Genomic DNA, 144,179 nt, shown 5'->3' on the forward strand with positions numbered 1-144,179 from the left:
AGCCATTTCAGCGGAAGTCTCCGAGGGTAGGATATCCAGTCAGGAGGAGGATGAGTGATCGGCATTTTGACAGGCCGCCTGTGACATACTCTGTCCTATTAAAAAAGTTGAAGGATCTAGGGCTGGTACAGTTGAGGACTTTGGCACCTATGGGACCTGATCAAAGGCCAGCCAATTTTGATGAAAATGTCAAATGTGAATTCCATTCGGGTGCTCCCGGGCACGGTGTAGAGGACTGCAAAGCTTTTAAGCACGTAGTCCAAGACCTGGTGGATTCCAAGGCCCTCAATTTTACATTGTCATTGAATGCTGATGCCAATCCCATGTCGGCGCATGGACAGGCGATGGTGGGTGCAATTGCTGAAAATTCAGATCGCGCCTGTGCGGTAGGTGGAGAGACTGACAGTGACTGGGAGATTGATCAATGGATAAAGCCGTGCGTACCAGGAAGCTGGGAGGCTTAAAAAGGGATCAGCACCGACACTCGTCCGGAAGAGTAATATTTCTTGTTTTCAGTTTATATGCATGGAAGCCTTGCGTGTTGCCCGACACGTATTGGTTCATTGTAAGGGTCATCTCATGTTTAAATTTGCATTTTCTGCATCATTAATAAATGGATGTTTTTCAGTCAAAAAGCAGTGTTCCCTGTTTTTCATTTATTTTTGCAGTTTAAAAACAAATAAAAATGGCAATGTTTGTTTTCTGTTTTTTCCTTTTTGATTTGTCTCGTCCCAAATTCAAAAATAATTCTCCGGATCTCGTTGATAACAATTGGGTTACCCCTCATATGACTTCGACGAACCGATCTATCTTGCTGAAGAAGAAGACGAAGAAGATTGTGATCTGCTGGAACTAGCCAGGTTGTTGAAACAAGAGGAGAAGGTGATTCAGTCGCCCGAGGAGCGATGCAAGATCGTTATTCCAAGCACCGAGGTCAGGAAGGAAGGAAATTGGGGCCGCTTCAGGGGCAAGTCGAGAGCAGAATGGTAGCCTTGTTAAAGGAACATGTGAATACCTTTGCCTGGTCATGTCAGAATACGCCAGGTCAAGTACCAATGTCGTTGTGCACACGCTGCCATGGAGAGAAGACAGTCCTCTGGAAAAGCAGAATGCCAGTGCCTGTATCAGAGAGCCATGGTGACTTTGTTTCATGATATGATTCGTCATGAAATCGAATGCTATGCTATGACATGATAGCAAAGTCCCAAACAGGAGTGGGGCATCTGGTCAAGATAATTCAAGCTGAGGTTGAATTCAAGTAAATGCACGTTCAGAGTGCGATCCGGTAAGATGTTGGGGTTCAGTGTCAGAGAGGAATCGAGGTTCCCGCTAAAAAAAAAAATAATAATAATAAAAAAAAATTAAAAAAAAAAAAAACAAAATGCCTGAACCGAGAAAGAAAAAAGAGGTTCGTGGTTTCTTAGAAAGATTGAACTATCTGTCATGGTTCGCATCCCATCTAACAGCCACGTGTGAACCCATATTCCAGATGTTGAAAAAAAATCAAACGGTCAGGTGAAATAATGATTGCCAAGGGGCATTGAAAGAAATAAAGGAATAAGTTGCAGGAACCTCTGATTCTGATATCTCCTATGGAAGGAACAACCATCAATTCTGTATTTGACGGCCTTCGAGGGGTCTACGAGGTGTATTGGGTCAGCATGACGCGTCTTGTCGAAAAGAGCATGCAATTTACCTGAGCAAAAAGTTTACCGACTGTGAAACAATACATTCACTGTTCGAGAAAACTTGCTGTACTTTGGCATAGGCTGCTCGCCGACTGAGACAGTGTATGCTGGTTCATACCACTTTGTGGATTTCAAGATGGATCCGATCAAGTATGGGTTTGAAAATCCAGTATTGACCGGACGGGTTCTCAGAAAGCAATCAAGGGGTGTATTGTCTGATTACATCTCTCTGCAACCCGTTGAGGATTATCAACCGAGGAAGTTTGAAGTTCCCTGATGAGGACATCTTGAGGTGCTCTAATCGAAAGATTGAGAGTAACCGATCCCGGAGGAGGGGCCTGACTCCGAATCCGAACGGATTCCGATGTCTGATGGGGAGGTTAAGGAGAATAAGATTTTGTTGCCCGGATAACATTTGAATGCACCGACGGCGTGATTGGGCAGGAAATGGTGGTAACCTATAAAGACTGACATGAGATGTTGCCGTTTGCATTGCATGGGTATTGTACCTCGGTACACCTACTGGGGCAAACTCCTTTCTCATTGGTATATGGGATGGAGGCTGTATTACCCGTTGAGGTTCAGATTCCCTCTTTGAGAGCCCTGATGGACGTGAAATTGCAAGAGGCTGAATGGGTAAGGACCCGGTACGAAGAGTTGAGCCTGATAGAGGAAAAGAGGCTAGCAGCCATTTGTCATGGGCAGTTATATCAGCAGAGGATGAAGCGTGCTTTTGACAGAAAGGTGCGACCTCGGGTATATCACGTAGGTGATATGGTGCTGAAAAGGATCCATCCTCCTCAAAACGATCGAAGGGGCAAATGGACACCGAATTATGAATCCCCAGCATGGTCAAGAAGGTTTTCTCTGGTGGAGCCTTGTTGTTGACGACCATGGATGGCGAAGATTTTCCATCCCCTGTGAATGCGGACGCAGTTAAAAAAGTACTTCGTATAATTGACCCGCTGGACGAAAAGAATAAAATAGTCCAGGCAAAAATGGGCATCCCGGCGAACCAAAAAACAGAAAGAAAGGTTCGGGCAAAAGTTAGGGATAAAGATGAAAAAAATTGTACACCCGGCAAGTCGAAAACCTGAAAAGGCGACTTGGGCAAAAAAGGGTATCCCGGTGGACTGAAAACCCGAAAGGGCGGTCCAGGCAAAAGAGGGATTGAAACGAACAACTGCGTCCAGCATGATCGTTTGCGCTTTGGTTAAAGCATCATGGATAATACCCGGTAGGGATCAATCGGAATCGTCTTGTTCAGAAGGCAGAAAGCATGGAGAGTCTGAGGACATATGGGGTGTAACCGAGTTGGAACTCGATGAGATCGCGGTTTCACATTGCCATTAGGATAGATTTTTCCTTTTGTGCGCAATTACCTCTTTTCAGGAATTGCTTCCTTTTGTATTGCTCATTTGAGCCACACCTTTTCCAATCAATAAAATGCATATTCAGTCAAATAATTTTGTTTTTTTGTTCTCATTACCGCTTTGATTGCAAAAACATCCAGATTATTTTGATAAAGAATCTTGCATTTTTAAAACATACAGGTTTCCTTCCAATGCATGTTTATAAGATTGAAAGCTTGAAATCTTATTTGGAAGGTTGAGTGACCCAAGTGTTGAAATCTTGACACGCCTGGGGCACGGTTTTATCTAACGATCTGTTTTGCAGGAACTGTTAGATATTTTCACTCGCTTGCAGGTTGTGATGTGGAAGCTTTGTAACAAATCCCCAGAGAGTTCGCTCAGGAACGAATGAATGAAAGGATGACGAAGACGTTGAGACGTACGACGATCCTTGATGATAATCAAGAAGACTCTTCAAAGTCGGAAGAATGGAAAGTCTGTAGAAATTCCCCGCAGAGTCTGACCAGAAACGAATGAATGAAAGGATGACGAAGACGTTGAGACGTACGACGATCCTTGATGATAATCAAGAAGACTCTTCAAAGTCGGAAGATTGGAAAGTCTGTAGAAATTCCCCGCAGAGTCTGACCAGTCCCCGAGTGGAGCGGGTTTTTTTCAATGACATATCTCTCCAACAGTGTTCATTCTACCTGTGGATTGAACGAGTTTCCGTAGCAGACGAATATCTGCATCCCCAGCCGAGGGTATCCTACATGTGGATTGATTGGGTCCTCCCCAACGGAGTAGTATGCGTTTCCCTAGCAGGATCAGGATGGTTATCCCCAGCAGGTGATAGATTGATGTTTCCCCAGTTAAGCCTGGAGGTTGCTTTTCCCCTGGCAGAGTTTTTGTGAGTATTTCCCCAGTGAAGTCGGCAAGTATCTGGGAGGGTTTCCCGAAGCGGAGTCAGGATTGATATCCCCAGCAAGTCAAAGACTGTTGTATCCCCACAGAGTGTTGGTGGTTCCTATCCCCAGCATTTCCTCGAGTGGATTGGGTGCAAAGGAGGCTGTTATTCCCCAGCAGAGTATCTGTAAGCATTTCCCAGTGAAGTCGGCAGGTATCTGTGAGGGTTTCTCAAAGCGGAGTCGGGATTGATATCCCCAGCAAGTCAAAGACTGCTGTATCCCCACAGAGTGTTGGTGGTACTTATCCCCAGCGTTTCCTCGAGTGGATTGGGTGCAAAGGAGGTTCTTCCCCAGCAAGGGTTGCATTTTCCCAGCAGCAGTGCTATTCCCCAGCAGGGTGGAATCGGAGTAATGACGAGTTCCTCAGCAGAGAGTCTCGTTTTCCCCAGAAAATTCCCTTGAGGGGGATATTTTTATGCATTCATCATGTAGAATAAGCATTGCATATTGCATAGAAAAATAAATAATCGCGTAGCATTTCCATAATTATGGAGCATTACGCAGAAGAAATCAAGCATGCATCATTGCAAACGTCAGCTAGTCTCAAGCCGTGGTTACTGTTTGAGAGGTATTTTGCCCGAAAATGAAAGTGTTACTCCGAGTAGTATAGCCTCATGATTGGATCACAGGTATTGTCCCAGTGGTACGACACTGGAGAAGACTCCTTCTGTCGGACGGAGATGGAAAAGGGATGTATTCAACGCAACCCAAACTGTGGTTACCGCTTGAAGATTTGGGGTTCACCAAAGGTGAAGATGTTACTCTGAGGAGATTAGCATCACAACGTCAGATCAGCAATGTTCCCCAGTAGTGCGATATTGGAGGAAATGTTCCCGTCGGACAGAGATGGGGATACAGTCAGAAGTCGTTACGCGATCAGCGCGATTCAAGCCGTGGTTACCGCTTGAGATTTGGTTTTGTCGGACAGTGAAGACGATGCTCCGAGGAGTTCAGCATTGTGAGTTTGGAACCACCGTTTCTTCCCAGACATCAGTAAGTGTTTGGTCGATCATTGTTTGATGTCTGTCCGCATCATTGTTTGATGTCTGTCCGCATCATTGTTTGATGTTTGTCCGCATCATTGTTTGATGTCTGTCTGCATCATTGTTTGATGTCTGTCCGCATCATTGTTTGATGTCTGTCCGCATCATTGTTTGATGTCTGTCCGCATCATTGTTTGATGTCTGTCCGCATCATTGTTTGATGTCTGTCCGCATCATTGTTTGATGTCTGTCCGCATCATTGTTTGATGTCATGTCAACATCATTGTTCGGTGCCTGTAAACATCGAGTTTCCTCCCGGTCAGTGGTTAATGTCTGGTCGAGCTTTTTTTGGTGTCAGTAAACATCATCGTCCGATGTTCAGTAAACGTCGAGTTTCTTCCCAGTCATCAGTCAGTGTCTGGTTGAAGGTGTACCCTCTGACGTGTTGCCCTTAGAGTGGTGATTAGTGAAGTTTCCGACTTTCAGGTTGAAGCACTTATGGTATTCAGGCCAGTTTTTCGGAGTTCAGACCGAAGTGGTTTTCGGACCAGGTAGAAGAAGAGAAAATTTTCGGGGTTCAAGAAAAGCAAAAAAAAAGAATGAGAATCCCGAGTGGATGTGGTGTTCAGACCATGGTTATCCCTGCGTTACCATTTATTTTGGCATCCAGGTCGTCGGTTTTTCGAGTTTTTCTTCGCCGATGCTGACAGGCGTTGTTAATTATTATCCCATCATAGTGCAAATTGTTCGTCTGTTCTTGGTATTCAATCACTCTTCATCCTGATCATCCGAAATCCGAGGCTATTTCGTATCGACAGGTTCACAGTGGATTGAATAGGGGCAGCTGTAACACCTCAAAATTTGCCCTCCTCTCTTGGGACTAGCATTAACATATTTGCATATCATTTTAGGACATTAGGCATTGCATATTGCATATCATGTGGTTACATTGTGCAAGTCATCTTTCCAAGTCTTGATCAGAGGATGAGGAAGTCTAAGTGCAAGCCTAGGGTTTATTGACTGATCATTGGGCCATCTGAGGATTGGGCTGTGAATTAGGGTTTTATGATTCTCAATGGATGTTAGTCTTCATCTTGTTTGAATTGATACATCATCATCATCATGGTTGGATGTCATCAGGAGATTGGAGAAGATTCCTTGAGATTAGGGTTTTGACCACTGGTCAACCCTAATCAGTTGTATTGGGCCAATCAGGGCTGGATCAGGAGATGGGGTTTATGAAGGAGATGAGGATCATTTTGTGACTATATGGTGCTTATGGAGGCTAGGGTATCACCCTTGAGCCATTTCAGTTGGAAATTGGGGCTCAGATTGATCAATGCATTGCCAAATTCATCTATCAGATGAAAAGTCAACTGTGGTCAACTGTACATGATCTGGTGGATGTGGAGGTGGAAATGAGTTAGACACACTTCATTCATGTTGGAACAAGTGTTATATGGCATCTCAAAGCTTAAGAATGAAGAAAATCAAGTCAGGACAAAAACTGCCAAAAATAGCAGGTGACCTGTAACTGAAGTTTCCCAAAATGGAAAGTTTTTGACCTCAAAAACAGATGTCCAAGGAAGCTTCAAATGAAAAATTGTTCAACATGAAAGTTGTAGATCCTGTTCTCACCTTTCCAAAAAGTCCAAGAACTTGAAAATCCAATGTACGGTTTGTAAAATAGGGCTCAGTGAATTTCAGAAAAGACCCGTAATCAGGAGGCCATAACCACCACATACTTTGTCCAAATTGCAAGTTATTTATATGCACAAACTCCATTTGACATGTACTTTGAGGGTGCATAATTGGATTTTCCCAAAAATGGCCAAGGCAAAAAGTCACTTTTCAACTGGACAGCTGAATTGGACCAGGGGCAAAATTGTCCAACTCTCAAAATAATTGGAATTTTTGAATGGGACTTTTTCCAACACCTCAGGAATGGCATTTGGAGTGTGTTTGAATATTCATTTCATGCATAGGCCTTTTAAATTGAGATTTGGCTTGAAAAGTGAAATGGTGAAAATTGGTCATTTTGCATACACATGGTGAATTTGAGAATGGAGCAACCAATGAGCATGAAACAAGTTTCTACAGTTCACATATGATATTTAGAAGGTGTATGTGCTGTCATTGAGGTGGCATGAGCTGTCTAAAGGAATTGACCATTTTACCCTCCATTTGCAAAATTACAATTTCACTAATTAAGCCAAAATGCTAATTAACATGATTAGTAATGGATTAAGCTACCATATATATTCTAAATCATCTCCTAATCATAACAGACGCTCACAATTACAAAAGTTGGATCTAGAAACTCTTCATTCTCTCCATTTTCATCAAGAACACAAACACCTTCAAATCCACAATTCTTCATCATCCTTCAACGAAATCTCAAGATTCTTTTTGCTTTGAACTCACATCATCATCTACACCAACTGTTTTGGAAGATTGGAGTGAAAAGCTTGGCCAATCGCAACTGTTCAAGAACACCTCAACAATGGCAAATTCGAATTAAGAGCTCTAGGATCAATATCAATTGGAACCGGACGCATCATTCAACTTCCTAAAGCTATTGGCGCAACTGTTTGTGGAGAAAAGCACGTGAGGAGCAGCAAATCGCGACTGCCATTACAAGTTTGAGGTTTTTCGAATCTCATGAAATGTTCCATTCTTATATGCGTTTGGTAGTTCTTGTTGCGTAGGTCGTAGATATGTTTGTAGATTTGTGAATAGTTAACCGTAGGTTGAGAAATCTGGAGATGAACATTTGAGTGTAAACCCTAACTCAATCGATTTGTTTGATAGAGGAACAATTAGGACAAACGAGTTTCATATTCGGATTGTAGGAGTTTAGACGGTTCGTTCGACTATATGCATGTCCATTTCTCTTAACTTTTGATGTTCATCCGTTTTTGAAGTTTCTGGAAAATAGTTCTTGAGGAAGACGATGAAAAGGCTGTTTGATCCAAAAAACATTTTGAAAATTCAAATAGGTTGTTTCCCGCCGCGCCAAGCTTTATTTACAAAATTGCCATTGTCATTTTTTTAATTAATTCATTTAATTTCTAAAAAATGTTTAGGACATGAAAAAATTCATAAAAAATAGTAAAAAATTCCTAAAAATATGGAGATTTTTTCCTTGACTTTGTTGACTTGTCTAGATGATTTTTGACCTATTGGTCAAAGTTGTGCTTGGCAAATATTTTATTTGGCATAGGCTTTTCTAATGTATGTCACATTTTGATACATTTTGGCAATTTGATCATGAAATACTCATATCATAAAATAAATGGCTGAAAATTTTTGTGGTGGTTCTTGACTCATTGAGGATTATTTATATGTAAATTTCATGAATTTTTGGTACCTGGTCAGAGAGCAGCAAATTCTGGAACTTAGGTGTGACAATTTGTGTCACACCTCTTGATGTCAACTTGTTGAATTTAATTGGATAACCTATGCATGTTAGAATTGAATGAAATTTGGCATGGTGAATTGTTGATATGTTAGGATGCTATGTGAATTTTTGTGGAATTTTATGTGGCATTTTCAAATTGATTGCTATTTTTCATCTCTGGTGATCATTTATGCAAGCTCATGTGACATAGGTTGGTAGATTGAATGGGAAATGCTCATGTGGTACTGGATAATCATGAAATTTGACATGCATGAACTAGACACATGTTAGGACCTCCCTGTTTTGGTCTCATCCATTTCTTTGTTGTTTTCAATGAGATATGAATTTTTGAATTGGATGTATGCATTGATGGTGTGAATTGGAGCCTATGATTGTGTCTGTTTTTGTTGATTTTCATTAACATGGTTCCATTTGCCCAATTGAGCTCAAATTTGACATGGTAGACCTTGATTAGGTTCTGTTTAGGGGTAAATTATTTGAGAATTTTTGGATTTATTTTGATATGGATTTGAATGCAATAGTTCTGTTTGTATGCTTGGTGCTTCATTTGAACTAGTTTGCCTTGTTTTGTGCACAACATGAGCATGATGAATGATATAAACATGAGACCAATGGTGTTTGCTCTTGTTTGACTTTAATTTGAGATTGGTTTGAAGATACCTTGCTGTTTGAGATTTTTTTCTTGCCTTTGGGCCCTAGGCTTGGCCTAGTGGTCTAGTTGCTAATGTTTGCTTGATTTTTCAGGATTAAAAAGCAATGCACATGGATAATGGTCCAAATCAATTTTGATTGATGTTGTTGATGTTTGTACACTAACATAATTGTGTTTTGTAGGTTGTGAAGCATAGGCTTGAGCTTTGGCTTGCTTTGTTTGTGCATAGCTTGTATAGTTTGATTGATTGAACACTTGCTGTTTAGTTTGTCTGTCTGGGTACTAACTGTGTTTGATTGTTTCCAGGTACTTTAGTTGCTCAGTTCCTTGTGAACTATTGCTTTGCTTTGCTTAAGCAACTTGCATTGAGGTAGGTCCTCTAACTTCATGTAGTCTGGAGACCCGGCTGTTACCGGGCCGGGTAAATAAATGTCTGAAGTCCTCCTTAAGAGGCAATGATTGTGGTTGTTTATTTTTCGTGCCAAGCAGGTGAAAGTCCTTTAAATAAGGCAATTGGTGGAAGGTAGGGGTATGCAGTCTACCCCCCACTATTCAGTTGAGTCTTCTCCTTGCTCCCATTACATGGTTGTAGCATTGAGATCAAAAGCCCAAGATCCGTGCAGTGCACAATCGAGTCGGAGTCATCGAGTATAGAAGGGTTCCCCTATTCTGGACCCATGCTCATTTGTCAGCTCTCCCTGGTTAGGGATATGAGCTGTGAGGTCTGATCCTCACTTCATCCTTTCATCTGCTTCACCTTAGCTTCGTAATGGCAAGGTTAAGAGCAAAACCAACCTGTACAGACGACTTGCTTAGGCAGTCAAACCTGATTGATTGAGCCCCTTGTTTGGCTATAGTGCGTGTTATGTGGATATCTGATTGACATGCTTGTTTGAGATACCTGTTCTCATTTGATGATATATGATTGTATGCTTGTGTGCTAGCTTCTTTCCTGGTTAGGTTAGTTTGCTTATGCAAGTAGGATAGAAAACCGAACTTAGGGTGACTTTGCATGACAACATTAGGCTCGAGTCTCAGCTCCCTAGTGTCGTGTTTTCCCCTCGGTTTCTGGTTAACAATTTAGTCCCTTTCAGGGGAACTACATCGCCCTGATCCTTGTTCCAGACAAGGTATGTAGGCAGGTGGTCGTGCGAGACCACTCCGGGCAACCTTTTTCTTTTTTGCGTGTGTTTACTTGTTATCTGTGTGTTTTGGCTCGGATGCCGACGTAAGCCCAGTGATTGGCAGTCGGGCTCCACGTTTGCCCTTTTAAGTGTGTTTTGGTTCGGATGCCGACGTAATTCCATCCAGTGGTTGTCGGGCTCCATGTTTGCCACCCTTGCTTGTTTGTATGTTTTGTGTTGTTTGGCGTGCGTAAGCCGAACTACAGTGGCTCTGATTCTTGTTCCAGACAAGATATGTAGGCATAAGGTGCGATACCTTATCGAGCTCCCTTCTCCTAACCCCACCTGCGTTCCCCGTGTGTGTGTGTGATGTTTAGCAACCTATTCTTTATTCTAGGACGTGGATCCCGTCGAGTACGACGGACGTGAGGGGTGCTAATACCTTCCCCTTGCGTAACCGACTCCCTTACCTTTTCTCTCTGGTCGCGAGACCATGTCTTTCCAGGTTTCTCTGAGCGTTTCCTTTCCCTATCTTGGGATAAATAACGTTTAGTGGCGGCTCTGTGTGTTTTCTTTTGAGCTTCGCCGGTTGATTTTTCGCAGGATGCGACACATGGCATACAGCTGCTAGCCGTCTCTCTTCGATAAGGCTCAACTCATTAAACCTTGTTCGAATCCACTCGGCTTCGTCCAGCTTGACATCCAATAAAACTCTCAGAGAAGGAATCTCCACTTCAACAGGTAGGACAACTTCCATACCATACACAAGGGAGTAAGGGGTTGCCCCGGTCGACGTACGTACTGAGGTACGGTACCCATGCAAAGCGAAAGGCAGCATCTCATGCCAATCCTTGTACGTAACGACCATTTTCTGCACAATCTTCTTGATATTCTTGTTCGCCGCTTCTACAGCACCATTCATCTTCGGTCTGTAAGGAGAAGAATTGTGATGTTCAATCTTGAAATCTTTACAAAGCTCTTTCATCATCTTGTTATTGAGATTCGAACCATTGTCAGTGATGATTCTCTCAGGAACTCCATAACGACATATGATTTCTTTCTTGATGAACCGGGTAACCACTTGTTTGGTAACGTTAGCATAGGAAGCTGCTTCCACCCACTTGGTGAAATAGTCAATCGCAACCAAGATGAAGCAATGTCCATTCGAAGCAGTAGGCTCAATCTTCCCAATCATATCAATACCCCACATGGCAAACGGCCAAGGCGAATTCATGACATTCAGAGGGCTTGGTGGTACATGCACCTTATCAGCATAAATTTGACACTTATGGCACTTCCGAGCATACTTGAAACAATCGGATTCCATAGTCATCCAGTAATAACCCGCTCTCAACAATTTCTTAGCCATTGCATGTCCGCCGGCATGAGTACCGAAGGAACCTTCATGAACTTCCTGCATTAACATGTCCGCCTCGGGTCTGTCCACGCATCTGAGCAAGACCATGTCAAAGTTTCTCTTATACAACACATCATCCTGATTCAAATAGAAGCTTCCAGCTAGCCTTCTCAGGGTTTTCTTGTCATTCTTCGACGCACCTTCAGGATACTCCTGAGTCTTGAGGAAGTTCTTGATGTCATAATACCACGGCTTCTCATCAATCACAACAGACTCGGCTGCAAACACATACGCAGGCCTCTCGAGTCGATTCACCGCAACATGTGGCACATGATTCCACCAATGAACTTTGATCATGGAAGACAAAGTCGCCAAGGCATCAGCCATCTGATTCTCATCCCGGGGGACATGATACAACTTCACCTTCTTGAAGAACGTCAGTATTCTTCTGGTGTAATCTCTATACGGAATCAAATGCGGCTGGTTCGTATTCCAATCTCCGTTGACTTGATTGATCACTAGAGCGGAATCTCCATAAATGTCAAGCGTTTTGATCCTCAGATCAATGGCTTCTTCTATCCCCATGATACAAGCCTCATACTCAGCTTCGTTGTTGGTGACGTCAAACGTCAATCTGGCAGAAAAAGGTATATGAGCACCTTTAGGATTGATCAATACTGCCCCAACACCGTTACCGTTCATATTCACAGCCCCATCAAACATCAGTGTCCACTTGTCATCAGGATCCGGTCCTTCCTCGACAAGAGGCTCTTCACAATCTTTCATCTTCAGATACATGATGTCTTCATCAGGGAATTCAAACATCATAGGCTGATAATCTTCAATCGGTTGCTCGGCGAGGTAGTCTGACAGAATACTACCTTTGATGGCCTTTTGTGACGTGTACTGAATATCATATTCTGTTAGAATCATCTGCCAACGAGCAACGCGTCCGGTGAGAGCCGGTTTCTCAAAGATGTACTTCACTGGATCCATCTTAGAAATCAACAAAGTAGTATGGTTCAACATATACTGCCTCAGTCGGCGAGCAGCCCAGGCCAAAGCACAGCAAGTTTTCTCGAGCAGTGAATATCTTGTTTCACAGTCAGTAAACTTTTTGCTAAGGTAGTATATGGCATGCTCTTTTCGACCAGACTCGTCATGCTGTCCCAATACACACCCCATCGAGTTCTCAGTCACTGACAGGTACATTATCAGAGGTCTCCCTGGAACTGGAGGTATAAGGATTGGAGGTTTCTGTAAATACTCTCTTATCTTGTCAAAAGCTTTCTGACAGTCATCATTCCACCTGATTGCTTGATTCTTTCTTAGCAATTTGAAAATTGGTTCACACGTGGCAGTTAGGTGAGATATGAACCTTGCAATGTAGTTCAATCTCCCTAAAAACCCACGGACTTGCTTCTCCGTTTTCGGTTCAGGCATCTCTTGAATAGCTTTGACTTTCGCTGGATCAACCTCAATCCCTTTTTCACTGACAATGAAGCCTAACAGCTTCCCTGATCTCACCCCAAACGTACACTTGTTCGGATTCAACCTCAGCTTGAACTTTCTCAACCGATCAAACAGCTTCTGCAAATTAACCAAGTGCTCCTCTTCTGTCTGCGACTTCGCGATCATATCATCTACGTACACTTCAATTTCTTTGTGCATCATGTCATGAAAAAGAGTCGTCATTGCCCTCTGATAGGTAGCACCAGCATTCTTTAGCCCAAATGGCATCACCTTATAGCAGAACGTGCCCCAAGGTGTAATGAATGTCGTCTTTTCCATGTCCTCTGGCGCCATCTTGATCTGATTATATCCAGAGAAACCATCCATGAAAGAGAATACCGAGGATTGAGCCGTACTATCAACCAATACATCAATGTGAGGTAATGGGAAATCATCTTTCGGACTCGCTCTATTCAAATCCCGGTAATCGACACACATTCTGACTTTGCCATCCTTCTTCGGCACAGGAACGATGTTGGCCACCCATGGGGGATAACTTGTAACAGCCAAAAAACCTGCATCCCACTGCTTCTGAACCTCTTCCTTGATCTTAGTTGCCATATCAGGACTCGTTCTACGAAGCTTCTGCTTGACCGAAGGACATCCTTCTCTGAGAGGTAATCGATGCACCACAATATCTGTATCTAACCCAGGCATATCTTGATATGACCAGGCGAATATCTCCACATATTCTCTCAGCATCTCAATCAGCCTCCTCTTGACAGAGTCCTCTAAAGCAGCCCCAATCTTGATTTCTCTTTTGGCGTCCTCAGTACCCAAATTAACAACCTCCAACTCCTCCTGATGAGGTTGGATGACCCTTTCCTCTTGCTTCAGCAATCTGACCAATTCTGCAGGAAGTTCACAGTCTTCCTCACTCTCCTCTTCAGCTTGGTAGATGGGATTGTCGAAATCATACTGAGCCATAACAGAACTGTTCATAGTGAATGCCATAAGATCGCTTCTGCATGTTTAATGCTTTGTTTTAGAAAAGGAGTTCAATAAAGTCACAAAAAACAAAACATTGCCATTTTTATTGTTTTTGAAAAAAGATGAAAACAAAAAATAGAAAGACAGGGATCACAAAGTTTGATTGCAAAAAATGTCCTTCATTAATGATAATCATTAAAACATGATGAGGCCCTACAATGAATCACTACGCCTTGGGCAGATCGTAGGATTTTCATGCAAAATGAAAAAACAACAGAAAATTACTCTGTCAGCAGAGTAACTTGAACCACTTCTTCAGCCGTCCAGTTGTTGATAGGCTCCCCTGGTGCACACGGGCGAACCCAGTTGTCCAAATCACAATCACTATCACAGTCTTCACTACCGGTTGCAGAGACGTCGCCATGATTCATCAGCCCAGCGCTGGTAAAGGTACTCGGACCCGCTTGACCATTCTGCTCTGCTTGGAGAGGCTCATAACCAACGCCAAATTTGTCTTCTTTGACAGGCAAGTCCACCATCTTGCCCCAGCCTTCAGCTTTGCCAGAATCAACAACCTCCTTAGCCTGCTTGTAAGAAGTAATTGAAGCACCCGGCTTCCTCTGCTTAGCGTACGCCACTTTCTCAAGAGCCACAGTCTCAAACGCCTGGCATAAGGTTTCGTGGATCTCGCCATCCACCTCAACATATTTGAACGAGGATAGATGACTCACCAGAATCTCTTCTTCACCGCACACGGTCACAATCTGACCGTTCCAGACATACTTGAGCTTTTGATGGAGAGTCGACGAGACTGCCCCTGCTGCATGAATCCATGGACGCCCCAATAAACAACTGTAGGCGGGCTGGATGTCCATAACATAGAAGATGATATCGAATACCTCAGGACCTATCTTCACAGGCAAGGTAACCTCCCCACACACAGAACGTTTGGAGCTGTCGAAAGCACGAACAATCAGGTCACTGGGAGTAAGCACAAACCCTTCCACATCAATCTTCTTCAGAATCTGCTTAGGCAGCACATTCAGCGACGACCCGGTGTCTACCAATACGTGAGACAACACTGCCCCCTTGCACTCCATGGTGATGTGCAAGGCTTTGTTATGGTTCCGCCCTTCAGGCGGTAAGTCCAGGTTGGTGAATCCTACACCATGCCTGGTGCTCACATTGGCCATCACACCCTCCAGTTGATTGACAGAAATCTCCTGAGGCACGTAAGCCAGATTTAACATCTTCAGCAAGGCATTACGGTGTGCCTCAGAGCACAACAACAGTGAAAGTATAGAAATCTTAGACGGAGTTTGGTTCAACTGATCTACAATCTTGTAGTCACTCTTCTTGATTATCTTCATAAACTCCTCCACGTCCTTCTCAAATGACCCCTCGGGCGCTTCCTTCTGGACAGGCTCTTCCTCAACCACAGCTTGCTTACCCTTTGCTTTGGCGAGAGCCTCAGCATTATTGTCCCTCAAAGGCTGCGGTGCGAACAGACGACCACTTCTGGTAAAACCTCCTGGACCCCCTACATTATCCACAGCCGGACCAACAGTTGCAGGAACTCTATTCGGTAAACCAATTGTCACTGGAGCTTGATTCACTGGTCTCGTCTGACTTTCAGCCCTTCTGTTACTGCGATAAGCATTATCATACTTCCACGGCACGGCTCTACTATTCTCAACAGCCCTTCTTCCAGACGCAACGATAGTAGTTGGAGCACTGATGGTTACAGGCACGGAAATGGTAACTGGGGTACCATTCGTTGCAGGTGCACTAACGACCCTTTGTCCACGTCCTTCAGTTGGTTTAAAGTAAATGGTGATAGTTGACACTGTCCCACGATCTTTTACAGCCCTACTGAATTGCAAACAACCCTCATCCATCATACCCTGGATACCGGCCCTTAACTGGTCGCAACCATTCTCAGATTCTGCACAGCCCAAACAATCCTCATCACAGCCCGAGTAGACACCCCCATTCAGCAGACGGCCCTTCACAACTAGCAGAGAAGTCTGAACATCATCAACATTAACAACCAGATCTTCAGCTTCTTTCCCCTCAATATTGTTCACTCTATGCCCACCATGCTGAGGCATAGGGTTGTTTACGACGTTAGGCACTGGAGCGAAGTTGATCGCCTTGGCATCGATCAAATCTTGGACCTTGTGCTGGAGAGCCCGACACTTCTCAGTATGATGCCCTGGTGCCCCAGAGTGAAAGTCACAACGGACGTTGGCGTCGTACCCAGGAGGCAATACTGTAGGCGGAGCCATTGTACGCAACTCAACCAACCCCAACCTGAGTAGTTCGGGCAGCAGTTCGGCGTACGACATGGGTAGCGAATCAAAACGTCGATCAGGCATCCTTTGTCTGGGCTGATACGGACGTTGCTGTTGTTGTTGTTGCGGTTGTTGAACTCTTTGCTGTTGTTGTTGACGAGGTTGAGGTGCCGGAATGGTCACTGCAGCAACTTGACGGTATTCACTTCTGTTCTGATCTCTGCGGTGTTGAACAGCATTAGTTTCACCCTCTCTTCGACGAGGTGCCCCAGCAAACGGCTTCTTAGAAGAAGAGGAACCAGCATCTTGGATCTTCCCAGTTTTAATCAAGCTCTCAGTCCTCTCTCCACAAATGACAACATCAGAAAAACTACCGAATGGGCAGCTCCCCATCCGGTCCATAAACACCCCCTGAAGAGTACCGATAAACATGTCTGTCAACTCCCTCTCCAGCATAGGAGGTTGAACTCTAGCCGCCAGTTCACGCCACCTCTGGGCGTACTCCTTGAAGCTCTCTCCGGATTTCTGACATAGACTCTGCAGCTGAGTCCGGCTAGGCGCCATGTCCATGTTATGTTTATATTGCCTCAAGAAGGCCTCACCCAGATCCCTCCAGCATCGGATCGAATCTCTCTTTAATTCCATGTACCAGTCTAAAGAAGCCCCAGATAGACTATCTTGGAAAAAATACATCCACATCTTTTCATCATCTGTATACGCAGAGATTTTTCGATAATAAGCCTGCACATGGGTGCGAGGGCAAGAAGTACCGTTGTATTTATCGAAGGACGGTGCTTTGAACTTGTAAGGAATTCTCAAGCCTTCCACCAACCCCATATTGGTAACATCAAAACCGAGAGAATTCTGACATTCCATAGCTCTAATTTTCTCAGCAAGGGCATCAACTTTACGATCCCTCTCATCAACCCTTCCCAGAACGTCTTCGTCTTCACTGAGCAGAGTGAACATATCCTCTTGTCTGTCAACAATCGGAGCAGGATTACGGGCCGGGGCACGGACTGCTCTGGCATTAGCGGCATCTGGAGCAATAGGTTGACCGTTGATTCGAATACCCCCCAACTCATCACCTACAACATAGTTGTTGATGGGTACAGCAGCAGCAACATTATTATCATTGACCGGGCCTCCCTCTGGCGGAGCATGGTTGACCGGTGGAATTGCAGCCTCTTGTCTCTGAACCATGGCTCGAAGTTCTTCTTGACCTTGTGCAACCCCTTGCATCATATTCATAAACTGGGCCATGTTAGCCTTCATCTCAGCCAACTCAGCTTGAACTTGATCCATACCTCTCTGTTGATTCAGTCTTGTTGAGTAGCGGTGCGGACGTTGATCAGCTATCCTGCCTGAACAGGAACCAAGAGTGAGAAGTCACGACCAAGAACACCTGTTATGCAAAATGATATGAGTATGGTGCTAATGATGCGTATGATGCACATGATATGTTCATTCCTCAGGCATTCAAAGAGCCTGAGTCATCCTCAAAAGATGGCAACCTGCAGCAAGAACAACATAGAAGCACAGAAACAACATACACAAGAGTGATGAGTACAAGGTGAAACCAACAACCTCATCTATATGAGTAACAGGATCATTCAACAAAGTCGACAAAGAAAATCCAAACAATCGGAGTACAACAATGAATCCCATCTAACAAGCCTGGAGGTGATTCTCAACATACATATCAAAGATACAAGCTAAGACAAACGGCCTCCCGGAATGAGAGTCTTCAAGTACTGACACTGGTCTATCAACATGTCACATTCTGAACATTCTGGCAAAAGAGTGATCTTCTCCTTCAGTTGTCGTCTAAGCTCTACCACTTCTCCTCCAAGGTGGTTCTCTGATGCCTGTCTCAAGTCTACTTCCTTCTTCAACTGGATGTCTTTATCTCTGAGTTGCTTCTCCAAGTCTCTGATCTTCTTCTGATAGCTGGCCTCAACCCTCTGCAGCCTCAAGCACTCCCGATGTTCTGCATCTAACATGCTCTCCATCTCCTCGTAGGATCTCTTCTTGCTTCTCAGTCTGCTAGCATCTTCTTCTCGCACTCCTCTGAGTTGATGAGCCAAGTTCAACCTATCAGCTTTGGCTTTGTACAACTCCATCTGGGTATCCTGCTCCTTCTCTCTCAAACGGCGATTCTCCATCAAGGCTTGCTTGTAGTGCTCCGCAGGCACACTCTCAGCAAGGATCAAAGGTGGTTGCTCCTGCAACGGCTCCATCCTATCGTAGGGTAACAACAAAGTTTCTACTTTCTCCTTGACCCAATCAGTGTAATCGGGCATAGCAACGGTAAACTTCTTCCCTAAGACAGATCCATCCTTCATACCAATAGACTTCCAAGCTCTTCCTATCTGCTCCAATCTATCCGGGTCACTCTGCTTCTCAAAATACACACTTTCTGCTACCTCAGCCTCAAGTGGTCTTCTCTTCATCACAAACCACAACTGGCGAAGAGAAAGAACCGGGTTGTAATTGATGCAACCCCTAGTCCCTATGAGTGGCACATTACGGAATCCTCCACAGCTCATAACGACGTTACGCACATCCATCCGGTAAGATTGCCATCTGATATCATAGGAGGTAAGAGACATAACCCTCTGAGTCCACTTATGCGTGCTCTGAGCATCCACAAAAGGTCCACTGACTGGCAGGAGAGACAAGAACCATCTGAGCAAAAGCGGGAGACAACACCTGATAGCCCCACCCTTACCATGCCTACTGTGAACAGCATAGTAAGTGTCAGCTAACAGAGTAGGAACTGGATTTCCTCCAATGAAAATACTGACTGCAGCATAGTCAACAAAATTGGGCATACTCGGAAACAGGACGATCCCATAGATCATGACGGCCAACTGAGCATGAAAGGCTTCCCAACTTCCCCTCTCTGCTTCTTCTCTAGCTACCCTCAACAGAAACTTCAAAGGCAATCCTACAACATCCCCACTGGACTTCCAACTATCACTGACTTCCTTGATACCCAAATGGAGAGCTCTGGCAACAACTCTGAAATCAACCTCCTTGGGCACATCCAAGAAAGGAACCTGATACCGTACCGGGACACTCAGCAGAATGGAGTACTCCTCAAGAGTAGGCGCCAACTGATAATCTTGAAAGGTGAAACAATGAAGCTCTGGGTCGTAGAACTGTAGAAGAGTCTGCAACGGCACCGGATCGACTACCATCTTCAACAGTGTCAGAATATCTCCATACTGGTCAACAAACCCCTTCTGGTTACCACTGGTCATAAGGTTGCTCAACTCAATCAGAGACGTCAAAGGTTCACGGTGAAAGCTGTAGGAACAAGTCTTCCGCTTCAACTCTGGGACTGTTGCCATCTCTATCAGTGAACAAGCTCTGGAATGTACCTGAGAAATGATATGCATGCAGGGATTAGTTTTTTTTCTTTCTTTTTTCTTTTTTTTTTCTTTTTTTTTTGTATCTTTTTTTTATTGCGTTTCTTTTGAAAAATAAATATGCTATGATGCAAATGATGCAGACTGGACTGGTTGGCTGTGTCTCTCGGAACACAGGATCAAAGCTTCGGCTTAAACTCGGAACCACATATTCATCTGAAACCCAAAGTCATCTGAGACCCCAAACTTCTGAACCAATAGTCACCAACAGGATCACAAGTCGCCAACAAGTCACCAACAAGTCACCAACTGTACCTGTAATAATGATCATTCCCTCCCCACTCACGGGTGTCATCTAGGCCAGGGTAAGGTCGAGAGAAACGCAGCATAAATAACCTTTCGCAGAACATCATCATATACACACCCGAAGTATGTAACGATAATATCCCACCAGGGTCTGAACTGCTCGTGATATCAATGTTCTGCTAAGTGGCGCAATACCACCCGCTTCCCATGAATCACTCTATTCCTAAGTATCCTAGATTTCACTCATGGCCTGGGTATTGGGCCTTTTACCTCATGTAACTCCCACCCCAACAGAGAGAAACAGACAACCAGCCAGGTGAACAGATGAATATGAATGCAAACATTAATGCAAACAATAAATGCAAACGATAAATGCAAATATATACAAATGAATGCAATAAATACAACAGCAAACAGCAACCAAAACCCTAACCTAGAGAGCGCTAGGAGAGACTCGCTTAGGGAAGACGGACCAACACAGGTCAACTTCTCTATGTCCCCAGCAGAGTCGCCAGCTGTCGCATCACGCGAAAAACCGGCGGGAAAACAAGAACAACAGAGCCGCCACCGTGCGTTATTTATCCCAAAAGAGGGAAAGGAAACGCTCAGAATAAACCTGGGAAAGGAAAGGTCTCGCGACCAAAGAGAATGGGATCGGAAGTCGGTTATGCGAAGGGAAGGTATTAGCACCCCTACGCATCCGTCGTACTCGACGGGATCCACGCACAATAGAAAGGAAAATGGTTGCTAAACACTGCTCAAACACACACACACACTGGCTGAAAGAGACACAAGAAAACAAACAAGACTGAAACGGCAGGATATCGCATCCTGGACCTACTTAGTCTATCAGGCATAGACATCAGAGTCGAAGTAGTTCGGACTGGGGAAACGACACATGCTCGCTAGGGTATCGCACCCTATACATACGTATCTTCTTGGACGAAGAAGAATCAGAGCATTCGTAGCTCGGCTGACACGCACACAAACAAACACAGGCAAAGGCAAACGTGGAGCCTGAATGCCAATCACTGGACTTACATCAGCATCCGAACCAACAAACCCACACTGGAACCCAAATGCCACTCGATGGACTTACATCAGCTTCCAAGCACACAACAAGACAAAACAAAGACACAGGCGCCCGGAGAGATCTGCTCATCTCCTGCCTACGTACCTCATCTGGTATGAGGATCAGGGCGACGTAGTTCCCCTACGCAGGGAAAAAGGACTAGCCTAACCAGATAACAGAGGGAGACACAACTAGGGAGACTACGACTCGAGCCTAGATGTTATCATGCAAAATCATCCCTAAGTTAAGGTTTCTAGCTAACTGGCACAGGGAGCCAGCCTATCCTAAACATGACTTGCACAGGAAGCAAGCCACACCTAACTTACACAGGAAGCAAGCTAAACTAAACCTGACTTGCACAGGAAGCAAGCTAAAGCTAAACCTAACTCGCACAGGAAGCAAGCTAAAGCAAACACACAAGCACAAGTAGCACACACTATATGCAAGCAATGGGCTCAAACAAGGTCAGGTTTTAGTCGAGGGGTCATATCAACCTCAACAAACAAACCACTGGAACTGGGCAGTGTTAGCTCTTAACCTTGCCATTGAGGGGCTAAGGTGAAGCAGATGAAAGGTGAGTGAAGATAATACTTCACAGCTCTTATCCCTGGCCTGGGAGAGCTTAAGACAAGAATGTGTGGGTTCAGAAAGTGGGAACCCTTCTACACATTTAAAACTGACTCAACTGTACACTTGTACAAGATCTTGGGTTTGTATCTGCAATGCATCAACACAATGGTGTGAGCAGAGCAGATGACACACAGAATAGCAGGGGATAGATTGCATATCCCTTGGGTTCTGCCAATTGCCTCTTCACTTAGGAGGTCTTTGACTCTATACAAGGACAAATTGTAAACATACACAAGCATTGCCTCTTAAGGAGGACTTCAGACAGTTGCCTGGCCAAGTAACAGGCCAGGTCTTCCAGACTACATGAAGATAGAAAGGTATACCTCAATGCAAATTGCTTATCAAGCAAAGCAAAGCAAAAAGTTCACAAGGAACTGAGCAACTAAAAGCACCTGAAATAGTCAAACAGACATTAGTATACAACTTCAAGATTAAAGCAAAAGGAAACAGATCAACAGTCAATCATAAGCAAGTGAATGTGCAAGGCACAAGGCTCAGGGCATGTGAGCCAAGCAACCTACAAAACAAATAGATTAGTCATGATAAACAAGCACACTCAATCAATTTGTATTGGTCTCATTGGGTAATTGTTGCTTAACCTGAAAAAATGAGCTCAAACATAAGTAACAGGACCACTAGGACAAGCCTAGGGTCAAAAGGGGATGAAAAAGTCAAAACAGCAAATGAACTCCAATCAAAATCATATTTAAACAATCAAGAAACAAACCCAATTGGTTTCACATTCATATCAATCATCATCTTCATTTCATAAACAAAAGAAGTCAAGGTATGGCATTTAGAAGCTCATAGAAGTCAACAGCAAGACTTAGCTCAAAAGCAATCTTAAACATTTCCAAAAATCACCAAATAAATCATGGTCAATAACAACCCATAGCATGGTATGCATGTCAAATTTCATCTCATTTGGACAAGTGGAAGGCAGTCAATGAAAATCAGAAAGTCAAAACAATTTTGAACATGCTCAAAGAAGTCAACCAAACATGCATCAACTTGAAGAATTCATAAATCAGAGATGGCATATGATAAATGAATGGGACTAAAACCATGGCAAAGCTTAGGATGTCTAGTTATCTCATGTAAAATTCCATGTCCATCTAATAAAGTATGAGCATTTCACAAAACAAATGGGAACAAGTGTCACAAAAAGTCAACATAAGACCAAACAGGGGACAAAAATCTCAATCAATTGGAAAATGCCATAAACAAATCCACAAAAAATCACATGTAAACTAGACATACAAGAGTAGGTTCATGCAAAAATTTAGATGAATTGGAGGTCAAGAAGCATGGTATCAAAAATCAACAAGTTGCACATCAATGGTGTGACACAAATTGTCACACCCTACTTCAAAAATTCATAACTCACAAACCAGATAAGATAAATTCATGATCTTTATACCAAAATCACCACAGAGATGTCTAGTTTATGCATAAAATTTTTCAAGTCCATAGGATAAGTCATGACCATTTCACAAGGGATTTGGCAAGATGTACAAAAATTGGTCACATGAACAAAACCCTAATGCCATTTAAAATCCAATGATCATAAAAATATGGAAAAAATATGATAAAAAAGTAGAGATCATGATGAAGATGATGCAAAAATTCCCATGAGAATTGGATTTAAAATGAATAATTTATGATTTTCCTAAGTTTGGTGATCAAAATGAAATAAAAATTGAAACATAAAATGATTTAAATGAAAATTTAATCCGGCAGTGGCATTGTGGTAAATATGTGGAAACATTAGTAAAACGCTGCGCTTTGGAAAGAAGAAGGAAATGTTCTGATTGGCTAAGGCAATGAAAACGTGAAAGGCTCATGCAAAGCACGTTCAGATGAAGAAATCTGGAAATTGGCTAGGGTTTACTGTAGCATCTTCATCTTCATCACAAAATCGTGAAAAACAATTTCCCAGAAATGGCAAACCAGCATATCAATAGAACCAGCAAACAACACACATCATGAATCCAACAACCATTAACATGGAATCGAGCCACATAGCATGCATCATACAAAACAAGTTTGAATCATCAAATTTCCACTCAACATTTCTTTCAAAATACACTACCATTTTCAGTGCTTCAAAGCTCAAAATGACCATGGCAAGGAGATCTATCTAATGCATAGCATAGTTTTAAGAAATGAGGGAATCGAGTTCTTACCAAAATTGAAGGACAGTCGTGATTCAAGTGTTGTTTGGCTTCAAATGCTCGAAACAGATGCTCCACACGCTCCCAAATGATGAATGGTTGAAAGACTTTAGCTCATCAAAGCTTGACATGGCTCAGACCATGATCTGCCATGGAAGAAGCTAAGCATAGCAGTTGGTGAAACTTGCTTTACAGTTGTGTTATTAAGCCTTCAAAGGGTTCAAAAATGGTAGCATATGATGAATGAATCAAGGCTGGCTCGAGGTCTTTGCAGTTTTTTGGAGAAAAAGTTCAACAATGCAAAAATGAGAAAATGAGAGAAATGGAATTTCTGTTTGTTAGAATGTGGCTGCTAGGGTTTCTTTCAGCAGAAAAATGATGAATATATACTCTGTTTAATGGTACTGATCAAGGTTCATGAAAAAGTGGAATGGAGTTGGTGAAAAGTGTCCTTTTGCCAATTTTCAAGCAAGTTGGTGATGGGTGTGTGTACTGCACGAAAATGGGCCTTGAACATGTCCAAAATATGATTTCTGAACATATTTGATTGGTAGAATTGGTTGGAAGTGGTTAATTTTGAAACTCATTTTTCAACCTCACTTGAAATTAATTCATGCAAGTCCAAAAATGCCATTTTGATTGGTAATGTTTTGGTGAATGATGGTTGCATATTTGGAAAGAGGGGATCAAATGTGACTTGTTGCAAAAAACCTCACCAAATTTGGCCAAATGGTTTGAGAGATATGGCCCTTTGAAGTTCAAAAATTTTGGAGAATGAATTGATCATAACTTGCCAACCATACATGGGAATTGAGAGTTCTTGGATTTTTTGGAAATGGGAGAACAAGATCTTCAACTTTCATGTTGGGCAAAAATTCATTTGAAGCTTGTATCATGATGTAAGTTTAGGCTCAAGAAGTTTCCATTTTTGGCAGTTAAAATTACAGGTCCAGTTTCTATTTTGGGAAATTTCTGATTTGGCTTCAAATTCTTCCATGATGGTGTTTGACATGATATATGAGGCCTATTTGGACATGAATAAGCCCTTTCAAACCAAATTCCATCATCAAAACCATAAAAATCAGTCACAGTTGACCAAGTTTGACTTTTTAGGGTTTCTGACTGACTGTGCATTGACTGATGACTTCTGAACATCCAATCTTTGACTTAAACACTTCCAAAGGATCCCTAGGTCATGTGAACATGTTGGACCAATCATAGGGCCTTGTTTCAATGAAAATTGCACTTGCTTGCTTGACTGACTGATCTCCTGACCAGTTTGACCTAATTCTTCTGACTGGCTTGCACTTGAGGCAAAGGGGACAATGCAATGCTATGCAGTGGACCATGTTATGTTATGACCAAATATGAAAATGTATGTACAATGATAGGTGCAAATTTGAGGTGCTACACCTATGTTGGAGGAGTATGCCCATCTTTTGGGGATACCTGTTTCTAGCAAAGTGACACTTAGTTGATTGGAAGAGATTCTCAGATCTCATCTTATTGTTGAAGCTCTTCACTTGAAGAAGTCTAAGACAGAGGCTCATTGGGTGAAGAAAGGAGGATTGTTTAGATTGCCATCTGATTTCCTCATCAAGGAAGCTACAGATTTTGCTCAAGCCGGTAGCGTGGACACTTTTGAAGCTATCTTTGTGTTGTTCATCTATGGATTAACTTTGTTCCCTAATATTGGTGGTTTTGTTGATGTTAACGCCATTAGAATTTTCTTGATTGGGAATCATGTACCTACTTTATTGGGTGATATGTACTTCTCTTTGCATCTAAGGAATTCTAAGGTTGGTGGAATAATTGTTTGTTGCATTTCTCTTCTGTACAAGTGGTTTATTTTGGCACTTGCCTCAGACGCCTGCTTTTGTGGAGAACAAACAATGTCTACGATGGTCTCGGAGACTTATGTCTTTCACTAATGATGATATAGTTTGGTATGATCCTTCTTTGAACAGTTTGGAGATTATTGACTGTTGTGGTGAATTCTCTAATGTGCCTCTCATTGGTACAGAAGGAGGAATTAACTACAATCCTACTTTGGCTCGTCGTCAACTTGGGTTCCCCTTGAGAGACAGACCTAATAACATTTTGTTAGAAGGTATTTTCTATAAAGAGGGTAAAGATACCCAACATATGAAGCAGAAGATTGTGCATACTTTGGAAGCTTACACGCTTTGGGTGAAGAAGAGAGCTTTGGAATTGAAGATGCCTTATCCTTATGAGAGACCTATGTCTATGGTTGTGGTTGAGCCATTAACTCTCCCTAACCAAGATGTGGAGGAGTTGGAAGATGCACTCGCCAAGATGAAGCGAGAGAAGGATATGTGGGAAGAGCGTTTCCATGCTTGTAGCAAAAAGCATGAGGAGTTGCAGCTTGAGTCTAAAGACAAAGATGCACTTATTGAGCTACTTGAAGATCGAGTGACAAAGAGACGGAGAGAGCCAGAGGTTTCATCTTCCTCTAGTATGCCTCAACATTCCGTCGCTTGGAAGAAGATTGTTGACTAGCTTGTCCTCGAGAAGACTCAGATGAAGGCTTCTTTTGAGATCGAGATCCGACGCATTCGAAGAAAGTACGCGCCTACAACTAGATCTTCTGACATTGTATTTAGGGATCCTTAGGATGACTAGTCTCCTTTTCTCTTGTGTTTCATTTGGTTTCTGAAATTGTATTCAGTGTAATCTTCCAATTATACAAATAAAAGAGATTTTTATGATCATATCGAATTATTGCAATTGTTGTTAAATATATATATATATATATATATATATATATATATATATATTTGCAAATAATATAGTAAGTTCCTTGAAAATAAAAACAATCAAGAATTGTATTTCATGCATCATTTACATAAATAGGTTTCTCTTTCGCCAGATGTCTCATTGGTGTTTCTTCTGTGCTTCAGCCAAGCAGACTCATTGATACAATACTCACACTAATCACTCTAGAATCATGGAACATCTTGAGCAAGAGAATAGAGACTTGAAAGAGGAGATCGACCGCCTGACTGCCATGATGGGGTCAGTGTTAGCTGCTCAAAGCCAGTATTCTCCAACGCCTACAACTCCTTCTCCTCAGAGGACTGTCATTTCAGAGGTGGCTACCTCTACCATTCCCGCAACTGCTGCTCACTTTGCACATAGCATGCTTGCCGGATTCCCGTGGGGAATGCCGCCAAACTTTGTGCCTGAAGGCTTTGCACCTACCTTTGCTTCTATGCCGGCATCTAGCCCCGTCATGTCTGTGCCGCCACCTGTCGTGCATACCCTACCTCGTGTGGAAGACACCATCTATCATTTCGAGTCGTCTGACGGCCCAGATGTGTATGAGAAGATGGATGAGATGAAGGATCAATTTCTTGAGCTGCTCAAGGAGCTGAAAACTTTGAGGGGTAAGGACCTATTTGGAAAGAGTGTTGCAGAATTGTGTTTGGTTCCCAATGTGAAGATTCTAGTAAAGTTCAAAGTGCTTGACTTTGAAAAATACAAGGGAAACACATGTCCACTCAGTCATTTGGTGATGTATGCCCGCAAGATGTCTACTCAAACAGATAATGATCAATTGTGGATCCATTATTTTCAAGACAATTTGACTGGTGTTGCGCTGAGATGGTACATGGGGTTGGATAGTACTAGCATCCGCACGTTCAATGATTTGGGTGAAGCATTTGTGAAGCAGTACAAATATAACATTGATATGGCTCCCGATAGAGATCAGTTGAAGTCGTTGTCTCAGAAAGACAATGAGACATTTAAGGAGTATGCTCAGAGGTGGAGAGAACTAGCTGCTCAGATTACCCCTCCTTTAGAAGAAAAGGAGATGACCAAGATTTTCTTAAAGACCCTGAGCTCATTTTATTATGAGCGGATGATTGCTAGTGCCCCTAGTGATTTTATCGAAATGGTAAACATGGGGATGAGGCTCGAAGAAGGTGTCCGATAAGGATGGTTGTCTAGAGAGGAGGTGTCATCCAGCAAGAAGTATGACAACAGCTTTAGCAAGAAGAAGGACAGTGAAGCTAATGCAGTTTTAGTTGGGAGGCAAAGGAGGCCTCAGATTAGAAGAAGTCAACCACCCTATCAACATCACCATCAAGTATCTTCAGTTATTCCTGTATTTTCAGCAAATCAATCAGCACCAGTTCAACAACAACAACGTCAACAACAACAACCTCAACAACGAACAAACACCTACAACAACAATAATACCAACAATCATCAGCAACAGAATTTTGAGAGGAAGAAGGTCTCTTTCGACCCTATTCCCATGACATATGCAGAACTATATTCTTCGTTGGTTCTCAAGAACCTGCTACAACCAAGAAATCCTCCGCAAATACCTGAACCACTTCCATGGTGGTACAAGCCGGAACTCCATTGTGCTTTTCATCAAGGATCCCCCGAACACGATATTGAGAATTGCTACCCCATCAAATATGAAGTTCAGAAGCTGGTAAAAAGTGGAATGGTGTCCTTCAAGGACCGTGCACCCAATGTTAAAGCTAACCCACTGCCTGCCCATGGAAATTCATCTGCTAATATGGTGGACGGTTATCCAGGGGAGTTCAAGGTATTCGATGTACGCTTCATTAGAAGGTCCTTGGTGACGATGCACAAGGATATTTGCTTGGTGAGAGATTGTGAGCATGACCATGATGGTTGTGTTATCTGTAGTGTCAATCCTAGAGGTTATATGGTTGTGAAGAGGGACATCCAGCGGTTTATAGATGAAGGCTTGATTCAGATTGTTCAATCCCGTCACATAGATGATGATGTCAATGTAATAATGCCAGTATTCAAGACACTAGAGAGAGTGGTGATTTCATTTGATAGCAGCAGTAGTAACAATATCAACAAGAGATTGGTATGGTTGTTGGTCATACGGTTGGCGGGTCCAGTCCCGTATTCATCTGATAAAGTTGTTCCTTATCGTAAGCATTATTGATCTTACTAAGGTGACCCGCAGTGGTAGTGTGTTTGGGCCGGTGTTTCCAAAGAATGTAGAAGTTTGTCCAGTTGGTAAGAAGGTGGAAGTACCCGCAGTAGATCCAGTTAACGTTCCAAGGTGTCAGTCTGGTGAATCCAGTGATTTGAAGCCTAATGATGATGATGATGAGGTACTCAGGCTAATAAAGAAGAGTGAGTTCAACATGGTGGAGCAGCTGCTCCAAACCCCCTCAAAAATCTCAGTACTGTCTCTATTAATGAATTCTGAAGTGCACAGAGAAACACTGCAAAGAGTTCTAGAGCAAGCTTGTGGAACATGATGTTACGGTGGATCAGTTCGATCATATTGTAACTAACACCACTTCCTGTAATAATCGCAGTTTTTGTGATGAAGAACTCCCCGAGGAAGGTAGGAACCATAACTTGGCTTTGCATATCTCCATGAACTGCAAAGATGATGATTTATCCAATGTGCTAGTTGAAACCGGATCTTCGTTGAATGTGTTGCCGAAGTCAACATTATTGAAGTTGTCATATCAAGGAGCGCCTATGAGATATATTGGCGTGATCGTCAAAGCTTTTGATGGTTCGCGCAAGACAGTGATTGGTGAAGTGGACCTTCCGGTGAAGGTAGGTCCGAGTGACTTCCAGATTACTTTTCAAGTAATGGATATCCACCCGACCTACAGTTGTCTGTTAGGAAGGCCATGGATCCACGAGGCAGGAGTTGTTACCTCCACGTTGCATCAGAAGCTCAAGTTTGTTAAGAATGGGAAGTTAGTCATTGTTGGCGGGGAAAAGGCGTTGCTAGTCATCCACCTGTCATCTTTCTCTTATGTTGAAGCTGAGGATGAGGTTAGAACTCCATTCCAAGCCTTGTCTGTTGCTGTTGAAAAGAGAGTTGGGGCACCCATGTCCTTATTTAAAGATGCAAGGAAGATTGTTAAGGATGGGAATATTGATTAGTGGGGGCAGATGGTAGAGGTCTACGATAATAAGAACAGATCCAGTCTGGGTTTTCAGTAAGGTTCGTCAACTGCTAGATCAGAAGATGTGCGACTCAGATTCCATAGTGGAGGGTTCATTCATGGCAATGAACAACACTTAGCTGCTATGCTAGAGGATGAGGAAGAGGAAGACTGCATCAATTTTGTGACGCATGGAAAGGCTTGCAACAATTGGACTGTCATTGATATTCCTGTTATTATGCATCGATCTAAGTAATTGCTTTTATTTGTTTTTGAAAATCCTTCTCCTATGCCTAAGGGAGAAGTGAACATTGTTTGGGCATTTCAAATTGATCATTAATAAAATATAAATCTATTCATCCATATCTATGATGTTTTGTTTTACTTTTTTCTTTATTCTAAAAATGGTAATCACAAAAAAAAACATAATTAAATAACAACAATTGTCCATCTGTATAATATTTTTTCACAATTCACTTCTCTAAAATCAAAATATCAAATTGTTATGCAGGTTGGTTTCTAAACCCATTGAATACAATGATCCTTCTCCAAATTTTGAATTCCATATGTTTGAGGCTGAGGAGGAAAGTGATAAAGAAGTGAGTGATGAATTGTCTCGTCTTCTTGAGCATGAAGGAAAAGCCATTCAGCCATTCGAAGAGCAGATTGATTTAGTCAACTTGGGTTCCGAAGATGATGTGAAGGAAGTCAAGATTGGGTCTCGACTATGTCCAGATGTTAAGAAGGGGTTGATTGATCTTCTCCGAGAATATTCATATGTGTTTGCTTGGTCCTATCAAGACATGCCTGGTTTGGATTCTGAGAAAGTGGAGAATAGATTACTGTTGAAGCCAGAATGCCCGCCAGTCAAGCAGAAGTTGAGAAGAACGCATCCTGATATGGCAATGAAGATCAAAGAAGAAGTGTAGAAGCATATTGATGCTGGTTTCCTTGTGACTATTGAGTATCCACAATGGGTGGCCAATATTGTGCCTGTTTTGAAGAGGGATGGAAAAGTACGCATGTGTGTTGATTACAGAGATTTGAATAAAGCTAGTCCAAAAGATGATTTCCCTCTGTCACACATTGATATGTTGGTAGACAAGACAGCTAAATTCAAAGTCTTTTCATTTATGGATGGATTTTCCAGATATAATCAGATCAAGATGGCACCCAAAGATATGGAGAAGACCATATTCATTACACCTTAGGGAACATTCTGTTATAGAGTGATGCCTTTCGGTTTGAAGAATGCTGGTGCAACTTACCAGACATCAATGCCTACTCTTTTTCATGATATGATGCATAAGGAGATTGAAGTCTATGTTGATGATATGGTTGCTAAATCCATTAATGAAGAGAAACATGTTGAGCATTTGTTGAAGCTATTCCAGCGTTTGAGAAAGTATAAACTCCGCTTGAATCCCAATAAGTGTACTTTTGGTGTTCGTTCTGGTAAGTTGTTGGGCTTTATTATCAGTGAGAAGGGTATTGAAGTTGATCATGCCAGGGTCAAAGCAATACAAGAGATGTCTGCGCCCAAGACTGAGAAGCAAGTCAGAGGTTTTCTCGGCCGCTTGAATTATATCTCAAGATTCATTTCACACATGACTGCCACATGTGCGTCTATATTCAAGCTTCTTCGGAAAGATCAGTCTTGTGATTGGACCAAAGATTTCCAGAAAGCTTTTGATAGTATCAAAGAATATCTGCTTGAGCCTCCAATTTTGTCTCCACCTGTTGAAGGAAGATCGTTGATCATGTATTTGACTGTGCTTGAAGAGAGTATGGGTTGTGTTCTTTGTCAACAAGATGAGACTGGAAAGAAAGAATTTGCAATTTACTACCTCAGTAAGAAGTTCACCGAATGTGAGACTCAGTATTCTATGCTAGAGAAGACTTGTTGCGCATTGGCTTGGGCTGTTAAGCGTCTGCGTCAATATATGTTGAATCATACCACTTGGTTGATATCCAAAATGGATCCAATCAAGTATATTTTTGAGAAGCATGCTTTAACTGGGAGGATTGCCCGTTGGTAGATGTTGTTGGTAGAGTATGATATTGAATACCGATCTCAAAAAACTATCAAAGGTAGTGTCTTGGTTGACCATCTGGCTCACCAACCGATTGAAGATTACTAGTCAGTGCAATGTGATTTTCCTGATGAAGAGATTATGTACTTGAAAATGAAAGATTGTGATGAACCATTGCTTGAAGAAGGGCCAGAACCTGGTTCCCATTGGGGCATGGTATTTGATGGAGCTGTTAATCGGTATGGTAATGGCATTGGGGCAGTAATCATTACTCCTCAAGGTACGCATTTTCTATTTACAGCTAGATTGACTTTCAAGTGTACAAACAATATGGATGAGTATGAAGCTTGCATTATAGGGCTTGAAGAGGCCATTGATCTCAGAATCAAGTATTTTGACATCTATGGAGATTCGGCTTTGGTCGTGAATCAGATCAAAGGTGAATGTGAGACAAATCAACTCGGTTTGATACCATATAGAGATTATGCGAGGAGGATTTCAACTTTCTTTACAAAGGTTGAGTTTCATCATATCCCTTGAGATGAAAATCGGATGGAAGATGCTCTTGCAATATTGGCATCAATGATTGTAGTGAAATATTGGAATAAAGTTCTCAATCTGACTGTGATGCATCTTGATAGGCCAATTCATGTGTTTTCTGTTGAAGAAGTCAAAGATGAAAAGTCGTGGTATTATGATATCAAGTCTTTCCTTCAAAGTCAGATTTACCCGTCTGGGGCATCTTTGAAAGATGAAAAGACTTTGAGAAGATTAGCCGACAATTTCTACCTGAATGGTGATGTGCTTTATAAGAGAAACTTCGATATGATCTTGCTCAGATGCGTGGATAGACACGAAGAAAACCTGTTGATGACTGAAGTCCATGAAGGTTCCTTTGGTACTCATTCCAATGGAAATGCAATGGCAAAGAAGATGTTGCGAGCAAGTTACTATTGGCTGACAATGGAATCTGACTGTTGCAAGTTTGTGAAGAAATACCATAAGTGTCAAATATATGCAGATAAGATTCATATTCCTCCGACACTATTGAATTCCATTTCCTCCCCATGGCCCTTCTCCATGTGGGGAATTGATATGATTGGCATGATTTAGCCTAAAGCTTCGAACGGACATCGTTTCATTTTGGTGGCAATTGACTACTTCATAAAATGGGTTGAAGCGGCATCGCATGCGAATGTAACCAAGCAGGTTGTTGTAAGGTTTATCAAGAATCAAATCATATTTCGTTATGGTGTGCCAAGTAAGATCATTACTGATAATGGATCGAACTTGAATAATAATATGGTGGAAGCTCTTTGCAAAGTTTTCAAGATTGCACACCATAATTCTTCTCCCTACAGACCTAAGATGAATGGCGCTGTTGAAGCTGCAAATACGGACATCAAGAAGATTATTCAGAAGATGGTTGTAATGTATAAGGATTGACATGAGATGCTCTCATTTGCTTTGCACGGATATCGTACATCTATCCGCACTTCAACAGGGGAAACCCCGTTTTCACTTGTTTATGGCATGGAAGCAGTACTCCCTGTAGAGGTTGAGATCCCTTCATTATGTGTGCTCATGGAAGCCAAGTTGACTGAGGCTGAATGGTGCCAGGCCAGGTATGATTAGCTGAATTTGATTAAAGAGAAGAGATTGACTGCCATGTGTCATGGTCAGTCATATCAGCAAAGAATGAAGAAAGCTTTTGATAAGAAGGCCAGACCTCGTGTGTTCAGAGAAGGTGAACTTGTGCTCAAGAAGATTCTATCTTTCAAGCCAAATTTTAGGGGAAAATAGACTCCTAATTATGAAGACCCATATGTTGTCAAGAGAGCCTTTTCAGGAGGGGCTTTGATTCTTACAACTATGGATGGTGAAGAGTTCACTCGTCCTGTGAATGCAGATGCAGTCAAGAAATACTTCGCCTAAAAAAAGAAAAGAACAGCTCACTAAGTTGAAAACCTGAAAGGGCGGCTTAGGCAAAAATGAGCGTCTCGGTGGATTGAAAACCCGAAAGGACGATCCAGGCAAAAATTAGAGACATAAAATAGAAAAAAATTATCCTGAGAAGTTGACTACCCCACCTTGGGGAAATTTATGCAAAAATTACGGATTATGGCAAGTAACTGCATCCTGTTGATCTTCAGTTTCGAAGACGTTCTTGAGCACAACGGTCGATGTCGATTCATTGTCCCCAGCAGCTGCCAAAAGCACAATGGATATCAAGAGTTGGTAGAAGGATTAGTGATCATTGTATTCAATGTACCCCTTTTCCATGTAAATTACCATTTTCAACTTTGTAAAGATCTATGGAGTCTTGTCATTTACAGACTGCCATTCCATTAAATAAAGTTGAGCTTTATCCAATTATTTCTACTCTTATTTATTTTAGCCAAATAGATTTAAATTTTATCATGATCATTTTTAAATCAAAATCATTTTTCTTGAACATATAAAATCATGAATTTTAAGCAATCGATTTCATTTTAAAGGAATATCAACAGTGGTTCGAAAGCATTAAGCCATAATTGTGGAGCATTATTTGTTTCTCCCTAAAGCAGTAGGCGCATTTCTCTTTCATCCCCGACAACATTATTCAGCACTCAGTGTTTGTTGATTTCTCCGGATGATTTTTGTTTGCCATTCCCCGGTGAGGTAGCCAGCTGAGTTGGTTAATCAGTCCCCTGTGGAGTGTTTATTCCCCAAGCGATTTGGGTCTCCAGTGGAGTAAGAACAATTTTCCTCAGCAGTTCGCGTGGTTGCAACAGAAACTTCGGTTTTCCTTGCCAATCGCCATCAGATTCGCTCCCAGTCAGAGTTTCCTCCTGGTTTCTGAGCAGCTATTTGTGTTTATCCTCTACATGATTGTCTCCCATTTGATATGGTGTTAACCTAAAATTCCCTACAGACTTGATAACGGTTTTCCTCAGCAAATCTCATCCTTCCCCAACTATGATTAAGCTTTTGGGATGTTGATATCTCTTTTCTCCAGCAATTGTCTCCCTCTTTTGTGGATTGACCGAGAATTGTATTGATGATTCAAATCTGCGACACCTTTGTATCCTTTACGATCGTTTTGTCAGCATAATCATCATATATGCATATACATATACATACACATTCATATAATTTCATCATTTGCATCATCACACTTGTTGATTCATTCTTGTGATTTTAATTCTCTGTTATGGTGGTAGTTTATCCCCATACAAGTTTGGTGTCTGTCCTCCCTCAATAGTAGAATGTCAGCCCCTTAAGCAGAAAGACTTTAACCTTTCTCATTTCTCCATTGAGTTACTTCCTCGTGGATGATTTTTGTTTCAACTTCCTCCCCAGTTGATTATCTGGATGGAACCACTCCCCTTGAGTTATATTCTCATTGGATTGAATCTTGATTGACCATTTCTTTCTAGATCTTGCCTAGATAGATGCTTTGGGTCCCCTGAGAGTTTATTACCCAGTAACTGGTAATATTCTTCTTAGTTTGTAGTTTGTTAATTTTTGCCCAATACCCGACAAAAGTAACCTCTTCTCTCCCCAGCGGATTCATTTCATGTGTCCCCAGGAAGTATAACCTTGATATGTTCATCCTAACCGATGACGGATATTTTCTTCCTATATTCTGAGTTTATCCTTGATATGTTCATCTTAACCAGCGACGGATATTCTCTTTGATGGTATTCTACCTAGTAAAAAGGTAGTTGTAATCCCTACATTTATTCCCTAGAGAGTTAATCCTTGATATGTTCATCCTAACCGATGACAGATTTTTTTCTCTTTGCAGTCTTCTGCCCAGTAACCGGTAGTTGTAAATCCTGCTTTTCTCCCTTTTGCAGAGTTTATCCTTGATATGTTCATCCTAATCGATGACAGATACTCTCATCTTTGGTATTCTATCCAGTAACTGATAGATGTAATCCCTATTATTTCTCTCCTTGGAGTCTATCCTTGATATGTTCATCCTAATCGGTGACAAATATTTTCTTTGATGGTATTTTATCCAACATTCGGTAGATATAATTCCTATTCTTTTGTTCAAGTGGTTTATCCTTGATATGTTCATCCTAACCGATGACGGATATCCTCCTTATCATCCCCAGGCAAGTCTATCCTTGATATGTTCATCTTAACCGATGACGGATTTTCTTTCCTTTGAGTCTATCCTTGATATATTCACTTTAATCAGTGACAGATATTCTCTCTCTTCGGTCTTCTACCCAGTAACCAGTAGTTATAAATCCTATTTCTGCAGTTTTTCCCCAACAAGTTTATTCTTACCCAGTAACCGGTAATGAATACACCCTCCTGGCGGCCCTCAGTGAGTCATCCTTGATATGTTTATCTTAACCGATGATGGGTGTCCTCTCTGTCAGATCTTTATTATCTCTTTACCCAGTAATAGGTAGTGGATAATAGATTTCTGCTCCTCATGTGTTAAAGTTTATTTCTTCCCCAGTTGAGTTCAGTGTGTATTTCCTTCAGTGAAATCGCTTTTCCTGCATGATTCGAGTACTTCAGTTTTATTCTGATCTATTTGTTTCCCCTGAAGGTGTTATTTTGTTTCCCTGGCTGAGTCTTTCCATTTTTATGGAATTCCTCTAGTCCCCAGCAATTTTAAGTCGTAGCCTGACCTACGCACAACCTTTTTATCCCCTTAGAATCTTTGTGTCCCCAGTGAGTTTTCATTATGGAATACATTATGCTCATGCGGACCTTCGGTCCCTCTGATTTCTTTTCCTTTGTGGCAACATTTCCCCACAGAGAATTTGTTTTTACATTCATTTCACAAGCATCATGAGGTCTCTTAGGGACCAAAGTTTATTTCTATATGTTGTTATTTAAGCTCGTTCTACTGAGTCGAAGCGAAGATTTTAACCTTCACCTCCTCAACTAGAATGTTCTTAAATATGGGCAGTTGTAAGACCCCAATTTTGACCTTAAGATCCCTCATGCCATCTCATCATATGCATTAGCATTGGGATCATACCTTGGCATTCTCCTTACCCCTTTTTCATTGGGTTTATTTTGGGAGAGATCACCAAGCACCATGTGATTGTATCATACTTGTATATTATCATTTTACTAACCAAAATACCAAAAATATGTCTTTGCATTTGCCTAACTCTTTTGTAGGTAGGGCATGATCACCTTGATCTATCAAGTTCACATCTAGGGTTTAAGACCCTCATTGCTAAGATCACAACCAAGGAATGATCCACAAGAGCTATAAGCATCATATATGAGTCCCAATGATCTCTACATGTTATTTTGATCAAGCATTCTTCAAGATTTTGGAGTTGGTTTGCCTTGGAAACCCTAGTTCATCTGGGTATCTTGTGTAACTTCTTCAACAAGCTTCCTTATCAATTGATCAAATTTTTCAAGGGACACTTCAAAGTTCATCATCTTATGCATATATGATCTACCATGAGTCTAAAAAGTCAAGAGAATTTCAAGTTATCAAGTTGGTTGATGGTGGTTGACCAAATGAGTTCATCAGATCAAAATTGGGTCTCCTTAGACCCTATCTCCTACAATTTTCATCATATGCAAATTATTCCAAGAGAAACGTTACTCTAAATGACATTCTAAACAACTTTCATGTTGAGGTCTAGAGCTAAGTTTTCTTGGAAAGTCATTTTCTATGTTGAAATATTATAGGTCATTTTGTCTAAACCCTAATTTGAAAGTCAACTTCCCAAGGCCATAACTTGCTCAATTTTTAAGAGATGAAAGATTTCCAAGTTACATAATCAAATTCAAGATATCTACTTAAACTTTTATGTTTGGAGTAAGAGCTAAATCAACTTTTATGAGCATGTGATATGAGGATACATTATAGGTCATTTTGGACCAATACCATTGAACAAGTGATTTTCCTCAACTTCAAAAATGCATAACTCACTCATTATAAATCCAAATTATACCAAATTGGTGACCATTTTTAAGGTATTGGAAATATCTACAACTTTGATGAAGACACTTTTCTCATTTGGATCTCACATAAAAAGTTAAGCAAGGTGGAATAATTGAATATGTGACTTGACACTTAGAAAATATTTTAACATGTTGAAATTTCCAAACGTCCATCTCAAAATACATCATGATACAAGTTCCAAATATAAAAGTGTTCAACATAAGAGTTGTTCCTCTTGACCTAAGCTTTCCAAAGAGGCATAATTCATTCATTTTGGACTAAGTTTGATAGGTCTGTGCATGGTGTGAACAGACCTATATCAGTTGGCAAAATCAAAGCTTCAAATGTTCAAACACCTTTGCCTTGTCATTCAAGCTTCATGCAGACCTCATTTCAGTTGATTATAGATCTAAAGGGATTGCTTCATGGGCCTGCACGCGCCCATGCAAGCATGTGCATTACATTACCAAATTTGGAGAATTTTTCAAGTGTGCAAATACCACTTCTCATGGCTATAAATAGAGCCCCCCTGCATCAATTTAAAGAACCTTGCATGCCAGTTTTGCCCCCAATCTTCCAAACCCTCTCAATTCAAAGGAAAACCTGAGAAATTTCATTTCAAATTTGAGTTTGAATCTCACTGTTTGGAGATTCAAAAACTCCAGGATCCAAAGTTGTGCATTGTTCTTAAGCCACTTCCACAAGCTCCATAAGCAAGATCAAGCACGAATTGAAGCAAGAAAGATCCATTTCTGCACAGTATTGAAGGTAATTTTCCAGATTTTTCTTCTCTTCGATTGTCTCTTAATACTCATCAATTCTCTTGGATCCTTGGTTGTCTGAAGTCCTACCAATGTAGGCAAGAAGATTGAGTTCCTTTGAGGTCAAATCGAAGCAACTCAATTGACACACCTCAAAATTCAACTCCACGTTGGTGCAACGCGAAAAACAACCGGCGGGAAAAATACAGAGCCGCCACCGACGTTATTCATCCCATGACGGAAAGGGAGCGCAGGACTAACCTAAGAAAGGGAAAGGAACGGTCTTACGACCAGAGATTACAAGGTACGGGAGTCGGTTACGCAAGGGGAAGGTGTTAGCACCCCTCACGTCCGCCGTACTCGACGAGATCCACGCTCAAAAGATAGCTCAAAGAATAGGAAAAGGTTGCTAATAAAACTGCTCAAAGAAATTGCACAGACTGGAATAATAAATAGGTGGATGAAGAAAGAAAACGGAGGAAGTGGACTTGGCAGGATGTGGCATCCTGGGCCTACGTAGTTTGTCAGAAACAAACATCAGAGTCAATGTAGTTCGGGGAAAGGGAGGCATGCTCGCTAGGATATCGCATCCTATGCCTACGTATCTTCTCTATCCAGAGGAGAATCAGAGCACTCGTAGCTCGGCTAACACACACCGAAACAAGACACCAAAAGAGAGACGTTGAGACATCAAAAGAAACACTCAAAAGGAAACAGAATGCCAATACATGGACTTATATCCGACTCCCAACAATAACTAGTAAAAGGAAACAAAATGCCAATACATGGACTTATATCCGACTCCTAACAACAAAAACAAAAGGAAACATAATGCCAATACATGGACTTATATCCGACTCCCCACAATAACCAACGCTAACCAGCGAACACCAAAGAAAAAGGTTATCAGAATGAACCCCAACAAAGTAACCAAATATCCAAAGATGAACCCCAAAGATGAACCCCAAGTGAATAATCATCACAAACGTCACAAATGAACCCCAAGGATGAACCCCAATATGAATGACAACCGTCATAAATGAACCCCGAAGATGAACCCCAAACGAATAACAGAAGAAATTCCCCAAGGTATAAACATACCACACATGTCCACGCTGAACAAACGGGTACTCACACCAAAACAAATAAGAGGGTGAACACACACAAGACAACACAGCAAAAAGGAAAAAGGGTGCCCGGAGAGATTGCTCACAACCTCCTGCCTACGTATCTCATCTGGTATGAGAATCAGGGCGACGTAGTTCCCCTTAACAGGGGTATAACACTCTCCTAACCAGAGACCAGGGAAACAATAAACTAATAGGGAGACTAAGACTCGAGCCTAATAGTTGTCATGCCATCAATATCCCTAAATTGAGGTCTCTAATCATGCATTCAGCTTCCTCAGGAATCAATCATACAGCTCCTACAGAAATGGAGATGAGAAGAGGAAAGCAGATAAACACACTAGCACAAGTGAACAAGCATCACACACTATATCCATACAAGAGGCCCAAACAATGGGTAGGCTTTAGTCAAGAGGAGTCATATCAACCTCGACAAACAAGCCAAACTATAATGGGTAATCTGTAGCTCTTAACCACTAACATTGAACGTTAGGGTGAAGCCGATCAAAATGGTAATGAGGATGAGACCTCATGCTCTTAACCCTGGCCAGGGTGAGCTCAATGACAATGAAAGCGCGGGGATCCAGAAAGTGGGATCCTATTCCACTTGACAGACACTGGACAAAGATCTTGGGTACATGTTCAAAAGCATCAGCACGTAGTGCGAGCATAAAGAACGACTCACTAAATAACGGGGGATCGGCTGCTAATCCCTTCTATCCGTTAATTGCCTCTTCTCTTGGAGGTCTTATCAAATGTCACATGCCTCATCTTGGAGGTCTTTGGCACAATTGTAAACAAACACAAACAGAGCCTCTGAAGGAGGACTTGCCAGCAAAATGCCTGCCAAAAAGGTGACAGGACTTCCAGACTACATGAAGTAAGAAGATAACTACCTAAGTGGTGTGTCAACCATAATCCAAATCTTAAGCAAAAGCAAAAAGCAAGCAACTAAGGTACCTGTACAAAAGCTAAACAGTTAGTACTTCAGTTATTAAACCAACAGACAAACAGTGAAACCATTCACAGTTACACAACTCAATGAACAATGCTCAAGCATTCAAATGAACTCATGAGCTCAAGCACCTCACTTAAGATCCTACAAAACAAACACAAGTTAGAACTCAAATCATTTTCATCTCACAAAGTGAGAACAAATCAACCATCAATGCTAAATGTCCAAACCTGAAACACAAAGCACAGTTAGTTTATGCACAAAATACTAGTACAAAGACTAAGTTCAAAACCAAACCAAATGATCAAAACAGAACTCAATCTTCCACATAATGCACATTCAAACATGTCACAAAATGTCCTCAAAAGGACCAGCACCAAATCAAAAATCAAATGCCTCAAATGGCCTATGCTATGCAATGATCACAAAATGTGCACAAAGTGAACTTCCAATTTAGAAAATTCAAATCAAAATAGAAATGCATGCAATGACCTTGAAATTTTTTATACAAGTTCCTCATGTCATGAACAATCATTATGCAAAAAATCAAATCCAGAAAAGTTCAAATGATAGATGAACAAAAATGCACAAATTGAATGTCAAAATGTGACACAAATTGTCACACTTATCTTCATGTGTCAAAAATAATGATAGCATATGAGAAAAAATCCAAACCAGTGCTCCAAAATTCACATCATGTATGATCATTATGCACACAAAAAATTGGATCAATTGGCTCAACATAGAGGATTTCACAAAGCATTGAACACAACATATCAAATTAACACAATGTTCAATCAAAAATTCACAAATCACAAACCAGACATCAACAATTCATGAAATTAATACCATAAAAAACTAGACATTCATGCAAAACTAGAAAAAGAAATTGGAGTTCATTTGGATCATTTTTCTATTTTTTATGCATTTTACAAAATAAGCAAAAACAATTGAATTATTAAATGAAATGGAGGGAAAATAAATAATTTGAATTAAATCAGAAAAAGCCTGAGCCATTGGATAAGGCGCACAATTAGCATCAACGGCTCATGTTTGAAGCAATGAAACGATGCGTTTCATTAAATGACTCATCAGCCTAATCAGCGTGTCAACGCTTGCATGGCTTGGTCAAGGGAAGCACAACCAATCATACACACACGCAAGCGCCACATGGATTCACACGCAAGCAAACCCTAGGATGATGCAGAGATGCTGGAGTTAAGCTCAGGTCGTCTTCTCCGGTCAACCAGACGGCGGCGCCACCGTGCACTTTTCTAGAAATTAACAAATCATATATCATTCGAATCCTCTTTCAACGTATAATCCAAATATCATATCAAATCCAACTAATTCTTCCTAGATTGCACGGATCGAAGAGAAACATTTTGCAAAAAGAATGAACCAAATTGGAGCTTTGTATCAAAAGTTATGCCATTTTGAATTTCCATGCACACCTTGTGATCAAATGACCATAAATACTCAACCACTCATCATATGGACATGAATTAGGGCTTTTTGGAAATAGGAGACAAAGATCAACAACTCTCATGTTCACCAAAAATCCATTTGAAACCTCTTTGATCTTGAAAAGTCAAGTTGAATATGGATCAAAAACTTGCCAAATTTGGAAACTTTAAATTATAGGTCACTTTCCATTTTTGGTAACTTTTGCCATGACCTTTGAATCTTCAAGATGAATGTTTAAAATGATGAATGGACCTCTTTTGAACATGATTGAGGTGTCTCAACTCATTTCCCCACCTCATAGCCCTCAGTTGACTGCATAGTTGACTTTTTGGTCCTCAGATGACCTTGAAATGTCTTGATCCACTTGAGCCTCTACCACTTGGGGAAATTGCTCAAAAATGAAACCCTAGCACATGTAAGCTCCTCATAACAATCATGTGATCCTCATCCCAAGAAAATGCCTCATCTCTTTGAGAAACCCTAGTTGGAAAAATGGCATTGATTAGGGTTGACCAGAGGTCACAACCCTAATCCAAAGGAACTTGAGGATAAACTCTGCAACCCTTGATGATGATAGAACCATGATGATGGTAATATATCCTTGCAAACAAGATAATGCTCAAGACCTTTGAAGAATCAAGAAACACTTATTAAAACCCATGCCCTCAGATGGTTGATCATCAATTCATAGAGACCCTCAGGCTTGAATCATGTACCTTCTCCATCTTTTGAAAAGACTTTGGAGGATGACCTTCTTATTTCCATATGATATGCAAAATGCAATGCCTAATGCTCTACACTATGAAATGCAATGTGTCAAACTAGTCTCAAGAAGAGGAGGGAAAATTTTGAGGTGTTACACACGTATCTCTCTATATATTTGGATTTAGTTAAAATTGAGGTGATATTCGTGATCTACGCCATTTTATCTTTAAGATCATGTCCTTTTTCTTCATTTATGATGTGGTGATGACTAAACCAGTCCGGCCAAGGTCATCGGAGAAGATGACCGACCTTTGGCTCCGGCGATGCGTTGGAAGCGTTCAGAGCCATTAGATGAGTTTGAAATGTTTTAATCAGAAGCGTACATTGTGATTATCAAGCGTGTAGACGTTTGACTCAAGCGCATCATGGAACGCGCGCGCTCCACCACTTGATCTGCCACCTCAATTAATGAGGCAGATCAAGTTTATTTTTTGATTATCTGAGTTTATTTTTAATTCCTTTGATTTTCATTAATTCATATTAATTTTAATATTGATCCAAAAAATATGAGAGTTTCACCAAAAAAATTTAAATAAAATCCTCTTTCATTTTCTGAGTTAAAATTATTTTTTGGATCATTATTAATATTTTTCATGATTTAATTGATTTTGTGAATATTTTTAAGTGTTTAAAAATACTTTTAAGTCTCCAAAAATTCTGAATATTTTTCTCCAATGTCCTTTGACCTTGTTTGACCTATGATAAATCTCATGGCCATTTCTTTAGTGTTTTGATGAGGTTTTAGGAAATTAACCAACCATATTTAATTTAATGTATTATTTTTAATATCTTTAATTGTTTAAATGCCAAATTAATTGTGTAGAGCCATTTTAATTGACTTTGTGAGTTTGACTTGTGTTGTTGGGCCTTGGTCAAGGTTGATTTGACTTTGTTAGGTTAAGATCATTGGATTTAGGGGATTGATGGAATGTACATTCCATCTCCCAAAATGAATGAATGATCTTAATTTGGTAAGAGTCCTCTTTTGTCCAATTTGAGTTTGATCCATTTCCCCTCCCTCTTCATCTTATTCCCCGTCTTTATGCATTCATGTCATGGACCTATGATATCTCAATGTCCTAAGGTTAGTTGATTGCAAAATCAACATAAGTATGGATGAGATTAGGTCCCCCACTTTGCATATTCTTTTTGTGTGTGGTATGTTTCATGAGCATAGTTCATCATACTATGTCTCTAACATGCATTAACACCAAAATTCTATTGCCTGACCTCAAATAGTTGTGACTTCTACATAAGGCCAATTACGATTACTTAACATAGCGCTAAATTTTGATACAAAAGGCATAACATTCTAGTTAGTGAGATTGTAAGTCTCCCCTCTTTCATGGTATTGTGTGGAAACTTTGCCTTTTTTCCTTCCTTTTGAAGATGTCTTGGTTTAAGGATCCATGCTTGTGATCAGTGGGTTAAGTGTTCTCCAAAGAATGACTTAAACAAAAGCAAAGCAAAAATAATACTAACTTCTAACTCATTAACAACTAACATTTAATTTCAAGTCCTTTACTTTCAATGCAATTTAATTTTTAAGCATTATTCATTTGCCATTATTCATACCATTCTAATTGTTTATGTTAATGTCATTTTCACTTTGTCCACATGGACCATATTGTGTGATATATTTTGCTTGTGTATATTATGTTTGTTTGTATGGTCTTTGACCATTAATGTGCATAATAAGAAGAAAAAAAACCTTAAAAAATCTTGTGTTGACTGTTGGTTTGATTTGAGACAAATGGACTTAGAATTTAGGCAACATTCCCTATGGAAAGGAGTTGGCCAATGACAACTTTCATGTAACCAAGTGCTTGTGATTTGAAACTTCATCTGATACATCATTGAAGATCCATTTGAGTTCATCTGCAACATGATCATTATGAAGCTGTTATTTTGAACCTGTGACTTAGTGCATTGTGGAATCCATCTACTACATGGGCAAATTTGAAGAAGATCATGAAGTTGCTAAGCTTGGATGTGGCTATCTTTATTTGATGCCTTGCTCTTCAATTTGATACATTGTACATTGTTTGTTGCTTGATTCTAATGTCCAAGGGAAATTTGGGTTTCTATATGACATTCTTGTCTATTGGATTGCAACCCAATTGTCAGATCTTTTCAACTCTCAACTTTTAAATTTATGCTTAGGATTAGTCTCTTCATCTTCTCCCCACTTCTTTAATTTCAAAATCTCTTCCTCATTTTTAAAAACTTCTTTGTTTGTGCTTGTTTCCTAAACTTTGACCATTTTACAAACTAGAAACTTTGGCCTTAAGCCATTGCATTTTCAAACTTCTTTTCTTAATCAAACTTGTAAATAGACTTAACAATTTCAACAAAAAAAAGCCAAAAAGAACTAACTCATTCAAATCATTTTTAGGCCTTTATGCCTTTCAAACTTAAATTTTTGTTAAAAGCAATGCATCCACTTTGAAATTTATACCACAAACTACGAGATTTTGATCCCTCATTTTTATGTTGGTACGTAGGCACAAGTCTGAAGGTCTTGTTAAACACAAAAATATAATTAATGAATTCTTTTCTCATACCCCCATTCTATTTGTTTGCAAACATCATTTGTACAAAAACACATATGCACACAAAAAAGGGCTCCCTAGGAGTATCTAGGACACTTTGGGTGCTAACACCTTCCCTCTGTGTAAGCAACCCCCTTACCTGTAATCTCTGGCATTTTATTAGTTTTGATTTGAAAACTTCTTATTTTTGGGTTTTGTTCGTACTTTTCCCTTTTCCCTTGGAAACAATAAAAGCGCGGCGACGACTCTTGTTATTTGATGTCTTGCTTATCCATAGCTTGATGATCATGAATTTACCGCTACACTCAACCTAGTGATGATCAAACCAATGTTCGGTATCCAGATTTAGGATGTAGCAACCATATGACAGGAAACAATATATGTTTCATCATGTTATATGAATCAGTAAAGAGGAAGTCATTCAAGCATGACTTGGTTATGAAGTCAAAGCAAAAGTCAGAACTTAATCATTTTGATGTGTGTATGCCTTTTAAAGTAAGATGAAATGGAGATAATTGTTATTTTCTAAATTTCATAGATGAGTTCACAAGATACATATGAATTTATCTGATTGAATGAAAGAGTGATATATATATATATATATATATATATATATATATATATATATATATATATATATATATATATATATATATATATATATATATATATATATATATATATATATATATATCTATATATATATATATATATATATATATATATATATATATATATATACCACTAACTTTTCTCTCTCAATAACAAAAAGTTCTATAACAATATTTGTTTACAAACAATTTAATTTCTTTCTTTCTTCATTCTTAAAAAATATAAAATTGTTTCAATAAAAAAGTCATATTTTCCGTAATGATAAGGGAGTAACTATCCAATTCCCACACTCTTAAGAATATATATTACTTTCTTTGTGCCTAAGGTATAGTCAAAGAGCTTCCTATTAATAACTTGTGTGGGTTTATTCTAATACTATAACAACCTTAAAATTCTTTGACAGTCTTACACCACAAAGAATTGTCTCACACTATAATTTTAACAAAAAATATATATATATATATATATATATATATATATATATATATATATATATATATATATATATATATATATATATATATATATATATATATATATATATATATATAAATTAATATTAAAAAAATGAAAAAAAATATTTTAAAACTCAATTAATATATATTAGTTGAGTTAAATGAATGTGAAGTATTAAATTTAATACGGTATATGATAATAAGATTTATAGTAAATTAAAATTTTCTTTTTAAAAAATATAGATTAAAATGGTAATGTTCTCTTGAGTGCAAAAGTGCAATTAAAATAGTACATATATTCATAGGAATCACATAGGTGTATGTCCCACTCGCTACAGTCATGAAGTATATGTGTACGCTCAAAATCTCTCTCTTCTGACACGTGTCTAAATGTAGCAATCAACGGTATGAGACACTCTTGTTCTCCCACTACTACAAAATGCCACTCTTCTCATCATTCTTACCAGCTACGATTACACACTCACCAGCAACCACCTTCCTTTTGCCGTCGATCACTCTTCTCTCACCGCCGGTGTGTCATCAGCTACTATCTATAACTTCATCACACTCTTCTCCCAGATCCAGATTAATCACCTTAATAATATCACATTTATTTTACTAAAACTAATTATTAAAACTAAGTTGATGAATTTGGTTTGATACATGCAGAAACAGATTTTGACACAAAAATGGCAACAATAACGGGATCTTCAATGCCGACGAGAACCGCGTGCTTCAATTACCAAGGAAGATCAGCAGAGTCTAAACTGAATTTGCCTCAGATCACATTCAATAACAACCAAGCGTTTACGCATATTGGTTTGAGATCTCTCAACAAGCTGCACGTGCGTACCGCACGTGCTACTTCCGGTTCTTCAGATACCAGTGAAAAGTCATTGGGGAAAATAGTGTGTGGAATGAGCTTGGTGTTTGTTGGAGCTGAAGTTGGACCTTGGAGTAAAACTGGTGGACTCGGTGATGTTCTTGGTGGTCTTCCACCTGTTTTAGCAGTAAGTTACTTTTGCATTACACTTATCATCCTCGTGGATACGATATCGACATTGACATGTTGACACCTCGAGTAGTTTAGAAAAAATGAATGTAATTGAATGCATGCAATTTTTGTGATAATTTTATTTTTTAGGGAAATGGACATCGAGTTATGACTGTGTCACCGCGTTATGATCAATACAAGGATGCATGGGATACGAATGTGCTGGTTGAGGTAAAAAAAATTGTTTATGTATAAATCTTGAGAGTATTAAGCAAGAATTACGGTTATTAATGATTCGTTAATTTTTTGTTGTTGTTGTTGGTAGGTTAAAGTTGGAGATAAAATTGAAACTGTGCGTTTCTTTCACTGTTACAAGAGAGGAGTTGATCGTGTTTTTGTGGATCATCCACTTTTCCTTGAAAGGGTTTGATTTCTATGCTTTTGTTTTCATCAATCAGTGGAATGTTTAAAGATAAACTGATTTGTTTATTGATATTTGGAATCTGAAAGGTGTGGGGAAAGACTGGGTCAAAACTTTATGGTCCTAAAACTGGAATTGATTATAGAGATAATCAACTTAGATTCAGCTTGTTGTGTCAGGTAGCTTTTTGCTTTATATACTTTCTACCTATGTTGTTTTACCCTGTATTAATTGTTAGATCTGTTGGCATAAACAACTTAATTAAGTGCTTATATGTATTTCTATATTAATAGAAGTAAGCAAGTCAAATTGTTTTTCATATAAGTTATAAATTATTTTCATAAGTCATTCTAAAGAGTTTTGTAGAAATAAGTTGAAAATTGCTTATAAACATGTCATAAGCCCTTTCTAGAAACCATATTTGCCCTTGACTTATGATTATTGACTACATTTATATGTTGAAATTGGTCTTCACTCTTGACTTTAATGGTTGTTTCCTGTGCTTATTTTCAATCGATAGCTGAAAATTTCAACTTCTTTATATTATTGACTCTAGATATGATCATTATCAATGTGCTTAACTGCTTTCAGGCTGCACTTGAGGCACCAAGGGTTTTGAACTTAAACAGCAGCAAATATTTCTCAGGACCATATGGTGTGGCTCTCTAGTCTTTACTTTTTTGGTCTTTAATATATTCTTTTGAGGATAAACTTCAACTTAATTTTACAAGCTTTTTATGACTTTCTACAGGCGAAGATGTAATCTTTGTTGCCAATGATTGGCACTCTGCTCTTATTCCATGCTACTTGAAATCGATGTACAAGTCTAGAGGGCTTTACAAAAACGCAAAGGTGAGGATTTGTTTACTTTTCGTGTTTGCGAAATCTATATAGCATAAGGAAGCTGACTTTCTTTGTAATCATGACAGGTGGCCTTTTGTATTCATAACATAGCTTACCAGGGTAGAAACGCCTTTTCAGACTTCTCTCTTCTCAATTTACCTGATGAATTCCGAAGCTCTTTCGACTTTATTGATGGGTATGATATGGTTATCCTTCTAAAAATCACATTACAACATCGGTCTTGTGTTCCTACAATTTGATTATGTTTTTCGTTTGTTTCTTTTTCAGGTATAATAAGCCTGTGAAGGGAAGAAAAATCAATTGGATGAAGGCTGGAATATTAGAATCCGACCAAGTGTTCACTGTAAGTCCACATTATGCCAAGGAACTTATTTCCGGAGAAGACAGAGGTGTGGAATTGGACAATATCATTCGTTCAACGGGCATCATTGGTATCGTTAATGGCATGGATAATCGAGAGTGGAGTCCACAAACTGATAGATACATAGATGTACATTACAATGAAACAACTGTAAGTAGCACATTTTCAGTTTAACATGGATTCCTTTTATGACATGGAACATAGAAACTGGTGTTCATCAAAACTGTCATTTTTAGGTCACCGAAGCAAAACCTCTGTTGAAAGAAACTCTTCAAGCCGAGATTGGGTTGCCAGTTGACAGCAGTATCCCTTTGATAGGGTTCATTGGCAGGCTAGAAGAGCAGAAAGGTTCAGATATTCTCGTTGAAGCTATTGCCAAGTTCGCTGACGAAAATGTTCAGATAGTAGTTCTTGTAAGTGTCTTTATTAGAATTTTAGTTTCCTTTTTAATGATATTGTTACCTAAACAAAGCTATGTTTATAATTCATATTCTTTTTTACTTCAGGGAACTGGCAAAAAGATCATGGAAAAGCAAATCGAGGTACTGGAGGAAAAATATCCCGGCAAAGCAATTGGGATAACAAAATTCAACAGCCCCTTGGCTCACAAAATTATTGCTGGAGCTGACTTTATAGTGATCCCAAGTAGATTTGAGCCCTGTGGTCTAGTTCAGTTGCATGCCATGCCATATGGAACGGTAGAGTTTATGCGCCTTTTTTCTCCATTTAAGATTTGGATTTTCTATGTTCATGCAATCACATAGTTGTTGATCAGCATTGTCCGGTCAAAATCGGATGGCTAACATAAAATGCTTGAAACAGGTGCCTATAGTTTCCTCAACTGGTGGACTTGTTGACACTGTGAAAGAAGGCTATACAGGATTCCACGCTGGGCCGTTCGATGTAGAGGTAAGAAGATAAGTATCCTTTTTTTCGTTTTCATTTTGATTGGGAGTGAAACAAAAAGATTATAACTTAAAGTTGTTTTTTAGTGTGAAGATGTTGATCCAGATGATGTAGATAAGTTAGCAGCAACTGTAAAGAGAGCCCTTAAAACCTATGGTACTCAAGCCATGAAACAGATAATCCTGAACTGCATGGCCCAAAACTTCTCGTGGAAGGTAAGCGTGTGATTGCCGATTTTGTAGAAATGACATTCAACTAATCCTTAATGTGTGATTTCTGATACAGAAACCAGCCAAACTGTGGGAGAAGGCGCTGTTGAACCTAGAAGTCACAGGCAACGTAGCTGGAATAGATGGGGACGAGATTGCTCCTCTTGCAAAGGAAAATGTGGCTACTCCTTGAGAGGAGTGTCCTCGTAAATTCGCAGTTGATGAACAAGTTCTACATGATCGAAAACATGAACCAATATGCTAAAAGTAATGTAAGGTTTCTTTGGAGTAAGGTCTTGTAAGCAATCTATGTAGTTTCAAGAACATGAGTTGTAAGAAGTTAAAATGTTGTATTAGTGAATAAAGGCATGTATCATGTTGTCAAATTTTTTATATGGCTCTAGTCGTGGATTTCATAATCATAGGAATGAATAATGCACTCTAAGTGAATAAAGTTCTAGTTCATATGGCGTCGAGATTTAACATGTTCATATCACACTGTTTTTTTGGGGGGTTACATATTTATATCACAATGTTGATGATGAATTTGAAATTTAAATTGTAAGAAAATTAATAAAACTTGACAATTCACTCTAATATAAATACACTTGGTCAAAATATGGGCAGCATGTCTTCTTAGGTATAAGTTCAAACTTTAGACTTTTGTGATCAAAATTGAATGTTTAAGAAATCATTTAGTGCCTTTTAAAATGACCTCCTATGTAAAATGAAACTCTTTTACATAAAGAGTAATCTCTAGAAACATGACATAAGAAAAATACAGCACACTCTTTTACAAGAATGATCCTAGATGGTGTTGAAACCGCGGCGCCAATCTAAAACAGGGTCACGCACTGTCTGAAATCACGAGAAACGGACAAAGATGCCGCGCCATCAACTAACACTTGATTAAACAAGAAACCGCTCAATGTCTCATTCGACAGCATTTAATTTCAATTTTTATATGTATCTGTTTTTAAGTTTAAGGTTCTTTTTCAATTTGCCTCACTGAGTGCCTCGTTTCTCAGTCACTACGTGTCTTTTCTCCGGTGTGTCATTACCACTTGGTCTGCAAGTCATGGCGACCGCCACATCACTGCCCGGCGCATGAGCCACATCTGTGCGTCCTCAGATTTATTGTCTTACGCATTTTTGTCTCTTGTTCATCGTGATCATCATTGCCCTTTTCACAACCAGATGCCTCTCTTTGCACAGTTTTTAACTACTAATGCCCATGAATGATAACTATATTGTCTGTTTTGTTATATTTACCAAAGTCTTACTCATCCGTGCAAAACAATAATCGGCTCTGGTTTCAAGGACAAGTACTTGAAGGTCACTTGACCAAACAATTGACCGATTTTGATCTACTTCATTGCACAAAATGGAAGTAAGTTGATGCATCATGTAAATCATGTAAAAGTATCTCTTAAAATCTAAAGTGATGAAGAAAAAAAATATATGTTTTGAGATTGTCATAAAAATAACTAAAAAGCAATAAGAATGCTCACGAAAGAAACCAGAGTCACGAGGGCGGGTGACGACGGTTTGGAGGCCAATCTGAATTCGGCGGACAATAGAGGGAATCAGAGACGTAACACCGGTTGTGGTGGTCTGGCGTTCTTCGATAGCGACAATGCGGTGGAGGAGGTTCGGGCGTCCGCGAAGGTAGCACGGGTCGGTTCAAGGAGGCAGTTTGGGTCTGATTCAGTTGATTCACGTGTATCGAGTTTGGTTGTTTCGATTTGCAAATTCATTCGTTAATGAGTTATGTTTTGTTGAGAATGTATCTAGTGTGAGTAGTATAGATAATAGTCTCACATTTAGTTGGAAATATGGAGACTTGAACATTTATAAGTGAGAGAACTCACTCACCTATCACCTTAAGATTTTGGGTGAATATGTGGTGTGTCTCTCACAAAGGTGATCAACTTATTTTGGGTGAATATCGTAAGTCAACGACGCTAGTGTGGTGAATAAGAAACGTTCCGTTGAAGAGTATCAACGTCACCAGTGTGGTAAATAAGAAACGTTCCATGCGGTACAAGAGTTTGTGGAACTAAGAAGAGTTTTCACTTTATGGGGAGCGTTGTGGACTCACACTTGAGGGAGAGTGTTGAGAATGTATCAAGCGTGAGTAGTATGGATAATAGTCCCACATTTGGTTGAAAACATTGAGACTTGAGAATTTATAAGTGAGAGAATCCACCCACTTATCACCTTAAAATTTTAGGTGAATATGCGGTGTGTCTCTCACAAAGGTGCTGCTCTAAAAAAGGAAGTCCCACAATATTCAATGCTCCCTAGTGAAAAAACTCCCCTAACGTGTTTTAGGCTCGTTAAGAATCTCTTGAATTTTAGCATATATAAATATGTATCTATGTTATTCTTTTCACAATATTTAGAACTTCAGAGCTAACGACGGATTCACAATATTTAGAACTTCAGAGCTAACTACGGAAATAAGGGTTGGGAGTTCTATTTGAAAACTTGGAGTTCTTAAAATAAGGGATCCAATGTGATTGGGAAACATTTCTAAATACTTTGGATTTGTGCGATTCATATAAAGAGAGTTTAAGAGATTGGAAAACACATAGGTAGAAAATAGGGTTTGTTTTCTGGAACTTAGGTGACTATTCTTCAAGTCTTCAGTTCCTTAAATAGAGAAGGAAAAGAGTTGTTGGAGACATTACACCAAAGAGTCTTGAAGAATCTTGAATAGAGACATTTAGATGTTTCTTCAAATGGTTAATGTCATTGAAAGTCCATTTGAAATTCCTTTGCTTCAAAAGAAATGATCAGTTACATCCCAACTATCTATCAGAAAAATATCTTAGGTCTTCACGTGATCAGAAGAAGACAAAATGGTCTCAGAGTCTGATAGTGACATATCAGAGTCACCTTGGTCTTTGCGCTTTGACTGGCTTCAAATTCTGATCTTCCGAAGCAGACTTCTTCAAATTCTGGTCATTAGAGACTGACTTTTTTAGAGTTCGGTCTTCAAGCGGTGACTTCTTCAGAGTCTAATCTTCAGAAGTTAACTTCTTTAGAGTTTATCTACAACTTATGATATTTAAGCTTCTTCTTTTATATGTTCACTAACATAACCAATACTTATATTATTCCTAATGTTTTAGTATATAACCATTCACATTTGAACAAATATTAGTATACCCAATTGTTCTTTAAATACTTTATTATCATCAAAACCTAAGCGATATGATACAAATCAATTTTTTTTCAACACTTTCAAATTAAGAAAATTTGTCTTTGATAGAACGTCGAGTCCTTTCTCACTAAAATGAATAAGGTGTGTATGCCATAAATCACTATACGCGTCTTCAGTTTCATTCACTTCCTTCTTGCATAGTATTACAGGCATCCTGTAAAGAGTAATGAGACTTTTCTCCTTTGCTATCGCCAGTGACCCTTTGGTACTCTTACACATACCACCACTACTAAAGTAAGTATGATAACCTTTAATATCCAAGGCTTTAACCGAAATCAAGTTGATATGAATATCAAAAACATGTCTCGCACTCTCCAATTTAAGCTTACATCCAACACTAATTTCAACCAAGACATCTCTCATTTCCCATTTTTACCGTTCCAAAATCATCAACAGTATAAGATGAGAAGAAATCATGCCCATGAGTAACATGGTATGAGGCACCTAAATCAATAATCCAATTTGAATCTTGACATGCAAGGTTTATAGAATTATCATCATAAACAATGTAAACATCATTGTCACGTGCAACTGTCTTTATCATTTTTCTTATCATTACCTTCACCTTTTTCCCTTGAATATTCTCTTTTGAGAAACCTGCAATTTATTTTTATGTGTCCCACCTTGCCATAATTGTATCATATAATTTCTTTTCTAGTTCTTGAATTGCTTCTTGACTTGCCGCGACTCTAAGATTTGTCATGTGATCAGTGCATTTTGATGCACATTCTTCTACTATTATACTTAGGTAACTCTATAGTTTATTCTATTATTTTTACTATTTTAGAGTATTTTTATATTTAAGTTTATTTTTGATTTTATTTTATTTTTGCACTTTATTTTCAGCATAAATAGTTATTTCATGCTTTATTACTATGCAGATCATAACTTGAGCTACAAGGATCGGATTAATGCGTTTTAATACGTGTTGGAAAGCTAAGAGAAAGAGCTACAACTTTTATGTTGAAGACACAAGCTGATTCGGAGCGAATACGTATCAAATAATTCGTTGAAGTTTCGTACTTTAGGAAATATTTTCTTTTGGGCCGAATTTAGGTTTTCCGGCCCAATTTGAATTATTAGTGAAACTCTTATTCTATTTAAAAGGGCATCCGTGGTACTGTAGCAATCACACATTATTCACGTTAACTTTTTGCTTTTGTGCGATCATGAAGAAGAACTAATCTCCTAGAGTCAATCTATTGTAACCGAATTTCCAAGGCTTTGAGGTTTTTATTCTATCAATTTAATTTTGTTCTCTTTCAATTCTATTATATAAAATTGTATTTGCTTAATCTGTATTTTCTGGAATAGTTTTGATTAAATTCGTATGATTGCATTCCTAACTATTAATTGTCGTTTTCGTCGCTTTGTCGTTAAATTCCGTTTGTAAATCGTGTTTGCTTAATTCACGATTGTATTTATCTGTTTGCTTAATTCGGAATATAGGAATGTAAATCTATCAGATATCTATTGCGCTTATCAATCGAATTTGAATCGAATAGAGATCGAAGCCGCTTAGGGAATTGGTAGGTAAAAACCAGTGATTAGCCGGAAACCGAAAACAGTAGATTGACTTATTTTATAATCGCTAATTTTAATCATTTTTTTTGCTTTATTTTCTAAATCGACCACTAAAATATAAATCCCCCTTAAATCGATTCCATTAGGTTAAGAATAATACAAGAATCCTTGCGTACGATACTCGAGTTGTCGCTTCCGCAAAACTATAGTTTTCTAATTACTCGTTTTGACTCGTGCGCGACAGCGGATCAAATTGGCGCCGTTGCCGGGGATTCTTGTAAATTTTAACCATTATTATATTCTAGCTATTATTATAGTTATAGGTGTTGTGTTTTAGCATTTTTTTTCCCTTAACTTTCTTGCGTTTTGGTCTTTTTGCGTTTTAGGATTAAAAAAATCTGTTTTTTTAGGAAATTATCTAAATTATTTCGATTCTTTGTCAGTTAATTAGGAAAAAATCAAGAATCAAAAGCCATTATTTAGGTAAATAGTGGAAGCCGTTCTAAAAATCTGAAATTCCTTATTTTTCTATTTTTTATGATTTTTTTTTCTGTTTTTATAGTTTCAGAAAATTTCAAAAAAAAATTCAAAAAAAATCTCAAAAATTTTAATTGACGTTATTAGATTAATTTTTGTGTTTTTGTATTTTTTTCCTTTTATTTCAATAGTTTTTACGTATTTCAATTGTTTGTTCTTAATAGGGACATTGTGGGTATTTTCCTATTTATTGTTGCATTGTTGAATTAGTTATGAGGTTTTTCATTGTTTGTTGATTTTTTTATTGAGTTTAATATGGCTGACCAAAGAACTCTAAGAGAACTTGTTGCTCCTGATATGAATTACAATGGTTTATGTATTGAACATGCTGATGTTATTGTTCCTTTTGAGTTGAAATCTGGTTTAATACACTTGTTGCCAAGGTTTAGTGGTCTTGCAGGTGAGGATCCGCATAAGCATCTTAAGGAATTTCAGGTTGTTTGCTCTACACCATTGAAACTTGAAGGAATCACCGAAGATCACATGAAGCTGAGAGTCTTCCCGTTTTCACTACAGGGTGTTGCCAAGGATTGGTTATATTATCTTCAGTCGAATTCTATCACAACTTGGAATGATTTGAAGAGAGTCTTCCTAGAGAAATACTTTCCTGCCTCCAGGGTTGCATCAATCCGAAAATAAATATGTGGTATTAGACAGGGAAATGAGTCATTGGCTGAGTATTGGGAGAGATTCAAACAATTACTATCCAGCTGCCCTCAACATCAAATTACCGAAGAACTGCTTATTCAATATTTCTATGAGGGATTGTTACCAATGGATAGAAACATTCTTGATGCTGCTAGTGGTGGAGCACTTGTCGATAAAACTCCAATTGCTGATAAAGCCCTGATTGAGAACATGTCACTCAACTCCCAACAGTTCACAACAATGGATAATTTTATGGTCCAAGCAAAAGGTGTGAATGAGATTCAGCTTTCTTCTTCCAACAAAACTCTAGAAACTAGAATTGATGAACTTACCTCTTTAGTGAAACAATTGATGTTACACGTTCCACCACCACCACCATATAACCCTCCATAGGTAACCACCTCTTCACCTTCTGAACCTTCACTAGAGGAACTTGTCAAGAAAATGGTTGTAAACACTCTCTAATTTCAGCAGGGAACAAATCATAGTATTCAGACTTTGCAAACACAAATTGGACAACTTGTCACTTCAATGAATGTTATGCAACAAGCTCAAGGATCAAACCAACTACATGTTCAAACAGTAGTTAATCCAAAAGCCTCTAATGTGAGTGCAGTTTCCTTGAGATCCAAAAAAGTAACAGAACCATCCCCAGAAAAAATAAAAAAATTCTTTAGGTAACACCTGAACCTTCTTCCGTTGTGATAGAAACTGAACCCTCTATTGTGGTAGAAACTGAAAAAGAAAAAGAGAAGAAGTATGTGCCACCAGTTCCCTTCCCACATAGAATATTGAAAAATAAAATGACTGGTGATAGAGATAATGAGAGAGAGATTTTAGATGTGTTCAGAAAAGTGGCGGTAAACATTCCGCTTCTTGATGTTATTAAGCAGGTTCCAAAGTATGCAAAATTTCTAAAAGACTTGTGCACAAGTAAGAAAAGGTTGAAGGACAATGAGAGAGTAAATTTGGGACGAAACATTTCATCCCTTATCCAGCCTAAATATTCACCTGAAAAAGCTACTGTTTCATCCCTCAATCAGGCCATACCCCAAAAGTGCAAGGATCCAGGAACTTTTGCTATTCCATGTACCATTGGGGATAGTAAATTCGACAATTGCATGCTTGATTTGGGAGCAGGCATTAATGTTATGCCTACTTCTGTTTATAATAACCTTGATCTTGGTCCTTTACAGCATACAGGTTTAATCATTCAACTGGCGAACAGAAGTAATGCTCGCCCTATTGGAGTAGTGGAAGATGTTCTTGTTCAAGTTAATGACTTGATTTTTCCTACAGATTTCTACATTCTGGACATGTATGGAGGAACAAATTCAAGCAGACCACCTATCATTTTAGGCAGACCGTTCATGAAAATGGAGAAAACAAAAATTGATGTCGATGATGGAACCATGTCCATGGAATTTGGTGACATTGTCGCAAAATTTAACATTTTCGATGCCATGAAACATCCCTTGGAGGAGCATTTTGTTTTTCATATTGAATTGATCTCTGAGTTGGTTGATGACACCTTTTCTGAATTGTTTTCACTTGATTTTCCATCTCTATCTGAGTTTGATGATGTTTATTCATGTGATGATTGTACTGACACTAACCTTTATGTTGTTTGTGCTGAGATTGATGTTGCCTTGCAGGGTGATAGTATAAATGAAGTTGTTTATGTGGCTGAAGCTCTTGACATTCCGGCTGCCTCAAACATACCATCCATTGAACAACCGCATTCTTTAGAGCCTAAACCACTTCCCGAGGATTCATATTATTCATCAAAGCTTCAACTTAAGCAGAAATATAAGAAGGGAATTGGATGGACCTTGGCTGACACTCGTGATATTAGCTCATCCATATGTATGCATAGGATCTCACTTAAAGATGAAACAAAAGTAGTGAAGCAGCCCCATAATCCTTTAATTTTTGATGTTGTAAAAAAGGAGATCACTTTCACGTGTTCATTCAACACTTTTACTTATCGAAGATACTTTTTTGATCCTGGAATACAAGGCAACTGCACTAATCAAAATTTCAAGGTCAATGGACACTACCCAAAGCTACTCCATGAGAACCCGACTTTGGAAGAAGAGACTATAGAAGAGCTTTCTTTGGAAAAGACTGCTTATGCAATCATTTATCCGCCTTGACTCCTCGGGTGTGTTCTTTTCTTTCTCTCACTCTTATTTTATATTTATGTTCTTTCATTGAGGACAATGTATGTTTTAAGTGTGGGGGAGGGAACCATTTATTTGTTTTGTTTTCAATTTTTCTCTGCTTTGGTTTTTGTTTGCTTGATTAAAAAAAATTGCATGCTTTTTCCTTTGGTTTTTGAGTTACAATTATGAGTATTTTTCTTAGTTCTCTTGACTAAAGTCTTGTGGTGTGATGTGAAAAATTTGTTGTGCATTTTTAGTATGATAGGTAGGACTAGACTCTAAATTGTAAATCTTTAGCAGTAGATCATTAACCCTGGTGAGCTTTGAGCCTTATATGGATAACATACAAAAATCCATCTCTTTCTTTCTTGTGTGATTCACTCATGTCTGTTGGTCTCTAGAACTTGAATTGACTCTTGTTGATGTTGTTGTTTATTTGGGCACACTGATATGATAAAGGCAATTTTGTTTTTGTTTTTTTTGTTTTTTTAGTCAGTTAGCCAAAAAGCCAACCCTGAAATAATTTCATCCCTTGTTTGAAACCCCCTTGAGCCTATTCTCCTTTTTTTGTTTAAAACTCATTACAAGCCGAGAAGTGAAAAACAATATTATCACCCTATTCAAAGGGTTGAAAAGTCTTGTTTGGAGTTGTGTGGGGTTGAATAATTATGTTTGTAATATTTCAGAAGATGGCAGAAAAAGAAAAAAAATAGAAAAAGAAAATAGAAAAGAAAAAAAATGAAAAAATAGAAGGATAAGAGGGAGAAAAAGTAGAAGGATAAGAGGAAGAAAAAAAGGAATTATGTTTGTAATATTTCAATACATACTCCATCGAAAAAAATGAATAAAAAGAGGAAGAAGAAGAGAAAACAATTGCTATAAAGTTGTTCAAGTGAATGAAATATTTTATAAATTCAACTCCCGCAGTTTCTTTCAAGTCTCTTTTATCTTTTTGAATTTTAGCCTAGTACCCCTTAGAATTTATCTCACCCTTACCTTGGCCATGTTACAACCAAATAAAAGTCTTTTTGATCTTTGTGTGCATGTATTTCAATTGTGGATGTTAGAGTCTTTTCAAGCTTATGGTAGTACTAATTTTCATGTTGTGCTTTGAGTGTAAACAATTAATCTAAACACTTGAGAGTTGAGTGAATTATATCCTGTGAGGATCTTACTGTTGTTGATGTTCTTTTTGATAATCTGTTTTTTTATCTGCTTTGAATGTCACAAAAAGTTGCTTACTAACACCATGTTCTTGAAGCTTAGACTTAGAATTATGCTTATACCTTGTATCTTGAAAACTTTTGGAAGTGCATGCTCTGTTTTCTTTCCTTTTGTTTTGAAATTGTAATTTTGCTCGGAGTGCAAAAGTTCAAGTGTGGGGGAATTTGATTAGTGCATTTTGACGCACCTTCTTCTACTATTGTACTTAGGCAACTCTATAGTTTATTATATTATTTTTACTATTTTAGTGTATTTTTATATTTAAGTTTATTTTTTGTTTTATTTTATTTTCGCACTTTATTTTCAGCATAAATAGTTATTTCATACTTTGTTACTATGCAGATCATAACTTGAGTTACGAGGATCGGATAATACGTTCTAATATGCGTTGGAAAGCTAAGAGAAAGAGTTACAACTTTTATGTTGAAGACACAAGCTGATTCGGAGTGAAGACGTATCAAATAATTCATTGAAGTTTCGTACTTTAGGAAATATTTTCTTTTGGGCCATTTGTTGGGCTGGATTTAGGTTTTCCGGCCCAGTTTGAATTAATAGTGAAACCCTTATTCTATTTAAAATGGAAGTCGCGATACTGTAGCAATCGCATATTATTCACATTAACTTTTTGCTTTTGTGCGGTCATGAAGAGGATTTAATCTCCTAGAGTCAATCTGTTGTAACCGAATTTCCAAGGCTTTGAGGTTTTTATTCTATCAATTTAATTTTGTTCTCTTTCAATTCTATTCTATAAAATCGCATTTGCTTAATCTGTATTTTATGGAATGGTTTTGATTAAATTCGTATGATTTTCATTCCTAACTATTAATCTCTATTTTCGTCGCTTTGTCGTTAAATTGCGTTTGTAAATCGTGTTTACTTAATTCACGATTGTATTTATCCGTTTGCTTAATTCAGAATATAGGAATATAAATCTATCATATATCTATTGCGCTTGTCAATCGAATTTGAATCGAATAGAGATCGAAGCCGCTTAGGGAATTGGTAGGTAAAAACCAGTGATTAGCCAGAAATCAAAAATAGTAGATTGACTTATTTTATAATTGATTATTTTAATCGTTTTTTGTTTTGTTTTCTAAATCGACCACTAAAACATAAACCCCCCTTAAATCGATTCCATTAGGTTAAGAATAATACAAGAATCCTTGCGATATGATATTCGAGTTGTCGCTTCCGCTAAACTATAGTTTTCTAATTACTCGTTTTGACCCGTGCGCGACAGCGGATCATCACGCTTAAGAAAATTTCTAGTTTTGCTTCTCCCCCTTGACTCAGTAACTAAAGCTTAAAACTGATTATAAGTAACAATCAAACCATATTCTTTTCTTCTAGCTTCTTCATTAAACATGTTATCTTTGACCGTTGACATCATCAATTATTTATTCGGAGTTGAATTAGTAAGTGTCACAACAAGAACTTACCAGTTATCGGGAAAGGAACTAAGTTGTAATAAGGCTTGCAACTCATCATCCGACTTAATGTCAGTAGCCTCCAATTGATTCAAAGTATTCGAAACACACTCATATGCTCTGTCATTGAGTCACCATCTTTGTATTTCATATTAATCGACTCCCTGGTCAAACATACTTTATTTTGCACATTCTTACGCTCATACAACTCTTTTAATTTATTCCACATTTTTTGTGCATCAGTTTCAGCTTCAACATGTGGATATACACTCAAATCCAACCGTTGTCTGATCATAACAATTGTCTTCTAATTCATCTTCTTCCATTCGGCATTAGACTTATCACTTGGTTTATCTTTTTCCCTCTCAATAGGAGTATATAAATCTTTGATGTATAACATATATTCCATGAGAGTCTTGCAGAGTGTATAATTAGTAAAGTTGAGCTTAATTGCATTGGTCTCTTGAGTTTTCTTCATTTAAAATTCACAAAATAAACCAACTAGGCTCTAATACCACTTTATTGGTAAATTATCAAATAATCAACTTCCTCAAACATGTGCAATTTAAATAGACAATCAACAAAACTAATTCCAGAGCACAATAATAATAATAGAAAAATAAAATAACAAGAACACCAAATTTTTTAACGTGGAAAACTTCCCTCAAAGTGAGAGGATTAAAACCACGAGATCTAGTCCAGTAAAATATTTCACTATATAAATAATGTGTATACAAAAGTCTTACTAGTAACACTATGGAATAACAATCTTCACTGATAAATAATAAAAATGGGAAACACACTATAAACAACTTCTCCATAACATATGGGTATACCAAAACAACTATAAGAGAAGGTAAAACTACTCAACATGAATATAAATAGAATTAAAGTGATAGGAAAAACATATTGAATTTGTAGCTCAAACTAATAAGGATTGCTACACTCATTTATCACTTGTGTCTTTACCTTTCTTCTTCTCTATTGCAGTTCTCTGAAATCCTTGTTAAGTTACTTATTTGTTGTGGTGTTTTAGGGATTTAAAAAAAAAAAATTTAAATACACCACAATTTGGGTTTGCCCCAAATAAGACCATTCACATAAAAACTTTTTTTTTTTTTATAAATAAATGGTATGACTCACTTTAAGAGTGAATATACCCTATAGTTATTGTAGTTATTGTACAGTTTGTAAGTCAGAAACCATGTAATCATACATAATATCACATAAATTCCCTTCATCGATGAGAATTTATGAAACATCGAAGTTAACCATGTTTGTTGTTATTATTAAGGGGAAATCTCACCGAAGATCTTGTCTACCTTCTCACTCTCTATGAACTCTTAAATTAGTCTTTCTAATTTCGATTTAATGGATTTTTATTTTGTTTACCTTCTCACTATTTCAATATGGAATTGGAGATTGATGATGTGTCGATGTGAAATTCTCTGATACAGTATCGTAAGTCTCTAGTATGGTAGATCTGGGGTGTGCTTGCAAAGTTGAAACTCCAGCGTCCAGCATTCACTGAGTGAAATAAAAAAGGTGTAACTTTGTATGAGGAAGTGAAATTGTACTTGTTACGATGCACGGTCAAACTTATATATTATTGATGGTTAAAAATGCTCTTGGTTTGAATTTGACGATTTAAGATGAGCAAACATCTTTACTCTGATATACATGCTTCTCGCAGGAGTTCACCTATTAGACTTTTTGCATTGGGTTGGTCTCGTTGTTTCGTTTGGTCGGCCCATAACACTTTCAAACACAATTTAAGAGTAAATTAAATTCCAAGTAGGTACATATTTAACATCCTCAAGTCTTTCTATATCAAAATTAAATTGAATGGTATTTGTGTAAGTTATTTGAGTCTAAGAAAATACAATTTCTAAGCATTATAAGGCTAATACCATACAAATTGTAAGATTAAGAGTGATCTAAAGTGAAAGTTTGGATTAATGAAAGTTTTTAAAGCACTAATAAAAATCTCACATGTGTTGGAAGTGAACTATCTCACATTAAATGAATCAATATGCTTATCATGTGTGAACTCTGTAACACTACTTTCTATTTTTTAGTATTGAGTAATTACACACTCATAGAATGGTTGGCAATTTCGCATGTTCCTCTTCACTTCCCTCCTTCCTTTATTTTCCTTTATTCCTTCTCTATTCTATTTCACAATTACCTTCTTTCTGACTCTGTAAAAAGCAAATGACAGAATACTAATATGACACAAAGCTTTCCCATTAGTTTCCTTGAGTAACCAAGCATCTCATTCGTCCTGTTTATAAATAAGGCAATCTTTCCGCCCTTCTTTCCGCGTGCCTTCTTGTCCTTTCTTTTTTGAGGAATCACTTTTTCTTTTTCTTTATTTTTAAAATAAAAATATATTTAAATGAAATTTCATCTCTTTATTTAAACTAAAATTAGTTTTAACCATTCATTTTTTATACAGTATAATCTTTGATAGTGTTTGGTCCTACAATCTTCCATGATAATGTCATTATTATTAACCAAGTGATAACAAATTGAAGAAAAGAATTGAATTACATCACTGCCACATTAATGATTAATGTTGATCTCATATTTTATAAAAAAAATCTCAATTACACTTAAGTTTAAAAAATATTATCTCTCTGTACATTTCTAATTAAATAAAAAAAGATTCCCTTTAACTCAAGTAGAGTGTGGAGTGGAGCTAAGTCAAGATATTTCTTTCCACATTGTATTGTCCATTCAACAACACTACTCACTAAACTCATTGTCATTCCCTTCACCATTCACATTCCTAACACATAGATCCATTCCATGGATCATTCTAGATTCCGGCAACAATGTTGCACTTTCATCATCTTCGTTACTATTTTCCTTACAGGTAAATATTGCTAATGCTACTAGTTCTTCTCTCATTCAACTACTATATAACAATATCACTGAAAACATTGTCTTATCTTATCTTATCTGCAGCACTCGCAGCAAAAACCGCATCAATCGGTATAAACTACGGCCAAATAGCGAACAACCTACCTTCACCGGAAAACGTGGTATCACTGATAAAATGCGTCGGAGCAACGAAAGTGAAACTCTACGACGCAGATCCAAAGGTTCTAAAAGCTTTCGCTAACACCGGAGTCGAATTCATGGTTGGTTTAGGAAACGAATATCTCTCCAAAATGAAAGATCCAAACAAAGCCCAAACATGGATCAAAACCAATCTTCTACCCTATCTTCCATCCACGAAAATCACTTCCATTTTCGTCGGTAACGAAGTTCTAACCTTCAACGATTCTTCACTCACTTCATGTCTTCTCCCAGCAATGCAAAGCGTTCACACTGCACTAGTTAATCTCGGACTTCAGAAACAAATAACCGTCACTACAACTCATTCGCTAGCGGTTCTTCAAACTTCTTATCCTCCTTCTTCCGGAACGTTCCGTCCTGACCTAGCTCCATGCCTAGCTCCGATCTTGAGCTTCCATGAAAAAACCGGATCTCCGTTTTTGATAAACGCGTATCCTTACTTTGCTTATAAAGATAACCCGAAGCAGATTTCGCTGGATTATGTTTTGTTTCAACCGAATCAAGGGATGGTGGATCCGTCTACGAATCTTCATTACGATAACATGCTGTTCGCGCAGATCGACGCTGTTTATTCGGCGTTAGGGAAGTTAGGTTACGGGAAACTTCCGGTACACATTTCAGAAACCGGTTGGCCGTCGAAAGGAGATGAAGATGAAATCGGTGCGACGGTTGAGAATGCGAGAAAGTATAACGGAAATGTGATGAAGTTGAATAGTAAGAAAGGAACGCCGTTGAAACCTGAATCTGATTTGAATATTTACGTTTTTGCCCTTTTCAATGAGAATATGAAACCTGGACCAACTTCTGAGAGGAATTATGGATTGTTTAAGCCTGATGGTAGTCCTGCTTATAACCTTGGATTTTCTTTATCTTCTTCCTCGTCTTCTACTTCGAGTCCTCCTTCAAATGACGCCGTTAAAAATGGTACTAGTGGATCTGGTGCTGGTGCGCCGCCGCAGCCTCCCACGTCCTCCAACGGTTATTTGGCCATTTCCTCCGCTACTTCATTGGTTAGTAACACTCGACTTCTTATCAATTCTATTTAACTATTATATAAAACATTAGCTAAATACGTTACTAGTCATTTTTAAAATTTTATGTAAAATATTAGTTAAATTTGGTATCGAGATATATTAAATCCGTCGATTTAGTATTTGGTATTAAGATTTTAAATCTATATTAAGGGTATTTGTATAATTTTTAGTGCTAATTGATAGATTTCATATAATTTAGACATTAAATTTGAAGTGTACCATTTGATGATATTATAATGAGATTGATGATAAGTGTGCCTGTAATAATACTGATAGATAGTTTTCTTTGATTCAGGAGAGATACCATTTGATGTGGCTTTCTTTATCCTTTCTGCTGCCATTGTTGATGATTTTGAAGTTTTGAGGGTTTTTTTTTCATTGCTAATGAATCCAAGGAAGACACTGCATCATGGCAATTGAAAAAAGAAGAGTAAAGGCATGCAGAGAAAGGAGTAAAAGGTAAAATCGACCAACAGAAGCTAAGTTACTATATTCATTTCACTTTGCTTGTCCGTTGCTATTGGAATTATTTTAGATCTCGTCAGATAGCGAATATCAAGCGCACTATTGTCCTTTCTCAATATGGATGCAAGCTGCAAATTTACTAGTACATCTTTTATATCTCTAGACTATATATTTTCCACCAACAGTAATACTTTCTCTACATTTTTTTAAACACTTTATCTAGACTTAAGCTGGTTCTGGTTTCAATAAGATTGAGTTACCAGTGACAATCTTGCAACATAGTTTTCGAATATCTAACACCGCCAATCCGCCATTGTGAAAAAGTTGTATCCGTTAGGAAACTGACAACATAACACACTTTATTGTTGGGTGGCACATGCTACTTGGCATCAATCAATATCAAAAAGATAGATGACCCTTTTTATGTTTTCCTTTTGCAGGGGGAATACATTATCTTCTCTTTTTAGTGTCGCTTACTTCTAGGAAGTAAAGGAAGCCTTGTGCCTCGCCCTGCCAGTTTATTTTATTATTTATGTATCCCATTTTATTTGTTCTCATTATGAGATATATTCTTTCATAATAATAACGTGTTATGCTCGTTCACATTTGTGGTGTTTAATTCTCACAAGCACATTCACATAAGTGCATCTTATAATAACATCAATTTCAAAAACAAACAGGTGTTCCAAACTATTAGCATTCACTTAACGTGTAATTTTGAAAACAATTTGGAACAGATACCTTAAAAAAAATTATTTACCTTCAAATATTATTTCATATATTGTCATGAGTATGATAGTAATTAGTGAAAAACCGGGATTTGAGCCTATCATTTCATTTGACAAAACGTTGGGAAGTTGCAATATTTTTTTCATGACATGTATGCTTATCGCAAACTAAACTAATTGTGCTCAAGAACACGAAGTAAAATTCCCAAGTGTGAGATGTTGCTGCCTAAGACAGCAAAAACTGCTGAGCATTGGAGGACAGATGGGATTAGAACTGGGGCTTCCAAGAACTAATTCAGAAAAACATAAGACGGGGCTGGAGAGACAATGTTTTGGTTCAGAAACAAAAAGCAGCATTGGCTCATTTTGATTTATATCAGACAAAAATCTGAAAATACACCAAAAACTGGGATCCAGACAAGTCATACCCATTGAATAATGCACCATATGAAGGGGAAGGACAATCAGGATAAAGGGCAACAATGCCATTATTTAATAAATAAATAAATATGATCAACTGTTTACCACCATCTCCACACATTTTATGTAATTGGGACAGTTTATGCAGAACAAATTCTTTCACAAACACAAGCATTGCCTATTAGTACATTAAGGTGCATAAAACTGTAACGGCAATGATGATGAATTCAGGATGATCTATTTTAGCCTCTGATAAAATGAAATACAGAAGAACCAACATAGTTCTGTTCTAGGCTGCAAAATTTCTGTCAAAAAATGATATCATGTAATATTAACCTCCAACCAAAACTCCCAAATGAACAGGTTTTCTAGGGCCTCACCTATAACATTTTGATTAATTGCTGTTAAAACAGTCTGTCTTCATATTTTGCTGTTTTGCACTGCAAAGTAAAATGGCCATCCAGAACTTAAACTCCAAATTGTATTTCATCATATGATCCAGGCATCATACAACAAATAACCCATCATTTTCTACAACAACATGCATGAACCTAAGACGTCTCTCCTTCCATCTGGCTTTTACTTCCAACTCTCTGATAAAATAACACATATGCAGCCGAAGATTTAATTTCAGCTTCACTAACAGGACTGACATGACTGTCATCAAAATGGTACCACTTATTATCATCAATCAGCTGCATAGAACAAATAACATTGGGTTAAAAACAGAAACATGAAAAATCAAGACTTATCATCAGTGTGCATGTTATGAACTAACCTTAGCATATGCAGTGTAATGCCCACCACCTAGACCACCATAATGGTTGCTGATTGCATAAAGGTTATAGACATAGGGTTGTCCTTCCTTATTCTTCACATACTTGGTCAAATCAAGATTGTGAATAGGAAAGTTGACAAAGGTGTCAAGTTTGTTTTTCAAGTATCTGCTATATGAGAATCGTTTTAAGTGAAAAACCAGAATCTCTGGCAATTTCCACAAGTCCAGTTTCTTGGTAGCCTGTCTGTGTTCCTTGCATTGAGGGCAGTACCTGATTAATGTTTAAAAAAGAAAAAATTTAAAGCAAAAAATATTTCCCAGTTTACATGGTAATATACTATTAAATAATGAAATCCATTTCAAAAAGATCAAAGCAATCTTACCACATGTCATCTGGTCCTAGAGGTTCTTCAGTCAAGAATGCCTCCAAGCATGAAAACAAAGAAATAGCTTCTTGGCGGGTTTTTTTTACAGTGAAACCGGTTTTGTGGACTTCGGGAAGATCTCTCAGATAGCTGGCATCATATAATTCATATTCTCTCTCAGTCCAGTCAAGAAAAACCTTTATATGTGCACTGGGTTTTATCACAGATGCCTTTTCAATGGGCTCACAGCTAAAACATCCATCATTAGTTAAAGCAAGTTGGAAAGATGAATCCCCACAGGATGTCCCCTCCAGTTCTCTGGAGCCATGTGTCAGGTTTCTTGGTTCACTTTCAGAATTAGAGATGCTTGATTGCTCATCACTACCACCTGAGATGAAACCATTTTCCTTCCCTTCATGAGACCTAGTTGAAGAATGTGCTTTTCCTAAAGGTGCCAACATCCTATGTACATATGCCTCAATGTTTGCTCCATATTGAGGATCTTCTACCAAATAAGTAACCAAGGGAGTTCCAAAGATCTTCCTGTCTCCACCCTTCACACTGTCCAGTGAGAGTCAAGATAATTGATAATCTAATTGACTAGAAATAGAGATTAAAGCGATATAATGTTCTAAATCAATGCACTGTGTACGGTGAAATCTAAATAACCGGTTGGGAAATCATGCTATGGCAAACTTCTTTATACTAAGCCACAGCACCAAATGTTTGTGCATACTTTTCCTAATCCACATATAGCAGGTACCAACTTTAGTGGTGCCTGCAAAATTCTGTTAATAGTTGAAATTCCTAATAGTGGAGAAAATGACCAAAGCATCAGAAAAATGATGGGAGTAGTGTTTTGGGTTATAAATAAATGTAAGGATAAAAAATTGATTGCATTGAAGAGTTAATGTGTTCAGACATGAGGCATTAACCACCATTATCAATTTCTGATTGATTTATTCCTATTTGTACTTTGGAAGAGTTCAATGGGTAAATCAAACTGCTAAAACCAAACTTTAACAGTCACCACTCAGTTGCTCTCAAGGAGGAAAAATCAATTTAACCAAGTTTATTACAACTAGAGCAGAATTCAAGTAACCAAGACGAATACAAAGGAGCCTTCAGAATAAATTTATCAAGAATTATTTAACCCAAATTTACTGTAATGTCAAGGGCAATGAAAACTATCATATATAGGAACCATGACTCAACAGAGCGTTGTGCCTTTCACATTAAAGAGTATATCTTAACACGCCAAAAGAGGTATACTTACTTATCCGGACATCGATGCAATATTTCTAGTTTTGTTTTCCTGGCTCCATTCTTGAGTCGATAGGCCACAATATGTTCTTCATCCTTGATAGAAGTCAATGACTCTAACGGATTCTCTAGATATCGATAAATCTTATTCTCATAAACCTGAGAGATAGACAATATAAACATTAACAATAAAATAAAATTGAAGTAGAAAAGCCAATAGTAGATCTAACTTTTCTGAGAAACACTCGCCTCTGCAAGCAAAAGCATTTCATCACTCTTCAAACAGCATGCAGTGCCCAATGCTTGGCAAAGATCTCTGCAGCAACCATGCTTCAGAACATTCACTGTGTACGGCATGGGAAGACCACTCCCATCACAATAAAAGACAGTAACTGTCATTGCCCGGGTGACAGTTGAAGGAAGTGGTAATGATAAATACATAAAGGGATCAAAAGTAATTGAAATTTTGCCACATTCAGGACAAACCAATGTTGATTTGTATTGACCCTGCATTTTATTCAAGCAAAAACAAAATGTTAAGCTTAAGGAAGATAACGAGTATGTACTTAAAATTGAAACTCTAGTCAAGCTTTAATGGAAACTTAAGCTCAAGAGTTGATAGAAATCAGGAAGGTTTATTGAGATGTGAAGAAAACTCAACAAAGCATGTAGCTACTCAGCTTATCAATGGAAGGGCAACTGGAATTCATCTATTATGCGACTGAAACAAGAACATATGATATATACAAGCACTCACCTGGCATTCATCAACAATCAATGAATCATTCCGAGCCATATGATTTTTCCAACACTCGTACGCAACTTCCTCATCTGGCCTATTATCTGAGTCCTTCATTTCAATGTAAGGCTTTTGTTTCACACGATTCAAATCTTCATGCAGTCCATCCAATAAAAAGGCAAGCAATTCCTGCAAAAAAGTAATTCACTTTTCTGAGAACACAGCACAAGAAGCAGAAGTTCAATAGCTTTCAGAAATTAGTAGGAAAGGTAAATTTCAAAATTATAAAGTTGTCCAGACTCAATAAAGAAATGCAAGCAACAGTCAAATTTTCTCATCTCCAACATTAATGCAAACTTGGGGCCTAAGGGTAGGATGCAAATGCAAGTTAAGCAAAAGATGCCCAATTCTCCAGTCATCTGGTAAACTAAGACCTATACATAATGCAGTATAAGATTAAGTTTGCTGCTACCATTTGGATTTTAGTTCTTAGAGAAAAGGAAAAAAACTTAACATCACCAAAAAAAAACAGATTTACTTCTACTGGCAACAGGGGCCATATATATATATATATATATACATTCACATCAAGATCACGGCGGGTGCACAGGGGCCATACAGGTAGAACATACTGGTAACAGACAACTTCAATGAGTCCAATAAAAGATCCTACAAATCACAAACCTGTGATTGTGATCTCCTCCTAGTCTATAACAAAAACCACATGGTCCTTAGCAATTTTCTCATAAAAACTCCAAAATCACCCGAATCAACAATAGTTAAAATGTTATGAAAGAAACCTTATCTTTCACGGTAAAAATGTCTATAGTGTAATAAATATTAGAATTTGGATTGAACCTAACTCAACCCTTACAAAACCGACTTGTAAGATGAGACGTGCACTCACTTATAAACACATTGTCAGACTATATCTCATCACGCCCAGAACTGAACATATGGAAGTGACACGAGTGGCCCGATAGCGGTGACTTGAGCTCTTGAAAACTAAAGAAAATGTCAAGTCCCACATAGAACCTTTTGGAAGCCAAATTTTAACAAAGAATTGCTAGTTGCAATTACTTTTAGACCTTCTAATAAGTGGACAAAAATAAAATAAAAAATAAAACGAAAAAGAATGATATTTCAGAGACCCAAACACGATTTCTTTGGCCCAAAATCTAGCTTGATATAAAAAATAATTGCATGCCTCCGTTCCTTATCATAATACATAATATATGATTGAAAATGCCAGTGAACAGAGTTTTTGAGGTAAGTAATAACAGCACTGGGGTTTATTTACTTCACTACATTCCCAAAAATCAAAATTGGCCAAATTGCAGAAACTAACTTGAGAATCATGTTGGTTATAACCACTGAATTGTGGAGCAAATCGGGCCAGCTTTCCCTTGAACGCGCGTGGTGCAATTGCAGTTCGCCCAGAGGACCAGAGTTTCCTCAACAAGTCACCAAATGCAAGTGCTAACTCACCCTGCAGATCAGAGAAAAGTTAAAATGTCAAAATTAATTGCCTTCAAACTAGAACCATTGTGCTACACAAAGTGTAATACAAAAGAGAACAGCAGGAGAAAAAAATAAAAAGCCAACGGAAATTATCACGTACACTCATTCCTAAAGGATTGTCCCTGTTGATCTCATCGTTGTAATCTTGTAAGAAAAATTCAACAAGTGGTGGAGTGTGGACTAAACATTGAAGAGCGCTATTCATAAAGCAGGTATTCCCCAAGTTCTGCAGACCTGCTAAACCACCTCTTTCACCTCTATATATGTCATAGTTATCATCCATGGTAGTCAATGATGAACTTACAGAACTTCCCTGATACAAATTAAAACCAGACCCAGTTGAGTGACCATTTGACAAGGTAGGTCCCCCTGCAATTGACACAGATGATCTTGGAGGTTCTAATGGTACCAATGCTAACTCATTTCCTATTGAATGCACACCAGAATGAGAAGAACGATCTGTATCGACTGAAACTTCTAGAAGAATCTGTGAGCGAGAGAAAAATTAGGGGAATCAAGCTTCTATACAAGAACGAATACCAAGCAATAAATTAGGATATAATAATAGCTTAACATAAAATTAAAATAATACCAAAAGAATATTCAGCACCTCACTCAACGTAAAGACACTCATATCACCCTATATTGGACATAAAGTTCCTTCTAATGGAAAACCATAATTACAGTGCATATCCATTTATACTTCAAATCAATCAATCAAAAAAATCTATATAATTCAAAGTTACTCACATCATGGTCCATTGTCATGTTTGCATCCTCCAATGTCTGGTGGTCTGAAGCCGTCAGTAATGTATGCTTTTTCAAATTGAAGTAATCCCAAATACAAGCCTAATAAATAGTTTACAACCAAATGAATGAAAAACGACAGAATCAGGTGTGAGATTTACAACAAATGAAAAACAACTAAAAAACATAAATAAGAATACCACCTTGTTCTGTTCTACTCCTTTAACTTTGCACACCAACTCATAAAGTTCACTCATGGTAGCCTAAAAAACAATACAGAATTAGAAAACCAAAATCAGAAGAATAGTTTATTTCACATTTGAATCATAAAATCACATCATGTTATCACCAGATTTGGTGCTATTCAGTTCCAGATAAAAATATAGTAAAATACTTATATTTGTAATCTTGGAAAAAACTTAATGCGCCAGTTCATGAAGTTCACTCATGGTAGCCTAAAATACAATACAGGATTAGAAAACCAAAATTAGAAGAATGGGGGTTCATGTTACATTTTAATCATACAATCATATGTTATCACCATATTTGGTGCTATTCTATTCTAGATAAAAATAGAGTAAAACTCCTATTTTGTAATCTTGGGAAAAATTGATGGCCTTCAACAAATGTCTTATAAAATAGAACACCCTGTTGATAACTTGATATAAATGATGTAATTACAGGTCAAGATTAAATTATTGCCCAAACACCGAAGTTCTTTTAGAGATTTTGACTCTAACTTTTCTCTCTACTTCCTAAAGGAAATCAAATGAGAATATTGAGAATTAAGATTGACTAGCACACATGTGTAAAGATTAAACTGTTGCCCAACACTGAAGTTCATCTAGAGATTCTGACTATAATTATTGTCTCTACTTTCTAAAAGAAATCAAATGAGAATCATTATAATAGGGTAATCATTAAATAAACATGAAAACATGTCAACATTTTATTCAACTTATTCGGAGCAAGATATGAATCTTGATGATGACTTTATATAAACATACAAAATTTAAAAATTGCTTATAATAATAACATTTACACAAACCAAATAGTATAACCATTCTTATAGTGATATCAAACACCAACCATACAATGCATACTCCATACAAATAGATGCACCCCCAACCACCTTTTCTAATCATTGGCATTACTGAAAACTAATGACAACAGAAGAGCTTGTAACAAAATCTATTAGTACCTTTTTGCTTAATTTTACAATTGAAACACTGTTGTCTCTCGCATCAGTCACCTTTAGACTAAGTGGGTACACCTCAATACTGTACTGCTTCTGTCCAACACCCTGAGAAATCAACTTTCTTGGCAATTCTGGTCCACCTTTGTACCTACATTTGTGAGACAAAAATCAGTTCACACCCTGCAAAAATCAAGTACTTTAATTCATCCAATGAAAATTTGAATTAATTCACTTTTTCCACTACCCAAATCCTATGATGTTTTCATAACCCATACATGGGCTACCATAATATTTAAAATTCAAACATTAATCCTGGCCAAGCAAAAGGGTTAAGAACAATTTCCCCGCAACATGTAATTTTTTCCAGACTTAACTTCAGATAAAATAAGATACTGCCTATATGGGTTCAAGGAAAATAACTATACACTAAGTTTAAACGTGTTTCCGGCTTCTGCTTCATTATGTTGCAAACCCAGTTCAAAAAACCAATAACGAATTTGATTCCAGAACCTTAGTTTGTGGAACTAAATCTGTGTGGCATCTCAACGAAAACATCACACTGAATACATAATTAAATGCGTTAATTAAAAGATAGTTTTGTGGCTCATTTTCAAATAATAATTGTAGCATCAAAAGATAAAATATGCTTATTTGACTCTTCATTATTATTTACAACTATAAACCACAAGATTATTAATTGTTTCCAGACCAAAAAGCAAGAAACATATTGAGAATAATAAGCTTACCATTCCAACAGCCTTTCCCATACTTCTTGAGGAACTAAAACATAGTCTGTCTCCTCTTGCAATGTTCGATGAATATCTAAATCATTCCCGTCACAATTACTTCCATTTGAAATAATATCAGAATTATCAATTGGACCAGGTCTAACGGTGTCGGCATGCAGGCCATCAGAAGATTGCTGATCGGTGGAAAGCATTCCAGGACAATGCCCCACATACATCTGCCATCTTGAAAACCATCTGCATGGGTGGCAAAAAAGTCTCGATCAAAAAATGGCAGGCTACATATAAAATATAATATAAAATGTAGAACAATATAAGTACATTTTGATAAGCTTTAGAAGAAAAGCATGTAGCTTTTCTCCATAGCCATAGCTTTTTCCAAAAGCTACTTCATTTAGATTGAAAAATAGCACTAAGACTTATGGATACATCTTAAATAATTTAGACACATTCTGGGAGTAAAAAAGTGGTTTTCCCTTATACTCAAACAAATGAGCCCATATATATGTTAACAGATTGGATTTGGAAAAATAAAATAAAATAACACAGGGCAACTTAACGAAGGATTATAGTTGTCAAACCCACATAGCAAAGCATTTGACCCAGAAAACGATAAAGTAGGATTGCAGATAGCGTGATGGCTACTATACCAAATATACAACAGCTACAACCAAGCCATATCCCACTAAGTGGTGTCGGCTATACCAAATACAAAGGAGGATAATTTTTGCTGCACAGATAAATGTTTGAAATAAAAAATGAAGTACCCAAAATGAAAAGCATAACATCACTGATGATTACATCCTTCAAACGAGGCGGAACTAATCATGTAGAGCCAGAGATAATGTCTCTGTGTGTCTAACAGTAAAATGAAACATGAGAAAAAACCATGGACAAAATTACAGTAAAAACAATGGGCAGACCTGTAAGAGCTATGGACAGAAACCAGTAGAAAGAAGAGACTAGAGAGATTCAGGGGCTGGCAAAACAACCATGCGGTGAAAAATTATCAATCAAGTACAATAGAGACACTGTAGTGATGTCGCATCACATAACAGGGCATCGGGTGTTTCTCAAGATGGCAGTCACTAAAGCAGAGAAATGCAATCAGAGGCTGCTATGGTGTAACAGGGGTTAAAAACCAACATTTGCTCTGGATTTCTGAGTTTATTTAGAGTAGTAAATTTGCATGCAGTATTTTGCATCAGAAATGTTACAAGGTTTGATATCATTCTTATTTGATCATTCACACACAAAAATACCTCAGTCCTGAACAGTGTCCTTTTTACCCCAGTGACTCACTGCTCCCCGGCATCTTCTCCGGTCAATCCCAGCATTTTCAGACCATTGACCCTCTGCAGACAGACCTCTGTTCTTTGTTTGGTATCTGTCCGTGCATCAGAGCTCGGTCAATGGTCTCTATTTACACTTCACAGCTCACAGATGTAAGTATCTTTTTCTAGGTTTGTTCTTTGTTCTTCACACTTCACATTCTTTTAATTTTCACCTAATCTGTTCTGTTTTTCCTATTAATTCGACCCAGTTTTTTACTACATTCATATGTTCTCATTGCTCCTATATCGATAGTATTAGTGACTGTTCAGGCGAGGACATGATTTATTTATTATTGAAGATCTTTTAATTTTGGGTTTTTCTGTGAGCAGTATAAACTAATTAGTCTCTATTATAATCTTAGAAACAGCAGACATCCTGCTAGTGTTTTCTAGGTTATGATGCAAAGGCTGCTGTAAGCCAAAGAGTTACGTCATGTGCCGGAGATGGGGGATTTGAAAAAAAAACAAAATCAGTGACAAATTTAAGGGTTAGTGAACAAAAAAGAGGGAGACGAGGATTCAATTTTATGTTAACCGTACACGCCTTGATTAGTCCACCATTTCCTTGCCATCGCTTCTCTATAAAACCGCAACATGATGCCGCATCTTTCACGACAAGACATTCATTGAATCGCTATAACAGACACACCACGAGTAATTAATGATAACGATAATAATACAGAGAATACCCTAGTCCCCGTCTTCTATTAATTAGGGCTGGTATAAATGTCAGCTGTTAAGCATGTATTGCTTGTCAATAATCATCACACATTTAAAACAAAGCCAGAAATCTACAAAATATCATCAACTCATATCAGGTAAAGTAACATTTACGACAAAGCCGGAAGTCGACAAATGATCATCAACTCACATCAGGTAAAGTAACATTTACGACAAAGCCGGAAATCGACAAATGATCATCAACTCACATCAGGTAAAGTAACATTATCTTTACGAAATAATAAAAAACTAGCCGTTTTCCGAGAAGTAAGGAAAAATAACACATCAAAGCAAACAACATAAGTGGTAGTGCATCAATAGGCATATATCTCTGTCTACCCACAACAGATGATTCTATTTATGCCGATATAAAGAAGCAAATTAATTAACTGCATTAAAAAATCCCCAAATCCAAGGGTGAGACAAGCCAATCAGCATGGTTTTTCACAAAATCATATTCAAATTCACCATGCACAGCATAGAATAACATATAATCGCTGAAATTCAAGAAACATATAAGGAGATTCAGATGAGATTAAAACCTATTGGAAATAACGTAGTACAAATTGCCCTCTTTCAAATTAAGTTCCGATTTCTTAATCAACTCAGACACGATCCGTTTTTCTTCTTCCGGTGGAATCGGTAAGCAACTCGCGCCATTATCAATCGGAAAATCCGAATCAGCAACAGTCATGGTGGATTTTATCGACAAAAATCACAATGAAGATCTCGAATTAAAACCCTAAATCACCGAAATTAACACCGAGTTAAATCGAACATCAAGTTAAAATATAAAACCGATTCAAGAAAAAAAAAAGAAGAAAAGAAGAAGTGTGAAGCACGATTAGTACCTTATTCAAATAGATCCAACTAGATAAACTGTGACGAGAAAAAAAAAACTAAATTAAATGAAGAAAAAAATGCAAAGATTTGAAATACGAAAGGGTATATTCGAAGAAGAACCCTAGATTGCAGGGAAATGGGAAATTGTTAGAAGAAATGTAATGTACGTAACGTAAGGATCTAATCTAACTTCAAGGAACTTTACCGTCTTTTCAACGGCCTCTTCTTGTTCAGTCTTATATATTTGCCCAGTAGAAAGTTTTTATTTTGACCGATGTAGAATTTTTGTTCTAGTATGGTACATTTTAAATTACTTTTATTAACATGATTTGGTGATTTGATTTTTAAACTACAAAAATATTGTCTAGTGCATATGGATAATAAAAGTTTACAAGATCATGCCATTTTTCTGAGGTGGAATTGAATTGGCATTATTCTTCTTTTTTTAACATTTGGTTACTCAAGTTGATCTAATTTGTCTTGGGTTACATTACATGTGGTAAATGATAGATGAGTTGGTATTTTGTCTTTTAGAAAATCAAAACTCTTTCTATTTCCATTTACCCAACTTAAGGTTCACATTATATAGGGTTTCTAAAGTTGGTTGTACTCCTCAATAATCTTAAATTATTATTCTTTACTTTGGATTGATATTATTGTTGAACTGAATAATTGTATTATTATAACAATATTAACCTAGTGTGTTATGATATTAATGTATGCTATTAAAATTATGTTAACATAATTAATGATTGATATCATGTGTCATTGTGTAATATAAGTACCTATAATGTTTGCAATATTAAATTTGACAACAATATATTATCGATAATTTATGCATGCTTTCCATTTGTCACGGTATACTAAAGGCTACTTTTGTTTAATTTGCACAAGATAACCAAAAGTGACCCTCCATATTTGATACACTCAAGCTCTTCCTTTATCTCTCATTCATTTCAAATTAATCTTTCTTGAGGTGGCCAGAATATCAAAAGATACCATTTTTGTTCACTTTCTATTTATTCATTTATTGTATTTGTTGTTTATCGTGTCGTTTTTCATTTGATTCGGTTCGTGAATATTCATTATCTTCACAAAGTTTTTATGCATATTTTTATTGGGAAAAAACAAACAAAGCATGGTGAAAAAAAGAGGAACACAATCATAAGACAAATCCAAAACCGAAGAAAAACCACGGTCGTTGTCAATAGATAACCAGAAAATGGCATCATTTGAAAATTATTATAACACATAATATACCATCAACTAACTATGACCCCCAATACATTCACACTCTCTAAAACAAATATTTAACTACATCTCACAATACTCTAATACAAAAGTATAAGAGAACAAAGAAAGTCTAATATATGCTTGAAGTTTTTTTAAGTGGTGCATCTTAGAATGAAGAACTTGACTCTTATATATAACATTGGACACTCTCTTCCTTCACAAAACTAAGCGATGTGGGACTTCAAATAACTTGTATCCTATATATAGCATTGGACTCTCTTTCTTCATTCACAAAACTAAGGATGTGGGACTTCTTTAACATGTATACTTTCAACCAATCCCAACACTTTCATTTAGTTTCTATTTGTTGGTTATCATGTTCTTCGATCTTTGTTTTTACTTTTCAGTTTCTATTTTTTGTTTAGTATTTTGGCACTTCCTCGGCTGACTCATTTTTTACTTCTATTTATCTTCACGAAATTGAACATGATTCATTTACCTTTGTGTTGTTGTTATTCATAAAATGTCTCGCAAATTCGATTGCATCTAGAACATTAATGATTCCAAGGAGAATTGGTGTCGCGTTGTTTGTATTCTCGATGTATGGAATGTGGTTAACATCAAGGGTATATAACATATTAAAATGGTTGTGATGGATGCAAATGTATCAATCAATTTATAATTTTTGCCTTAACTTGAGAATAATGATTTATCATTTATTTGAAAATGTTATCTTATTACACCTATTTTTCTTTAACATTGTGATAGAATTCAAGTATTGATTTGGCACGATCATACACCAAAGTGGAAAGATATGCTCAAGGAAAACATGACATTTGTCATCAATAACAGTAATGTGTGTGATAATGATTTTTAATGGAAATTGTGTGATTATTTGAAGAAATTTGTATTTCTAAGTGGCACAATCATCAAAGTGATTTTGATTGCCAACATCCACCCTAGCAAGTATTACTTCAAGGATTTTGCCAGAATCCTAAAAGGCAATTGTAAAGTTGACAGACTTGAAGGTAATTTTTTTACTTGGATTATCTTTTTTACAAAAATCCAGTATATTATATACTTAACATTTATATTATAATCTCTTTTTATATCAGATTTAATCGGTGTTGTCCATGAGATAAACAACATTCAATCCAAGTCATGCAGGAAGAAAGTTGTTGTATCATTGAACTGAGGGATTTGAAATAATGATCTTCAATTTTCTTACTATTTCATTTGTCTTATTTATTTAGCATGCATTATTTATAACATAATTTGAATCTTTTTTTTAGTGAAGGGGCAATATTATTAACTATGGTCTTTGGAAAAATTATGCATTTGAATTTTTAACTTACTATAATGATGTCACAAAATCCGGAGCAATAGTCATTATTTTAACACATGCAATGATTAAGGATGCTCAAGGCCGTTTCATTAAACTATATATATTGTCTTTTTACTAATTATTTTCTAAGTTTCGCTATTCAAATTACATGATGAATATATTTCACAATTTCAAATGGATGAAGTGGTTTCAAAATTGTTGATTAATGAACACATTCCTGTGATATGAGTTTTTGCCAAAGTATGTATAATTTGGATTTAATCTAATATTGTCATACCTTTTATTTGTTTTGTTTTGTTTTTCATACTTTAATTAGTATATAATGTATTATATTTGTTCATGTTACCTCTATTGGAGAAGAATGAGAAACATATTCGGTCGGTAAAATCGTTGTCCAATTGATTTGGAGGTTCCCAATTTACACCATAAGAAAAGTTTATATATAACGTCAATTGCATGTTCTTAACCGATTTCTGCAAACTAAAACATGTATAATTTCTAACATTTAATTATGGTTTCATGTGCATTTTAAAGTATTATTTCACTGATTCATTATTAATAAACATGCTTAGGAAACTTTATGTGTCACGGTAGCAACTACATTGAAACTTGTTATTTCAAAGCATGAATGGTTGTACTATGGTTGCACCAAATGCTCTTTGAAAGTACCTAATCATACTAAGTCTTATAAATATGGGTGTGGAGAAGATGTTAAACAGCCTATACTCAGGTCAAAAAACTTATTTCAAGGTAGTTTACTTATAAATACTTATTTTTCTTATATCGATAGTACTTTCAATTTCATCAGGTACAAGGTTGAAATTTGGTGCACCATGGAGACACAAAGTATTATTTTGTGTTTTGGGATGGTGATTGTGCAAGTATCATTGGCAAGATAACCGATGCTCTACGTAAGGTAATGTTGGACATATCGACATTCTATATTAACCCCTTATATTACATGATGTTTAAAATATTAAGATATAAAAATGATTTTCTTTCCATGATTAAATTTATATGAATGTTGACTTATATGGTATCATCTGAATGATCTTGATCTGCAGTTTAATTAAAAAATGCATTGAGACTTAAGGTTCAACCAACTTTTACCCAAGCATCTGTTTTTAAACTCGAAATAGATAAATCATTTGTGAAGATGATTGAAAATGATTACATTGTTGTTGAGGTACAAATTTTTTTCTTATATTTTAACAATTACAATGCTCATACGTTTAAATTACAAATTGAAGTTAATGTAATTTATACAACTTTGATCATAATCAGTCTAAACCGCAATGTTCAAAGCTTCTTACAAGTGAAGAAAATCTTGAGGTATTAGTTATAAGCCAAACATTATGCCTATTGTTTTAATCTTCATTGTTGATTAATTCAACATTAGTTTTAAATTCTAAGTTATGTTACCCAATATGTTTACTTCTTGCATATTTTTTCAGAATCAGTTCAATCACAATCTACAAATGTTATTACAAGTGAAGAAAATGTTGATTTCTCTGTTGTAAGTTAATTATTATTCGTTGGCACAATATGTCTTATATACTATTTTCATCAATTTTGTATTATGACATTCGTATTTATGTATATTTTGTAGCATTCAATTTCTACATGTGGAGAAAATGAATATGATGTTAACAGTGGATCAACTCCAGGAAAACTAGAATTCGACGTTGCCAAGGATGTCGATATAGATTGCGACATAGTTGGAGCTACTCAATACTAAGGGACCAAGCCACCAAAGAAAGTAATGATCGAGCCAAACAATTAAAAAATTGTGAACCTTTTAATTGTGTTTGCATACTTTGTTGTTATGCTCTTTTGTTTATGAGAAAGCTTTTGTTTGAATGTTTTCATTTATAAGACATGTTTTGGTTAAGTGATTCCTATCTCAAAGTGTTTGTTTGATAGATTTAAAGACAATTTTATGCATGCTGGATATTTTTCCTTATGTACTTTGATAAAACAATTTGTTTGGATGATTTGCCATTAGATGTTATATTTCCATTTATTGTCAATATGATGTTTAATATGTGTACATTCACGGTATTTTTCATTTAGTTGTGTTATTTGATGTTATGAATGAAGGAAATACATATGTAGAAAACAAATTGAATATCCATTTCCTTAGTTTTACTATTAATATAAACCATATTTCAATGTGATTTTATAAGTAGACGACCCTTGATAAAAATATTTATAAACAAAATAGTTAGAGACTGTCAATGTGAATCCATAATCACATGATCCTTGATTCTCATAATATACATATTAATGCATACAAAATCATTCATAACAATGTAATTAAACATGATATGTAAATAACATATGTATATTACAATATAACTATATAATTCTAAAATTTTGTTTATGTTTTTGCATTAGTAAGGGATGGATGTTTTGTATAATATCATATATTGCAATCCAAAATAGTGCATTTCCAAATAAAATTAGTGATATTTGATCGCGACTTTGGTAAGTCTATGTGAATTGTGACTGCAAGTGCACAGTCCTATCGCGTAGTTTTAAACATTATCAAACCCACAATGACTAATAATCGAACGTATCGTGGTTTAATGTTACTATGTAAATCTAAGGCGAATGATCGTTTAAGATTTGAGGGATGAAGAAAAATAATTATAAAATAGAATAAAGATAAAGATATAAGATATAGGGGATATCGGTATGTAATACATCAAACTTCGGGGATTCGATAGATAGTTGGTGTAATCTTATTGGTTAAAATATTTTTCAGTAGAAATTATTTATAGAAAGGACTTAGTCTCATACTCTCGTTTTTATTGACTCCGATCATACTCGTAAACCAGAATGTTTGGCTCTCGCGGTCTCATTTTGAATTTAAAAGTATTTTTTGAATATAGATAAAGTCTAATTAATCCTAAAGCGCTCTCGCTATGTTTAGGATCAATGCCTAGTTTCAGCTATCTCGTTAAAATCTCAAACTCTCGTTCTTGTTGACCGTAACCTTAGTTTGTTTTGTACTCTCGTACGAAAAACAGTTTGATTAAAATAATAAACTAAAGCGGGAAAAATAAGTTTTAATAAAAACTAACACCAATTATTTATTGAATCCCGTCGTTTCGACGGTCTTTACATACCGATACCTAAGGTTTTGCCGGACATAAATCCGGTGACAGACATGGCAATTGGGGAATTAAACATACAGTAAGGCATAAATAAATAAAACAGTAAATAATAATAAACCTGGATTGCAATTTAAAAACTAGAATTGAATCTTGAATCTTCGATTAAATAATTTTGGCAGGCTTTAGCAATGAGTACCCCTTACAATTGAATCCCAAATGTGTAAAAATAATAAACCGTAATAGTCCCCGATGTGGAGAAACTATCAATTTTCCAATGGTAAGAAACTGCCTAGAAACTAAAAAGAAAAATAAAGCAGAACAAAAATTAATCGTAGACTTGAAAATTGGAAGAAGAGAGATCTCTCGTGCGAGTATGAGAGGTCTTTTATATATCCTTTCCATATTCCTCATTTGTAGCAAAAATAGTGGAAACCGTGGCAAAAAAGGTGGAGGAAAAATAGGAAGACTAGGTTGTGGCGGTTGCCACAACCCTAGTCTCATGATGAGTGGCGAGTGCCACTCTTTTTGCAACCGCCTACCACTTTTCAAGGGTTGGTGGCGGACGCCACCTCCCTCTTGGCCCAATGTGGCGGGCGCCGCATCCTTGGGATAATGGGCGCAACAAGCCCATTTGCTTTGGTGGCCCATTATCCCTTTGGAAACCTCATTTTCTTCTCTTTTCTTGCCTTTTTCTTTCCTTTTGCTATTTTCCATTTTTCTTGCGGTAAACCTTTTAATCGATAAATACCTGCAATAAACATAAAATATTGTGTAATAGTAAGTGTTAATCAAGTAAAAAGCAATGCATATGGAGGCAAAAATACGATACGTTTTCGCCTTATCAAACTCCCTCGTACTTAAACCTTTGTTTGTCCTCAAGCAAATGTCGCATACATGAAAATGTTTTGTAAAATATTTGCAGTATATATTATCAAGACTCGTAGAAAACACAGTTGCATTCAGATACTCATTCTAGTCTATAAACTTTACTTTGGTTCAAAATTGTATTAACAGGTACTCACTTCCATACTAAGGGTATCATTAGAACACATAGTCGCAATGTCACAACCATAAGTCTTCCTCCTATACAAACCAATCTGAATCATGTTGTCATGCCTAAACCTATCTTACTAAACCTTATTTTTATCCTTTTTCATTTAGGCGCAATCACATTAAGTCAGTTATCCTTTCACATTCATAGCAAGATAGTTTGTTAGTGACTATGATCTCATCGTTATTTATTTATTTATTTTTCGCACTTTGGCTCAAATAACATTTGAAGATGGTTATATCGTTGGGCTAAATGACCGGGTGAGGGTCACCTAACTTAGAGGGAACAACGTTTTTCATACATTTTGTAATCTTTTCTTCTTTTAAGCCTGAAATCATACACTTATTTGCATCGACTTCTTGCATAGTGTATGCTTAGGATGGTGCTGACTGCTAGATAAACTACTTAAGGAAATATTAAAGGATAGAATTTAAGGTTATGGCATGACTAGTACTCAAATCGATCTTATGCTTAGGAAATTTAAGGTGTTAAAGCGATACCGATCTTATAAAGCTTTTCCAAATCTCTACAATTCAACCTCAGTTTGATTTATAGTGTAGAATTTTCAAAATATGCACTATATCTATAAGTCTAGATTCTTGCAAAAAAAATTGTATGGCTCAAGTAAACAGGAGAATCAGTAAATAACGGAAATCACGCATAAAGACTCGACAACACATTGATATTTAACTCGACCGACACTTTAACAAAAATTAAAAATAACCATAAAATAACAAAAATAAATAACAATAATTTAAATCTTACTAGAAAGCGGTGAAGCTTCCTCCCCCATACTTAAATCTTGCATTGTCCCCAATGCAATGACGTAAGATAGGAAAGAAAGGTAGAATCTGGTTATGCTGCTACTGGCGCCTTCTGCCACGTGGACGTGGACGTCCACCGTTTCCTGGTTTGTGAGGTGGCGTATAGTTCTGGAGATCTTCCACACGCATTATTAGTGTTGCCATTTCATCGATCAAGCCAAACATGTTTTGTTCGGTCCTGAAAGCGTAGTCGTGTTGATCATGCTACATTTGGCGAAAGATTTGCATCATTTCAGTTTACTGAGCTCCCATGGTTTGGATCTATAGGTCTCGTAGGGCGTCTAATTCTCAACGCCGTAGCAGTTCAAGATAGATCTCATCAGGAGTGGCTAGTGCCACATTTCTTCTTGGTATTTGACTGGAAGATGTACCTGCAACATTTTCAAATGAAGTGTGTGTGGTGTGTGGGTCAGTAGCGGGAGCAGTTTGCTCCGGAATGTGATCCTCGTCGGTGTCCCCGCCAGCAGCTACGTTCTCAAGAATGTGCACGGGGACTTGGTTAGGCACCGGATTATTAGTATAACAATAATTATCTGGGTTGCGCACATCTGTGCGATTTGGATTTGGGAGGATAAATTCTTGTAACACATTATTAGCAATTATTAAATTAAATTTACCGTGACTCCTTCGTTTTACTAATTTCATGCTCCTTGCCATGTCGATGTCAATGGTATGATGTGGGAGCGGGGTTAGGTTGGAGAATTTTTCTTCGAGTCCTAGGACTCTGGCTATGGAGGTTATTAAACCTCCAAAAATAATTGGGCCTCACTTCGCACTGACAATGGTATGCATGTGAGATAGCATAAACGGGACGGTATTCACCTTTTGTGGCAAAAAGGTGGTGAACGAATAAAAGAGTTCTTTTTCGTTCACCTTGTTAGAATTTGCTCGGCCAAAAATGGTGCACACCAATATTTGGCAGAAATATCGAATAGTCGGGTTTTGAATTAAAGTGGCTTTGTTTCCCTCAAAACTATGGGTTACTGTACCAGTTATTGCCCTCCAAAATGGTTGGAAGGCGCGTTGCCAACCCTTAATATCTAGGACCTCACTTACTACACCATCCCCATGGGGAAAATGTAGCAAGTCCGCTAATTGGGAAAATGTAAGGGCGTATTGTAGCGAGAAATTCATGATCATTAAGCTATTGACAAATTAAAGATCAATTAACAAGAGTCGCCGCCGCGCTTTTATTGTTTCCAAGGGAAAAGGGAAAAAGTACGAACAAAACCCAATTAGTAATAAGTTTTCAAACAAAAACTAATAAAAGTCAGAGATCGCAGGTAAGGGGGTTGGTTACACAGAGGAAAGGTGTTAGCACCCAAAGTGTCCTAGATACTCATAGGGAGCCCTTTTTGTGTGCATATGTATTTTGTACAAAGTGATGTTTACAAACAAATAGAATGGGGAGATGAGAAAAGAATTCTTTAATTATATTTTTGTGTTTGACAAGACCTTCGGTCTTGTGCCTACGTACCAACATAAAAATGAGGGATCAAAACCTCATAGTTCGTGCTAGAAATTTCAAAGTGAGTATATTGGTTTTAACAAAAATTAAGCTTGAAAGGCACAAAGGCCTAAAATGGTTTGAATGGGTTAGTTATTTTTTTGGATTTTTGAAGGATTAAGTCAAGTATAATTAAGTTCATTTACAAGTTTGATTTAAGAAAGTAAGTTTGAAAATGCAATGGCATAAGGCCAAAGTTTCTACCTTTTTGTAAAAGTGGTCAAAGTTTAGAACAAAAGTAGTTCACAAAAAGAAGATTTTTAAAAAAATGGAGGGAGAGATTTTGAAATTAAAGAAATGGGGAGAAGATGAAGAGACTACCCTATGCACAAAATTTTAAAAGTTTAAAGTTGAAAAGATCTGACCAAATGGGAGCAACCTAATAGACAAGTATGTCAATAGAAATCCAGAATTCCCTTGGACTTTTCAGAATCAAGCAATACACATATGCACAATTATATCAATCTTGAAGAGCAAAGGCATCAAATAAAGATGACCTCATCCAAGCTTATCCACTTCAATGATCTTCTTAAGAATAGCCTATGTAACAAATGAACTCCACAAGTCACAGGTTCAACATAACAGCTTAACAATGATCAATGTTGCAGATGAATCTAGAGAGATCTTGAATGATGTATCAGATGAATTTAAACTTGCAAGTTCTTGGTTCTTCAACAAATTGGCATTGGCCAAGTCCATTAGTAAAGGAATGTTGCCTAAGTTATAAGTCCAATTGGGGAAAATCAAACCAACAGTCCACTCAAATGTCTTTTAGGGTTTTTGTTATTATTATGTGCATTAATGGTCAAAGATCAATCAAACAAACAAGCCAACAAAGTATATCACACAATATGGTCCAAGTGGACAAAGTTAAAATTGCATAAACATAAACAATTAGAATGATATGTACAATGACAAATGATAATAGAACAGTAAAAGTAAATTGCATTAAAAGTAAAATCTTAAAAGTAAAAGTTAATGGTTAGTAAGTTAATAGTTTGTTTTGTTTTGCTTTTTTTTATTTCAAGACATTCTTTGGAGAACACTCAACCCACTTGCCACAAGCATGGATCCTTGAACTAAAACATCTTCCGAAGGAAGGAAAGAAGGCTAAGTTTCCACACAATACCATGGAAGAGGGGAGACTTACAATCTCACTAACAAGAATGCTTATGCCTTTTGTGTCACAAATTTAGCGCTATGTTAAGCAATCGTAATTGGACTTATGTAGAAGTCACAACTATTTGAGGTCGGGCAATAAGTTTTTGGTGTTAATGCATGTTGGAGACATAGTATTAAGAACTATGCTTATTAAACATACCACACACAAAAAATATGCAAAGGTGTGGCCTAATCTCATCCATACTCATGTTAATCTTTCAATCAACTAGCATTAGGACTTTGAGATGTCATTGGCCAATTGAAAATGAATGGATGAAGAATGGGAATTAGATGAAGAGGGAAATGGATGAATGAGATCACAAATTGGTCAAAGGAGGACTTTTACCAAATTAATATTATTCATTCATTTTGGGAGATGGAATGTACATTCCATCAATCCCCTAAATCCAATAATATTAACTTGACAAAGTCAAATCAACCTTGACCAAGGCCCAACAACAAATGAGAAACTCAAATAAGTCAATCCAAATGGTCAACACAATTAAAATGACATTTATTCAATTAAAAATATTAAAATAATGCATTAAATTCAAATATGTTTTGTCCAAATCCTAAAATCACATCAAAACACCAAATAAATGGCCATGTGATTTATCATAGGTCAAACAAGGTCAAAGGACCTTGGATAAAAAATGTCATAATTTTTTTACACTTAAAAATATTTTTAAACAATTAAAAACAAATGAAAAATCAATTAATTCATGAAAAATATTAATAATGATCTAAAAAATAATTTTAATTCAGAATATGAAAGAAAAATATTTGAATTTTTTTGGTGAAAGTCCCATATTTTTTGGATCAATATTAAATTTATTATGAATTATTGAAGAAAATGGAATTAAATGGAAATTCAAAAAAATGCTAAAATACGTGGACCATCAGATCTCCCTCATTAATTGAGGTGGCAGATCTAATGATCCACAACACGCGTTCCACCAACACCTTAGTCAAGCGCGCTGTAACATTAGTAATCAAAAGGAATGGCTGAGATTAGAACATGAGAATTAGATCACACGGTTTAGACCATAGACACATCATCACTGGAGTCAGAGCTCCGGTTGTCTTCTCCGACGAGCTTCGTCGGACTGGTCAATATGAACCATCGCCAAAATTTCAAACAGGGACACGATTTTAAAGAGAAAACATCATTGAGCATGAATATCACCTCCATTTCTTCCAATTCCAACTATATTGAGAGATATGTGGAATTAAAAAATGAGGTTCATGATCTGAGTTGCTTCGATTTAACCTCAAAGCAACTCAAACACCTTGCCTACATTGGTAGAACTTCAGCCAACATAATAATCAGTGGAATTGAGCAAGAAACAAGGAGAATCAAAGAGATCAAATTTTCTGCAAATTACCTTCAATGAAGGTCTGAGCTTGCTAGATCTTGATCTGAATCGTGCTTGGCTTTACTTCAATTGCTTGCAAAAGAGGAATGGAAATCAATGGACTCCTGGAGAATTGAATTCCAAAACAGTGGAGATTCAAGCTCAAATTCAAATGAATCTATCAGGGTTATCCTCTTAATGTGAAGGGTTTTCAATGGAGATTCAAAGCTGGCGCAGTGTGTGTGTTAATTCTGAGCATAAGGGGTTCAATTTATAGAGAAATTGGATGATATTTGCACACTCACTTTCACTTTCCAAAATTGGCAAATGATTAAAGCATGATGCATGGGCGTGCATAGGCCCATGAAATGATTGTTTGAAAGTCCAAAATGAAGTTCAGATGCTTTGGAGATGGATTGAATTGCAAGGTAATTGAGCATTATTGTTTGAAGTTTGATCCATGCCACATGATACCAGCCTGTTTAAGCCATGCGCAGCCTATGCATGAATTTTAGCTCTTTGGAAATGTGAGATCAAGGGGAACAAGTTTTATGTTGAACAATTTTTCATTTGGAGCTTGGAACTTGGAGATATTTGAGGTGGAAGTTTGGAAAAATTTGACATATCAAAAAATTTCTAAGTGTCAAGCCATATGTCTCAATATTCCACCTTGCTTAACTTTTTATAGGAGCTTCAAATGAGAAAAGTGTATTCACAAACGTTGTAGCTCTATCAAATAACTTCAAAATTGTCACCAATTTCATGTCATTTGGATTTTAAATGATAGAGTTATGTATTTTTGAAGTTTGACAAAATCACTTGATCAATGGTATAGGTCAAAAGTGACCTATAATGTAGCCTCATATCACATGTTCAAAGAAGTTGAATTTGCTCACACTCCAAACATAAAAGTTGAAGTAGACACATTGAATTTGATTGTGAAACTTGGAAATATTTCATCTCATAAAAATTGAGCAAGTTATGGCCTTGGGAAGTTGACTTTCAAATTAGGGTTTAGACAAAATGACCTATAATGTTTCAACATAGAAAATGATTTTCCAAGCAAAACTAGCTCTAGATATCAACATGAAAGTTGTTTATAATGTCATTTAGATTAAGTTTTCTCTTGGAATAATTTTCATATGGTGAAACTTGTAGGAGATAGGGTCTCGGGAGACCCAGTTTTGATCAGATGAATTCATCTGGCCAACCACCATCAACCAACTTGTTAACTTCCAATTATCTTGACTTTCTTGGCTCATGGTAGATAATATATGCATAAGATGATGAATTTTGAAGTGTCCCTTGATAAATTTGATTAATGGGTGAGATAGCTTGTTGAAGAAGTTACTCAAGATACCTAGTTAAACTAGAGTTTCCAAGGCAAATCACCCTCAAACTCTTGAAGAAAACTTGATCAATATAACATGTAGAAGCAATTGGGAATCATATATGATGCTTATAACCATTCTTGAGTTGATTCTTGATTGTGCTCTTTGTTCATGAGGGTCTTAAATCCTAGATGTGATGAGATCATGCCTTACCTACAAAAGAGTTAGGCAAATGCAAAGACATATTTTTGGTATTTTGGTTAGTAAAATGATAAAATACAAGTATGATATAATCAAAAAGTACTTGGTGATCTCTCCCAAAACAAACCCAATGAAGGAGGGGTAGGGAGGATACCAAGGTATGATCCCAATGCTAATGCTTATGATGAAATGCGTGAGGGATCTTAGGGTCAAAATTAGGGACTTATAGTTGCCCCTATTTAAGGACATTCTAACTGAGGAGGTGAAGGTTAATATCTTCGGCTCGACTCAGTAGAATGGGCTTAAATAACAACATAGAGAAACAAATTTTGGTCCCTAAGAGACCTCATGATGTGTATGATATGAATGCAAAAGTTAATGCTCTGTGGGGAAACATTGCCACAAAGGAAAAGAAATCAGAGAGACCGAAAATCCGCAGGAGTATAATGCATTCCATAAGGAAAACTCACTGGGGAGACAGAGACTTTGGGGGGGGGGGGATAAAAAGGAGTTATGCATAGGCCAGGCTATGTCTTAAAATTGCTGGGGGACTCGAGGAATTCCATACAAAATGGAAAGACTCACCCGGGGAAAAAAACATATGCAGGGGATACGAATAAGTCAGGATGACACTGAAATATTCGACTCATGCAGGGGAGAAACACGATTTCACTAAGGAAAACGCACTCAACTCAACTAGGGAGAAAATAAAATTTCAACACAAGAGGAGCAAAAATTTGTTATCTACTACCTGTTACTGGGTAAGGAGATAATAAAGATCTGACAGGGAAAACATCTGTCATCGGTTAGGATGAACATATCAAGGATGACTCGCTGGGAAAAAGCCAAGAGGGAGTATTCGGTACCGATTACTGGGTAAGAATAGCCTGGTTGAGGAAAACTGCAAAAAATAGGATTTACAACTACCGGTTAATAGGCAGAAGACCAAAGGTGAGAGTATCTGTCATCGGTTAGGGAAGAAAATCCGTCACCGGTTAAGATGAACATATCAAGGATATACTTGCCTGGGGATGTCAAGGAGGATACCCGTCATCGATTATGATGAACATATCAAGGATATACCAACTGAACAACAAAAGGGGGAATTACATCTATCGAAAACTGGATAGAAAATCGTCGAAGATAAAAACTCTGTCACCGGTTAGGATGAACATATCAAGGATTCACTTTGCGAGGGGACAAAGTAGGATTTACAACTACCAGTTACTGGGTAGAAGACCAATCAAAGAGAAAATCCGTCATCAGTTAAAGTGAACATATCAAGGATAGACTCTGAAAGGGGAGAAAATAGGGATTACATCTATCAGTTACTGGATAGAATACCAAAGAAGAGAAAATCTGTCACCAGTTAAAGTGAACATATCAAGGATAAACTCCGCTAAAGGGGAACAATAGGATTTACAACTACCGGTTACTGGGTAGAAGACTAACAAGGAGAAGAAAACCCGTCATCGATTAAGATGAACATATCAAGGATTAAATCTCAAAGGAACTAAAAAAATAGGAATTACAACTACCTTTTTACTGGGCAGAATACCAAAGAAAAGAATATTCGTCACTGGTTAAAGTGAACATGTCAAGGATAGACTCCACGGGGGGAGAGAAGATATCCGTCACCGGTTAGGATGAACATATCAAGGATATACTTTCGAAGAAAAGATCCACTAGGGATACTGCTGAGGAGAAAAATGGTACTTTTGCCGAGTATTGGGCAAGAATTAACAAACTGCAAACTAAGAAGAATATTACCAGTTACTAGGTAATATACTCTTAGGGGACCAAAATATCTATCTAGGTAAGAGCTAGAAAGAAAATGGTCAATCAAGACTAAACCCAATGAGGACATAACTCAAGGGGAGTAATTCTATCCAAAAAAATTACTGGAGAGAAAACTGAAATAACAATCATCCACGAGGAAACAAACTCAGTGGGGAAATACAGAAAGGTTAAAGTCTTTTCTGCTTACGGGGCTGACACTCTACAATTGAAGGAGGACATACACTAGATTTGGTATGGGGATAAAATACCACCATAACAGAGAATGAAAATCTCAAACCAATCAAATATGAAGATGCGGGATATGCAAAACATGAATTTATAGGAATATATATATATGTATATGTATATGTATATGTATATGTATATGTATATGTATATGTATATGTGGTGATTATGCTGATAAAACGATCACGAAGGATACAGAGGTGTCGTAAAGAAATTGAACCACTGGTGCAATCCTCGGTCAATCCACAAAAATCATGGAGACAAACTGCTGGGGAACAGAGAGATCAACATCCCAAAGGCTCAATCTTAGCTGGGGAAAGAGATCTGTTGAAGATGAAACATCCAATCCGTAGGGAATTTTAGGTCAACACCATACAATGGGAGACAACCTTACTGGGGAACAAATCAAAAGCTGCTCAGGAACCAGGAGGAAACTCTGACTGGAAGCAAAGATACGACGATTAGAATGGACACCAAAGCGATCTACTAGGGATGATCAAACATATTTTGACGATGATCTATCTGCTGAGGAAATACGAACTCCGCTGGGGAAGACCGAAACTCTATTGGGGACAAGGACATGCCGCAACCAACTCAGCTGGGGAGAAAGAAAGAAGCTCCGTTGGGGATCAAACACTCCGCTGAGGAACTAAATCAACACAAAAGTCTAGGGATACCCGAAAAGTTAACTGCTTGGGGAACCTCGGATGCTTCGCACTTAAGAACTAACTTCTTACTGAAATGCTGTTGATATTCCTTTTACTTGCTTTGGAAATGTTTTTTGCTTTTATATTTTAAAGAAAACTTGATTTTTGATTTAAAAATTTAATTTCAAAATGATCATAGTAAAATTTAAAACTATTGGCTGAAGTAAATAAGAGTAAAAAGAATTAGATAAAAGCTCAACTTTATTTATTGGAATGGTAGTCTGTAAATGACAAGACTCCATAGATCTTACAAAGTTGAAAATGGTAATTTACATGGAAAAGGGGTACATTGCATACAAATGATCCTTAATCCTTCTACCAAATCTTGGCATCCACTGTACTCTTGACCGCTGCTGAAGATGAACTGACGTCAAACTTTATGCTCAAACAAGTTTTCGAAAATCACTAAAGATCAGCAGAATGCAGTTACTTGCCATAATCCCTAATTTTTGCATAAGTTGCCCCAAAATGGGGTACTCAACTTATCAAGAAATTATTTTCTGTTTTTATGTCTCTAATTTTTGTCTGGATCGCCCTTTCGGGTTTTCAATCCACCGAGACGCTCATTTTTGCCTAAGCCGCCCTTTCGGGTTTTCAACTTAGCGAGTTGTTCTTTTCTTTTTTAGGTGAAGTATTTCTTGACTGCATCTGCGTTCATAGGACGAGTGAACTCTTCACCATCCATAGTTTTAAGAATCAATGCACCGCCTGAAAAGGCTCTCTTGACAACATATGAACCTTCATAATTGGGAGTCCATTTTCCTCTGGAATCTGGCTTGAACGATAAAATCTTCTTGAGCATAAGGTCACCTTATTTAAACACACGAGGTTTGACCCTCTTATCAAAAGCTTTCTTCATCCTCTGCTGATACAATTGACCATGACACATGGCAGTTAATCTCTTTTCTTCTATTAAATGGTCAAACCTGGTCTGGCACCATTCAGCTTCAGTCTACTTGGCTTCCATGAGCACACACAACGAAGGAATCTCAACCTCTACGGGGAGCACTGCTTCCATACAATATATGAGAGAGAAAGGGGTTGCCCCTGTTGAAGTGCGGACGGATGTACGATACCCATGCAAAGCAAATGAGAGCATCTCATGCCAATCCTTATACGTGACAACCATCTTTTGGATAATCTTCTTGATCTTCTTATTCGCAACTTCAACGGCCCCATTCATCTTAGGTTTGTAGGGAGAAGAATTATGATGTGCAATCTTGAAGTCTTTGCAAAGAGCTTCCACCATATTGTTATTCAAGTTCGATCCATTGTCAGTAATGATCTTACTTGGCACACCATAACGGCATATAATTTGATTCTTGATAAACCTTACAACGACTTGCTTGGTTACATTTGCATACGATGCCGCTTCAACCCATTTCGTGAAATAATCAATTGCCACTAAAATGAAACGATGTCCATTTGAAGCTTTGGGCTCAATCATCCCAATCATATCAATTCCCCACATGGAGAAAGGCCATGGGGAAGAGATAACATTCAATAGTGTCGGAGGAACATGAATCTTATCAGCATAGATTTGACACTTGTGACACTTCTTCACAAACTTGTAACAGTCAGATTCCATTGTCATCCAATAGTAACCTGCTCGCAACATCTTCTTCACAATCGCATGTGCATTGGAATGAGTACCAAAGGAACCTTCATGCACTTCAGTCATCAATAAGTCTGCTTCGTGTCTATCCACGCATCTGAGCAAAACCATGTCGAAGTTTCTCTTGTACAATATATCACCATTCAAGTAGAAATTATCGACTAATCTTCTCAAAGTCTTCTTATCTTTCAAAGATGCCCCAAGCGGGTAAATCTGTCTTTGGAGGAAACATTTGATGTCGTAATACCATGGCTTCTCATCTTTGATCTCCTTAATAACAAACACATGAGCTGGCCTATCAAGACGCATCACAGATAAATTGGGAACTTCATTCTAATACTTCACCATAATCATTGACGCCAACGTTGCAAGAGCATCTGCCATCTGGTTTTCATCTCGAGGGATGTGATGAAACTCAACCTTTGTAAAGAAAGTTGAAATCCTCATCGCATAATCTCTATATGGTATTAAACCGAGTTGATTTGTCTCCCATTCTCCTTTGATCTGATTCACTACCAAAGTTGAATCACCGAAGACATCTAAATATTTGATTCTGAGATTCATGGCCTCTTCAAGCCCCATAATGCAAGCTTTATATTTTGCCATGTTGTTTGTACACTTGAAAGTCAATCTAGCTGTAAATGGTAGATGCGTGCCTTGAGGAGTAATAATCACTGTCCCAATGCCATTTCCATATTGATTAATAGCTCCATCAAATACCATGCCCCAACGGGAACCAGGTTCTGGCCCTTTTTCTAGCAATGGTTCATCACAATCTTTCATTTTCAAGTACAAAATCTCTTCATCAAGAAAGTCATACTATACTGACTGGTAATCCTCAATCGGTTGATGAGCCAAATGGTCAGCCAAGATACTACCTTTGATTGCTTTCTGAGATCAGTATTCTATATCATACTTTGATAGCAACATCTGCCAACGAGAAACTCTCATAGTTAAAGCAGGCTTCTCAAATATATACTTGATTAGATCCATTTTGGATATCAACCAAGTAGTATGATTCAACATATACTGACGCTGACGCTTAGCAGCCTAAGCCAATGCGCAACAAGTTTTCTCAAGCATTGAATACCGAGTCTCACAGTCGGTGAATTTCTTACTGAGGTAATAGATTGCAATTTCTTTCTTCCCAGTCTCATCTTGCTGACCAAGAACACAACCCATACTATCTTCTAGCACAGTCAAATACATGATCAACGATCTTCCTTCAACAGGTGGAGACAAAATCGGAGGCTCAAGCAAATATTCCTTGATACTGTCAAAAGCTTTCTGGCAGTCTTCGGTCCAATCACAAGACCGATCTTTTGAAGAAGCTTGAATATAGGTGCACATGTGGCAGTCATGTGGGAAATGAATCTGGAAATATAATTCAAGCGGCCGAGAAAACCTCTGACTTGCTTCTCAGTTTTGGGCGCAGGCATTTCTTGTATTGCTTTGACCTTGGCAGGATCAACTTCAATACCCTTCTCGTTGACAATGAAGCCCAACAACTTACCAGAACGAACACCAAGAGTACACTTATTGGGATTCAAGCGGAGTTTATACTTCCTCAAACGCTGGAATAGCTTCAACAAATGCTTAACATGTTCCTCTTCATCAATCGATTTAGCAATCATGTCATCGACATAAACTTCAATCTCTTTATGCATCATATCATGAAAATGAGTAGTCATTTCTCTCTGGTAAGTTGCACCAGCATTCTTTAAACCGAAAGGCGTCACTCTATAATAGAATGTTCCCAGGGTGTAATGAATGTGGTCTTCTCCATATCCCCAGGTGCCATCTTAATCTGATTATATCCGGAAAATCCATCCATAAATGAAAAGACTTTGAATTTAGCAGTATTATCTACCAACATATCAATGTGTGGCAGAGGGAAATCATCTTTCGGACTGGCTTTATTCAAATCTCTATAATCAACACACATATGGACTTTTACATCTTTTTTCGGCACAGGCACAATGTTGGCCACCCATTGCGGATACTCAGCAGTTACAAGGAAACCGACATCAATCTGCTTCTGAACTTCCTCTTTGATCTTCACAGCCATATCAGGATGCGTTCTTCTCAACTTCTACTTGACTGGTGGGCATTCTGGCTTCAATGGCAGTCTATGCTCGACAATATTAGAATCCAATCCAGGCATATCTTGATAGGACCAAGCAAACACATTTGAATATTCTCAAAGAAGATCAATCAACCCCTTCTTAGCATCTGGACATAGTTGAGACCCAATCTTGACTTCCTTCACATCATCTTCGGAACCCAAGTTGACTAACTCAATCTGCTCTTTGAACAACTGAATAATTTTCTCATCTTGCTCAAGAAGACAGGACAATTCATCACTCACTGTAGCGGTGTATTCGTCGCTATATGATTTATTGATTAAATCATAAGCAAAGCATACAATGAATTCGAGTCGCCACCGCACTTTTATTTATCCTAAGGACTGGTTAAAAAGCGAACAAAAACCTAAGAAGTTTTACACGTAGAAAACTAATGAAAAAGATCAGAGAGTCTGGGTAAGGGGTAAATTACGCAATGGGAAGGTGTTAGGCACCCATCACGTCCTAGGTACTCCTAGGGAGCCCTTTTCACACTTGTTGTATAAAAATGTTTATTTGTTTTGACATATTGTACAAACATGAATGGGATGATGAGAAAAGAATGTACAAGTTAGTTATTTTTGTGTTCGAACGGATGAACCCGTTGCCTACGTACCTTCCATCAAAGGTAAGGATCAAAACGCCGTAGTTCGGCTAAAAACTTCCAAAAGTTAGTGGATTCAATTTTAAAATACAAGAGCACTAAGGCTTTTCATTACCAATGGGAGAAAACTCAACCCGAATCAACAATCCACCATGCGAGGACGGCTTCAACATACTAGTGAGGGGTTAACCCTATAATAAGTATGGAAGACTTACAATCAACTCACTAAGGATAAGGTAAGATTTACATCAACCACTATGGTAATTAAAACCTACGGCTAATGTATGAAAACATATTAACAATGGACAAAGCCAAAACAATTGAATGGGTGAAGTTAATTGATTATGATTATTCACAAAATATGGTCAAGGTATGATTAAGATTGATTCAAAGAAGTGTTATGAAATGGTGTTTGAAAAATCAAGGACTTAAGGTCCAAGTTTCTAATTTGAAAAGAATGTGAGAATGTTTGCACAACAAGTCAAAGTTTTTGAAAACAAAGTGTGAAAAAGTTTAGGACAAAGATGGTATGGATGATGGAATGTAAAACTTCTTATAAAGGTTCACCTCTTGAAATCATATAGAAGATGATTCAAGTGTGTCCTTAGGAATGAGGCAACAAACATAATAAAGATAAAGCAAGGTGATACCGGATGCCATCAATGGTCTTATACCAATCTCAACATAAGCGGATGTCGGATACCAATAACTGGGTTTACACCAACCTCCTAAAGTAAAACAATGATACCGGATGCCATCAATGGTCTTACACCAATCTCACAAAAGCAAAAGCGGATGTCGGATACCAATAACTGGGTTTACACCAACCTCCTAAAGTAAAACAAAACTTGGAAGTCGGATGCCAATCTATCTGGACTTAAACCAACCTCCAAAGTATGGTCATAGGAATACAAATGCCACATCACAGGGACTTACAGTTGCATCCTCTCATACAACAAACAAGAACAAAGAAGATATGAGTGACCAATGAGGTCTTACACTCTATCCTTCCATATCATGGGGACAAAAGCCAATCAACATGGACTTATAATTGTCCTCAATGGGTAAGCTCAAGCAAACCACAAGGGTATACAATAATGATCATACAAGAATTAACAATCAATAATGATGAATGCACAATGGCAAGTAAGCATGTACAAATGCAACAATCAATTAAGCGAACAAAGTCATTTAGCACCCCCTATAACCAAACAAGGAGGCTCAATCAAAGGGTTTGACTTAAAAAGTCCACTGGAATAGGTGAATGGCGCTCTTAACCTTGCCATTGAGGGGCTAAGGTGAAGCAGATGAAAGGATATGAGGGGTGTGCCTCATCACTCTTATCTCTGGTCAGAGAGAGTATTGAATATCAGAAGGTGTGGGAGTTCAGAAAGATGGAACTCTCTCCACAAATTAGACTCGATAGATCTTGGGTTTGGATCTCAATGCTACAACCGTGTCATGGGAGCAAGGAGAAGACTCACAGAATAGTGGGAGATAGGCTACATATCTCTTATATCCACCAATTGCCTCAAATGAGGACTTTTCCTGCTTGGGACAAACATAAACAATCACAAACATCGCCTCTTAAGGAGGACTTCAGACAGTTGCCTGGCTAAATAACAAGCCAGGTCTTCCAGACTACATGGAGACAAGAGAGTCTACCTCAATGCAAATGCTATACAAGCAAAGCAATGCAAGTTCTTAAGAGAACTGAGCAACTAAAGGGTACCTGAAATCAATCAAATATAATCAGCATCCCAATCATTAACTCAAAACAACAACATAATAATCAACAAGCACTGTACAATCAAACAATAATGTGCATAGCACAAAGCTCAAGTGAACCAAGCACCCTACAACACAAACAAGTTAGTTCACAATAGTCAAATGAAACAATTCAACTTGCATTAATTCCTTTTAAGCACTTTGCTTCTTAACCTGAAAAGTCAAAGTCAAACTCAAACATGAGTAACAAGACCACTAGGACAAGCCTAGGGTCAAAAGGATGGAAAAATGTTAAAACAGCAAGTGAAACATAATCAAAATCAAGGTAATTCAAATAAGAAGAGATCCCAATTGGTCTCATATCCAAACTATGCACTAATTTTATTTCATGCACAATTTACCTCAAGGTAAGCAAGTATGAATCACAAATGAGTAAACAGCAAGATTTCATTCAAACAAATATCAAAACAGCTTAATAAATTCCACAAAAATTCTATCCTAAACAGGACATATTCAATGAGCTACATACCAATTTTCATGCAATTTGGACTAGTGGAAGTAGGGAAATTAAATTCAACATGTCATGGCATGTAAAAATCAACCTAAACTAGGTCACAAAACAAGTGTCAACTTCAATCATGTGTAAAACAGTGAGATCAAATTAGAAATGAATGGGACCAAAGCAAAATTGAAGCTATACATGTTAGGAAGCACTCCACCAAATTTCATATTCATGGGATAAGGGATGAGCATTTAACAATACATGTAAATTTGCTACTCAAGACATAATCCAAAAATGCTAAACAGCAATCAAAAATCCAAATCAATTAGAAAATGGATCAATTAAACCCACAAAAAATCAGGGTGAAACCTAACATATAAAAGATATCTCATGCAAAAAATCAGAGCCATAGGCAAAGCATAAGCATGTAAAATTAAATCATGAAGTCAGCATAGCATAGTGTGACACATATTGTCACACTCAAAAAGATTAAATCATATCTATCAAACCAGAGATCCAAAAATCACAAATTATACATCAAAATCTCCAGGAGTGAGTCAAGAATCATCATATGAAATTTCATTAAATTTGGAGCTAGCATGATTATTTGGTGATTAAAATGGTAAAACATACAAATATTGCACACATGATCAAGAATCAATATACATTCCAAAATTCTACCAGGCACAACTTACACTACTATGCCTAAAAAATTCTAGAGAAAAAATGGGATCCAACAAAAAAACTCCCATCTAATTTGGATTAAAATTGAATTTTATATGAATTTTTAAAGATTTGTTAATATTATTGAAATAATTATTTAATGGTTAAATGAATTAATTATTAATTAAGCCACGAATGGCATTATGGTAATTCTCGCTGCCATGGCCAAAACGACACTGTAGCTCATTAATTGCGTGTCAACGTATGATTGGTCAAAACAAGAGGGAAACACATTTTTCAAAAGTGCCAGGCCAGCGAAACGGATCTGCACGGGATTTTTTCCAGATTTCACGAAGCTTCCACACCGTTCTTCATGTTCATCGTGCCAGCATCGGTTACGAGCAAACCTCAACCAAACTGCACAAGCCGTATACCAAACTCTTCCTCTTGCAACGTAGATCAAGGATATGGCCATGGAATCGTCTAAAGATTAACGTACAAAAAGATCTAATCGAAAGAAGTTTTGACGTACAAACTTTAATCTCAAATATCTTGATGCACAGTGGATGAAATCGCATGGTTCAAGCATCAAACTACTCTATGTTCAACATACTTTCAAAACCATATAACAATTGTGTGAATTAACGAGTTCGAAATTTCACCTTCTTGGAGTGGCAGTGTGAAATCTTTGCGTATTTAGCTCCAATTCGATGAAACAGAAGAAGTATGTTGATTAGGAAGATGATTGATGATGATTTCGCAGCTCAACAAGTCTTGGAGGTGGAGAATTCGTGAATTGCCATTGAAGCTCAAGATTGCAACAGTTGCGAATTTGCACGGTTCTTGCTCCAATTACCAAAAACAGTAATCCTAATACACCTGCAGATGAAGAATTGGCAAAGAAACTGCAAGAACAATGGTGAATTTTGATGAAATGGAGAAAAAATAGTGTATGTGAAATTGTGAAAAAGTGAGAGAATTGGAGGATTTTGATCTTAGATCTGAAAATTGTGATTATCCTCTTGAGTTTCTGTTAGAATTAAGCTTATATATGATTGCCTAATCCACCTCATAATCATGATTAGCAATTTTGGATAATTAGCAAAATGTGCACTTGTAAGCAATTTGGCATTTTTGCCCTTGGAGAGTTCCATGCAATGTAACAGTGATTTTCCAATTTGAACAAGTCATAATTTGCATTTAGAAGCTATTGGAATTGGTCCCATGCCAAAATTCTATGTACTTTGAGTTTTGGACCATTTTGCCCTTGGCTTTTTAATTGGTACACTTGAAAAATGACCTTTTTATGTGAAGGTTTTTGGCAAAATGTGATGATGGATTATGAAAGTACATATCAAATGTGGTTTGCTCAAAGAAGAACCATCCAATTTGGCCATTCCATGTGAGAGTTATGCCACTTTGAATTTACGCATTTTCTGAAAATGATTTGACCATAATTTGCCAACCACACATGGAAATTTCAAGTTCTTGGACTTTTTGGAATGGTGAGAACAAGATCTTCAACTTTCATGTTGGACAAAATTTGATTTGAAGCTTGGTTCATGATGTAATTTTGAGGAGCAAAACTTTCCATTTTGGGCAGGTGAGAATTACAGGTCATTTCCATTTTGGGAAACTTTTTGCCTGACTTCAAATCCTTCAACCTTGATCTTTGAAATGCCAAATGAGGCTTATATGGACATGAATGAGACATTTCCAACCATCTCACACCTTCAAATTCCTGATTAAATGCACAGTTGACCACAGTTGACTTTTCTAGGGTTTTGGTTGACTGAGCCATGTTCTGATGAATTCCAAGCCTTTTTCAATTGAGATCTTGATTCTAAATGACATCACAAGTTATATGAACTCTTTATGAATGATCATGGTGCCCAAATTCTTCAAGAATGGTCACCATCCAGCTCAATGGCTTGCCTTTGACTGATTGACTGATGATTGCTTCAGCTGCAAGAAACAAGGTTAGATGACAATGTCTTTGTACTTTTGGTTAGTAAACATATGAAAAGCAATGATATACAAATACAATACATGCTTGGTGATCAAGAACCACACTCACAAGGTACCCACCCACTAGGAGGAAAGCTAGGGCATGCACTGATCCTTGAGGCTATGATATGATATGATATGAGCCATGAGGGATCTTAGGGCAAAAATTGGGGTCTTACAGATGCCCCTATTTAAGGTCATTCTAGCCGGAGAAATAAAGTTTAGAAATCTTCATCTCGACGCGGTAGAATGGGCTTAAATAACAGTAATGAGACAAATTTTGGTCCCTAAGAGACCTCATGATGCAAATGTATGCGTGTAAAAGACACAAACTCTGTGGGGATATATAATTCACACATAAGAAAAGGACGATCCATCGGAGTAATACACTCACCAGGAACAGAGACATTAACAAGACTCTTATGGGGATTCTTATTGGGGATAATAAAAGAAAAAAGAATGCGTGAGCAGGACACGACTTTGAGTTGGGGAAAACAAAACTGACATAGCGTGTGCAAGACACGACTCTGATTAGGGGATAACAGAAATCAAACTGGAGACCTCACTGGGGAAGTAAAGGACTCAAGCCGGGGAAAGAAGCAATTCCAAAGGAAAACACTCCTATTGGAAAAGACTCAAGCTGACTCACAAAATGCGTGTACTGGGGATAACACCAATACAGCAACACAAATAGAAACACAACTCCGCTGGGGAAATCTAGAAAAGACTTTCCAGGGGAAGCCAAGGATGAGATGCTACCGGTATAAGGGCAACATACTCAGGGAGAATGAATATCTAAGACCGGTATAAGGGTGAGAGATATCAATCAATCCAAACATCTGAGAAAGACCTGAAAAAAAGGTACATTAATTTAGGGAAATCTGACTCCATGGGGGACCAAGGTCATAATAGGGAGCAGAAAGGAGGGAACACCAGGGATACCGAGGTATATAATAGGTGACCGACCGAAACGTGAATTGGTATATATGCCAAAACACTCATCATCCTGAAGAAAGTTAGAAAAAAACAGACTTGTTTATAGGATGGATATTCAATTCCACAAGGAATATGAATCTTACTCTGCGGAGAAAACAATCAACAGATTGATCCAAGAAAGCATGAGACATATTATTCATTACCGGCAGACCGTGAATAATATACTCGAAAAGGAAGAGACACCAGAGATACCGGAGTATATAATAGGTGACTTACCAAAGACGTGAATTGGTATATATGCCAAAACACTCATCATCCGAAAGGAGGGCTTGAAAAAAGCAAATCGACTTACAGGATGAACATTCGAATCCACCATAGGAAAACGAATCTTACTCAACTGGGGACACAAACCTAAAGAGCGCATGAGATATAATATCCATTACCGTCAGAACGTGGATAAGATACTCGTATGAGATATATTATCTATTACCGGCAGACCGTAGATAATATACTCGCATGGTAAGAAACATCAAGGATACCGGTTACTGGGTATATAATAGATGATCTACCGAAAATGTGGATTGGTATATATGCCAAAACACTCGTCATCCAAAACACAAACTGGTTAAAGGATGGGTATCCGATTCTACAAAGAATACGAATCTTACTCTACTGGGGGAAGATCAACAAAGGATTCCAACCAAAGAGTGAAAGAGATATACTATTCATTACCGGCAGACCGTGAATAATACACTCAAAAAGGAAAAGGCACCAGAGATACCGGAGTATATAATAGGTGACTAACCAAAGGGGAGACAATCGATACCAAGCATCCGGGTAAACGAAAAACAACTCAAAGGGATAAATTGCAAGCATCCGGCAATTATCCGACAACAAATATTCGACTCCGCAAAGGGAATACAACGAATCTTACTCAACCAAGGAAACACAAAAGGCTTCAACTGAAGAGTACATGAGATACATTATCCATTACCGTCAGAACGTGGATAACATACTCGTAGGGAAGATTATCCACAACCGGTATAAGGGTTAACAAAGGATAAATCGACCGAAAAGAAAGGCATCGGGATACCAAACAGGTATATAATGATGACCAATCAAAGAAGCAACGATCATTACCGAGCAAACGGGTAAATGAAAGGCGATCCGCTGAGAATGAATTGCAAGCATCCAGCAATTATTCACAGGGATTGGCTGAGGATACATTGATAAACAGTCAATGATCCGGGGAACAAATCACTAGCAAACGGTGAAAAGACCCACTGGAGACTTCAAAAGGGATAACATTGCGAGCATACGTCAATGATCCAGAAGATAACTTGCTGAGGATAAATTGCTAGCATCCGGCAATTATCCAAAAGCGAAGAGGAATATCAACATCGAACAACGAATGAAGATAACCACAAAGAGTAACCGTCATCGGTTAGGATGAATAACAAGGTTAACTCTGCAAAGGAGAAATTAGGGTTTATAACTACCGAATACGGGGTAGAAGACCGAAAATCTGGCTGAGGAAACAAGAGGTTAACACTACCGACTACTGGGTAGAAACCAAAGACTCAGCTGGGATAAAATTGCAAGCAACCGGCAATTATCCACTCGTACCATAAGGTACAAACTCCAATGGGGAGAACAAAACAACATGGGATTTATAACTACCGAATACGGGGTAGAAGACCACAAACTCCACTGGGGATAAAAATCACCACAGGGAAACGCACTTTGTTGGGGATGAAAACCACAACAACAGAAAATCCACCAACGACCAGACCGAACCACGAAGGTTACCTCTGCTAGGGGAAAAGAGATAGGACTTACAACTACCGAATACGGGGTAGTAGCCATACTCTGGTGGGAATAACCACAAAATAGGGTTTACCTCTACCGAATATTGGATAGGAAACCAACAACTCCGCGTGGGGATGGAACGAATCATAAATCCGCACGGGAAACAAAAATAGGGTTTATAACAAACCACAAACTGCTGGAGAGCAGGCAAATAGGATTTACGACTACCGACTACTGGGTAGAAGACCAACAACTCTTGCTTGAGGAATAAAAGGTATATAACCACAAATTCCGCCAAAAAGCAAGAACATAGGACTTACAACTACCGGTTACTGGGTAGAGGCCCATCGACTCTTGCGGAGGAATAAAAGGTATATAACCACAAATTCCGCCAAGAGGAAAAGAACAATAGGACTTACAACTACCAGTATAAGGGTAGAGGCCCAAAAAATTCCGCTGGGGATAAATGAAATGATGTCGGTTACTGGGCAAACCATTCATTCCTTCCACAGGGAAGCACAAGGAACAACTGACAAAATGCCAATTCGGGATTGATCCGAAAAGACCGACTGAATCAAAACACGTCCTATGAGGATATAACTCAATAGGAAAGTCCATCCCTATATATGTGTTGGGAGGAAACGGAAGAAGCCGTCATCCATGAGGAAGTATCTCAGTGGGGAGCTGCGGAAGGAACAGACAGACACTTTCTGCTTATGGGCTGACTCTATATGGAGAGATTTAACACCCGACATCTGCTAGGGGAGATCTATAAAGAAGATCTGTATCACCATAGCAGGAGACAACAAACAAAAGATATATGGCAAAAATGCAATATGTATATCTGAATGTTTTATGGATATGCATGATTATGCGTGATTTATGTTTGATGAATGCTGACAAAACAGACATATCTAACACAAACAGGTCCAGGAACTAAACGTCCGGTACTATACTTCCAGGGGAAAAACCAACTGGAAAGCCAATCTGCTAGAGATCCACATGCTGTAAAGCAAAGATCTGCGGGCACTGCTGGGGAAGCAGAGGCAAGAGAATCAGCAAAACAACCCAGACAGGGTACAGAAAGTCACAACGGGCAAAACTGCCACCAAGACCAATCTGTAGGGGATCAGGAGAATCTTGAGGATATCTGCTGGGGATCCCAGCATCAACTGAGAAACAAGAGTTCATGGCTCAAACAAGAACTGTTGCAAAAGCAACTCCAAACAAATCCGGGGAAGAACCCACTGAAGGAGAAACATCCAAGTAGAATCTAACTGCACAAGCAACTCTACTGGGGAAAGCTGTCAGCTACTCTCTTGGGGAACAACCCACTGAGGGAGAAAGCACCACACAAGTAGATTCCGCAACAAGCCACTCTACTCGGGGGGAACATACATCTGACGGATCACACAAGTAGATTCTGCAATAAAAGCCACTCTACTGAGGATCAAAAGTAATCAGGAGATCAATCCAATCTTGGGATGCTAGAGCCATCAACCGACCTTACTGGGGATTGAGGTAGCATTCAACTGGCAGAAACTGCCACAACAACCATTCTGCAGACTAAGTTGGAAAAATGGAAAGCAACCATGCTGAGGATATACACAACAACTCCGCTGGCAACTGCAATGGGGAGAGACTACTGTTGGAGGAGAACGCGAAGTCTTCAACAACATCTCTGCTCGCGACTATACTGGGGAACAATCCCACCAATAGCTCTGCTTGTGACAACGCCGAGGAAAGCGGCAAGGTACCGGGATATCAATCCACCAACCACTGAATCTACTACAATGAGAACAACCAATGCTGGGGAGATTACTGCTGGTGAAGCTGAGTCTTCAACCTCATCTCTGCTTCGGGGAGTCAAAATCCACATAAGCTCTGCTTAAGGAACAACCCTAACAACAAATCTCTGCTTGGGGAACAACCCCAACAACGAAATCCGGAGAAGAAGGATACAACCAAACCAGGAGTATGAACTAATGTCTTACCTGTTGGGAATCGTATCACCCTCGGGAGAGCACTGAGAAATTCTTCGAGTATCCTTTCATCATTGTGAATGTTCACTTTGTTTAAAACAACAATTTTGAAAAATTTTGTTTTTAAAACAATGACATTTTATCAATTAAAACATGCAAAGCATTTGTTGAATTGCAACAAATAAGAGTGCAAATAATTGGATAAAAGCTCAAATTTATTTGATGGAATGGTAGCCTGCAAATGGCAAGACTCCATAGATCTATACAAATTTGAAATCAGTGATATATATTGGAAGAGGGCTACATTGACATAATGATCCTTTCTCTACCAATTTGAATCTCGATGTATGCGAAGCTTCAGTCGGCGACGAATCGAGAACTCTCTGACGAAAAGACGACTGGTGTCCAGAAAGTCTTGTCAGGATGCAGTTACTTGCCGAATCCCTAATTTTTGCCTAGATTTCCCCAGGGTGAGGTACTCAATCTAGCGGGATGCAAATATACTTTTTCAAGTCTCTAATTTTTGCCTGGATTACCCTTGCGAGTTCTCCACCGAGACGCTCATTTTTGCCTAAGCCGCCCTTTCGGGTTTTCAACTTAGCGAGCTATTCTGTTTTTGATTTGCATATACTTTTTTTTTAGGCAAAGTATTTCTTGACTGCATCTGAATTCGCAGGACGAGTGAAATCCTCCCCATCCATTGTTGTAAGCATCAAAGCTCCGCCTGAAAAGGCTCTCTTAACAACATATGGACCCTCGTAGTTTGGAGTCCACTTGCCCCTGGAATCGGGCACGAAAGACAAAACTTTCTTGAGCACAAGGTCACCTTCTCGGAACACACGAGGCTTGACCTTCTTGTCGAATGCTTTCTTCATTCTCTGCTGATATAACTGACCATGACATATGGCAGTTAATCGCTTCTCTTCAATCAAATTCAACTGGTCATAACGACTCTGAATCCATTCAGCATCAGTCAACCAGGACTTTGAGGGTATAATTTTTCTTTTTTCTTTTGAAAAAATTTTGAAAATTTTTTCCTGACTTTTGATTTTTTCATCTTTTTCACCCTCCCTTTTTTTTATTGCATTTGCAATGCCCCAGTTTGACTGTTTAGCTGATTCTCATGATACAGCTGGATGAGCTTCTTTTGGTGCTCAAGAAGGCGGGTAATCTCATCAGGAATCCCCTTCAACATCATCTTCCTCTGCTTCGAATACAAGGAATTCAAGATTGGGAGATGGCGTTGGATCATTATGTTCAATGGGTTTAGAAATCCCTGCATAATGATTCTGGATAATGAAAAGCTTTTGAATTTAAACAAGCAAATCATTTATGCAGATGAAAAAGCTGTTTTATTTGTTTTTCAGGGTTTTTTGTGATCACTGATTTCATGCAAAGGCAAAAAGTGAAAACAAATGGAAAAACAAATGTTTAACAATGCATTAATTGAATGAAATTATCATTGTGTTAAATGTTGCCGGCAATGTCATCACTTCTCCTTTTGGCATGGGAGAAGGGTTTTGAACAAAGTGAACAATTACCCTGATCTATGGATGACCGTAGGAATATCTACAGCGACCCAATTGTGGCAGACACCGCCAGGAATGACGAAGTTGTTCACGTCTTCTGCATCCTCTTCCAAGATAGCAGCAATTTCCTCTTCAGGTTGATCATCATGGATGAATCCTCCACTTGTGAACAAACCTTGCTCATTACATGCCCCAGAACAGTAGCCAATGCCAGCCCGGGATTTGTTAACCAGGAATAAATCCATCAGAAGCACTTAGTCTGGCAAATACCTCCTCGAGTTTACAATTCTCTTGCTCTAGATGATCCATCAATCTGGCAGAATCGGCTCTGGTATAGTACCGGCGAAGTGCGTCTCCAAAATAAATGAAGATCGCAGGGTCAGACCACAGGACGGGAGACCGGAACAAAACACCCGCTTATGCAAATGATGCATGAAGTGTTTGTGCATATGCTTGTTTTTTATTTCAAAGAAACTCGAGGGTTTTATTTGCAAACTTTGAAATATTTAAGCATTTTGATCATATATGAGAATATCTCATCAGATATATCAGGTGAAAATTTTTTCCCGATTTTTTCATGTTTGAGAACTTTTGCAAATAAACTCCTTTGATTTCCTTGAAAATTTTCTTTTTATCTGATGACATGAATGTAGATGAATGCATGAATGTATGAATGCAACAATCACACTCAAGGATCAAGCAAAGCACACCAAACAAAGGTCGTGGGAAAGCTCATTGTATCCCTAATATCAATCATCCATTTTGGTGGATTTAGGTTTTCACCTTATCGACACCCAAGTTCCATTGATATTAACGGTACATGAACCGACTCTAACATCCTTAATATCAATCATCCATTTTGGTAGATTTAGGTTTTACACCTTATCGATACCCAAGTTCCATTGATATTAACGATGTTTGAACGACTCAACCACGAATCACGGGTTTGCTGAGAGTCACGAGCATGGAGTCTTGGTTAAGAACCACCCAATGGGAGTGTACTAGGGTTTAAACCTGTCAGACATGTTCTACCAGAGGTTCCCATAATCATCGTCCCATCTCTCGGATATTATCGGAGGAACGAATACTCGTATTCCAAAAATATTCTCAAGAGAGACTCTTATGAGTGTAGTATCGCGTAACAATCGCATCAGATCTTACATCTGAACGACCTCCGCACTACGTCCTAAAAATAGGCCAAGATGGGTTTGGTAAACTAAGGTCCTTGGCTTCTAAGGCACATGATTGAACGAATAATGTCTAACCACAAATAACTTGTGTGACATTATTAATCCAACATGACCTCCACCAAGTGAATGGACTCGCAAGTCAACTGGCTAAGGAATACTCCACACCAGTCAACAAGACTACGCCATTCTCCTATCCTAGAGTGCACTCGAGTTCGGGTATAGAACTCATCTCACAGAGATCACCAAAGCAAACAACAATTGTATATCGAGCAATTCAAACATTACAATCAATACAGTTATCCCAAATTGTACAAAAATATGTCAAATAACACATAAACAAACATCATACAACAAGGGTGAAAAGTAGGCAATACCACAAGGGAAGGTCTAATGTTGTTCCCCAGCAGAGTCGCCACTTTTCTGTAGCGGTGTATTCGTCGCTATATGATTTATTGATTAAATCATAAGCAAAGCATACAATGAATTCGAGTCGCCACCGCACTTTTATTTATCCTAAGGACTGGTTAAAAAGCGAACAAAAACCTAAGAAGTTTTACACGTAGAAAACTAATGAAAAAGATCAGAGAGTCTGGGTAAGGGGTAAATTACGCAATGGGAAGGTGTTAGGCACCCATCACGTCCTAGGTACTCCTAGGGAGCCCTTTTCACACTTGTTGTATAAAAATGTTTATTTGTTTTGACATATTGTGCAAACATGAATGGGATGATGAGAAAAGAATGTACAAGTTAGTTATTTTTGTGTTCGAACGGATGAACCCGTTGCCTACGTACCTTCCATCAAAGGTAAGGATCAAAACGCCGTAGTTCGGCTAAAAACTTCCAAAAGTTAGTGGATTCAATTTTAAAATACAAGAGCACTAAGGCTTTTCATTACCAATGGGAGAAAACTCAACCCGAATCAACAATCCACCATGCGAGGACGGCTTCAACATACTAGTGAGGGGTTAACCCTATAATAAGTATGGAAGACTTACAATCAACTCACTAAGGATAAGGTAAGATTTACATCAACCACTATGGTAATTAAAACCTACGGCTAATGTATGAAAACATATTAACAATGGACAAAGCCAAAACAATTGAATGGGTGAAGTTAATTGATTATGATTATTCACAAAATATGGTCAAGGTATGATTAAGATTGATTCAAAGAAGTGTTATGAAATGGTGTTTGAAAAATCAAGGACTTAAGGTCCAAGTTTCTAATTTGAAAAGAATGTGAGAATGTTTGCACAACAAGTCAAAGTTTTTGAAAACAAAGTGTGAAAAAGTTTAGGACAAAGATGGTATGGATGATGGAATGTAAAACTTCTTATAAAGGTTCACCTCTTGAAATCATATAGAAGATGATTCAAGTGTGTCCTTAGGAATGAGGCAACAAACATAATAAAGATAAAGCAAGGTGATACCGGATGCCATCAATGGTCTTATACCAATCTCAACATAAGCGGATGTCGGATACCAATAACTGGGTTTACACCAACCTCCTAAAGTAAAACAATGATACCGGATGCCATCAATGGTCTTACACCAATCTCACAAAAGCAAAAGCGGATGTCGGATACCAATAACTGGGTTTACACCAACCTCCTAAAGTAAAACAAAACTTGGAAGTCGGATGCCAATCTATCTGGACTTAAACCAACCTCCAAAGTATGGTCATAGGAATACAAATGCCACATCACAGGGACTTACAGTTGCATCCTCTCATACAACAAACAAGAACAAAGAAGATATGAGTGACCAATGAGGTCTTACACTCTATCCTTCCATATCATGGGGACAAAAGCCAATCAACATGGACTTATAATTGTCCTCAATGGGTAAGCTCAAGCAAACCACAAGGGTATACAATAATGATCATACAAGAATTAACAATCAATAATGATGAATGCACAATGGCAAGTAAGCATGTACAAATGCAACAATCAATTAAGCGAACAAAGTCATTTAGCACCCCCTATAACCAAACAAGGAGGCTCAATCAAAGGGTTTGACTTAAAAAGTCCACTGGAATAGGTGAATGGCGCTCTTAACCTTGCCATTGAGGGGCTAAGGTGAAGCAGATGAAAGGATATGAGGGGTGTGCCTCATCACTCTTATCTCTGGTTAGAGAGAGTATTGAATATCAGAAGGTGTGGGAGTTCAGAAAGATGGAACTCTCTCCACAAATTAGACTCGATAGATCTTGGGTTTGGATCTCAATGCTACAACCGTGTCATGGGAGCAAGGAGAAGACTCACAGAATAGTGGGAGATAGGCTACATATCTCTTATATCCACCAATTGCCTCAAATGAGGACTTTTCCTGCTTGGGACAAACATAAACAATCACAAACATCGCCTCTTAAGGAGGACTTCAGACAGTTGCCTGGCTAAATAACAAGCCAGGTCTTCCAGACTACATGGAGACAAGAGAGTCTACCTCAATGCAAATGCTATACAAGCAAAGCAATGCAAGTTCTTAAGAGAACTGAGCAACTAAAGGGTACCTGAAATCAATCAAATATAATCAGCATCCCAATCATTAACTCAAAACAACAACATAATAATCAACAAGCACTGTACAATCAAACAATAATGTGCATAGCACAAAGCTCAAGTGAACCAAGCACCCTACAACACAAACAAGTTAGTTCACAATAGTCAAATGAAACAATTCAACTTGCATTAATTCCTTTTAAGCACTTTGCTTCTTAACCTGAAAAGTCAAAGTCAAAGTCAAACATGAGTAACAAGACCACTAGGACAAGCCTAGGGTCAAAAGGATGGAAAAATGTTAAAACAGCAAGTGAAACATAATCAAAATCAAGGTAATTCAAATAAGAAGAGATCCCAATTGGTCTCATATCCAAACTATGCACTAATTTTATTTCATGCACAATTTAACTCAAGGTAAGCAAGTATGAATCACAAATGAGTAAACAGCAAGATTTCATTCAAACAAATATCAAAATAGCTTAATAAATTCCACAAAAATTCTATCCTAAACAGGACATATTCAATGAGCTACATACCAATTTTCATGCAATTTGGACTAGTGGAAGTAGGGAAATTAAATTCAACATGTCATGGCATGTAAAAATCAACCTAAACTAGGTCACAAAACAAGTGTCAACTTCAATCATGTGTAAAACAGTGAGATCAAATTAGAAATGAATGGGACCAAAGCAAAATTGAAGCTATACATGTTAGGAAGCACTCCACCAAATTTCATATTCATGGGATAAGGGATGAGCATTTAACAATACATGTAAATTTGCTACTCAAGACATAATCCAAAAATGCTAAACAGCAATCAAAAATCCAAATCAATTAGAAAATGGATCAATTAAACCCACAAAAAATCAGGGTGAAACCTAACATATAAAAGATATCTCATGCAAAAAATCAGAGCCATAGGCAAAGCATAAGCATGTAAAATTAAATCATGAAGTCAGCATAGCATAGTGTGACACATATTGTCACACTCAAAAAGATTAAATCATATCTATCAAACCAGAGATCCAAAAATCACAAATTATACATCAAAATCTCCATGAGTGAGTCAAGAATCATCATATGAAATTTCATTAAATTTGGAGCTAGCATGATTATTTGGTGATTAAAATGGTAAAACATACAAATATTGCACATATGATCAAGAATCAATATACATTCCAAAATTCTACCAGGCACAACTTACACTACTATGCCTAAAAACTTCTAGAGAAAAAATGGGATCCAACAAAAAAACTCCCATCTAATTTGAATTAAAATTGAATTTTATATGAATTTTTAAAGATTTGTTAATATTATTGAAATAATTATTTAATGGTTAAATGAATTAATTATTAATTAAGCCACGAATGGCATTATGGTAATTCTCGCTGCCATGGCCAAAACGACACTGTAGCTCATTAATTGCGTGTCAACGTATGATTGGTCAAAACAAGAGGGAAACACATTTTTCAAAAGTGCCAGGCCAGCGAAACGGATCTGCACGGGATTTTTTCCAGATTTCACGAAGCTTCCACACCGTTCTTCATGTTCATCGTGCCAGCATCGGTTACGAGCAAACCTCAACCAAACTGCACAAGCCGTATACCAAACTCTTCCTCTTGCAACGTAGATCAAGGATATGGCCATGGAATCGTCTAAAGATTAACGTACAAAAAGATCTAATCGAAAGAAGTTTTGACGTACAAACTTTAATCTCAAATATCTTGATGCACAGTGGATGAAATCGCATGGTTCAAGCATCAAACTACTCTACGTTCAACATACTTTCAAAACCATATAACAATTTCGTGAATTAACGAGTTCGAAATTTCACCTTCTTGGAGTGGCAGTGTGAAATCTTTGCGTATTTAGCTCCAATTCGATGAAACAGAAGAAGTATGTTGATTAGGAAGATGATTGATGATGATTTCGCAGCTCAACAAGTCTTGGAGGTGGAGAATTCGTGAATTGCCATTGAAGCTCAAGATTGCAACAGTTGCGAATTTGCACGGTTCTTGCTCCAATTACCAAAAACAGTAATCCTAATACACCTGCAGATGAAGAATTGGCAAAGAAACTGCAAGAACAATGGTGAATTTTGATGAAATGGAGAAAAAATAGTGTATGTGAAATTGTGAAAAAGTGAGAGAATTGGAGGATTTTGATCTTAGATCTGAAAATTGTGATTATCCTCTTGAGTTTCTGTTAGAATTAAGCTTATATATGATTGCCTAATCCACCTCATAATCATGATTAGCAATTTTGGATAATTAGCAAAATGTGCACTTGTAAGCAATTTGGCATTTTTGCCCTTGGAGAGTTCCATGCAATGTAACAGTGATTTTCCAATTTGAACAAGTCATAATTTGCATTTAGAAGCTATTGGAATTGGTCCCATGCCAAAATTCTATGTACTTTGAGTTTTGGACCATTTTGCCCTTGGCTTTTTAATTGGTACACTTGAAAAATGACCTTTTTATGTGAAGGTTTTTGGCAAAATGTGATGATGGATTATGAAAGTACATATCAAATGTGGTTTTCTCAAAGAAGAACCATCCAATTTGGCCATTCCATGTGAGAGTTATGCCACTTTGAATTTAGGCATTTTCTGAAAATGATTTGACCATAATTTGCCAACCACACATGGAAATTTCAAGTTCTTGGACTTTTTGGAATGGTGAGAACAAGATCTTCAACTTTCATGTTGGACAAAATTTGATTTGAAGCTTGGTTCATGATGTAATTTTGAGGAGCAAAACTTTCCATTTTGGGCAGGTGAGAATTACAGGTCATTTCCATTTTGGGAAACTTTTTGCCTGACTTCAAATCCTTCAACCTTGATCTTTGAAATGCCAAATGAGGCTTATATGGACATGAATGAGACATTTCCAACCATCTCACACCTTCAAATTCCTGATTAAATGTACAGTTGACCACAATTGACTTTTCTAGGGTTTTGGTTGACTGAGCCATGTTCTGATGAATTCCAAGCCTTTTTCAATTGAGATCTTGATTCTAAATGACATCACAAGTTATATGAACTCTTTATGAATGATCATGGTGCCCAAATTCTTCAAGAATGGTCACCATCCAGCTCAATGGCTTGCCTTTGACTGATTGACTGATGATTGCTTCAGCTGCAAGAAACAAGGTTAGATGACAATGTCTTTGTACTTTTGGTTAGTAAACATATGAAAAGCAATGATATACAAATACAATACATGCTTGGTGATCAAGAACCACACTCACAAGGTACCCACCCACTAGGAGGAAAGCTAGGGCATGCACTGATCCTTGAGGCTATGATATGATATGATATGAGCCATGAGGGATCTTAGGGCAAAAATTGGGGTCTTACACTCACTTCTACATCACTTTCCTCCTCGACTTCAAACACAGGGAATTTAAAATTTGGAGAAGGAGAAGGGTCATTGTATTCAATGGGGTTAGGAACCAACCTGCAAAATGATTTGATATTTTGATTTTAGAGAAATAAATTTGTGACCAAATATTATGCAGACGGACAATTATATTGTTTATTTATGTTTTTTGTGATTACCATTTTCAGAATAAAGTAAACAATGAAAATAAACATCAAAGATGTGGATGAATAGAATTAATTTTATTGATGATCAATTTTAAAATACCCAAACAATGTTCACTTCTCCCTTAGGTATAGAAGAAGGATTTTAAAATAAAAAGCAATTACTTAGATCGATGCAAAATAACAGGAATATCAACAACAGTCCAATTGTTGCATGTCTGTCCATGCGTCACAAAGTTGGTGCAGTCTTCCTCTTCATTATCCTCTAACACAACAACTAAGTGTTGTTCATTCCCATGAATGAACCCTCCACTACGGAAGCTGAGTTGTATCTCTTAAGATCTAACGGTTGACGAGCCCTTCTGGACCCTTAAACCAGTTCTTCCTTTGTTGTCGGCGACCTCTACCACGCGCCCCTACTGATCAACAGGATCTTCTTCCACAATCTTCTGCGCATCTTTTAGAGAGGACATAGGTGTCCCAACTCTCTTAGCAATAGATAAGGCTTGGAACAGAGTTCCAACCTCATCCTTAGCTTCCATATATGAGAAAGATGACAGATGGTTAACCAACAATGCTTTCTCACCCCCCACAATCACCAACTTGCCATTCTTGACAAATTTGAGCTTCTGGTGCAAAGTAGAAGTAACAGCTCCTGCTTCATGAATCCATGGCCTTCCCAATAAACAGCTGTAGGCCGGGTGAATATCCATTACCTGGAAAGTAATCTGAAAATCACTCGGACCTATCTTGACTGGAAGGTCCACTTCTTCAATGACTGTCTTGCGCGAGCCATCGAAGGCTTTGACAATTACTCCACTATACCTCATGGGAGCTCCTTGATACGATAACTTTGACAATGTTGATTTTGGAAGCACATTGAGTGACGACCCAGTGTCAACTAGCACGTTTGACAAAGCATCTTCTTTGCAATTCATCGAAATATGCAAAGCCATATTGTGATTTCTTCCCTCCTCAGGGAGTTCTTCATCGCAAAAGCTCAAATTGTTGCATGAAGTGATGTTGGCTACAATATGATCAAATTGGGCAATAGTAACATCTTGCTCCACGTACGCCTGTTCAAGAACTCTCTGGAGTGCTTCTCTGTGCGCTTCAGAATTCAAAAACAGAGACAACACAGAAATTTTTGAGGGGGTCTGGAGCAACTGCTCAACCACGTTGAATTCACTCCTCTTGATCAGTCGGAGTACCTCATCATCATCACTATTGGCTTTTAAATTGCTGGACTCATCAGACTTATCTCTTGAACAACCAACAGGATCTACATTAGGCACCTCCGCCTTCGTACCAACAATCAATTCTTCCTTATTCTACGGGATCACCGGTCTAAAAACTCGACCACTACGGGTCACCTTCGTAACATCTGCAATGCTCACTACTGAACTGGTCGTCGACAACGGGACCTCTTGACCTTTCTCTATCATCGTAGCATTGTATTAATACGGTACAGCCTTATCAGATGCATACGGGACTGGGCCCGCTAACCATATTACCAACGGCGAAACTGATCTATTGCTGGCGTTCTTGCTGCTATCATAATGAATCACCAACCGCTCTTGTTGCTTGAAAACGGGAACAATAACATTAACATCGTCATCTATATGACGAGATTGAACAATCTGGATCATACCTTCATCCATCAGATGTTGGATGTCCCTTTTCATAACAACGCACCCCCTTGGGTTCACGCTACAAATATCACAACCTTCGTGATCATGCTCACAGTCACTCACCAAACAAATATCTTTATGCATTTGCACCAAAGATCTTCGGATAAACCGGACATCAAAAACTTTGAATTCACCTGGACAACCGTCCACCATGTTCACTGAAGAATTCCCATGAGCAAGGCGCGGTCTTCAAAAGACACCATGCCAATCTTCATAAGCTTTTGCACCTCATTTTTCAGTGGATAACAGTTCTCAATATCGTGCCCAGGTGCACCTTGGAGAAAAGCACAACGGAGTTCAGGTTTATACCACCAAGGAAGTGGTTCTGGTATCTGCAGTGGATTCCTCGGTTGAATCAAATTCTTGAGGACTAAAGATGGGTACAGTTCGACATATGACATAGGAATTGGGGCGAAAGAGACCTTCTTCCTCTCAAAATTCTGTTGCTGGTGGAATTGTTGTTGTAGGTGTTTGTTCTTTATTGCGGTGGTTGTTATTGACGTTGATTTTGATACTGATGTTGTTGTTGTTGTTGTTGAATTGGTGTTGTTTGCTGGTTTGAGAATATTGGAATGACGGATGATACTTGATGATGATGGTGTTGACGGGGTGGTAGATTTCTTCTTGCTTGAGGTTTCCTCTGCCTCCCACTAGAAATATCATTGGTCTCGTTATCTTTCCTCTTGCTAAAATTGCTCTCATACTTCTTGCTAGTTGACGCCTCCTCTTTCGACAATCGTCCTTCATGGACCCCCTCTTCAAGTCTCATCCCCATATTTACCATTTCGGTAAAATCACTAGGGGCACTGGCAATCATACGTTCATAGTAAAATGAACTCAAGGTTTTGAGAAAGATTTTCGTCATCTCCTTCACCTCCAAAAGAGGAGTGATCTGGGCAGCCAACTCTCTCCAACGTTGGGCATACTCTTTGAACGTCTCCTTATCTTTCTGAAACATGGACCTCAGTTGGTCCCTATATGGTGTTGTATCCATGTTGTATTTGTATTGTTTCACGAAAGCCTCTCATAGATCATTGAAGGTGCGGATGCTAGCACTAACTAGCCCTATATACCAACGGAGTGCAACACCTGTCAGGCTATCCTGGAAATAGTGAATTAGCAGTTGATTATTATATGTCTGGGTTGACATCTTGCGAGCATACATCACAAGATGACTGAGTGGACAAGAGTTCCCTTTATACTTCTCAAAGTCAAGTACTTTGAATTTCACTGGTATCTTGACATTGGGCAATAAGCACAGTTCAGCAGCACTCTTATCAAGCAAATCTTTGCCTCTCAACGTTTTCAGTTCCTTGCGCAACTCAAGGAATTGGTCCTTTATCTCATCCATATTCTCATAGACGTCTGGGCCCTCAGATGGCTCGAAATGATAGATGATATCTTCTACACGCGGAAAAGTGTGCACAACGGGAGATGGCACAAACATGACTGGGCTAGATGCCGACATGGAAGCAAAAGTGGGAGCGAAACCCTCTGTCACAAAATTGGGTGGCATTCTCCAAGGGAATCCAGCAGGCAGATTCGGAGCGAAGTGGGCGGTGGCAGCAGGCACTGTAGAGGTTACCACTTCAGAAATGACCGTCCTCACGGGAGGAGTTGCAGGAGTTGGAGAAGCTTGGCTCTGGGCAACAAGAATTGGCTTCATCATGGCAATCAATCGGGAAATCTCCTCTTTCAAGTCTCGGTTCTCTTGCTCAAGGTGTTCCATGATCTTTGGACGATTAGCTCTGGTGTTGTACCGGTGAGTCAGCTTGGCTAAAGCACAGAAGAACACCAATCAGACACCTGGAAAAAAACCTGCTTATGCAAATATTGCATGAAATTCAATGTTTGATTACTTTTATTTTCCAAGGAACTTACTATATCATTTGAAAATATATATAAAATTGAAATGGAAATTGCAATAATTTGATATGACCAAAAAATCTCTTTTTATTTATATAAATTGGAAGGATTACACTGAGTATAATTTCAGAAACCAAAATAAAAGATACAAGAGAAAAGGAGACTAGTCATCCTAAGGATCCCTAACAACAGTGTCAGCAGATCTGGCTGAAGGCGCGTACTTCCTTCGAATGCGACGAATCTCGGTCTCAAAAGAAGCCTTCATCTGAGTCTTCTCGAGGACAAGCTGGTCAACAATCTTCTTCCAAGCAATGGAAGGCTGAGGCATGCTAGAAGATGAAACCTCTGGCTCTCTCTGTCTCTTTGTCACTCGGTCTTCAAGTAGCTCAATCAGTGTATCTTTGTCCTTAGACTCCAATAGCAACTCTTCATGCTTCTTGCTCAAAGCATGAAAACGTTCTTCCCACATATCCTTCTCTTGCTTCATCTTGATGAGAGCGTCTTCCAACTCCTCTACATCTTGGTTAGGGAGAGTTAATGGCTCAACCGCAACCATAGACATAGGTCTTTCACAAGGATAAGGCTTTTTCAATTCCAAAGCTCTCTTCTTCACCCAAAGAGTGTAAGCTTCCAAAGCTACACAATTACGCGGACCAAGCTCGGATCTTCCTTTCCTATGCACATTATGCCAAGCATGCACAATATTTTGCTTCAAATGTTGGGGATCTTTACCCTCTTGATAGAAAATACCTTCTAACAAAGTGTTATTAGGTTTGTCTCTCAAGGGGAACCCAAATTGTCGACGAGCCAAAGCAGGGTTGTAGTCAATTCCTCCTTGTGTACCAATGAGATACACATTAGAGAATTCACCACAACTATCAATAATCTCCAAACTGCTTAAGGACGGATCATACCAAACTATATCATCATTAGTGAGAGACATAAGTCTCTGAGATCACCTTAGACATTGTTTGTTCTCCACAAAAGCAGGCGTCTGAGGCAAGTGCGAAATAAACCACTTGTACAGAAGAGGAATGCAACAGACAATCGTTCCACCACCTTTAGAATTCCTTAGATGCAAAAAGAAATACATATCACCCAACAAAGTAGGCACATGATTCCCAATCAAGAAAAGTTTAATGGCGTTAACATCAACAAAACCGTCAATGTTAGGGAACAAACCTAATCCATAGATGAGCAACACAAAGATAGCTTCAAAAGCATCCACACTACCAGCTTGAGCAAAAGTGGTAGCTTCCTTGATGAGGAAAATAAATTACAATCCAAATAACCCTCCTTTCTTCACCCAATGAGGCTCTATCTTAGACTTCTTCAAGTGAAGAGCTTCAGCAATGATACTAGATCGGGGAATCTCCTCCAATCCACTAAAAGGCACTTTACTAGAAACAGGTATCCCCAAAAGATGAGAATACTCCTCCAAGGTAGGTACAAGCTGAAAATCTGGGAAAGTGAAACAATGGTAGAGAGGATCATAGAACTGCACCAATACACTCAAAAGTCCTTTAACTACATCAGCAAACAAGATGGACAGAAGCTTCCCATGACGTTGTTTAAAGTCCAAGGAATCTAATACAAAAGATGTTAGCTTCCTTAACTCTTTCAAGTCTGGACATCTGAAACTGTACTTCTTAGTGTTCCTTCGTCCATAATCCATGGTCTGAAAATATTTGCAAATGATACCTTAGTTCCTTGAAATTTTTGTGTGATGAATGTTATGATGCACATGAATGCAACAATCACAAGTAGGGGATCACACACAAGGCAAACAAAGGTCATGGTATGAATCAAGTCATTGTCAAGCTCAATCATCCATTTTGGTGGATTATGGTTCACACCTTATCAACACCCAAGTTCCATTGATATTGACAAGACTTGATTGGATCAACCAAGAATCAAGGGGTTGTTGCAAGTCACGAGCATGAAGTCTGGGTAAGAACCATCCCAAAGGAGTGAACTAAGGATAAAAACCTGTAGATCATGTTCTAAAAAGTTCCCAAAGTCTTAATTGCATCTATCGGATATTACAGGTTAATATGACTGACTCATCGACCCATAATATTCTCAAGAGAAACTCGTCTGAGTGTAGTATCGCGTAACAACTGTTATCAAGTCTACACCTGAATAGTTTCCGCACTACGTCCTAAATAGGCCAAGATGGTTTAGGTGTTCTAAGGTCCTCAGCTTCTCAGACCCAATTAGAAATAGCAATACTTAACCATAAATACTTGTGTGACATTTCCAAATCCAAAGAAGTCTCCACTGAGCAGATGGATCTCAAGCCAACTTGTTAAGGACTACTCCATACAAGTCGAACATGACTATACCATCCTCCTATCTTAATTGCACTCAAGTTCGGGTTAGAACTTATCTCACCACTCAGAGATCACCAAGCACAACAAGCAGATTATATCACACATACATATATACAAACATCACATTTATACAAATATATTCACACAAAAAGTAGGCTAAACCCACTGGAGACTACTCCCTATCAGAGTCGCCACTTAATTTCTGTAATGGGAAATTCATGATCATTAAGCTATTGACAAGCTAAAGATCAATTAACTAGAGTCGCCACCGCGCTTTTATTGTTTCCAAGGGAAAAGGGAAAAAGTACGAACAAAACCCAATTAGTAAGAAGTTTTCAAACAAAAACTAATAAAAGTTAGAGATAGCAGGTAAGGGGGTTGGTTACAAAGAGGGAAGGTGTTAGCATCCAAAGTGTCCTAGGTACTCCTAGGGAGCCCTTTTTGTGTGCATATGTATTTTGTACAAAGTGATGTTTACAAACAAATAGAATGGGGGGATGAGAAAATAATTCTTTAATTATATTTTTGTGTTTGACAAGACCTTCGGTCTTGTGCCTACGTACCAACATAAAAATGAGGGATCAAAACCTCGTAATTCGTGCTAGAAATTTCAAAGTGAGTATATTGGTTTTAACAAAAATTAAGCTTGAAAGGCACAAAGGCCTAAAATGGTTTGAATGGGTTAGTTCTTTTTTTGGCTTTTTGAAGGATTAAGTCAAGTATAATTAAGTTCATTTACAAGTTTGATTTAAGAAAGTAAGTTTGAAAATGCAATGACATAAGGCCAAAGTTTCTACCTTTTTGTAAAAGTGGTCAAAGTTTAGAACAAAAGTAGTTCACACAAGGAAGATTTAAAAAAAATGGAGGGAGAGATTTTGAAATTAAAGAAATAGGGAGAAGGTGAAGAGACTACCCTATGCATAAAAATTTAAAAGTTTAAAGTTGAATAGATCTGACCAAATGGAAGCAATCCAATAGACAAGTATGTCAATAGCAACCCAGAATTCCCTTGGACTTTTTAGAATCAAGCAACACAAATATGCACAATTATATCCATCTTGAAGAGCAAAGACACCAAATAAAGATGGCCCCATCCAAGCTTATCCACTTCAATGATCTTATTCAGAATAGCCTATGTAACAAATGAACTCCACAAGTCACAGATTCAACATAACAGCTTAACAATGATCAATGTTGTAGATGAATCTGGAGAGATCATGAATGATGTATTAGATGAATTCAAACTTGCAAGTTCTTGGTTCTTCAACAAATTGGCATTGGCCAAGTCCATTAGCAAAAAAATGTTGCCTAAGTTCTAAGTCCATTTGGGCAAAATCAAACCAATAGTCCACTCAAATGTCTTTTAGGGTTTTTGTTATTATTATGTGCATTAATGGTCAAAGACCAATCAAACAAACAAGGCAACAAAGTATAATACACAATAGTTTGTTTTGTTTTTCTTTTTTTGATTTCAAGACATTCTTTGGAGAACACTCAACCCACTTTCCACAAGCATGGATCCTTGAACCAAAACATCTTCCAAAGGAAGGAAAGAAGGCCAAGTTTCCACACAATACCATGGAAGAGGGGAGACTTACAATCTCACTAACAAGAATGCTTATGCCTTTTGTGTCACAAATTTAGCGCTATGTTAAGCAATCGTAATTGGACTTATGTAGAATTCATAACTATTTGAGTTCGGGCAATAAACTTTTGGTGTTAATGCATGTTGGAGACATAGTATTAAGAACTATGCTCATTAAACATACCACACACAAAAAATATGCAAAGGTGTGGCCTAATCTCATCCATACTCATGTTAATCTTTCAATTAACTAACATTAGGACTTTGAGATGTCATTGGCCAATTGAAAATGAATGGATGAAGAAAGGAAATTAGATGAAAGGGAAAGGGATGAATGAGATCACAAATTGGTCAAAGGAGGACTTTTACCAAATTAATATTATTCATTCATTTTGGGAGATGGAATGTATATTCCATCAATCCCCTAAATCCAATAATATTAACTTGACAAAGTCAAATCAACCTTGACCAAGGTCCAAAAAACAAATGAGAAACTCAAATAAGTCAATCCAAATGGTCAACACAATTAAAATGACATTTATTCAATTAAAAATATTAAAATAATGCATTAAATTCAAATATGTTTTGGCCAAATCCTGAAATCACATCAAAACACCAAATAAATGACCATGTGATTTATCATAGGTCAAACAAGGTCAAAGGACCTTGGATAAAAAAAATTCATAATTTTTAGACACTTAAAAATATTTTTAAACAATTAAAAACAAATGAAAAATCAATTAATTCATGAAAAATATTAATAATGATCTAAAAAATAATTTTAATTCAGAATATGAAAGAGAAAATATTTGATTTTTTTTTTTGTGAACGTCCCATATTTTTTGGATCAATATTAAATTTATTATGAATTATTGAAGAAAATGGTATTAAATGGAAATTAAAAAAAAAGCTAAAATACGTGGACCATCAAATCTCCCTCATTAATTGAGGTGGCAGATCTAATGATTTACAACACGCGTTCCACCAACACCTTAGTCAAGCGCGATGTAACACGAGTAATCAAAAGGAATGGCTGATATTAGAATATGAGAATTAGATCACACGGTTTAGACCAAAGGCACATCATCACCGGAGCCAGAGCTCCGGTTGTCTTCTCTAGCGAGCTTCGCTGGACTGGTCGACATGAACCATCACCAAAATTTCAAACAGGGACATGATTTTAAAGAGAAAACATCACTGAGCACGAATATCACCTCCATTTCTTCCAATTCCAACTATATTGAGAGAGATATGGAATTGAAAAATGAGGTTCATGATCTGAGTTGCTTCGATTTGACCTCAAAGTAACTCAAACACCTTGCCTACATTGGTAGGACTTCAGCCAACACAATAATCAGTGGAATTGAGCAAGAAACAAGGAGAATCGAAGAGATCAAATTTTCTGCAAATTACCTTCAATGGAGGTCTGAGCTTGCTAGATCTTGATCTGAATCGTGCTTGGCTTTACTTCAATTGCTTGCAGAAAAGGAATGGAAAGGCTTAGAATCAATGGACTCCTGAAGAATTGAATTCCAAAACAATGGAGATTCAAGCTCAAATTCAAATGAATTTATTAGAGTTATCCTCCTAATGTGAAGGGTTTTCAATGGAGATTCAAAGTTTGCGCAGTGTGTGTGTTAATTCTGAGCATAAGGGCTTCAATTTATAGAGAAATTGGATGATATTTGCACACTCACTTTCACTTTCCAAAATTGGAAAATGATGAAAGCATGGTGCATGGGCGCGCATAGGCCCATGAAATGATTGTTTGAAATTCCAAAATGAAGTTCAGATGCTTTGGAGATGGATTGGATTGCAAGGCAATTGAGCATTGTTGTTTGAAGTTTGATCCATGCCACATGATACCAGCCTGTTTAAGCCATGCGTAGCCTATGCATTTCTCATCCAAAATGCATGAATTTTAGCTTTTTGGGAAGGTAAGATCAAGGGGAACAAGTTTTATGTTGAACACTTTTTCATTTGGAGCTTGGAACTTGGAGATACTTGAGGTGGAAGTTTGGAAAAATTTGACATATCAAATATTTTCCAAGTGTCAAGCCATATGTCTCAATATTCCACCTTGCTTAACTTTTGATAGGAGCTTCAAATGAGAAAAGTGTATTCATAAAAGTTGTAGCCCTATCAAAGAAATTCCAAATGGTCACCAATTTTATGTCATTTGGATTTGAAATGATAGAGTTGTGTATTTTTGAAGTTTGGCAAAATCACTTTATCAATGGTATAGGTTAAAAGTGACCTATAATGTAGCCTCATATCACATGTTCAAAGAAGTTGAATTTGCTCACACTCAAAACATAAAAGTTGAAGTAGACACATTTAATTTGATTTTTCAACTTAGAAATCTTTCATCTCATAAAAATTGAGCACGTTATGGCCTTGGGAAGTTGACTTTCAAATTAGGGTTTAGACAAAATGACCTATAATGTTTCAACATAGAAAATGATTTTCCAAGCAAAACTAGCTCTAGGTCTCAACATGGAAGTTGTTTATAATGTCATTTAGAGTAAGGTTTCTCTTGGAATCATTTTCATATGGTGAAAATTGTAGGATATAGGGTCTAGGGAGACCCAGTTTTGATCAGATGAATTCATCTGGCCAACTACCATCAACCAACTTGCTAACTTCCAATTATCTTGACTTTCTTGGCTCATGGTAGATCATGTATTCACAAGATGATGAATTTTTAATTGTACCTTGAGAAATTTGATCAATGGGTGAGATAGCTTGTTGGAGAAGTTACTCAAGATACCTAGTCAAACTAGGGTTTCTAAGGCAAATCACCCTCAAACTCTTGAAGAAAACTTGATCAATATAACATGTAGAAGCAATTGGAACTCATATATGATGCTTATAACCATTCTTGAGTTGATTCTTAATTGTGCTCTTTGTTCATGAGGGTCTCAAATCCTAGATGTGATGAGATCATGCCCTGCCTACAAAAGAGTTAGGCAAATGCAAAGACATATTTTTGGTATTTTGGTTAGTGAAATGATAAAATACAAGTATGATATAATAAAAAAGTGTTTGGTGATCTCTCCCAAAACAAACCCAATGAAGGAGGGGTAATGAGGATGCCAAGGTATGATCCCAATGATAATGCTTATGATGAAATGCATGAGGGATCTTAGGGTCAAAATTGGGTTTTACACGTATTCGACGTTACATAAACGAAACTAGACAGTCCCATTGGAGTAGTTTGTGTTGGGTGTGGGACTAAAGATTAATGAGCTTAGGAATTCTAATGTTAGTTGAGCATAGACAGGGTCCTTAAGAGATATAAAATAATTCAAATTAAAAATATCTAGCATATAGTTAACACTATATTGAATTCCTAAGGCATATAAACAGTGTTCATCGGCATACCTTGTTGATTCTATATTTCTGGCGCTTAGACACGTGTATGTCTCCTTTTGTAATTTACCTGGCTCGCCGTTTCTGAACATTATTTCGTATTCCCTCATTTGTGCCATAATGTATTTCACACTCCTTGTGTAATATAGTGAGAATAAAGTAAGAGAGGAGAGAAATATGTAAATGAGAGTTATGGTTTGTTGAGGTTATGTTGGTGGTTTATATAGAGGTGAAGGTGGTTGGAAAATTAATTGGTAAATAAATAACATTTACCATATTTAATGCCTTGGTCCAAGAGTTTTGAAAGTGGTTGAATGACATTAAGGGATTGTCTGCATGCAAGGAACATCACAATAAAGGTGATTTGAATTGTCCAAATACACAACCTGCGCGTGCAGGCTTGTGTAGTGGCATGCACCACTTTTGGTGTGTGTGGCGAGCGCCACTATGGGCCCTGTGGCGGGCGCCACATCCCTTACATGGGCGTCACAACTGTGTGTGGCAGGCGCCACATGCAGTGTGGTTTCCCATGCGTGTGCTTTTATTTTGCTTTGACCATGCAATTTTTAATTTACCAATAATATAGTGTATGGGAATAGTAAACATGATACATTGGAATGGAATTTAATCGCAAAAGTGACAAATGAAAGAATCGGGTAGACGGGAAAAGATGAAATATTCTGTCTACTGGAATAAAAGGTAATAAAGTAATTACATAAATTCCAATGTGTAAAAGTAAATAACAATAAAACCCTAACAAGAAAATAAAATAAAATAAAAGTCAGTAAATCGGTAACACTATAATAAATTAGGCATTACGAAGACTGCTGGTAGGAGGAGCGAACGAGTAGAAGTGCTGGTAAATGTGATCCAGGTTCTCTGTCACTACATCCATAAAGTCGTGGAATTCCATGCAGAAGGTGCTCAGCTCGCCTCTCAGATTGGCGACATCTGTCTGAACAACTTTGATGGTAGCAACATGATCGGTAAGAGGTGCAACAGGTATAAATGGGGCATGTGATTCAGCATTAGAGAGATAATTGTCGTGGTGATCATGGATTTGGGGTGGGGCCCATCCAAATCATAGAGCCAATTGTTCCTATCATGTACACTCGACCTAGGGTTTGGCAAGGTAAACAGGTGTACTGGTTGGCTGTTAATGAGGAATTCAAACACATCCAAGCTTAGGTTCCTAATGATACCGGTGTTGACATAAAACTGGATGTTCATAGGTCGTATAACCCTGACTACTGGGTAGTGTAGTCCCATTGCACGCGCTATCATGGTCACTAAGCCTCCCACTGAGATTGGTCCATAGTCTTCCTGTGATATACGGTATAGATTAGCTATCATGAATGTAGCGGCGTTAACAGGTCGGGCCTGTGATGCACAATACATTATAAGTAGTTCATCTTTGGACACAAGGGTTCTGTTCTTTTCCTTTCCAAATAGGGTGTGAGCTAGGATCTTATAAAAGTAACGAATGGTAGGGTTATGGATGTTCTCTGATAGCATAAGGTCTGGCTCAGGATGGTTGTTTCCAGTGATGCTACCCCAAAAGAGGTCTAATTGATTATCCACAAGTATGTCTTCAGCCATTTCTCTGTGGGTGTAGTGATAGTCTTTGTCAAACAGCCTAAAGGTGATTAAGTATTTGTTAAATCCCATACCATGGTTTGGTAGGTACATGATCGTGTGAATTCGCAAGTCCATGAATCGCGTCAAAGTAATATAAAAGAAGATCGATCCCACAGAGACCAAATCATCAATCTATCGATTACTATTGTTACAGTGTTTATCTAAGGCGATATAAAGGAGATATTGGGTTTGCAAAACAACGGTAAATAATAAATGCAGGTAAAGATAGGTTGAATGTATTTCACGTCAGTTAAGTGATGTTTCGATTGTCTAAATAGAACTACTTATGAGGCAATATTTTCTACTCTTGAAAAGAATCCATTTAACAGGAATTGTCGCTTTCGCGTATTCAGAACTGAGTTTACCCGTAAATTAAGGCCTTTTATTATCACTTATAAAAGGTGCGCAGAACGCTAAAGTAGTAAACTCATTTTTAAGAAATAAGACTCATAAACTTAGTTGAAAAGTGATTTTGATTTGGAAAGTTTTACCCGAGGAGTTTCCTGATTTTAGATCTATCAACGCGTCCGAAAATAGTTTCAAAAATAGTTTTTCCTTAAAGTGATAAAAATTCCTAGTTAACTAAGTCAGGGTGTTTTCGCACTCCTTGAATGATTAAAACTAACCAAGTTTGTTTTAGAAAACTCAAGTTAAAAATCAAAACAGCCTTTAAAGTATTTCTATAGATTCATTATGTGAAACATTTCTGTAACCGCGATCCTTACATTCTAACCTTTAAAAGATTTAGCCAGACATGGTAATACCAACAAACACAACGATATTGATCATGATGAAAAGTTGTTTTAGGATGTGAGGCATAAAGAACGAGTAAAGTGCGTAAAGTAAATAAAGTAAAACGAGACGGAAAATAAATAAAGTAAGGTGAGTGCGTAAAGTAAATAAAGTAAAGCAAGTGCGGAAAATAAATAAAGTAAAACGAGTGCGGAAAATAAATAAAGTAAAGCGTGGACAGAAAGTAAATAAAGTAAAGCGAGACAAGTAAATAAATAAAAGCGATAAATAAGAACTTGCTCCAAACTGAGGGCTTTAAATCTGGTACAAGAAAAATAAACCTCCGACTCCTGAAGAAAAGACGACAACAACTCGAAGTGACCCAACTCAATCTCACTAAGGTGCGATAACCCCCCGATGTGACGAATTACCGCTCTTACAAATGATAAATATAGGCTTAGTGTTGTAAACTAAGTTGGATGATTTGAAAATGAAATGGAACGAACTATTTATAGAGGATTTCAGCAGCTTGCAAAGACCATGGTGCCCTCCAACTTCTCCTTAGTGGGAACATGATTTCCAAAGATGGCGCCCGCCATCCCTTCATGGCGCCCGCCATGTGTGTAAATGGGAAAGATCATGGGAATGTGGCGGTTACCTCCTGGTTGAGGGCTAATGAGTCATGGCTTCTCCTATAGCGATCGCCATGTGCAACGCCATGTGTATAATTTTCGCCGGAAAACCCTAATTTTAGGTCTTTTTGCTTCGTTTCTTCTAAAAGGGTCAGAAAGTGCTAAATATCTGAAAATAACATAAAAGAGAGCATAATACAAACAAAATGATAATAAAGTCCTAATAAATATGTGAAATCCGAGTCAAAAACACGGTGTAATTCAGTGTGATCAAATTCTCCCACACTTAAACCTTTGCTTGTCCTCAAGTAAAACTCATTATAGTTAATGCAAGAAAAACAGTATCAACTAGAGTTAATTCATGGCAAAAAGACTTATAAGTTCATTCAAGGAATGTATCGATATGTACTAACGAATCGAACTAAGGATATTGTAGTGACACTTCCCGCAATTGCGGTTGTAGGCTTCGTTCCTATACAAATCAATCCACATTACCCCACCATACCTAGGCCTTCTTTTCATTTTCTTAAAGTCCTTTTCATTCAGGTGCAATCACATTGTCATACCCCGATTTTGGTCCTGAAAATTTTTCATTTTTCATTTGGCACTTGGCCTAAAGTTCATTTGCATACATTCATGCCAATTTCATATGTACCATCCATTCATATCAAATGTTGCAAGTATCCTCATAGATTCAAAAGTTTGTGGTTGAGTTCTTGACCTTGTATTCATGTGTGTAAAGCCTAAACCTTAACTTATGTTGGTGGGGTGTGCTCCTTGATAATAATATTTCATTTGATCTTAAAACCCTAGTTTTGTGGGACACTTTGGTGTGAGTTTATTTATGGGACTTTTTGCTTGCTTTAGGGTGATCTTGGAAACCCTAATTCATGAATATTTGGACTAGTTTGTCATTGAGGGTTGATTCATCCCTTGGCCATGGTTTAGGGGCTTGATATGTGTTTCCTGATGCTTTGATCTAATGCTTTGTTTCATCCAAGTTTATTCATGCTTTCATTTATAGGCATAGTCGTTTGATTCATTGCTTGTGGTGCATTCATATTCATACTTTCATAATGCATCAGCTATTTCTTATTGTGGATTTACTAGTTCATGATTTCATTTGCATCTAGGATCCATGGAACCTTAGTCCATTATTGCATTCCTAGGCCATGATTCCATTCACATTCATGATTCATTTCAATCCTAATTAATTAATGTCATTTCTAGCTCATTCTTTCAAGTTCCATGTTTCATTCAAATTCACGTAGCATAATTCAAATAAGGCCATTCAAACATGGTTTTAGTGGAAAATGTCATTTGAATTTAAAGTATTCTTTTCATTGAAATAAAAAGGCATCCCATACAAATGTTCATTCAATTCTCATAGCAAGCATCCAACATCATGCTCGTGACAATAACAACCTTAAACCATATTTCATCAAGCAACCTACCAAGCTATACCATGCTATAAGGCACAACATAATGTACGCATAGCATGTGACTGCATTCCACAACAACAACATCATGTCTAAACCAATAGCATCATAAGATCATATTCATGGCAGTCCATTTTCATTTTAACAATCCTAATGCATTTCATACACTAGCAGCAATCTAATGGCATCAATAACATTGCAGCACAGTCATCAAACATGCATGTTGTACATAGCATATCAGCAACAAACAAACCAAGCAAAATTATGCTAATGTCTACACTAAACTGATAATCTAAGCTATGCTACTGAATTGGTGATCCAAGTAACCTACAGGCAGGCATTAACAGCATGGTCAAATAAGTTAACATTCACCTAGCAGCCTCACTTCATATCAAGTGTGCATTTTGATTAAGATCAGATTCATGTCATAACCATCATATTGCAACCTATACATCCATAACAGGTGTGTATCTGCATAAAAGCTACTAGCAGAATTCTTCCAAATTCATCAAACAATATCACAGGCAGTTAACAACAATGTTCAAGCTAGCAGTCATGGACAAGTTTTAGCATACATCCAACAAGGCATGATATCATCTCATATACATTCAACAACACAATTCATAGGAAAAACAATGACCTAGATAAAACAATAGCAGTGAAATGCAAATTGAAATCAAAGAGAGGGGACCACAAAAATCACTACAGACAGAATAGAGACTAAGTCACACTTGCTGCTGCACACGATTTTTGCTCACACATTTCATTCCTAATTTGTTCCCCCAGACCTCACATGTTTGAGAATCATAGGTTACCTCGCCCTCTCTCCTATAAAAGGGATTGAACCCTAAAGTTTAGGGTTCTTGCTTTAATTTCACTTCCAAGCTTTAGGGTGCAAATATATCCTTGTTATTAGACTTGATGAAGTTGCAGTTGTCCTGCCAAAACAACAACAAACAATGTCAAATTGTTAAAAAATCATACACAATGTCAGCAATAAATTTACTCTCCTGGAACAAGTTGGCGGAACTTACTCTATGTCAAATGCCTAACTATGGATGTGAAGATCCTCGGTGGTCAAGGAAAGAAGACTTGTATCACCCATCTCACAGTAGGAAGCTTGACATTCCTCTTTGGGCCTTTTTATGTACTGATGAGTTGGTTGATTGCTGTGGTACTGTGAGCAGACCAATTCAAAGCGAGTTTGTTTCTGCTAGAGGAGTAAAAGGAAATGTTCACTCGGTGGTCAGGATAAATTCATGCGTGGTCAAGGACCAAGAATCATTAGTCTCAGAGTTACACTAACGGACCATCCAATTGAGCCATATTGCATTCGAAACTCATACCTGTCACCAAAATTCTATCAGCAGTTACACTTAAACCAGAAAATTCATGTTACAAGAGATGTTCTTATTGTATATGCCGTTGTTACGATGATAACAAGGATCCTAGTCCGCGGTTGACCTACACCTCTGATAAACCGAATGAAGAGTCATGTGGAATGTCGTGTCATTTGCAATGTGCTTTGAGCAATCAAATGTCGTGCATTTTGAAGGGAAGTCACGGTGTAACCTTGGATGGAAGCTTCTGTTGTGTTTCCTGTGAAAAAATTAATGAATTAATGAGGACATGAAGAAAGCAATTATTGGTTGCCAGAGAAGCTAGAAGAGTGGATATACTCTCTGTGCGAATTTCCTTAGCCCACAGAATTCTCACAGGAACCAAAGTATACACGGAAGTGCATAAGATCGTAGAAACCGCTCTCGAATTATTGGAGATTGAAGCGGGACCTCTGGATCACGTATATGCTAGGATGATTCATGGAATTGTGAGCAGGCTCTCATGCGGTGCTGAGGTTCAGAAGTTGTGCTCTACTGCAGTTGAATGTTTTGATTTAAAGTTGTCTGAACTCTTTTCTAGTTGTGAAGAAAAGAAAGAAGCACCAACATGTTCCTTACATTTCGAAGAGTGTCTTCCCACCTCAGTGGTCATTGTGCTTGAATACAAAGACAAACTCTTAAAGAACTTTTTAGGCTGCAGGCTTTAGCACAGAATATCATCAACAGACTACCTCGAACAACCGACTTTCATTTGTTTTGAGACCGGAGAAAAGATTCAAATTAGAAAACCTCACACCTTCAACTGAGTACTCTTGCAAGGCTTCTATATTCAGTAGCACGAGGATTTTGGTGCAGCAGAAGTTAAATGGATGATGCCTTGTGAACCGCCATCAAAACTTGTTACAAATTGAAAACCATTCTTCAACTCTGAACATATACGCACAAGGAATTGCACTCGCCGTAAAGCGACACCAAACCTCAAAGTTGCAAGAATTTTTACTGCAGTAAAAACAAATAAATTAGCAAGGCGTTAAAATTTCACAAACAACCCAAAAGAGGATTAGGACAAATTCAAAGTAAGAAAGCATAGGATCGTATTACCTTATACAGATTAAGTACCAAAATGAGGCAAACAAATTGAGCACCTTAAAGCACTCCCAAGAGCATACCCTTTTGATTACCGTAAGCCAATCTGAAACCCTAGCAAGTTGAATATAAAAGGAGGTTAGATAGAGAACGAAAGAGACCTAGAAAAATTGGACGGCAAAAAAAACCCTAGAGAGAAAAGTGAGACAGCGACGGAAGGAAGAAAAACCTTAAAGACTTTGAGGCGAAGAGAGGAAGATCCAAGCTCCACCATTTGTCGCCGCTACCGTTGACACGCTTATCAGGTACCTCTTAAAATGTTTGCTTCTTTGATTTTCGACTGGTTTGTTTGTGAAGTGAGAGTAGAGTATTGAGAGAGAGGTTGGTATGGTGTGAGAGTCTGAGAGAACGAATGAGGTCGAGAGATTGAGAGAAGGGAAGCGGTCTTCGTGAGGAAGACGAATGAGTATTTTGGAACCTATTTCACGTTCCTCCGTTTCTCTTTTCTTTTTATTTATTTTAAGGGCATTTAAAACCTGTTTATAACTTAAAACCGTTTGGGTTTTTCTTGCATTTTATTAAATATTGCCTGCTGGTATTAATGATGAGTAAAGTGTTGTTATTCCCCACCCAACAGCCAGGCGACTAGGGTTGATCTTTGGGATCCCTCTCACCATTTTTGTGAGCTTTGATTAGTCCAATAGACCATCTCATTCTAGTTTTTTTATTTTAATTATTTATTTCAATTTTTATTTTAATCCATTCTTGTTTATATATTCAAGCTATTATTAAGGAAACAAATGACCATAAGTGGCCTAGTGGGGAGAGAGCAGTTTCACTTTCTATAGTAGGATGGATTTGATACTTGGGAGTAGCATACCTCCATATTTTTATTTTTTATGCTTACTATTTCATTTAAATTTTTTATAATTTCTTCGGTTATTGATATCTATGTTCATACCTTTACTCATGTAAATAATCACATTCAAATTCACTAAATTTTCGATTTAAATTTCACTAACTTTCCATAGTTTCAACATTTAATTTCATTTCCTCCCATTGGAATCTAGCATTCTGGTGGGAACTCGATTATATATATAAAATTAATTCGATATACATATAAAATTGTAAAATTAATTTTATCCCTATAATTTTATTTTATTTACAACTCGATTAAATTCCTTTTTTAAAACATGAAAGAAGAGGACCATTCGAATCTTGCATTCCGGTGGGAACCCTCGAATGATCAGTCATGAGCCTCACGTTTTGGATTGATCGTTCATTCTTTTCTTTCGTTCTTAAAACACTTAATAATTAACTTGGACAAAATAAAGGTCGTTGGGATCAAGCATTCTGGCGTAACCCTTTGAACATTTGGTTCTTATCAAGTGTTCGTTGTCCATTAAATAATTTGAATGAAAAAAGACCATTGGAATTTGGCATTCCGGTGGAACCCTGAATTATTGATCTCGGGGATTATGTCTCGTTCTTAAATATTCGTCTTTCAAACTCAAAAAATACTTAATTCCTACCTCAACACTTTTTCAATAAGGATGGAAATGGAACATGGTGTATACCGTGCATTCCTAAGATTAAGATTCAAGGTGGATGCCTTGCCTATCTTAACTCTCGCTATCGTCTAAAATTGTCAACGCGGTTTCTTCAAGCCCCTTTCTCAATCAAATTCAAAACACTTAATCTTTATTAAACACTTTTTCAATAAAGATGGAAAGGGACCATGGTGTATATCGTGCACTCCTGAGACTAGGATTCGAGATGGATATCTCGCTCATCCAAGTTCTCGCCATTACTCAAAAATACATCCAATCAATCAAACCCTTTCTCGCCGCCGTGCGATTAATAAAAAAACCCTTTTTCATAAACGAAAGATATATTGTCTTAAGGTGATGCAAAACAATGTCTCGGCCACGATTGTTGAGTCGAGATAAGTGACGTTTTTCCGAATGATGATTTGTAAATCCATTCGATGTGTGGTATACGTCCACTCCTCATCTGTTTTGGGTAAAACAATGTTTTCATCGATTAATACAATATAGCTTTCGCTAAAATCGACCAACAAACAAACATTTTTCTACCCAGAACTACGTAAGCCTTGATTTCTCTGTTGAGATACGTAGGAGCAGGATTTGTAAATCTTGTCAGGCTCACTAATAAAAAACTTAGGTTTAGTCCCCTTTATTGCAAAAATCCAAAAACATCTTCTCTTTTCTTTTAATCCTATTATTCTTTCCCTCATAATAACTTAAGAAGATTAACATAAGCTAACATTCAAAACAAAATTAACTAAACGGTTCCCGTTGAATACAACGGACGTGAGGGGTGCTAATACCTTCCCCTTGCGTAATCGACTCCCGAACCCTGATTTGGTTGCGACGACCAATAATCATTGTCGTTTTGTCTTGGGTTTTATCGATATTTCCCCTTTCCTTTTTAGGAATAAATAAAGTTCGGTGGCGACTCTGTTCAGTCCATCATTGCGAGCGTACGATTGCGCTTTGCTTAGGTCGTGTTCTCATTTTTCGAGGTGCGATAGATGGCGACTCTGCCGGGGACAGAAACATCCCTAAGTGAGTCAACCCTAGTTCAGTTAAGTTTTTGTATGTGTGTTAGCTTTGTTTGTTTATTTTTCTTCCTTTGTTATATGCTTTCTTTATCTCTATTTTATCGCATTTTTATATCTGTATATATATCAATGTATGGGTGTTGGGATTTTGATATCATGAATAAAGCTCTACATCAGAGCTTTGGAAAAAGAAGAGAGAACACATAAGTTTAGAATTGGAAGTTGTGTAGTGTTAGTCCCCAAGGGCCACTCCTTGCGTGCCTAGCATGAAGACTCCCCTAGAGTAGACCTATTTGTAGATCTCGTTATAAGACAGTTAGCCTGTCGCATGACGTTGATTCATGAAGGGTCCATGACTCTAGGAGTCCCTCTTAGAACCAGTTTATGCTTTGGTGGTGCATAATGTGGGACTCCAAGGGCCTCTCCTTGTTGCACCCGACATGAAAACCCTGCTCAAAAGAGACCTTTCGTCACTTTGGTCATAAAGAGGCTAGCATGTTGCATGAGGTTGATACGATTATGGTCCATGACCCTGGGAACCTTATCAAAAATGTAGAAACTATCCCGTGAGTGGGTTTATGGGTAGAAAGCCTGAAACTATCTATTAAGGAGCCTACCTAGTAAGGTGTTCTGAGTTACTCATGTTATCCCAGATCCTAACTACCTGCATTGCATTTTATTTGCATACCAAAACACAAAAAATACATTGCATCCATTCATATACCATTGCATCTGCATTCGTTATCATGCATTGCATATCATTTTCCAAAAATACAAAAAAAAAACTCATTCATCCTTTGTCCATGAAGAGCAAAGTGATTCCTGACACGCGTTTAGAACAAAGAATCATGTCTAAGGAAAATTCAAGAAGCATTGGAGGAGGAAGGCTCAAGTACATATATCTTGATTTCTGGGCCAAGTAATGTGAAAGGGAAAGGACCCCTGAAACCCCTCAAGGTTTTGTACCACAAGGGAGAGGTCAAGGATGTGGCTAATGAGATATCATCATTTCCTGGTGAGAGCATTGAGATATCGCCTTGGATTTCCAATGTCACAACACATAACCAACTTCTACAACCTCTGATTCAAAACTCGTTGGTGGTTCCCAAGTCTCTTAAGCCGGTTCCACAACCTTACCCACCCAGGTATGACCCAAGTGTGCAATGTGGATATCATGCTGGATCAGAAGGGCATTCAACCAAAGACTGCAACGCTTTCAAAGCCAAAGTGCAACAGTTGATTGACAACGGGTACATAGTCTTTCAAGAAGGAAGCTTGGTGGTAAACGTTAACCTATCAGCCGAATAAGTGCGAAGGTCTCAAGGGGTGTCCCCCGAAGTTAATGGATCAAGCTTGAAGAAGTCAATTCCCTAAAGCTGGCAATCATTTGGTTGTTTCAGCATTTCTTTTGTAGTTTCCTTGCATGTTGATTGTTAATTGCTTTTAAGCATTGTTGTTTTCTTTGAATTGGTAAGATTAATGAAATGTTTATGCATCTTTTGAATTAATTCATTCGTATTCACTCGTTTCTAATTTATGTTAAAAACAAAAATACTCCTCTCATTCACTTTTGTTTATCAAATCGTTGTGTTAACAAAGATTGAAAGGAGGATGATGAAAACGAAACACCTGAAATTATTGTGGTATGCTTTTGAGTAAAACCTTGTCGATGATGTAAGGCATTGTTTCAAATCCCCAAACACTAAAGAGATAAGGAGTTAATCCCTAGTCAACCACTTTGAGCCTAGAAGTTGGTGTTTATTTCGGATCTAAAACCCTTAATCTTAACCTGGGGCAGGGTAGTTATGTTCAGATAGTTTGATCGTGCATTTGATCTTTCAAAATCGTCCATATGTACATCCTCCAATTAGGTTCAACCACAAGTTATCCTTCGCGCACATGTTGAAGTGTCAAAGGAGTTGAGAAAAGCTAAAATTAGTGTTGGTTGATCCTCACCCACCAATAACCTGGCAGTCAACACGCGTAAAAAAACAGAAAAAAGTCCGCTAAGTCAAACACCACAAAATGACTTAGGCAAAAGTCAGGGCATCCCGATGGACCGAAAGCTTCAAAGAAGCGGTCCAGAAAAAAATCAGGGATAAAGAAAATCAATCAAAAGAGGTCATTAAATCCTCAACAAAAACAAAATAAGGTGACTGCCATTTCAAGAAAATTTCACCTTGAATCCTCATTTTCACTTCCGCACCTTCGATGTCGAATGCATGTATTGAATTAACTGAGAATAGGAATTGGAGATCATCAAGAAGAAAGGGTGGGTAAAAATTAAATTTTGAGCCTTATACCCTTTTGTTTTAAAAACCGTGAACCAGACCACGTTACAATCCTTAAAAGACCTAATTGAGACAGGGTCTATTTTGAAAGCATACTACAACAAGGTTGTGTTAACCTGACTCCAAACGATCTTTGTTAATCATTTGATAGCCCAACTTGCATACTGTGAATGACTTGATCACCATTGTGTTCTTCTCAATGACTCGTTCACTATATTTCACCCATTCATATCAATAAATTTTGCTTTCAAATTTTTGCATAAGCACTGCATTAAAATTACCATTTTTGAATGAACAATCTTATTTGCAAGTCAACACTTGGCATCAAAGAAATTCCAACAATATACAGTTGAGGAACTTGATAAAGTGAAAGAAGTCCAGTCATGGAAAAATCACTTTGAGTATCATTCAACCCGATCCAATACCCCAAGGGTCATTTGGTTAAGAGTAATTTGTTTCAAGACTCAGACCGGGGCAAACCACCTCAGAGCTCAATAAGTCCAACTATCCAAGGAAAGTCAATCAAGAGTCTACCATTCCAACATTCGGTTAGTCAAGTTCAGACCATTGTAAGTTTCAAACACTTGGGGCAAGCCATCTCGAGGTAGTCTCATGGCAAATTGTTTCCAAACTCACTTTCAAGGTGAACATTTCCAAAGACCCAACAGACTGGGGCAAGATGAGCCATAGAGGGGCAGACCCCCTTCATGCTTCCAAACTGCTCAAAGAAATTCTGCCATACGTCAACAACTATTGATTCTGAGACGAGTGCCCGAAAGTTATGCTAGCACGATTCATTAATCCTCTGAAAGGATCCATTTGGCTAAGTTGTGGCCGTCAAACTTGATAGAATTCTCCTTTGACAACATCTATCACAAAATATTTGGTTGAGTTCTCGGTGTTAAGGAATCATGATACCCATTAAAAGCCTCTACAACTCCCAGTCCACTCAGGTGTCAGCATTTTCATATCATGATCATTCATATATCATGCATAAAAGGAAATTCAAATCATACATAGCCGAAATGTACTTCGTGCTCATTTTACATTGACCCAGGTCTTGTTGTTGATCCTATATCCTTTGACCTCTAATTCCAGTTTGTCTTTGGTTCCCTTAAACCATCATCCAGTTTTCGCAGTCATTTTCAAGTCCAACCCAGTTGGCACATATCATAAAATTTTCCATTAGGTTCAGTTCCTTTTTGGATTATCCGATGAATTTCCGGATTACTCCTTTGTTTTTTGATGTATTTCCATAACTTGTCTGATGTGTTTCCAGATGTTTCCTCACCTATCGGATGTATTCTTGAATATGTTTGTTTTAGATTCTGATGTATTTCCAGAATTTCCTTGATGTATTACCGAATGTGTCTGTATTCTGATGTATTTCCAGAATATCACTTATAATTCTGATGCATTTCCAGAATTCGTTTCTTTTACTCTCTGATGAATTCCCAGACATGTCAGTTTTGTTCTGACGCACTTCCAGAACCCCTATGCCACTCCCTAGAATTATTTCAAGACTCATTGGTGTCTCCTAAAATTCAGTTGTTACTAGGCATTATTCCAAGCTCAGTGGTCACTAGAACTCATTCTAAACCCAATTTTTGTTGGCATCATTGTCACTCTGTTTATAAATACAATTGTAATTGGTATCTGAATTTTGGTTGTCACCAACATCATTTCAAGTCCAATTGTTGTTGGCACCAATCCGTTAAAAGCTGGTTGTAATCCATTGCTTATGGTCAAAGTCCAATTGTTGTTGGCAAACTCCGTTAAAAGCTGGTTGTAATCCATTGCTTTCGGTCAAAGTCCAGTTGTTGCTGGCAAACTGGTTGTAATCCATTACTTACAATCAAAGTCCAGTTGTTGCTGGCAAGCTGGTTGTAATCCATTGCTTACGGTCAAAGTCCAATTGTTGTTGGCAAAATCTGTTAAAAGCTGGTTGTAATCCATTACTTACAGTCAAAAGTCCAATTGTTGTTGGCAAAATCTGTTAAAAGTTGGTTGTAATCCATTGCTTATGGTAAAAGTCCAATTGTTGTTGGCAAAATCCGTTAAAAGTTGGTTGTAATCCATTACTTACGGTTAAAAGTCCAATTGTTGTTGGCACGTACAAAGAGTTTAATTACCCTGTCTTTCCTGATGGTTCCGTGAAAGTCATGTATGACTCATCATCTTGAGGAATTCCCAGAAGCTTGGAGATTTTTTTCGTGTTAGAAAACTCCAATGACGTTGGTTTTGTTTGATTTCTTTGTAAAGAATCATCGTAACCTTTTACGTGGATGATCTACTTATAAGAAGACTCTCGTTTATCTTTGTTTTGCATAAATTCCCTATTAGGAATCTCCAAAATCTTTGATTGGATGAATTTCTTGTGAGAAATCTCCAGAATTGTCAGAAGTATTCTAAAGTGTCAGGTCAGGTATGAACCTATTGATGAAACTTGATATGTATGTTTGTCGATCTTTTCAGGTCATGTATGAACCTATGGTTGAAGTTTTCTTTGTGTTTTCTAGTTTGTCAGGTCACGTCTGAACCTGTTATTAAATTCTTTGACTTTCTCCAGAATCGTCAGGTCATGTCTGAACCTGTGAGTGAAACTTTCTTTGAATATCCAAATGTTGAGGTCATATATGAACTTGTTGATTAAAAAAAATTCTTTGGTTTTCTAATTTTCTTAGGTCATGCTTGAACCTATTGTTGAAACGCTTCGAATTTTCCAATGCTGTTAGGTCATGTATGAGCCTGTTGATGGAACTTTCTTTATACGTTTTCCAGTATTGTCAGGTCATGTTTGAACTTGTTGATGGAACCTTTTGATATCCCGCAACATTATTAGGTCATGTTTGAACCATTTATTGAAACTATTTGAATATTCAAGCATTATTAGGTCATGTTTGAACCAGTTGTTGAAAATTCTTTGAATATTCAAAGTGTTGTTAGGTCATGTTTGAACCAGTTGTTGAAAATTCTTTGAATATTCAAGTGTTGATTAGGTCATGTTTGAACCTATTGTTGAAAACTCTTTGAATAGTCAAGTGATGTCAGGTCATGTTTGAGCCTATTGTTGAAAATTCTTTGAATATTCAAAGTGTTGTTAGGTCATGTTTGAACCAGTTGTTGAAAATTCTTTGAATATTCAAGTGTTGATTAGGTCATGTTTGAACCTGTTGTTGAAAACTCTTTGAATAGTCAAGTGATGTCAGGTCATGTTTGAGCCTATTGTTGAAAATTCTTTGAATGTTCCTGTTTTGTCAGGTCATGTATGAACCTGTTGTTAAGCCTTTATTCCAGTATTACCAGGTCATATCTGAACCTATTTTGAAGAATCTTTCTCTATGATTATTCCAGTGTTCTCAGGTCATGTATGAACCTGTTGATATACTCTTTTTGAATTTTTCTGAGTTTGTTAGGTCATGTCTGAACCTGCTGTCAGAACCGTTCTTGGTATTCCCCAGCATCGTCAGGTCATGTATGAACCCGTTGCTTTTGAGCCTTTATCCCAGTATTACCAGGTCATGTCTGGACCTGTTTTGAAGAATCTTTTTCCTTGATTATTCCAGTGTTGTCAGGTCATGTATGAACCTGTTGCTGAACCTTTCGTTCCGACGTTGTCAAGTCATGTATGAGCATATTGTGGAAAATTTTCTCAAAATATTCAAGTTGTAGTAAGTCATGTGTGAACTTACTGTCAAAGTATCTGGTGTTCTAAGTTTCGTTTGTCAACTTTCATTTCGATTACTCCCCAGTGTGTGTCTGACTCTCCAGCAGGATTGTTATCCCCAACGAGTTTGGTCGTACATTATTTGTCTATTTCCCTGTGGACCATCAGCATTCCCCACAGATTGGTCTGTCTGGTAACATCTCCTGTTAAGGGTTCACCGTGTCCCTAACGGGTAAATTCAAAAGAAAGTCTTGTATCCATGCATATCATATCATAACATTTGCATTTTTCAGGATCAAAATCTGGGTCTCCATGGTATTTAACCATCCCCCACTGCGATCCGATGAAAAATGTTGTTTCATTTTCCTCTGGTGGAGGATGTTTAAATAGGGGCAACTGTCATACCCCGATTTTGGTCCTGAAAATTTTTCATTTTTCATTTGGCATTTGGCATAAAGTTCATTTGCATACATTCATGCCAATTTCATATGTACCATCCATTCATATCAAATGTTGCAAGTATCCTCATAGATTCAAAAGTTTGTGGTTGAGTTCTTGACCTTGTATTCATGTGTGTCAAGCCTAAACCTTAACTTATGTTGGTGAGGTGTGCTCCTTGATAATAATATTTCACTTGATATTAAAACCCTAGTTTTGTGGGATACTTTGGTGTGAGTTTATTTATGGGACTTTTTGCTTGCTTTAGGGTGATCTTGGAAACCCTAATTCATGAATATTTGGACTAGTTGGTCATTGAGGGTTGATTCATCCCTTGGCCATGGTTTAGGGGCTTGATATGTGTTTCCGGATACCTTGATCTAATGCTTTGTTTCATCCAATTTTATTCATGCTTTCATTTATAGGCATAGTCATTTGATTCATTGCTTGTGGTGCATTCATATTCATACTTTCATAATGCATCAGCTATTTCTTATTGTGGATTTACTAGTTCATGATTTCATTTGCATCTAGGATCCATGGAACCTTAGTCCATTATTGCATTCCTAGGCCATGATTCCATTCACATTCATGATTCATTTCATTCCTAATTAATTAATGTCATTTCTAGCTCATTCTTTCAAGTTCCATGTTTCATTCAAATTCACGGAGCATAATTCAAATAAGGCCATTCAAACATGGTTTTAGTGGAAAATGTCATTTGAATTTAAAGTATTCTTTTCATTGAAATAAAAAGGCATCCCATACAAATGTTCATTCAATTCTCATAGCAAGCATCCAACATCATGCTCGTGACAATAACAACCTTAAACCATATTTCATCAAGCAACCTACCAAGCTATACCATGCTATAAGGCACAACATAATGTACGCATAGCATGTGACTGCATTCCATAACAACAACATCATGTCTAAACCAATAGCATCATAAGATCATATTCATGGCAGTCCATTTTCATTTTAACAATCCTAATGCATTTCATACACTAGCAGCAATCTAATGGCATCAATAACATTGCAGCACAGTCATCAAACATGCATGTTGTACATAACATAGCAGCAGCAAACAAACCAAGCAAAATTATGCTAATGTCTACACTAAACTGATAGTCTAAGCTATGCTACTGAATTGGTGATCCAAGTAACCACATGCAGGCATTAACAGCATGGTCAAATCAGTTAACATTCACCTAACAACCTCACTTAATATCAAGTGTGCATTTTGATTAAGATCAAATTCATGTCATAACCATCATATTGCAGCCTATACATCCATAACAGGTGTGTATTTGCACAAAAGCTACTAGCAGAATTCTTCCAAATTCATCAAACAATATCACAGGCAGTCAACAACAATGTTCAAGCTAGCAGTCATGGATAAGTTTTAGCATACATCCAACAAGGCATGATATCATCTCATATACATTCAACAACACAGTTCATAGGAAAAACAATGACCTAGATAAAACAATAGCAGTGAAATGCAAATTGAAATCAAAGAGAGGGGACCACAAAAATCACTACAGACAGAATAGAGACTAAGTCACACTTGCTGCTGCGCACGATTTTTGCTCACACATTTCATTCCTCATTTGTTCCCCCGGACCTCACATGTTTGAGAATCATAGGTTACCTCGCCCTCTCTCCTATAAAAGGGATTGAATCCTAAAGTTTAGGGTTCTTGCTTTAATTTCACTTCCAAGCTTTAGGGTGCAAATATATCCTTGTTATTAGACTTGATGAAGTTGCAGTTGTCCTGCCAAAACAACAACAAACAATGTCAAATTGTTACAAAATCATACACAATGTCAGCAATAAATTTACTCTCCTGGAACAAGTTGACGGAACTTACTCTATGTCAAATGCCTAACTATGGATGTGAAGATCCTCGGTGGTTAAGGAAAGAAGACTTGTATCACCCATCTCACAGTAGGAAGCTTGACGTTCCTCTTTGGGCCTTT

At 37.8% G+C, this 144,179-nt stretch overlaps 3 protein-coding genes across 6 annotated transcripts; 2 read left to right on the forward strand and 1 right to left on the reverse strand.

Annotated features, from left to right (window-relative positions):
• The first annotated feature begins 46,739 nt into the window (after positions 1–46,739).
• Positions 46,740–50,732, forward strand: LOC127098678 (granule-bound starch synthase 1, chloroplastic/amyloplastic). The gene is made up of 14 exons (NM_001426979.1): positions 46,740–46,949; positions 47,087–47,427; positions 47,562–47,642; positions 47,737–47,835; positions 47,922–48,011; positions 48,424–48,487; positions 48,584–48,684; positions 48,762–48,871; positions 48,964–49,207; positions 49,294–49,470; positions 49,564–49,755; positions 49,880–49,966; positions 50,050–50,178; positions 50,249–50,732. The coding sequence occupies exons 2-14, from the start codon at positions 47,107–47,109 to the stop codon at positions 50,363–50,365; spliced, it is 1,812 nt and encodes a 603-aa protein (NP_001413908.1). The 5' UTR covers positions 46,740–46,949; positions 47,087–47,106; the 3' UTR covers positions 50,366–50,732.
• A 12,841-nt stretch (positions 50,733–63,573) lies between these two features.
• Positions 63,574–66,112, forward strand: LOC127097449 (glucan endo-1,3-beta-glucosidase 11). Of its 2 annotated transcripts, XR_007793037.1 has the most exons (4): positions 63,574–63,804; positions 63,897–65,020; positions 65,340–65,503; positions 65,950–66,112. XR_007793037.1 is itself a non-coding variant. In XM_051035944.1 (3 exons), the coding sequence occupies exons 1-3, from the start codon at positions 63,738–63,740 to the stop codon at positions 65,406–65,408; spliced, it is 1,260 nt and encodes a 419-aa protein (XP_050891901.1). In that variant the 5' UTR covers positions 63,574–63,737; the 3' UTR covers positions 65,409–65,778. The 2 variants fall into 2 exon arrangements, 1 of the variants encoding a protein (XP_050891901.1); XM_051035944.1 differs by lacking the exon at positions 65,950–66,112 and having other exon boundaries at positions 65,340–65,778.
• Positions 66,113–66,707: 595 nt separating this feature from the next.
• On the reverse strand, positions 66,708–77,223 carry LOC127097448 (ubiquitin carboxyl-terminal hydrolase 9). 3 transcript variants are annotated; one of them, XM_051035941.1, is made up of 15 exons: positions 77,117–77,223; positions 76,920–76,947; positions 76,611–76,810; positions 74,015–74,251; positions 73,272–73,416; positions 72,274–72,333; positions 72,074–72,172; positions 71,424–71,810; positions 71,151–71,291; positions 69,821–69,991; positions 69,313–69,570; positions 69,077–69,222; positions 67,819–68,361; positions 67,436–67,706; positions 66,708–67,352 (listed from the first exon to the last, which is right to left on the reverse strand). In XM_051035941.1, the coding sequence occupies exons 3-15, from the start codon at positions 76,760–76,762 to the stop codon at positions 67,209–67,211; spliced, it is 2,754 nt and encodes a 917-aa protein (XP_050891898.1). In that variant the 5' UTR covers positions 76,763–76,810; positions 76,920–76,947; positions 77,117–77,223; the 3' UTR covers positions 66,708–67,208. The 3 variants fall into 3 exon arrangements, with proteins under 3 accessions (XP_050891898.1, XP_050891900.1, XP_050891897.1); XM_051035943.1 differs by lacking the exon at positions 77,117–77,223 and having other exon boundaries at positions 71,424–71,636; positions 71,733–71,810; positions 76,920–77,110; XM_051035940.1 differs by having other exon boundaries at positions 76,920–77,117.
• Between the last annotated feature and the right edge of the window lie 66,956 nt (positions 77,224–144,179).

The sequence above is a fragment of the Lathyrus oleraceus genome, chromosome 6 (genome assembly GCF_024323335.1).
Source record: "Lathyrus oleraceus cultivar Zhongwan6 chromosome 6, CAAS_Psat_ZW6_1.0, whole genome shotgun sequence".
NCBI classification, from domain to species: domain Eukaryota; kingdom Viridiplantae; phylum Streptophyta; class Magnoliopsida; order Fabales; family Fabaceae; genus Lathyrus; species Lathyrus oleraceus.

What these genes read in the sequence shown, in the direction of transcription:
- LOC127098678 (NM_001426979.1), top strand. Translation starts at nt 47,107, where the DNA reads ATGGCAACAATAACGGGATCTTCAATGCCGACGAGAACCGCGTGCTTC. An exon ending in ATACGAATGTGCTGGTTGAG is followed by an intron (nt 47,643 to 47,736) that starts GTAAAAAAAATT and finishes TGTTGTTGGTAG; the next exon opens with GTTAAAGTTGGAGATAAAAT. An exon ending in TACATTACAATGAAACAACT is followed by an intron (nt 49,208 to 49,293) that starts GTAAGTAGCACA and finishes TGTCATTTTTAG; the next exon opens with GTCACCGAAGCAAAACCTCT.
- LOC127097449 (XM_051035944.1), top strand. Translation starts at nt 63,738, where the DNA reads ATGGATCATTCTAGATTCCGGCAACAATGTTGCACTTTCATCATCTTC. An exon ending in CGTTACTATTTTCCTTACAG is followed by an intron (nt 63,805 to 63,896) that starts GTAAATATTGCT and finishes TCTTATCTGCAG; the next exon opens with CACTCGCAGCAAAAACCGCA. An exon ending in TTTCCTCCGCTACTTCATTG is followed by an intron (nt 65,021 to 65,339) that starts GTTAGTAACACT and finishes TCTTTGATTCAG; the next exon opens with GAGAGATACCATTTGATGTG.
- LOC127097448 (XM_051035941.1), bottom strand. Translation starts at nt 76,762, where the DNA reads ATGACTGTTGCTGATTCGGATTTTCCGATTGATAATGGCGCGAGTTGC. An exon ending in AAGGAGTAGAACAGAACAAG is followed by an intron (nt 72,173 to 72,273) that starts GTGGTATTCTTA and finishes ACTATTTATTAG; the next exon opens with GCTTGTATTTGGGATTACTT. An exon ending in CTAGGACCAGATGACATGTG is followed by an intron (nt 67,707 to 67,818) that starts GTAAGATTGCTT and finishes AACATTAATCAG; the next exon opens with GTACTGCCCTCAATGCAAGG.